This window comes from Candoia aspera, chromosome 1, assembly GCF_035149785.1.
Source record: "Candoia aspera isolate rCanAsp1 chromosome 1, rCanAsp1.hap2, whole genome shotgun sequence".
In the NCBI taxonomy this organism is placed as follows: Eukaryota; Metazoa; Chordata; class Lepidosauria; order Squamata; family Boidae; genus Candoia; species Candoia aspera.
The window spans coordinates 67,277,784-67,412,892 of NC_086153.1; the positions used below are offsets into that span (position 1 = coordinate 67,277,784).

Sequence of the window (135,109 nt, forward strand, 5' to 3'; positions counted from 1 at the left end):
GGGAGGGGCAGGAGGGTCTGCCCTGGGTACAGGCAATAAAGGGAGAGGTGGTGTTGCCAAAGATGAGGAGGAGGCCAACAGCAGGCATAGAGTCAGGTTGCTGCTGCCAGCACACCAATCAGCTGTTTGGCAGTTGATGGCCTGGCACAGAGGTGACAGCAAAAAAAATGTGTCCCTTCAAGTCATTTTTGACTCCTGACAACCATCTTCTGCAGTTTTCTTGGCAGCATTTCTCAGAAGTGGCTTGCCATTGGCTTCTTCCTAGGGCTGGCCCAAAGTCACCCAACTGGCTTTGTGCCTAAGGCAGGACTAAAGTTTTTGGCTATGAGTCTGACCACTACACTACAGTATACCAAACAGACTCTCAGCAATGGAGAAGGGAGGTGTTAAAAAAATGATCTACTCCAGGTGTCAAATATTCTAGGTATGCTATTGTCTGGCTGCCTGTGAGCTACCAGGAAGGATTTAAGCTATTGATATTAGTCTATCAGTATCAATATCCTGAGAGCCAGTTTGGTGTAGTGGTCAAGGCATCAGGCTAGAAACCGGGAGACCTTGAGTTCTAGTCCTGCCTTGGGCACAAAGCCGGCTGGGTGACCTTGGGCCAGTCACTCTCTTTCTCAGTCCTAGGAAGGAGGCATTGGCAAACCACTTCTGAAAAACCTGCCAAGAAAGCTGCAGGGACTTGTCCAGGCAGTCTCCAAGAATCAGATGTGACTGAACAGGGGGAAAAAAAATCAATATCCTAAACTGCTTATGACACAAATACTTAAATACTTAAAGGAGTGCCTCCTTCAGTAGCATCCAACTCAAGCTGTGCTTACGCTCCCACTAGTTCCCTTGGCTCATAGTGCTGAGACAGGAGAAAGGCCTTCTTAGTGGTGGCACCCCAGTTATGAATTTCTGTCCTTAGGTAAATAGACTATTCCCACGACACCCTGCCTTCTTTTACATGGTAATTGAAGAATACCTATTTAACCAGGTATTTGTAGGATAAGAATTGCTTCAGGACTTCTTGGAGTGCCTCTCAGATTTCTCTCTCTCTCTCTCTCTCTCTCTCTGTGTATGAACCTTGAATTGTTGGTTTAATTGTGGATTATTTTATTTAAGACTTGTCATTGTTCTTTGGGAAATTGGTCTAGGTTCAGGGATGTCTGAATGTGTGGTCAAAAAGTCAAGATGGTGACCACAATCCTGCAATCAAAGCTTAACCTTTTTTATGCATGTTAGGCAGAGCTTCAATCACACCATCGTGAGTGCCATCTTTTACGTGACTTTGAATGGAAAGAACAGTAGATGGAGGTTACAGAAGAATGGACTACCACAAGGGAGCGTACTGTCCCCGATATTATATAATATACAGTACATACAAATGATCGACCAGTTCCTGACAACACACAACTGTTTATCTACGCAGATGATACAGCAGTGGCTACACAAGGATCAAGTCTTGATGAGATAGCTGGAAGACCCACTGTAGCACTTGAAAAATTAGGACAATATTACACTACTAATCATTTGAGGCCTAATCCAAGTAAAACCCAAGTGTGCACTTTCCATCTTCAGAATCGAGACACCGGGGCTAAACTGAATGTTATATGGAAAGGGAACCAATTATAGAATTGTCCTACACTGAAGTAACTCGGTGTGACACTTGATCGAACGCTTTCCATTAAACAGCACTGCCTGAATATTAAGGCCAAGGTTAATGCAAGGAATAACATTATTAGGAAATTGACAAATTATACATGGGGAGCCTGGCCATCCACATTACGAACATCAGCTTTGGCCTTGAATGTTGCTGCAGCAGAGTATGCCACTCCAGTATGGAGTGCATCTACACACGCAAAATACATTGACATTGCTGTAAATGAAGCAGCACGAATAGTGACAGGATGTCTGAAACCTACACCAGTTGAGAAAATGTACCCCCTTGTTGGTCAGGAGAAAAGTAGCAGCAGATGTTGAGAGAACAAAACAAGAGAATGATCCCCGGCACCATCTGTATGAGTACGAGCCTCAAACCCATTGACTAAAATCTAGGAAGAGTTTCATGGCAAGAACAAACACTCTTGAGGGCACGCAAGAGCAAAACCGAGTTGGAAGGTGGAGGAGAGAAATCACCGACCAAGGAAGAGTCCCAGAGGAGAATATGGCTGAGGGATTTGACCTCATTTGGAGGACTCTGAATAGGTGGAGGGTTGGAGTGCCTAAGTGTTAGAGTAATATGCTCAAGTGGGGATTGCTGACGGACGGATAACAACACACTGTGTGGATGTGGAGAGATGCAGAATCCAGCCCACCTGCTGACCTGCCAATTATTACCGATCGTGTGCACTGAAAATGACTTGTTTTGGGCCAATGACAAAGCCAAGAAGATTGTGTCATATTGGCAGCTTAAGGTTTGATCTGGATACGAAAGAAGAAGAAGAAGGGTACCACCTTGGCTTTTTTGACCACATCCTGCATACACCCCTGTCTGAACCTCTGGGAGGAAGAATGATATAGCAGTGGAGCAAAATGTTAATAAATATATGACTGAACGTGTGTGTGCACACAATTTAGTATTGTTTCTCCTACTCACATCCCACCTCACCAACAGCTGCTCAGATTTCAAGCAGTCTCATTTTGTGTAGTAGGTGCAAACTTGTGATTAAGGCCCCGCCCCTTTTCTACAGATACAGGTAGAAAAGGGGTAGGGCTCCAGTCATGCTGCTGCACCCACCATTTGGGAGATTTTGATACATGCACCCTGAAAATGGTCCTGTTGCACTCTCATTCCTGAGGAGCATCCAGGCCCTCTTGAATGAAGGGTGCATCAGCCCCTTAAATACCTCTGTCCTCCAGGCTTGCATTTCCCCTTGGACTCTAAGAGCCCACCTCAAACAGGCAGTGTTGTAAGGACTTTGCTGCAGGACTGTAAAAGCCTCTTTAATAACCTTCTTAAATAGTCAGGCTTCAGCCAACCACGTACTTGTCAAGTAGGTTAATCAGGGAGAGAAACAGTGACTTGCTCAAGGCAATCCAAGATGCTTCCAGGCATTACCACTCAAAAACTATTCCATCTTCTATCGTTAATAGATGTGGGTGAGTGGGTGTGGAAGGAAGATAAAAGGAATAATGGAAAAACTCAACTTTTGCTAGGCTTCTGGTCATTACTGATTTCTAAAAAAACAGAGGAATATTCAGATTGTTCCATTAAAAGGCGGGTGGCTGGACAATAACTAAATTTACTGGTGACTGGAAACCCTTTATGGACTTTTTGCTGAAACAAGGAAAAAATGAACTTGTGATGTATGGATTTGATGATTAGAAAGGATAGACTATGGAAAGAAGGAAATTATGTCATAACCTTAGAGAGAGAGGGTAAAATATAAATGTACTGTACTCGAAACTGCTCTTAAGAAGATCAGAAGCCGCTTCTTTGAAACTTTTCCTCTCCTTTCCTTTCCTTTCTCCTCTCTATTTCTTTCTTTGCACTTTTGTTTCACTTACTTATTTGCTTTATTTTCCTTACTTTTTCTTTAAAATCTGTAGTCTTGTATTCTTTTAAATATTTCTTTAATTAAAAATTATACACACACACACACACACACACACAGTGTGTGTATATGTGAGTGTGTGTTTGTTTGTTTGTTTTTAAAGGCTGACAAAGAACCAGCTCCCCCAGCAGCCTGGATAGTATACTTAGAAAATAAGCAAAGCAACTGTTTCTTATGAAACTTGTCCAGATGTTCAGGAAAAATATAAATAATAAGCTAGGGTAGTAGGAAGTACCCTGGGAGGCTGGGGTGGTGGTGATAGTAAAGGGGAGTAACATGTAAAGTGGGGGGATGAGCAAAAAGATGTTTTGCCTGTGTTCTGTGCATTAATTATCTTCTTTGCTTGCTTTGAGTATGTGCATTATCTGGGGTTGAACACTTACAGTATTTGTCTGTCAGATGTATGTCCCACCTTTTCTCCAGGAGCTCAAGACCATCTACATAGCATTCTCTTCCAAGTTTCCCCACAGCAACAATCCTGTGAAGTAGTTTGGGTTGAGGGAGGATAAGTCACTCAGGAAGCATCCATGGCTCAGTATGGACTTGAACCTCGCTCTCCCTGGTTCTAGTCCACACCTCAATCACTATACCACATTGTCTGTCACATGTACATGTGGGGGATTGGTATTTCATTTCTGTGCCTTCAAAACACATTCAGCTATCTACCTTAATTAATGAACATAGTGCACTATTTTACACTCACTGGGTGTGACCTTTAGCTTTTAGGCTGTGTTGCTTGAAGTCAAAATGGCTTCCATCTTGTATTGATTTACCCTGGGTACTCTTTAAACCCATCCAAAACCTTGTAAACCTGAAAGTTGTTCAACAGTTATCAGTGTGCTTAGTGGCTCAGAACTACAACTGAGTAGGTCACACAGATACAGTTTATGTGTCTCCCTTGGCATTGCCAGTTGTCTTTCATAAAATGAGAACTTATTGCATTCTGTCTCCTGGCTTTAGTATTGCATCTCTGCTTTGCACTCTGTTTCTTTGCCAAGCTACCCAGAAGGATTTGTCTTCTATGAAATGGATGATGAAGCAGAAAAGTATAGATTCAAAAGGGCAATGTTCCATGTTGCTCTTAGGAAAACTAGTTTTCTTTTAGCCTCATCAATCAGTCTTCTAGGAGGCAGATATTTTTTGTCTGGCCCCAGCCTTCCTGACAACCGTTTTGTGAACGATCCCATGAAATATTAACAAAATTTCAAATGTGCTCAATGACCCACCCAAAATGTAGGTCTTTTGGTCCAGAGCAATTCTCTTCCTTGCAATTGCTGATCAGAGAACCAGTTTAATTTCAGTTACCTAAGCCAGCATTTTTCAAACTTGGGAACTTTTAAGATGTGTGCACTTCAACCCCCAGAATTCCCCAGCCAACATGCTGATTGCAGAATTCTGGGAGTTGAAGTCCACACATCTTAGAGTTGCCAAGTTTGAAAAACACTGATCTAAACAGATAAGGAACACCTATTTGCCCAAATTGAGTTGATCAAGGTCAGGCAGTTTTGTTACAAGTACTTTTTAATATATATACTGCTTTCCTGTTGCAATGATTAATGTCCAAAAATGCTCTGAGATTCTATACTTTCTTTTTTGGCCTGTACTTTACAGTATTTAAGAATGAATAACAGGGGCTTTCTGTTCTGTTACTTTAAGCTGCTTTTAACTCCAGCAAAAATGGAAACCATACTGTGTTACCATAGGGACAAACTGATTTATTGTGGTATGAGTTCTCCTAGAAACAACCCACTTTATCAGATGCATGACAGATTACTTTGTTATGCACCATATGACAACTTGGCATGTTGCCTATAAAGGCTTATACTGCAATAAACCATTTAGTCTCAAAGGGGTCACAAGCCTCCTTCTCATCCTCACTTCTGCAAATACCAGCTTCTCCACATGCTAACTATCTAGCAAAAGAAACGTGGGATCCAGCTGTCTTTTCCAAAGGAAAGGCCTTTGTGTGGAGGAGATGACTGCCTCAAGCAGCCACTAAGGAAAAGGTTTTTCACACCAGAGCTGGAACATCAGTTGTGACCATGAGTGGTGCATGGAGTGGGGCTGGGTGCCAAGGCCAGAGATGTAAATTGGATCATGCCTCTCCCTTCATTGATACCAGGCCCCTGAGTTCCCCCCACCCAACATGGCCATGCCATTTTGTGAACCTCTTTGTTTTGTAAAATGCTGCAGGAGATGAAAAACTATGTAAGCTTATTTACCTCTTTAAATCTGGATACCAGTGATTTTTAATAAGTAGCTAGTACAAGGGGGAAGCTGAAGGAACCATGGTGGAATAGGGGACTACCAGCCCAACACCAGCAAAATATTCTCACCTCTGCATTCCCCAGTGGCAGGACATTTCCCTTTAGGGCTGATGGAAGTCCACCTCCAGTGGAACAGCCAGGATTCCAGCTCAGCCTTGCAGGTCCATTATTTATTGTATTTAAAAGTATAACAGATTAGGATATAAATAACAACGCATTTTGCTTGGCCCAGAAATTCTCCAGCTTTATCCATTTAACAAGTAAACTAAAGAGGCAAACCAGCAGCTGTTCCCTGCTATATCCTGGGTATGAAAAATATGTCTCTCTCTCTCTCTCTCTCTCTCTCTCGCTCTCTCTCTCTGTGTGTACATAAAAATTCGCTTCTCACCCCTATGGGTGGTATGTGTCTTCCTCAACCTTGGGTCCTCTACCAGAGGCCTGGGAGTCTGAGGGTTCTGCGCAGTATCTTAGCTGTTCCTAGCACTGCCCTCTTCTGGACAGAGAGCTCTGATGTTGTTCCTGGGATCTGTTGGAGCCACTCTCCCAGCTTGGGGGTCACAGCCCCAAGTGCCCCTACCACCACTGGGACCACTTTGGCCTTCACTTTCCACATCCTCTCTAGTTCTTCCTTCAGGCCCTGGCACTTCTTCAGCTTCTCATACTCCTTCTTCCTGACGTTGCTGTCGCTTGGCACCACTACATCTATCACCACCAACGTCTTCTGGTCTTTGTCTATTACCACGATGTCCGGTTGATTGGCCAGTACCTGCCTGTCTGTCTGGATCTGGAAGTCCCACAGGATCTTAGCCCTGTCATTCTCCACAACCTTCTGTGGAATCTCCCATCTGGACTTGGGAGGGTCTAGCCCATACACTGTGCAGATGTTCCTGTACACAATGCCAGCTACTTGGTTGTGCTGTTCAGTGTATGCTGTCCCTGCCTGCATCTTACACCCTGCCACTGTGTGTGGCACTGCCTCTGAGGCCTCTCTGCACAGTCTGCACCTTGGGTCCTGTCTAGTGTGGTAGACCCCTGCATCTATGATTCGGGTGATTAATGCCTATACTGATCACATATGTATGTATGTTGTGTGTGTATACACACACACACATACACACTGTATGCATAGACACATCTTTCTCCTTACATGTATGTCTCCTTACATGTATCTACACATTCTCCAAAGTAAACCTTCCACCATCAGTACTGACTAGGTTCCCACTTCACAGTAAGCCTAATTTCTTCACCCTGATTTATTAAACAAATCACTATTGTCTGAATGTGCAAAACACGATTAGCAAAACCACTAGTTCGGGTTTCACCTTTTCCAGGAAATGTCAATCTTACCCAAATGAGTCTAAGATTGATAACCCATGATTTGCTGAATAGCAATTATAAATCCCCCCTTCACATCAGGAACAGTTTACCCTGTCCTGTATTTGAAAGGATCAGTAAATGAAAGAAAATGACAGAATAACTTATTCAGAATGTATTGTAGGGATATTAAAAAGTACATAAAAACCACATATGGATTGTGCACATATTAAAATGCATTAAAAGACCAGATATTTTTTCTCCTCCATTTTAAGGGGGTTTACCAGAGAGCTAATTTACTAACTGAGCATCAGCTTCCGCATCTTGAATTATTCACTGTTAAGTCAAGAAGTCATAGCGTACACAGAGAGTCCTTTTTGCTTGAACAAAGAAAAATTACAGCAATGCTGACCTTTTGCCCTTATATCTCAGTATAGTTCTACAGGCAAGAAAGAGGATGCTCTTAACTCTTAGAAACATTTCTTACAGATTTTTTGCCACTCGACTCAAAGATCAAGCTAGTTTTGCTTCCTTAACCTACAATGGTTAAATCCACCAAATGCAGACCTATTTGCAGCATTCTCATTATACCAGTTCAGAGACTGACAGCCAACACGTGTCTCTGGAATTGGGGATCTTTGAGGATTGGAAAGTCTTGCTTCTTCTTTATTTCCAATCACAGCACTTTACGGTTTGGTGCGACATATAAATTCTGTCATTGTGTTCGCCTCATTAAAATGAATTATCCCACGAAAAATAAAATGTGTTCAGGGAGAATTTTCGTTCAGTTTTCCAACTGCCTTTGACTTTCTCTCACATCATTCATATTAAGATCTAACCATAGTCCATGCAGAAGAGAAAGTGGAGAAGCTTTTGTAATCTGAATAGGTATCCTGACAAAATATGTTTTCCATTCCTGTTAAAGTTTGATAGAACCAAGCACTGCTTTGAACCTCCCATGTGAAAAAAAACCTAACACCATTACCCTTTCTGAATGTTAACATGGTAGTAACAATTTACTGTTTCATTCCAGAGATAGATGTATCATCAGAACCAGCTGAAAACATTACGATGCCTGAGGTGGAAAATCCAAATGTCACCCTCTGCATTCTTAGCTGTAAATTATTATTAACTAACTTACATCTGATGCCCCAAAACTGTCACTTGAGGTAGTCACCAGCTCATCTCATAGTAAGGCTGAATCTTTTTTCTTTCTTTTAAAACACAATGTATTCATAATTAAGAAGACAGGCCATGCTTCTCCAATCAAATGAAACCAAGTGCCATGACATTCAAAGTTTATGGAACATTGCCACCTAATGGAAATATGCATTTAATACATGTTCATCTTATCTATCCAATGCAAAATATTTGCAGTTAGTAGTCCTATGATCTCATTTTGTTTTTGTATTTTATAGTACTTTTCTTTTTCAAGAGACAACATACTGTATGTATAGAGGAAAAAAGTACAATTCTCCATAATAACCAAGACATCTTTATAAACAAAGCCAGCAGAATTCCCAGTTGTTTTTAGATGGAAACACAAAAGATCCATCTCATCCTATTTGAGCCCACTTGGCCTGTGAAGCATTACTCTGCCCATGCGATATTTGAATTAGATTTAAAAACTCATAACTAGCAACTGAGGTTTATTAGTAGAATCTCCTCCTTGAAGAGAAAAGACCTCTTTCTTATATGAATGATGTTGTTGTTTATTCGTTTAGTCGCTTCCGACTCTTCGTGACTTCATGGACCAGCCCACGCCAGAGCTTCCTGTCGGTCGTCAACACCCCCAGCTCCCCCAGGGATGAGTCCGTCACCTCTAGAATATCATCCATCCACCTTGCCCTTGGTCGGCCCCTCTTCTTTTTGCCTTCCACTCTCCCTAGCATCAGCATCTTCTCCAGGGTGTCCTGTCTTCTCATTAGGTGGCCAAAGTATTTCAGTTTAGCCTTGAATATCATTCCCTCAAGTGAGCAGTCTGGCTTTATTTCCTGGAGGATGGACTGGTTTGATCTTCTTGCAGTCCAAGGCACTCTCAGAATTTTCCTCCAACACCACAGTTCAAAAGCATGGATCTTCCTTCTCTCAGCCTTCCTTATGGTCCAGCTCTCGCAGCCATATGTTACTACAGGGAACACCATTGCTTTAACTATGCGGGCCTTTGTTGTCAGTGTGATGTCTCTGCTCTTAACTATTTTTTTGAGATTTGTCATTGCTCTTCTCCCAAGGATTAAGCATCTTCTGATTTCCTGACTGCAGTCAGCATCTGCAGTAATCTTTGCACCTAGAAATACAAAGTCTTTCACTGCTTCTACATTTTCTCCCTCTATTTGCCAGTTATCAATCAAGCTGGTTGCCATAATCTTGGTTTTTTTGAGGTTTAGCTGCAAACCAGCTTTTGCACTTTCTTCTTTCACCTTCATCATAAGGCTCCTCAGTTCCTTTTCACTTTCAGCCATCAAAGTGGTATCATCTGCATATCTGAGATTGTTAATGTTTCTTCCAGAGATTTTAACTCCAGCCTTGGATTCCTCAAGCCCAGCTTGTCGCATGATGTGTTCTGCATACAAGTTGAATAGGTAGGGTGAGAGGATACAGCCCTGCCGTACTCCTTTCCCAATCTTAAACCAGTCCGTTGTTCCATGGTCTGTTCTTACTGTTGCTACTTGGTCGTTATACAGATTCTTCAGGAGGCAGACAAGATGACTTGGTATCCCCATACCACTAAGAACTTGCCACAATTTGTTATGGTCCACACAGTCAAAGGCTTTATATGAATGATATTGGGGCATATTTCTTGCATTGGGCCTTTAAGCTAATTTGAAGAATTTTTATCGATTGTTAATTCTATCTGGTTATTATAACAATGAATATGGCAGCTTCATCAACCAGTGACATCCTACTGGTGGTTGGTCTTCCAAACAGAAATTCATGCACTGCTATGCATAAAAAGAGTTCTTCAGTACTTCCTGCTTAGTCTTCTCTTTGGAAGAGAAGAGTGGCTTATCTCTTCACCTGCCATTCCCATGACACACTAAATCCCATCAGGTATTAACCCAGTTAAATCTCCTTATTTGCTATTCCAGCAGCACACAATCAGATTACCCAGTTCAAAAATGGCTATTTGGGGAATACAGAATCCCTGCCCGCTTTCTTCAGGGAGTGGTGGGTGTCCTGTGAATCAGTGCATCAGGAGAAAACTGACAAGGCTTCCTTGCATCAAGAGTTCCTTCCCCATTGACCAGGAAGCCTGAAGTAGATATGAAAGGGAACAGGAGAGAGAGAAAAATACAACAAAACAACAGGAGGGATCCAAGAACCGATTCACACCAAAACATGCTTGTTGGTTTCCCATTCTTCTAATGGCCCTTTTCCCCCCAACTCCCACCACACAGAATCTGTTTTATGGAGTCTACTTAACATCACTCTCTTCCCCAATATAGCCACAAAGTGCAGAAGTCAACCTGTCATAGAAACACACAAAAGCTTCCATTCCTCCTCAACTTCCCCAACCATGAGATTTGCCCCCCACAATGGCCCATGAGAAATAAAACACTCCTTGCAAGGAAAACAAGGCTTTTAATGAGGGAGAAAGGTAACAACAAAAGAGACAGACATCTCCAACTATAACAATCCCCCTGGAAGTGGGCATAAAACAATCCATACAACCACATTACTGACTAAGCATGTTCATTGGCTGCCAGAATTTCAAAACGGTGACTGGAGTTTGTTCAGATCCTCCTTCTCTTCATCTCTTTGTCTTGGAAAACTAGATAAGCAAAATGCAGTAATTAATTCTGTTTTTTTGTGTGTACCTGAGCTTTGACTGACTGAAGTTGTTAACCCAATGCAAGACTGGCCCATATTGGGTTAACTCTAACCACTGGACTTAACCAGTCGGGTCAATGGAACCATTTTGGAATTTCCACCATCCACTAACTTCCTCTCATAGACCCAATTAAGGTTGCTGTGGTAACAGGGCCCATCTATATTTTTATAATGCTGAATAGTGCTATAATATGGGGGATAACTAACATCAGCGGAACATCTGCAGTAGTAATCCCAAGTGCTGTAGATAGGGGTCACTAGATCTTTGACTTTGACTAGGTCAGACAATCTATCTTGTGGCATGTAAAGTGTGTGTGTGTGTATAATTTAAACTTTTGTATACTGTACAGTACTTTAATCCACATTTAAACAAACAATTCTCAAATAAAGCAAGTATAAACAATTGACCGTTGTGTCCAATTAAAAGGGTTCTTTTTGGGTCCATGCTCCATGTTTCTATTATCTTGCAATTCCTTTTCTATTTTCTTTACGAAATTGTAACTGTTACAGATGACACTCCTTTCCTTGTTTCTTGATGATTTTCCAGTAACATTTTCTATAAGGCTTTAACTATGCTCCTTTTTACAGTTCTTCAAAAGAAGTCTTCCTCCTGCTAGACCTTCCACTTTTTCCCTCTGTTGTGGACAAGCCCAAATGTTTCTTATTTTCTAATGCTTCGAAGAGGGCATTGTATATGCTAGCCTGCATGTTATCTGTAATGTCAGTGGTGCTTTGATACAGAACCATAAGATCAATTTATACAGAATACAAAAACAAACAATACAGGGCTTGGGAGCCCAGAACTTTTTCTGAGGAGGAGAGAAAGGGGGGATTTCTGCTTTGCCATCTGCTGTGTCTTGAAAAGATTCTACTTACTGCCTGCCCCCAAGATCCATGCTGCCCAGAAAAGGCAATTATTCTAAAGATAGCACAATGGAGGATGCTGACATACCTCTTTTATGTTTTTAATGCAGTAGGTCTAATTAGATATTTGTAAAAAGCTTAACAAACCATAGGCTATCAGCTGGCAATCCACAAAGGGAGAGCTTCTTTTCCGTTTGACTCTCTTTCTGTAATTTTCCCTTCTGTTCCCCTTCCATGCTGCTTTATTGTAAATATTTTAAAAGCCCTTGATTCATAGTAGTGCTGCTGGCAAAGTCTGCTTATTTGGTATTGGATTTGGTGAGGGCTATTTGCCAAAATGCCTCTGAAAAACCACTGAAAGGAAGAGAAAGGTCTCCAGTTGGGAATAAACACAGGCCCATTCTCTTTGTTTTATTCTGCCCATTTCTGTGCTTCCTTACCTCCTTCTAGTGAAAATAACAGCAAAACTACATGAAATGTGATGGAAGGACCTGAAGATTATTGAATCCCAGCAAGTGGAGAAGAGCAGGTTAACTCTTACTTTCCCAGCACTGGTATTTATCAACATGCCCTTTTCTATGTAACTCGTAAAAATGCAGTAACTGACAATCCATGGTGAGTCAAATATAACCTATAATAAAAACTCCACAGAATTTCTACTTAGACAAGGGGACTTTCTCCAATTCTATTTCCCTTGCAGGTTTTCATGATCTTTCAACATCGATTCCAGAATGCCCTTAATTCAACAGAGCTGAGTTTTGAGCATGGGGGGTTGAAAGGCATTTTTTCCACTCCGTGTTAAGCAACGTTTAATCCACTTTCTCTTAAAAGTAATCCTTTCCACTCAGGCTGGTACAGCAGAAATTTCTGTGAATGGAAGAGAAGGCAGTAAATTTTTACTGATTCCTCTTTGTCTCCACAGCCTCCTCCACCTATCCAATGTGCTCCAAATTACAGAAGTGAGTGACCAGGTCATACAGAGAGAATGAATGAGGAGTGAATCACAAAACGAATATGTGAAGGAAGAATGAATGGGCGAAAGTACATGGAAGGCTGAGAAAGTTGTGGTTGGGTGGAGTTGAGGAGATCTTCCAGGAGAGGTGAGACGTTTATAGAGCAAAAGGCAATGCCTGAAATGGTGCACAGACATGAGAAAAGCAAGGGTGGTTTATCCCCTGCCTCCAGTTGCTTCTGCAATTTATCTTTTTCTGCACTTTGTATAAAATTCCTTAGCCTCCAAAGGAACAACCTGATGGGTGTGTGTATATGTGCAAACAAATGTCATGAAATCATTCCTTAAAACACACCCACCTTTCCCTATGATCACCATAGAGAGAGAAGAAGAAAAATGGGTATAGGCTAGAAATGGATTCCTGTGTTCCAGTTCAAGGTAAATCATGGCTGCTAGATCTGAACATGTTCCAGAAGAGAGACAGGCAACATGCCCCTCTCCATATGTTTGGGACGCCAATTCCCATTAGCTTCGTCCCTGATGGAAATTGCAACTAGAAGATGCCAGATTATCTAGCCCTGTTCTAGACTATCCTGGCAAATTTGGTAGCCCCGTGAGACAAGGTCCGTTTTTATCATGCCCCCTGTTATGAAATGGATACAGGAATGCTCAGTTTTATCCTATTCCTAATTTTAAATTTTTAAATTTTATTACTTTTTAATATTTATGTTTTATGCTTTATTTTTAAATTGTTTTGTTACTTCGAGGGAGGTCAATAATAGCAACGTTTCTCTTTCCCCTCCCTCCAAGAAAGCTGCATTTTCCCCATGAGGAAGATGTGCAATGATACTGAAGGGGTTTTTTTTAACAAATAATTTTCTCTACTGAAGAAAATTAAAGAAAGGAAAAAAGGATGCAATTTTTCTCTTTAATAGAACAAAGAATAAGTGGAAGATGGAAGTAGGTGAGACAAAAGTTTTGCACTGACTTAAAGTGCCTCCTAAAATATCAACGACTTGACAACTGGCCTCACCCTCTCTGGCTCAGTTTCTATGGCCTAAACATGCTGTCCAGAGGCAAGAAAAGAATCTGGACCAGTCCCAGTAATGATCCTGGGGACCATAAACCCAATGAAGCAGAGAAACAGATGAGGATCAATTTCCTTCTCCCCACTGCAGAGACAACATGAACCCTGAGTAATAGACCTATGGTTTCAGGGTCTCCTTCTCCTCCAAAGAATATCACAACACAGAAGCCAGTAACAGGACAGGCAGCTTCCCCAATCCTTAAAAGATTCAGCCTGAGCCAATCTCTGGAATAGGGCAATAAGGGAGATACTTCCCTGAAGCAGGACCCCGCATCCCCCACAACTACTGTACATCACTCAACCTATCCATGAGGTCTGCCTACCGTCAGCAGAAACTCATACTGCAATGGCTAAATGACATTGGCCTTTGACCTACACATCCTCCAGTGTGCTCAGAAGGTTAAATCTCCAGCAGAATCTGGCCACATTAACACTCTGGCAGCTTGCTTTATAATGTCAACAGGGCATCCTGAAGCAGTTGTTGCAGCCAACTACAGCTGTGTACTACAGAAAAAGGAACTCCTGCTAGAAACCTATCAGACTCTAGTAGCAAACCTATTGAACCGCAGGTAGGTGAGGGAAATGACATCACTAGCAGGCAGACGTATAAGAAACTGTTGGCAAAGGAATCTATAATAGAAGGAAGCCAGAACGGAGAAGGTAGCAAAGGTAAGCCAGCAACAGTGCTTGAGCACGACGATCATCACCGCTCTGTCTCAATTTCTAAATTGTCAGAGTACATCAATTGCTCTGAAAGATTTTCACCATTTACCCAATGCACAGATACATATGTTGCTCATTCATGTGATACACCTAGACACTGTACTGAGCAGGGAGGAAGCAGGTAGCATGGTGAACAATCTGCTGCAGGATGATAGAAGAGTAAGCTGGGTTTGCCTTGTGACTGCTCTGGAACCAAAAGTTAGCCTGCTACTCTAAGCAGGCCTGCAAATAGGGTCTCCTATGGGGCAAACATGGATTCCATGCCCATTTTGGCACCCCTGCCCAGCACTCATTTTGGCACCTCCCCAGCACTCATTTTGGCACCTCCCCAGCATGGCACCTGGGGCACATGCCCCACTTGCCCCCCCCTAGTTGCGGCCCTGACTCTTAGAGGCAATTGAGATTACTGTTACATCACCAGTATTAAGTAATACTGAGTTGTTACTCTGATAAACTTCTGTGTGGAATGGAATGGAAAGTACTACCTTGTCTATCACGTCAGGCAGTAAAATATCATCAACCAGCCCTGAATCAGCCTATTCACAAAAGAAAACTGGAAGGATACCCAATCAATGAGCCATTTTCTCTTGTGCTTTGTGAATCTCAATTGCTTCAGATTATTTCATGGTCATTTGCATCAGCTCCATGCTATCTATGTTTTCTTTTGGCCTGGTGTTTCACAGCCCCCATTGTCCCTAAAGATATAACAGGAACTAATTTAAATCTATGTACCATAGAAATTAAACCTCTAATTAGATCAGGCACATCTTTGCTTGAGTAGAAAAGCCAAATTATTCACCATTTTTTGGAATGAAACAAAACTAATGAGTAGCAGACATAGTAAATAAGTAAATAAGTACAAAGCAACATGAAGACTAAAAATGTTCTGCAGTTTTTGACAATTTACTTAATTATTTATTTACAAAATTTGTATGCTGCCAATTTCATTTCAACTCATGATGGCTTGCAACAGTCAAAACATCCACAGTACATGCAGCACTATAGAACAATGAAACAATAAACACCAAAATATCCCTGATATCCCTGATAATATAACAAATCCAATTAACACCCTACATTCATAATATACTAATATTCCCTGGTACAACAGTCCTATGACATTACACAGCATCCCACCATTAACAATTAATGAAAAAGCAGCAAGACAACATTCAGCTCTCAAAGACTCTCAGAATAGTTATTCTTTAGTACTTTCCAGAAAGCCATCACAGTGGGAGTTATAATGTCCAAAGGAGACTATTCCATAATGTTGGTCCTAAGACAGCACTCTTCTGACAAGCCCCTCCCCTGGCTTAATTCACAAAAACATGGGATCACCAGGAGCTTCTTCTGTGATACAAGGACAGGGGGGTTAGTTCTGGATGGAGAATGCAATCTTGAAAATACCTTGCTGCCAAGCAATATGGAATTTTATAGAGAACTCATCACTTCAAACTGAACACGGAACTTATCAGCAACCAGCGCAGGATCTTGAATACTGGTATAATATGCTCCTGGTAGTTGACAGCTGCGAGTAACCATACCACATTCTATATCAACTGAAGCTTCCAGATGGACTTCAAAGGCAATTTGAAGAATAAACATTTGTTTGATGTGCTACCAATAGCATTTCTTCATTAAAGGCTTAACCCATACTTGCAAAAATATCAAAGGATTTCAACAAGGTGTGGCTCCAGCTATGACTCTAGTCTCATAATCATAATCTATACTGTGAGCATCAATGATTCACTTGTTATGTCACATAAAATTCCCAAATCTTTATAATGCAGCACCTACAGTAGCTCTTTCAATATGGCATAGCAATATGAGAAGAGGGGAAGATGGAAGCTTGTCCATGGTTGCATGTGTGAAATGTTGGAGGGATGGCCAACTAACCAAGCAATTAAAAGCCTAACATACTTTGCAGATTTCAATGAAGAGGAGTTAGGGGAAATTAGTGGGGCTTTCGGACTTTTTTTGCCCACCCGAAAGTTTTGGCCTGCCAGTAAGTTTGTGTACCAACATCTACTTATTCCAGCTGACTGACACTTTTTTCCCTGGCAAATGAGTAAGGGTTATAGATTGATGGTTGATAGTAATATATGTCCCAACACCATAATCACAAGAGGGTAATTGATAATTCCACAACATTCTGTGTTCAAGTTCTAAAACTCAACTTTTTTCATGCGTGAGCTGTTGCTTGGCAGGTAAAAATATTATATCACTATATACATGCCTACTCCAGTATTACTTCCAATTTGCAGAGACACCCTGGATGGCTAAAAATTACCAGTTTTGCTGATGTAAGAAAACGGTTGCACTGCTTAACAGCACACTTACGTTTCTTCCTTGGAAAATTGCCCTCATAAGTTAAACATTTTGTGTAAGTGCTTGAATGATAGACTCAAATATTGAATACCTGCTATAATGTTCCACTTCTTAAGTGCAGTTATTCTCTACCTTTCTCAAATGCAGATCCTGAAACTATTAGCAGCTCTTAGGGTTACAAAGTAGTTTAATTTCTGAAGGGCAAAACCAACCACCATAGCTACGCTACAATTAAGGTGGGACTGAAATCACAGTCTTTTCCATCATAAATTCATTCCAAGTTGCTAGTGCTCTCAGCACAGCAGTATAATTAATGGGAATACAATTGCAGGTAATTGCCATTGTAATATAAGGGAACAGGATTTCAAGTCTACCACCTCCCTTCATTATAAATCCATTTGGCTCCTGATCTAATTTCCAGGCTCCCTTCAGAATTTATTTGATATCAACTATCTCGTACTTTAATAGTCCAGCTTTTGTAATCTAACATTAATTATATTTTCTGTTAAAATATTGGGAGAGACTTCTATTTGAACCATAGCTATTTTGTAGATGGGAAAATGGATCCTAGCCACCTTATCTGCTTTGATTCCATTTCTTTTCATTAGCTTCCTCATATTTTTTTTCTTGCTATGTATTAGACTATTGATGTGCTGAACTCATGGACATAACCATCTCTCTTTCAGGGAAGATATACAATTTGTCATTTGTGGGGAGAAGGGGGAAACAACAGCCTCTCTTTCACCATTCTATATACTATTTATAAATTTCTCTGATTCTTCATTACTGTCATAAATATTAAGACTGCAATCTCGTTCTTAAATAGAAATAAGCCCCACCGGACACAACAGGACTTGTGCCTGAGATTTATTCTACAATATCTACTCCTTTTCAGCATTTAGTGAGTTTGCTGCTTCTATAAGCAAGGATTCATCTACAGCCTGCAGAGGTAGAAAGTCTAGGGTTTAAAATACAGCTTATTTCCACTCCAAAAGAGAAAAGCACAACAGAAAAAAGAATATTTTCCCACATTAAAGACCTTGCCTGTTGATGGTGATTCCCATGTGCAGTTAGTTCAAACTAACCCATTTTTTTTAATACTCTGGGATATTTCTGGGGCTGCCCTTGAAGAGCATTCGGAAGCTTCAACTGGTACAGAATGTGGCTGCACAGGTAGTAAATGGTGTCGTATATTCAACACATGTAACACCACTACTATGTGAGCTGCATTGTTTGCCAGTGTGCTTCCGGGTGCAATTCAAGGTGCTGATTGTCACTTTTAAAGCCCTTCATGGCTTGGCACCAGGTTACCTGAAGGGCTGTCTTCTCCCAGTTGTTTCTACCCATCCAGTTTGGTTTGGTAGGTTGGGCATGCTATGGGTCCTGTCAGCCAAGGAATGTCGGCTGGCTGGGACTAGAAGGCGTGCCTTCTCTGCCATAGAGCTTGCCCTCTGGAACATTCTCCTTTCAGAGATCAGGATGTCCCCAACCCTGTTGGCCTTCCATAAGGCTGCGAAGACCTGGTGATGTGCCCAGGCCTGGGGCCCCGTGTGTGTTAAGGGCCCTGTTTCTTGGCTATATTAGCATCCATGCATTGTTTACTTGGAGACCATATATACTTATTTTGTACTTTTCATTGTTTTTAATTATTTTAATTGTTTTATGGTTTTTATGATTGTAAGCTGCTCAGAGTCACTTGTTGAGATGGGCAGCTATAGAAAATAAATATATATATATATATTCAGGAACCATCATCTAACAATCTCTTGTTAAGGTAGATAGAAAACCATCTTAGCAATTTGACAGTTCGTTCACCTCAACAAAATACTGGAAAATGCAAAAACAGCTCTAAAATATTACAGTCTGATGTTTTCAATAAAGTATCTGGTAACGCCCTAAACAGTAAAATAAGCAAATATGAGGCCATCTTCATACAAAAGTGTTTTCTCTACCTTGTTAATACAAATTGTCTTTTTTGCTGAACATTACAAAACGCCAGCCTTCCCCAATGTGGCACACTTCAGATGTATTTGGACTACAACTCCCAAAATGACCAGCTAGCATGCCAAATAGTCATATCCCTGACTTTCACTTTGGACTACTATACCTTTTCCTCTGTTCTTTTTTTTCTCTTTCATCCCTAGTAAACATCCTGACTCCATGATCCACTTCTGCTGCTTTCCTGGAATTAATTTAAGCTTTTCAGTTGTAAGTCATCACACAAACACATCATACACTGGTTTGTCAAACTAGGAGGATCTGCCTCCTGCCTGATGACTTAAAAGGACATATCCTTACATAGGAGAGGTCAGTCCTGTATATGGTAGGACAAGGGGAGGGAATATTTTGTTAAGCTGAACTGAGTGCTTTTGTAATGCTCTAACAATTGAACATAAATGTTTTCTGTACAAATTTACAGTAAAAATATTTATTATAATCAGTGTATGTGCTACAGTAACAATCATAGATTTTTTGAAAATGCTGAAAAAATCATCTTGAGGTAGTGAATACATTTCAGATTAATTCATCAGTTTGAGTAATTTCATGTTTATATTTCCAGCACATTCTATCAGATACGCTAATGCGAAACATGACTTTGCTGTAGGGAGAAATAGCTTACAAGCCATTATTGCATCCCCAACATGGTAACTGAATTGTCATTTTTATACATCAGAAGTATTTATCATATGAATCAAAGGTAACAGATTACTATTCCATAACATCAGAAAACATGAAAGATGAACCCCAACATTTGGTTGACTTAGATTTGTGTGTGGCTACACAATATGCTAAGATATAATACGGTTGGTTTGGTTTTGGCTTAATAGACTGTGTGATCCCAGTTACTGTAATTTATAAGTCATGGTTCATAGTGTAGCATGTATAAATCTAGACACATTAGTTTTCTATTTCCATCTTGATCATAATATGGAGTTCTTTTAATAAACAGAACTCAATATTAATTCAGTCGCCTAATTTTGTTTGAATTATTATATTACAAGGTAAATGAAGGGCTGTTAACATGACATGTTTTCCCCTCTTCTCTGTCTAAAACCTTACTTCTGAACTGCTCATCATTCCTAAAATTACAATGCTCCTTCCAGTGTCCCCTAAAAGTCAGCCATCCTAAATAAGTGGTACCTTGTGCTAAGAACCTTGTATTGAAGCTCCAAAAGAAAGTAAGAATTAACTTTCTCTAAAAGCTGCAACAATGAGACCCAGTTTGTTGTAGTGGTGAAGGCATCAGGCTAGAGACCAGGAGACCATGAGTTCCAGTCCTGCCTTAGCCCAAAAGCCAGCTGGGTGACCTTGGACAAGTCACTCTCTCTCAGCCCTAGGAAGAAAGCAATGGCAAGCCACTTCCAAAAATCTGGGATCTGGCTGGGATTAGCCCAGCCAGTCGCCAGAAGTCAGCAATCACTCAAAAGCCCACACCAAAATAACCAAAAAAAAAAAAAGCTGCAACAATGTCTTGGACCAAAATCAGTGATACCCTCAAACTTTGTAAAGGGAACAATGATGGAAAAGTATAGCTCTTCTTGGGGTGATTCAGACAGAACTGCTCTAGGTCAACATTGATAGCCTGTCTTTTTAAAAGTTCTAAAGCAGCAGTGAAATGATGCAACTACCCTCACCCTCTTGAAGTGGGTCCTCTCCCCATATTTGTCTTAAATTTTGTGGGAGCAAGTACTTCAGTTTTGCTCCAAAGCTGAGCCATAAAAAAACAGGAGAATGGAGCAACTGGAGTACAAAATACATCATCAGCTGCACTGTCTATTGCTGCTTCGAAGCCCTTCATCATAGAGGCACATTTTCCCAATAAGCCTGGGTTCATGCCATTGTCCTCTTGCCCTTAGAAATATTGTAATAGAGGTCTGCATATATCATCTGGGAAAAACTGATTGCCTCATTCTGTGAAATAGTCTGGCAATTTTCCAGCTTAATACAAATGTATCCTATATTAGAAATGTGACGCTAAAGAGTTCCACCGATTAGCTATAGTGAAATGTGTGTTCTGGGTTTCATCCTTTTTTTTATGCAAGCAAACCAACCTTCCACCAAAGCAATATTTTTTTCACAAGATACACATTCAGGGTTTGCAGTAAACGTCGTATTTCAGCCTTGCTCCCAGCTTAGTTCCAGCTAAACATTCCTTAAATTTAGCATCCATTTGCTCACTTTGAGCTTTGTCAAAAGTATTCTTCCAATCTCCTACAATGCCTGCAACACAAAGAAAATGGAGGCCAGAAGAAAGAAGTTAAAACAGGATCACTTCATAGCTCCAATAACAATTCAAAAGATTTGTAATTTGATAACTGGGCACAAAACGATACAATGGACTGAGGATTAGAGAAATATGAACACATCCACCAAATTCCCATGGTTTGGATTCTCAGCCAAATCTATTAAATCTATCAGTCTTGTCTTGCTTCCAGCATTTTCTAACCTGTACAGCACCAGGGCCAGTTGTGAAGGTGAAGGCAAAAATCTCTTTATATGCACATACCCTATTATGTAGTCTGTAGGCAGCAACAGCAAGTGAACTTGACTGAGTTCAAAACAAATTAAGCAGGGGCAGTAATCATTAGAACTTGGATACAAATATTATAGTAATGATTATAGTGTTATGTATATCTGAACCTCATATTCATACGTTTAAAAATACAGGACAACCAATGCACTTCCAATTCAGATGAAGGAGAAACCAACAAAAATATGTTCCCTCCCTCTGCTTTTTTTAAAATAGATTCTAAAACCACACACTTGATGAGGCACCAGAGCATACGGATAGGTCTGCATCAATCTTATACACACACTTATCACACTATTCCCGTACTCAGAGCACAGAAAAAAAAAGTAAGTAGGAAAGTCAATGCATAAAGAGGAAATAAATGGAAATATAGCTTAATGTAATTTATAATGAGACCATAGGCCTTTCTGACCTTTCTTCCGCCATATCTCTATACTAATTCATACCTTGCTTTTGTTCTAGAGACTTCCTTTTTTTTGAGGATCTTTTCAATTCCTTCCAACCATAAATTTTCAGGCTTTCTCTTTCTCTCAACCTATTCACTCTTCCTCACAAATTTTGGTAGTAGTAGAAAACCCTACAAAGTATGCTTGCTGCACACAATGATGGGGCACATTGATAAACTGAGACACCATGACTGCTCATCACTTACTAATGGGAACACGCTACAGGAGAATACTACAAAAACACTATTTCCCCATTTCTGTTTTGTTAAACCAACCTTTCCTGAAGAGCAGTGGACCAGCCACACCATGGGTTTCCTGTGACTTGTCCTGCACTGCTTGGAAGGCAGTTCTGTTTGCAATAGACTGAATTTGCTCAGTAGTTGCAGGGAAACCAAAAAATGCAGCTATTTGCTTTACTCCAGAAACCAGGTCCTGAAAGCAATATAGTGACATGATTACTATCCTACAGTATGTAAGTTGTATGGATTGTATGTTTAATAAGATTTATATTAATACGAAAAGCTGTATTTCTAAGGGTAAACTTGAGTAGCTTCAGATTCAAAACCCATTGCTAGATCAGTTAACTTCTGAGCATATAGTGAAGCCACAAAGGTTACACCTACTCTATACAGAACCATACAGACTATAACCCACAACTGCCATACCGCGGGAAAGGAAAAAGAGTAAAAATCAGCTCAGATGGTACCTCAATCTCTTCTCCCACAACCATGCAAACACTCAAGGCACTATTTATGCCATTCATACAAATTTTAGGGGAAACTCTCCTAAACAAGTGGCATTTTAAAAAAAATAGCCTTCTCCAACACAGCTTGTTCTTCCTGCTTTCCATAATAATTTTTCAATTTTATAATACAACTGCAGCAGAATTATCCAACCAGATCAAGCCAAAGAGGCCCAGAAAATGAGTTTAAATATACTTTTAATGCCATTAGAGCATTAAAGCTCTTCAGGTGCCAAATCAATAAAGAAGGCCAAGGTCCTATAACTTTTGCTATTCACTCTTTTCTTCCATTGCTTGCTCTTCAGATGTTCCAGGCTATCTCCTAACTTTCAGAACAGGATGAGGAGCTGAACCATGGAATATGCTAAGGCTCTGACTCCAGCCTCTTGATCAACATGTCTTATAAAACCAGTAAGAGTTTGGGATAACCTCTTTTCATCTGATGCACAAGGAGAAGCCTTGCTCATAGTTATGAATACACCCACCTCTTTTAGTTCTTCATATGTCAGAATCAGAACATTTTCGTCATCTATATGTTTGTTCCAAGTGACAGCCTGATCAAAGTAGGATCCCCAGGCAACTATGGTACAAAGGCAGTATGTTAAAATGACTTTATTTTTAAAAGAGTCTGCAGAAATCATAATAGCAAGTTATTTTACATATATTGCATTCATACACTATCTGGATAACATACAGTATCAAAACGAAAGTGTTTTTGATGTATTTCTTCTTCCTTTCCTTATTCTTTTACCCATCCATAAACCTCCATATCCTCTCCAAAAGATCTGCAATCCTCTGAAGACAATAGGAGTTGTATGGTAATAGTATCTGCTCTGCTGGCAAACAGAAATGGTGTGCTAATGGTGTTTGCTCTGCTGGAGAACACACATAGTTGGAAACAAGTCTCTGTTTATACTTACATAAACTCTCAAGATACAGAGAATACAAAAGTCTTGCTTTGATCCTCCAAAAAAAATAGAGCCAGCTCTTAAGGAAAGCATTTATGATAGTCCTCAGTTCAGCTTTGGCTAGAGACAAAAATTAGTTCTCAAAATCCTGACTGTGTTGTGTATCCCTATCCCAAAGTCATGTCCAGCAAGCGAACTTTGCAAGCTTTAATGCTACTTCAAAAACCTGTGGAGTCTTTTGTTTAGAGGCAACAATAAGACACAGAAATGTGTGCATGTGTATACCTCAGAGAATGAAGCACTGATCATACCATTTTCATTTCTCTTAAAACCAATCATTCAATGTTCAAGCCCAGAATCCCTCTTCCAGATACTGTCTTACTTCTTAGAAATGCAACCCTGACAGGACTCCTACTGCCACTACTCAGAAATCTGAGTAGTGGCAAATCTCAATTTTTTCTCTTCCAAGCTTGGTCATCAGATTGATCAGATCAGCCTAACATTCTGTTTCCAAAGCTATTACATTGGAGCCAATCTGAGAAATTAAAAATACCTCCTCCATTCATAAATTCCGGAAAAAATTCCTCCCAGGAGTTATAACTGGGAATGCTTGGTGCATTGTTATGAAAATGGAAAAATGATGCTGCTGTGTCTTTAGGATTTCGAAACAACACCAGTATCTGAGGTGAGAAAAGAGGACAGACAGTTTAAATTTCTGCTGACATGAATGAAAGTATTACTGGCAAAAGTCCCCATCATATTGCAAGTTGATGTTGGTCATTAGCACTACCTAAACTACACTTAAAAGGAAATCAGAGGTTGAAATCACACCCATAATTGTTTAATGGGATCCTTCAGAAAGTACAATCACCGATACTCCAAATCCCCTAGTTGTACCTTTAGAAAGGCTACCAGATCTAGGCTGCCAAAATCCAGCCAACCATCAAATGGCAGCAGAGAATTAGTTTTCAGTTATCTCTTTGCTGCCATTTTGTCATCCTGCAGATGTCAAAATGTCAGATCCTCCATCTGGATTTTATTATATTTAGTAGCTTTGCGAAATTGTTTTATAGTGTATTTTATTAGAATTTTTACTATATATTTATTGTTTTATATTGTAAACTGCCCAGAGTCCCTCCGGTCGGAGGAGATGGGCGGTGACAAATTTAATAAATAAATAAATGTCTGCAGCTCAAATCTGCTAGCTTTACTTTCTACTAGCAAGGGGATACAATGCCAGCTTCATACAGCCACCACTATCCACTGACCTCTTGCAATCAAGAGAACTTCTCTCCTATTTCATTTTCTTTGAATGTGGTTACTAGACACTTCATATCCTATGTTCCTAGTGTGTACCGTATCCTAGCAGCTAAATTATCACAATACCTGATGTTATAAAATATCTGCTAGGATACATTAGATGCCTTCCTTCCAAATGCTCTGGACTACAGCTCTCACAATCCTTTGCCATGCTAGCTGCTTGTGAGGAACCTGCAGGGCACATAGCTGCCTAATCTCATGCATTATATCATTCCCATAAATATTCCAGTAGGCCCCCAGCACTCCTGTGAATTGCTCCTATAAACGTCATCTAAGGAACTGCAGAAGTGAATGTTATCAGTGAAAGATGATGCTTACCTTGGCTTTATTTCTGAAAATAGATTTGGGAAGATAGTTGTAATGGAGATGCGTGGCCACAATCCTTGGAGAGGGAAATTGTTTCATCCTCTTTAAAAGCAAAAACAAGGAAAGAGAAAAAAACATATCAAATGGGTCACTCATGCATATACAGATTGGCTCTACTGACATATAGAGATGATATATCACCTATGTCAAAAAGCAGTTAGAATAACTCTGATTCTCCAAAATTTTATGACACCAGACTGAACAATACACCCACTACTGAGATATGCCAAATGTTTCATACTACTCTGCTTTCACATTCCAGACAAGCAACAAAATCACAACCCATTGCTAAGCATCTCATGACTAGAGGACATTGCTGGAAGACTAGAGGCACACACCAGACAAGAGAATATTTCATTTCAACAACTACCACATAGCTGTAGATAAAATATCCAATATTGGAAAGCCAAGTTTTGCCACTGACTAACCTGAAACTTTTCTGGATCTCCGCACTCAATAAAGGGTAATTCTGTATTTTCCTGTTTAATTTTCAAAGTTGTGGCAATCAGATCATTCACAATGAGAATGAGCCAATTTACTCCTGGGGGGGTAAAAACAGGACAAGTCATAATACAATCTAAAGAAGTCATTATTCTTGCTGAACACAGCAAAACTTCATTATCTCAACTTAATGCAAAATAATTTGCAACTAGATATGGTGAGGTGAAAACTATTCATAACATCAAAACTCTTTATTTAAATAGATTCAAAGTTGTTAGACTCAGATTAAGGCCAATTGATGCCCTAAGCACAGCCCAACAATGGTGTCCCTGAACACAAACAAAACTCTCACGCCATGAGATGGAAACAAATGTGCTACCTGACCATACCTTCAAACCAACTTTTATATTTTAGTCACTCGCCATACCAAAGAAAACATTTTTGTTTTGCTTTAAAATGAAGGTTAAAGTCAAACAAGACAGATAAGGACAATCACAAAAAAATCAACTAAAGTTGAGTGTGGCAGTAAAAGAGTGAAGGAGGAAAAACTCTGTGCCCCCCTTTCCCTTAGTGCTCTAAGCATGTGCTTATTTTGCTTAATGGTTAATCCAGGGCTGCATTGACTGAATGACAATCTAAGTACCAGGAAGTAAGGGTATTTTAATGATAATACAGCTATACTTTAAGGACACAGAATTCTGCTCCTCAAAGTTAAGAATACATAGTTCAAAAGAAATATTTCTAGAAATTCAAGCTCAGAATGCAGGTCAGGCAATGAAGCGAGTGAGAAAAACTTTAGCAAAACTTTTATAGAACTTCCATTCACATCTAGAAGTTCTGAAATGCATAAGCAATTGCTGGATCAAGTTATTTGTTGCTTAGCTTTATTTTATTCACATCAGTGGAGGTGGTCAAAAGAAATTTAGCTTCAGGATGCAATCATATACAACTGCATACCTCTTCAGGAGTAAGCCTCACTGAATGTATTAAGAATTCTTAATACTCTTTATTATATAATTTCCCGGATTTTTCTTCAAAGAAAATAGAAGGTGAGGGAGCAGAGGATCATGGTGAATGTATACTTTTTTTTTTCCCCGTTTAAACCCTTATATGATTTGTCCCAAACATACTCAAAGCATTCTCCTCTGTAGTTCTGGATCACTTTTAGTGCAGCTCTGGACTGAAAGTTTGCTTGTAATCTTTATAATGCAACCACCTCAAATGAGTTGTACTGTATCTTTAAGATGTATCTTTACCAGATATCTTTACCAGATCATTATTAATGTTTATATATCTGCTTCAGCTTGTGAAATCCTTGCTTCCCCTTCTTCCATTATGTATTTTGATTTATTGCCTCATATTAAAATCTAATTAAATAAATATCTTTATTTATGCCTCAAAAATCACAAAGGAATTTTTTCTTCAAGTTGTGATTTCCATTTTTGTTTTGGAGCCAAGTTGTGGTGTTGGGGTGTTTGTTAACCATCATAGACAGTATAGCAAATTACAAATCAGTTAACAGATGGAACTGGAGGACACAAGGGAAGGGGAAAAGGATGGATGCAACTAAGTGATAAGCCTAATTGTATAATCATGATTTAGCTGAAATTGTTGAATCAGGCACTATGTAGCTTTACATATTGTATTTAGCCATGGTTGTACCCATACTTTGTTGAATAAACTGCAATGGATGGATTCACACAATACACTAAGCCAAATTATTTTTTAAAAAATTACTTAGAGGACGATGCTTGAACCATAAAGAACTGTAGCATCTTAAAATAATATAAAGCATTTTAAAGAACTAAAGCAAACATTTGCACTGAAGTCATCAGGGCAAAAACTACCTATCAGTTACATGGGACATGGCAAATTCCTATTGTTATGAGACACTTTTAAGCTTAAATGTCTTAAAACAAGCTTCTGAAAATGGTTATTTAGGTACTTTAATCATCCACTTAACATTTTATTTATGATTCTATTCTTTCCTTTGTGTCATCTCTTTTCAGTAGTTTATATGATGTGGCATCTAATGTCAACTAATAGTTGTAAAAGCTAATTTGAGTACAGAAAGTTTCACTTAGAAAAACGAAGATCAGTGGCACTATTTCTGTGTAAACCATTTCAATGGTAACAATAAATACTATGTAACACATTCAGCTACACAATATTAAAAAGATATTTTTCCCCAGTTTGCTTGTGATCTCATATGGCAACAAAATAATGTAAGAGTTGTATTCACCACATTTGGGGTAGGACACCAAGACCGCATCATCTTTTCTGCTTTCAAAATTCTCCAGGGCGTGGAACGTTTCTGCACTGCATACCGTATTCGGGTAGAGAGTTCCCTGGTAGGAAAAGAGAAGTTCGTGGAGTTTAAGGCCTTTGGATTTTTCCAGAGCTTTCTCTATTTCTTCTACAAATCTTTTCTCTGTCATGGTTGCTTTCTCCGTTCTAAGCAAACTACCCTGTTAAGGAAGCAAAAGCTTTTTAAAAGGTATTTTGAGAGGGCGGGTAAGCAGCATTGTGCTTATCCTTTTGTTTTCTGACTTATGTAAGCTAGCCAGCTCAGATCACTTGTTCCTCTCCTCCCTTTCTATTCTCCAGGAGAGAAAAACTACCAACTCCTTCAGCCTTAAATATTGTTTACATTTTGCAGGTAATCCCCACTTAAACCAAGCAACCTTGGCTTGGCTGGGTCTACAAAGTAAAACAAGATTTAAAAAAACAAAAAAGCCAAATGGCTTGGTGAACATGGCCAAATGATCAACATTAAACTTACTTAATTCAATGTATAAGGCTACCCATTTGATTGTAGTGACTCTGGGCGGCTAACCAGTTACAAGCACAATATAGTAAGAAATAAATACATCCTTGGCAGCCAAGGATTTATTTGTTTTCTATCCCACCTTTATTATTTTTATAAATAACTCAGGGTGGTGAACATACCTAATACTCCTTCCTCCTCCTATTTTCCCTATAACAACAACCCTGTGAGGTGAGTTGGACTGAGAGAGCGACTGGCCCAAGGTCACCCAGCCAGCTTTCATGCCTAAGGCCGGACTAGAACTCTGTCTCCTGGTTTCTAGCCCGTTGCCTTAATCAGAGTTTAATTTCTTATATTATGATCAGGACCTTTGAAATGTAAGGTGGTAATTAGTCATACCAGATGCTCCCAATTGTAGGTACAAAGCACCTGTTTCTGTAACTATCCTTTACAATACCGTGCAGAATGCTGTAAGATTATCTTTGGTTTCCACCACATAACTCTGTATAGTAAGTCATTATTACGTTTTACAAGTGCTGGGCATGCAGAACTGCGTCTGCACAAGATAGTTCCAGCCCCAGAAGTGAGAAACGAAGTAGCACCAGCAAGCTCCCTGAGCGTCATTACTCAAGGCAGGGCAGGGTTTAGCGTCGCTCCGGCCCAACTAATTTTTCTTTGAACTGAGCATAACAGTAAATCATTACTGCGGGACTCATTCCGAAAAACGCCGACAGGGGGCGTACTTCGCCGTGCCGATTTTCCGCTTCAAAATAATCATCCGATCGCCGCCCGCAGGCGACGTAAAACGGCCACGGAACGCAAAAGAAGACGTTAGTTGCGGGACTAAAGTAAGTTCCGTAACCCCGAAGAGAACATACCATCTTTGCACATGCGCAAAATGGAAAGCTGTGGCTACGCTCCCCAGGCGCGAAAAGCACTTTACGCCTGCGCATACAGTCTGGGCTCCTCTCTCGGAAGTAAGAAGGAGAGAGCCAACAGAAGGAATGGAAGGGAGATTGGAAGCTTCTCTTACGTAGAGGACTTTTGGGTTGTGAGTGTCTAGGAACTGTCCGTGGTAATTGCTGCTTGCATGTTTCGACCCAGGGGAAAAATAGAGGTATGCCCGCAGCATAGGCATTGCGCAAAAGATTAGCACCCATAGAAAGTCCTAGTTTGGCTTGAAGATAGGAGGAGGGCTTTTTTGCCTCTGAGTCGGGAGGGAAGGGCTGATTTTGGGGAGCAGATGGCAGCTCTCCGTAGCACCGAATGTGTTTTGGATCAACTAACGCAGTGTTTTTCGAACTTGGCACCTTTAAGATGTGTGGATTTCAACTCCCAGAATTCCCCAGCCAGCATGCTGGCTAGGGAATTCTGGAAGTTGAAATCCATAATCTTAAAGGTGCCAAGTTCGAAAAAAACCACTGGGGTAGAAGAAGCAAAATGCACTGCTGGAGGGCAGCATGTGGCCAGTCTTGGAAAAGCTAAGCATAATCTCGTTGGGACTTGCATGGGAGGCACCAAGAGTCCCAGGACTGTAGAAGAGATTGGGAAGTCTGAAAAATGGAAGAAGGATATGGAAAACACCTTTCCATTGGAGTTGCTAAGACAAATTCAGGAGCTTGTCTCAAGGGGGTGCCTTGACATTTTGGGGAGAGTGAAGCAGGCTTAACCTTGAGAAGAGCTGGCTGCTACTAGAAAAATCTTACAAGACTTCAGTGAACAGCACTCCATCCCATAATTAACCGTGGGCTGTTCCTGATGCTGTCCTATGGGTGTGCAACTAAAGTATATGCCTGTTTGTGAGAATGCCTTCAGATTCTCTGAGTTTGCTTCATTTCCTTCCAGGGATGTATGAAGCCAGCCTGTATCTTTGTGCAGTTACAAAATCTGTTCCTCAGAAGTGTGAAGTCTGTTATTCGAAACCTTTTCATCTTATGCCTCTCAGGTGAACATGCTTTTCAGCAGAGGCAGTTCATCCTGCTTACAATTTGAGTTCCAGTGAAAGTTTCCACTGACCAGTTACAACTCAAAACCAATGTTATCATAGCAGTCGATACATGATTTCATCCTACTATCAGTATAATAAAATGGAAGAAATCATCAGCAAAGGCCTTGGCAAGTCTTTAGAGCAAATTTCAGTGAAGAATTTTAGTATTTATATTTGTATGTTCAATGCTGTTTCTTTTATTAGATTTGTATCCTGCCTTTCGTTCAGAAGCTCAAGGTAGTGTACACAGCACTCCCTCATCCCATTTTTCTCCACAACAGCATCTCTGAGGTAGGTTGGGTTGAGAAAGTCAGGCCCAAGTCATCCAAGCATGTGTGACTGAGCGTTGACTAGAACCTGGTCTCCCAGTGGCATTCAGTGCATTAACCACCGTATCACACTACTCTCAATATTCAAATAAGTTCAGATTCATTTCAGAACTTAACCCCAACAATGTATTTTGCAGACTGAGGGCTGCCTTAAAACCACAGAATTAATATTCCCTTAAAAACCATCTTTGCTTCCACCATCCATACATTGATTCATATATTGCCTTTTGTCCTTTAAACTACTCACCTTTCTCTCAGGAACTCCATCCAATCTTTTTCTCAGACCTCTTCTCAGCCCATTCACTCATCCTTTATACATGTTTTGTGATTTGATCATCAGTCAAGTATATCACCAAACCACTTCAACATATTAGTTTTGTACTGATCACTCACTTTTGTATTCAGTCCACATTCTTTAATCATCTATTATTTCTTATTTTACCACACTTAAGTACCCCATTTCCACTGCATCCAACTTTTTATTTTGCCTGACATACCCAACTCTCATTTCCATACAGTAATGAGGACAGAAGCATGCATTTATATGCATCAATTTTAGCTCCCTTCAACATATCTTGCAATAGACCACCTACTACCAACTACCTTTCTACCAGCATCTGCATGTCTTAAACCCCTCCATTTATTTTCTGATCTTTATTATACATTCTATCACAGTACAGACATTCATTTACTTGCTCTAATTTTTCACCATTTACATGTACCTTGAGGGACGCGGTGGCGCTGCGAGTTAAACCGCTGAGCTGCCGATCAGAAGGTCGGCGGTTGGAAACCGCGCGGCGGGGTGAGCTCCCATTGCTAGTCCCAGCTCCTGCTCACCTAGCAGTTCGAAAACATGCAAATATGAGTAGATCAATAGGTACCACTTCGGCGGGAAGGTAACGGCGTTCCGTGTCGTCATGCTGGCCACATGACCCGGAAGTGTCTACGGACAACGCCAGCTCTAAGGCTTAGAAACGGAGATGAGCACCGCCCCCTAGAGTCGGATACGACTGGACTTTACGTCAAGGGAAACCTTTACCTTTACCTACATGTACCTTGCAGTTGTTCACTCCATTTCTGCCAGCACCACCTTGTTTTTTGATACATTAATTTTTAGGGTCATACTCCTCATTGCATTATAAAGTAACATTTGCTGCAGATCGTTCAGATCCTCAGCCTACAATGGCATTGTGTGCATGAAAAACTACACATTCACATCATCATAGTGTATTAACAGCCAAGGAGATACCACACATTCGAACAATTTTCTGAGCATTCCATTGTTGTCATGAATGCTCGATGAACGTTGGAAGTAGACTCTATCTGGTTCAAAATGAGTATCGTTGGAACATCTAGTACCTCAGCAGTGATTTAACAAACTGAGATCCATGGAAAACATACATCATATACGTATACAGGCCGCACGAGCAATTTTGGGCACTCCAAGGATGGCACAAGTTACACCTTTGCTGCGGGAGCTGCATTGGGTGCCAGTTTGCTTCCAGGTCCAAGTCAAGGTATTGGTTATTACCTTTAAAGCCCTACATGGCATGGGTCCAGGTTACCTGAGGGACCGTCCCATCCCCATTACATTGACCCATCTACCCGGTCCGGCAGAGAAGGCATGTTATGGACCCCATTCATGAAAGAATGTCGTTTGGCGGAGCCCAGGAAGAGAGCCTTCTCTGCCATTGCCCCCGCCCTGTGGAACACTTCCCCCAGAGTTGCGGCGGGCCCCCACTCTCCCAACCTTCCAGAAAGGGTTGAAGACCTGGCTCTGCCAACTCATGTGGAGCATGAGGAGGGGTAACCAACCCTGGGGGTGGCTAGCACCCTAAAGATGCTCCCGTAGTTCAAAAGCTGCTTATTTACCATCTATGCCTTGGAATATATTATTTATTTAAGAACATTGTTTTATTGTATTTTAATTAGTATTTATTGTTTTATTGTAAACCGTTGAGTCACTCTTTGAGTGAGATGGGCGGTGACTAAATTTGAAATATAAATATTCATCTTTAGTTCTATTCCTTTCAGCTTCCTTGTGTAAAGTTATGTAATTTCTTGTTCTTTAAGGTCACCACTGAAATACTGTCATCACTGACCTGTATTCAGTTCTATCCCTAGGAGTTGGGATTGGCTGAGCAATGACTTCCCACACATCAGTCAAGCTCTTCAAAAAAATTTTAATTTTGGAAGTTATTGGAGTTCTGGGGGCATATTCTTTGTATTACAAAATGGACTCAAGTCAAGGTAATAAACTGATGCATCTTTATGTCAAGTAACTTGAGATGTGCAGCATTCAGAACTGAAATGGGAAAGGTGCTTTGGATCTGGTGTGCATACGCTCACTGTACCTGTCAGCCACACCTGGGCTCCCATGGTATTATTGTGCAAGACCAGGAAAAGGTGTAGCTTCTTTAAGGTTCTGGTGATAGGTACAGGAAGTATGCCCATGCTATATCTAAAGGGGGAAAGCACCTTTTCTGCACATCCTTGGATTGCTTATCAAATAAGAATCTGAGTAGTTCATAAATATTGTAATCCTTCCTCATAGGGGAGGAACTGGTCCACATTTTCTGTACCTTCACTATCACTTGATTTGCTTGATTATGTGCCATCAAGTTGTCTTCAGCTCTTAGTGACCACATAGATAGATCTTCTCCATGATGATCTATCCATAACCTGTTCTTTCAAGTCTCCCAATGGTGCACTCATTGTAACCGAGTCCATCAAACTTGCTGCTGCTTGTCCTCTTTTCTTCCATCCTTCCCAGCATGTTGTTATTTTTGAGGTGTGACGACCAGAGCTATATGCAATATTTCAGATATGATCAGACTACAGACTTGTATTAAGAGATTACTTATTTTTTATGTTAGTTTCCTCTTTTCCTAATGATTCCCAACATGGGATTTTACTTTAGTAGTTACTCATAAGGTGATGCTTTCATCAAGCTATTCATCACTATTGCAAAAATCCTCTAATGGATAGTCAGATTAGCTTAGATCCTTCCAGCGTATACGTATGTGATTAGAATTATTTTTTCCTAAATGTCCTAACTCTACACTTGCTTAGACTGAACTGTATTTTAATGCTCATTGTTCCAGTATGAAGAGATTTTAAAGCTCTTAATTATCCCTTTTGTTTTAACCAGATAAATTGGCATCAGTAAACTTCTTCATTGCTAGTTTATGAAGACATTAAAAATTACTAATGCAAATCTTTGGGAACCTCACTGTTTGTATCTGTCCGTTGAGACCTTTATTCTTACTTCTTCCATTTTTTAAATTAATGGAACATGAGCTTGTCTTATTTCATGATAGCTAACATTCCCAAGAAACCTTTGGAGATTAACTTTGTCAAAAGTCTTTTGAAAATATAAGAAGAAAGTTCTGCTCTGTCACTTTTACGAACTACAGTTTCATATTCAGTGAACTCCAAAAGATTAGGGGAATGTAAAAAAAAAGCATATGCTGTGCAACTACTGTGATTAAAGTCTGCTGTAGTACTTTGTAACTAACAAATTCTTTTTTCCCCAGATTTCAGGCATAAGATGAAACGAAGATGGCCATCTATTCTGGAAGGTATGTTTGGCTAATAATTACTGCTAGTGTAGTTCTTTCCATGAAGCAAGCAATTTTTTAAATAGAGTTGTTTGCCACAGATAACACTCTGGTAGGGCTTCCCTCTCAAAATTAGAGTAAAAATTTACTCAAAATCGTATCTTCAAAATTTCATCTTAATTCAACCAAGTTTAAGACATTTTCTTATTTTTACAGTTTATTACAAGAGTAATGAATGGGCTGGTATTTATGGGATCAGAGAGACAGATGAAGAGAACTGGCTAACAAAAAAACCCTAGAAGTAAGTAAAAATAAATTGGTAGTACAATAGTTAATATTTTAAAAAAACATTTATTTTTTGCTCTTGTGTTTTTGTTTGTTTTTCAGTGGTTTGTTCCTGAACTTCTTTTTATTCCTGATGATAGTTTTCACATCTCTATTGTGAATCCACTTGTCACGCTCTGCTTCCCACTTGAGCTGTTTGAAATCTAACAAAGGAAGACAGTGAACAAATTAGATAACTCAATGGAATAACTGCACTCTCTAAACTTGAATGTGGAGATTTCTATTTGGATGCAAAGAACTTCTGAGGCAAGAGCTTCAAAAGCTCAAATAAAGCAAATACTCTTGTTGCATATTTTTTCATTTTAAAAAAACACATGTAAAAGACACATAAAAAGGGTCCACTTTTTGTTTTGTTTGTTTTTCAGCAGGCAGTTCAATCCTATTACTGTACATTTCAGGTATACTGTATATTTTCACAAGCAATGTACAAAGCAAGCAGCTCAGTATATTAAAAACAGTAATACAGGTCTCACCAGTTACGCTTTGGGGCAACTGCTTTTTCATATATGAATAATTTTATGCAGAAAGATTTCTTACATTGCATCACTATATAGAAACACTGTAGACTGAACATAGATTTGACCTTCTTATTCTGGAAGCTGGAGACTAGCTAACTCCCAATAAGGAGCAGGCTGCCAATCCTTATCCATTTCTCGTGTATGTTTCCTCTAACCAGTGCTTCCAAAGAAGCATTTTATAAGTAAAATAAGCTAAGTAAAATATTAAGCACAAGAGAGAATCCAGGCATAAAAGGACTGGAAGTAGCAAGTTCATTAAAATTCCATTTAACGTGATTAATGGAAGCCTCTCAATGCTTAAAAGCCTTTTCACAAAGGTTACCTAGAAGAATATACTTGATAAGAGACACTGCCAAGCTGTTAACAACTATATTAAGTACTTCTGTCCACTTTCCCTAGTCCTAATAAACACTTCAGGGACCAGTCCAGGCAGTTGCTAGGAGTCAACAACTTGAAGCACACAATAAATACAGGCTTACTGGATTCCCAGAACTTATCTTCATTAATCAGGTTCAAAATGCTGGTTAACACAATTGTTGCCTACAGAAGAGGCCTACTGGTTGCTTAAGCAGCATCTAAGGATTCTCAGGGTAGCCCCTCAGCTCATCTTAGAAAAACTGCACAAGAAAGTATATAGTATAATGTATAATGGCAAAGGAGGTCCTTGATACCATGAGCACATGAGCAGACATCCTTGGGCACTAGGAACTATTTGTACAACCAATCACAAGTATTCCCATCCCTGGACAAGCCTGCAGCCTGTCAGCTGACAGGCCATGATTGCACTGGGGAATAGAACTTCCCCCCATATTATAGTGTTCTGTGGTTGCTGGATAATGCACTAGGAGAGGCTTCATATGAACAAGTGTGTGTGAGTGCACACACCTGCAGGCAATCATATATGCATGTGTGGCCCACATTTCACTAGGCAGTAAACCAATTAGCTCTTGGAACAAAAAAAATATCTTGTGATCTTCATATTAGAACGTATTCCATGAACAACACATTTGAAGAGTATAGTTTAAATGGCTAAAATATTCTGTGCAGATGTACATAGAATACCACATTAAAATAAAAGTTTTAAAATGTGTATAACAAACCTAAATCTATAACAATGAGCTTTCAGACATATTTCAAGGAGACTGATGTATAAATGAAATGATGGTTCTCATTTGACTCTAAACATCATACTTTGTTAATTGGTATAACTTACTTTGTTTAAAACAAATCATAATATCAAACCAGCCCAAACATAATGGCCCTCAGCAGTAAGAATATTTATATAAACCCTGTTGAGGTAGGATGTCAGATATATTTCCTGATCATATAGAAGATACTTACTTGCATTATCTTTGTTGGCCATTGCATTCATTCCAATATTGTCAAATTTGGATCCAATATTTTCATCCAATAAGTGACCAAACTTTAAAAGAAATGCAATACAATTAGACCTTTGAATGCCTTAAATCAAATACCTTTTAATAGATACTAAAATTAATGCACCTACTTCTTCTGCAGCAGCAGCATCTTTGAGTTTGCTGTTCCTTTTCTTTGACCCTTAAAAAAAAATTCAACTGTTTCTGCGTAGTTTGTACAAAGCAAGCATTAACTGTTGTTAGTATAACAAAGTAGTGGCCAAAGAATCAATTGAAACTTGAAGGAACTAGAGAATCCACAGATCTGGATAGAAATATTGTACAACAAGCAGTTTTTGTCTCTTAACTCTGCAACAACCTCATTTACAGATCCTACCACTTTCCACTGGTTTGGAAGGAATAAATTTAACAACATACTATAAATTTCCATATTTCTCCCTCACTGAATTATTTTTACTTTTTAGAAAGTTGATGTTATATCAGCCACTCCCTTTTCCTTTCATATGAAGACTGGATTGAGCAGTAAGCTGTTTAATATTGGAATCAAAAAAGTCTTAACAAATGAATGTGTGGTTCAGTGCAACTATACAGCAGTGTAAAATTGCTCTGGAGTCACTTTCATTTAAAGAGTTAATAAATAAAATTAAATCCCTTATTACCATCCAATGTCACTAATAAAAATCCCTGATGCTCTCTAAAACTGCTTGTGATTGTGCAATGGAAAGAAATTAAGTCTGGTAGCTTGTGCTAATCCCTTGGTATTTTGACAGAAACATGAATTTCTCATGCTTCTTATTTGTCAAGTCTTAAAAGTATTACCTTTACCTGTATTACCTTTAATTGATCCAGCAAAATCCATTTCTTTTTTTCTTTTGCCATTCTTACTGCCAGGTGTGACTGCAGCTTCTTTATTTTCATCTGTTACCAAAAAGGAGAGCCAGTAAAATTTGTATTACATAATAAAATTGAAGACTGCAGCATGAAATTTTTGCATCCTTCACTTGGAAACAACTGAGTACTACAAACATTTGAACAACTCAAGTCCTATCTACAGACTTCACAGATGTTCTGAGTAACGGCAGGCATTTAACTTTTAAAACTGGAACGACTTATCTGTATAGTTTAACTGTTTTAGCAAGAGTGAACAATTTTAATACTACATGAACTTTTTTTACCTGGAGTGTTATCATCATCTGACACATCCATGAAAGTCCCTCCCTCTTCATCTATATCTTCTCCAAAGTCTTCATCCATACTACCCAGAGACACTTCCTCATCATCAAGGTCATCAAAATTGTCTTCCTCAGAATCTTCTGATTCTGTTTCATCACTTGAGTTTGTCTTCTTTTTCCTTTTGACTTTTATATTACTAAAAATTTAGGAAAGAAACTTTAAATACAAGTCTGTCTATCTACGTTTTCTCACAATTCTTGTCATCCTTTTTAAATAGGCCTTTGTGGATTTTGATACTTAGTGGAGGAGAACATTTATCTTATTTATGATTGTGTTGTTTTATTTGTAGGTAGCTAATGTTCTCTGTAGATCTCCCAGTGTTTTTGACTAGAACAGTATATAAATGTTGTTAATAAATACATATGTAAATTTATGAATGCTAATCAAAATAGAATTTATACTTAAGTTGATGGCACATTTAAAGAGTTTACTGGTAGTGCTTCATTACACTGTAAGAAATTCTGAAGAACCTCAGCTATCAATGCTACACTATACTTTATATTAGACAAATTAGCCAATCTCTGTGCAAAAGGGTTAAGAGACAAAAATCTGCCATGAGAAACAGCAACATCTGAAACCAATAGAGTGACATTTTGACACCCCAGAATGCTAGAACTCTGATCCCAAGCTGGAGTACTTGATAAAAAGAACCATAAAAACTGAAATCCATCAGAAAATTCAGTATCATTTATCTTGGCCTGAACATGTACCAAATATTTTCAGTATATTACAATAGTTAGTCACCTAACTCTAAAATTTCCAATTCGTAAGTTGTTGATTATCAATTCCCAAAGTAGCCTGCATTATAGTCCCCCCCCCACCAATTTTTTCTCCCTCTAAACCAAAAAGTAAGACATCAATAACTGTCTATATAATCCTTCACAGGACTACAAATTTCATGTGAAAAGGAAGCTGTTAATTCTTGGTGGACACAAGGTCTTTGATTACTGTGCTACACATCAAAATGACATATACTACTACTTTAATTACAACAGTTATCTAAGATCCTTTGTTCTATGTCCTCAGATACCCAACATAATGTTGATTATACTCACTACACCCTTTTTTCTCCATCTTCTACAATTGTATGCATTTATAAAATATCTCACTGGAAATTTACTTGGTTAAGCTGAAATACAATTGACCCACAAATCCATACAAAAGAATTGGTTAAGTCTTTAAGATATGACAAATCCTCTGTTTTTTCCTTTTACTTGGAAGATTGTAACATACATTAAAAATGTATTTATGATTTTATTTGTAAGCAGGGACAAGAGTGAGAAGGCAAGTTACATCTTAGTCCAGCAGTATCACGGCAAAAGTTAGGAGCCCAGAAAAGTTTTCACTGGGAACTAGCTATAAATGTGCACAATTTTAGGCATACAGGATGCACCACAAATGTGCTTTGATTATGAATTTAGGTGCAGATATTTTCACAAAGCTGCATAACAGTTAAATTAGATCTTCTAAATCTCTTTATATAATCCAAGAATACTAATCAGCTTTCCATCCCAAATCCCTGTTCTCCTGTTACACTAACATTTCATAGCATATGAAATTTGAACCATTGGGAACAATAACACGCACTGAAGCATCAATGGCTCTCCCAGTTTCTGCCTTCTTGGCCAATAAGAAAGAAGTGGTATGCTGCCGAACTATTCAGTAAAGGAAGCGCTAAACTGGGAATATGTTGGGAGGGGGAGGGGGATGATACATATCAAAATGATCTGTTAAGTTTATTCTACTGTGTTTCTTTCCATTTATTTTTTTCTTCATCTAATTAGGCTTGAAATAAGGTAAAAAAGGTAAAGGTAAAGGTTTCCCTTGACATTAAGTCCAGTCGTGTCCAACTTTAGGGGGCGGTGCTCAGCTCCATTTCAAAGCCGAAGAGCCGGCGTTTGTCCGTAGTCACTTCCGTGGTCATGTGGCTGGCATGACTAAACGGAACGCTGTCACCTGCCCGCCGAAGCGGTACCTATTAATCTACTCACATTTGCATGTTTTCAAACTGCTAGGTTGGCAGGAGCTGGGACTAGCAATAGGAGCTCACCCCGTCATGCGGATTCGAACCGCCGACTTTCTGATCGGCAAGGTCAGCAGCTCAGCGGTTTAACCCGCAGGAGCGTATGCAAAAAACAGTTGACAAAGAGTGTTTACTTTGTAATGAATGTCTCATGAAGGTAAATGCTCTGTGTCAACTGTTTTTGCATATGCTCATTATTTCAAGCCTAATTAGATGAAAAAAAATTAAATGGAAAGAAACACTTTATATCATTCTCAGTATTTATAGATGAAAAAGGAATTCTAATCCAAATTAGATTATGGGAGAAAGAACTCCAACAAGGATTAGTTTGTTCCCATACACACAGTATCAAAATTATTCTTTCTCATATGGAACAGAAGTACACTTTAAAATGTAGATCTAGGAGATTTACACTGCAAGGTAGTACTTTTCTCCTCATCCTCAAGGACAAGCAGACTGAGGACATGAAAAGACACTGTATTACATCAGTAGATCACATGGGTAAGTTCAGATCTCTCTTAAAGATAATTCTCAGAGGTGTCTCATTTTTGCTAAAACCAAAACCCTAGAAAATGACTAAAAAGATAAAGCAAGCATGCTCTAGGGTTATGTTTTGCATAAAAATTGCATCAATGTCATAGTAATTTGGTTGATTGGTAATGATATATCAAGTGTGACAAGCTATTCTGAATCCTGCTTAGTGACATAACATTAAGTATTTTATTTGAGAAGAGCCCTGAGCCATCATGCACTATATACTGTGCAATCAGTTCATAGTGCTGGTTTAAACCAGTTATTTGTGTTACCTAGAATCTTTAGAATTCATATACAGAATTTTAAAAATCTTACCCAGCAAAATTAAGGTCACTCTCAATATTCTCAAAGTAACTGTCTTGCTCAAAGGAGTCTGAAAGAAAAAAAGAAACTGGGTGTAGAAATACGATACTGCAGTGTCAACGTTAAAATATTTAAAATTTCAATTTAAAGTACGGTTTATTCTAATTTATTGTAGAGAGCCACAGAATGAAAGTGGCAGCTAGAAAACCTTGAATTAAACCCCAAAGGGAAGACAATGTTAGCAAGTAATATAAAGTGACTCTGCTTAATTCTCTTTGGTATAAGAGGAAGGTGTCCTAACAACCAGGAACCACGCTGAGACAAGGAACTGGTCTCTAATGCTTTATTGCTAGTACATAACAGGAATCCTAACAAACTGAAGAAGCGTGGGAAAAACCCAGACATATAAAACCCAAAGGTTAAGGCGGTCCCGATCTGTGTCTCTTTGAATGGCTGCCCAATTCCTCAGTGCTACGCATGCGCTTAACAGTCTGGATGGGAGCCCCCTGCTCGCCATCCTTACTCATGACAGAAGGGAAGGGAAAGCATTGTCAGGCTTTCAAGATTGAACATGGCAGTTACTGTCTGGGTGACATCAAAGGAAATCAAATGCTCTATGTATCAATTATAAATCATTAGCTACCTGAGAGGAGGAACAGAACAGTGTGCATAGCCTTACCTAATGCTCTTTCAAATTCTTCATCATCCACATCTTCTATACTTTCATCATCTCCCACAGGTCTCCTTTTCTCCTTCTCCAAGTCTAACTTTTTATAAAACCTGAGAATCAAAAGAATATTGCCCATGTCCACATAAAACCAGTTTACTGAGTATGGCTAATCTGTTAAAGTAATACAAACATAGTTCAAGATTTTCCTTTTATAAACACTAAATGATATATTGCTTTAAGCTCATTACTGTAGTTTTTATTTGAAACACAACTGGTTGATAGCATTTGTAATATGAGAAAAGCAAATATATTTATCAAATTGTTGCATCATACATTTAATTAGACTCCATTATACTCCACTTATTAGCTTCACTGAGAAGGGCTTTAATATCCCTTTGCCTGCAGGCCATGCCCTCCGCGTATCTCAAAGGGAGATTTTGTAAGCTCCCTGTCAAACAACACCTCTGTCCTTGTGGTGTTGGTCAAGTGGAGGACGTTATCCATTATGTCCTCCACTGCCCCATTTACAATGAGTTCAGGGCCAAACTATTAATGGCAGATGAACTCAAGGGCTCTGACATTGAAGAACTGATTTATCTTCTTGGAGATGTGTTTCCAACCGTTAGCAATAAAGTTGCTGCTTTTTCTCTGCTCTCATTTGAACTCAGAAAGAAGTATTTAAGTTCTCAGTTGTAACTTTGGCTCTATTTTGTTGTAACCTTTTTATATTTAATGCTTCTTTTATTATGTTATTTTATAATTTCATTATTTTATTGTTTTACTGTTATATTCCATTGTATTTTATTGCATTCTCATGTTATGACGTGTGGTTACCACAATAAACTTTACTTACTTATACTCCACTTATTATTTGCTAATGTGAAAAGGCTTTTTAGGCCAACTATAAAGGCATTTCTTCCAATAATTAACAGATAGATACACCGTCATATGCTGCTTTGAGATAAAAAAAATCCTCTCAACATTCCATAGTAAATACCCTATGACAAACATGTAAAATTATTTTGACCTGTTACTGTTTCATTATGAATTGACTATGGATTATGTGCCATCAAGTCATGTTGACTCTTAGAGACCACTTAGATTTTCTCCATGACAATCTGTCCCTAATCTGGTCCATCAAGTCTTCCAACAGTGCACCCATTGCCACTGTAGCTGAGTCCATCCACCTTGCTGCTGGTCATCCTCTTTTCCTCTTTTCTTCCCACATTCCCAGCAACAGAGCTTTCTCTAGAGAGCTAAGTCTTTGCAAGATGTGTCCAAAATAAAATAATTTGAGCCTGGTCATTTCTGCCTCAAGTGAGAACTCTGGATTGATTTGTTAACTGATCCATTTCTTTCTTTTCTTGGTTCTCCGTGGTATTCTCAAGAGTCCTTTCCAACACCAGTGTCCCAAAGTGTCAATACTCTATCCTGCTTCTTCAAAGTCCAACTTTCATAGTGTCACAGAAACCACCACTGCTTGCACAATTCTGCAGTAGTAGGTATAGACTGCTCACGGCATTTGAGAATCTTTTCCAAGGCCTTCATGGCTGCTCTGTGAAGAGCTAGTTGGTGGCATATTTCACTTTTTTCCTTTACTGTTGATGGTTGATCCTAAAAGGCAGAATTTACTTCAATATCTTCAATGTCAATTCTAAGGTGGGTTGTTGTACTTTTTGTCATTAGTTTGGTCTTCTTTATATTTAATATTTAATTTTAATCCCATTTTTCACTGTGTTCCTCCACTTTTATTACTAGATTTCGCAGGTCCTTTGCATTTTCAGCTATCAGCGCAGTGTCATCAGCATAGCACAGGATCATCAATTACAAATTTCCAAATGGTCATTTCCCTTTATTTACTGTTCTGTTTACCTTTCCTATTCTCTTGTGTACTCTTAGTTCCTGAATATCCATTTTGACTGATGTAAGTGCTCCAACAGGTTTCATTTTGATAAAAGTCCCAGTGGAAGTCTATGGATGCAGATGCAAATAGCCAGAGATTTTCTATCCATATCTTGTTTGCAAGCAGAATATTAATCAGGGCTGAAAAATCAGAAGCATGATTTCCCACGACAATCTAAGCCAAGATGGCATCATTGAGCCTGACAAGTTCCATACTAGTTCTGTGTGGTGTACAGACCTTCCTTAGGACTACTGTCCACACAATTGCATTTTATCATGTAGCCTTTCTCCTTTATTGTTTTTTAAAACCCTTGATGTTAGTTACTTAATTTTTTTCTTGACAATCACCTCCCTATTCTATACAATCGTATTAATTATGAGTTTTGCATAAGCACTGCTATAATAAGAACTGTGAAGACAGTGTGCACCTGCAAGACAAAACTTCCCCCACACCCAATCAAGAGCAAAAGTAATAACTGGTACAACAAAGTATAATTTTTAAAAAGATGTAATTACCTGTGGAAAAATACTTCATCTACTGGGATTTTGCTTTCATCTTGTGAAAGGAATTCTTTACTATTCACTAAAAATAAAAATATCAAATATCCCTTATATCATATATCATATAGATTGCTCTTAACACTGATTAAAATTGGTAGCTCTATATAAAAATAGATGCATGTAATCAACAGAATTCTATGTGCAGGTTAAAATCCTTTATTAATGTGAGGATGACAAGAAGCAACAGCTCTGGTACTTGGGACACTTAAGCCCAGATGCTTAAGTATCCTCCCTGTATATGTTTCCTACTTCCTATCCTAGATTTGTTGAATAAGAGATGTAAATACAATTCTTTCTTTCTGTTTGGATCCCAAAGCAGAACACAATTTGCAATTACCAATATACTTTTAACATGTTTTAAATAATGATTAATTCAATTAGAAAGCTTTAACAAAAAGAAGTGCTACAACATGGAGAATTCAATTCATGAGACTCATTGGGGTTGCGTCCATCTAGTGTTTCTCTGCTGGAGGGATTCATTCTTCTTCCCAGAACAAAGAAAGTGATGCTTTATTGTAGTTTCTCTCCCCTCTTACAATCCTCCACAAATCTGTTGCAGAGGCTTGCAGAATCCTTGGCCAAGAGGGAAAGAGTGGGGAAGAGAGAAAAAGCTAAAATCTGCTTCTCTGTTATTCAGTTAGAAGCCTTCACTGAAAGAAAGAGCATTCACTCCATGAGGATTCCATGGGGGAGTCTGCAAGCTGGTTGTATGACATTAGGTAATTGCTAATTCTCCCATGATCTTGGCTTTTTCATGTTTTATTTTGATTTATGTTTAGTGTTTTAAGATTGGCTATGTTGTTTTAATTGTTGCTGTATTTATATGCCACCCAGAGTCACATTATGTGAGATGGGTGGCCATATAAATTTGCTAATTAAATAAATAAACAATGCATTGCTTCTGGTAGGGCAGGGAATGGTGGGGTGAGGGCTTATGGCAGGTGAGTTGCCCTAATGGACATGAGATGATGTATCAAAGTGAAAGGTGGGGTTTTTCTTCCTTGTGGGCCAAAACCAGGCTCAGCATCATGTAGATACTGAGAATCTTTGTGTCAGTGTATTAAAATACCTGGATGTAGGCACATCTACCTTGTAAGTAGAAATATATAAAAAGGCAGAAGTGTTAAGCAGTGGAGGGGAAGTTTTTGGACATTGCTGGAGTTGTATGCCATGGATTGGCGATACTGTATTGAAGAACAGATGGAGGAGGAATCTGCAGCTGTAGACATAGCAAAAACAGAGAGAGCGCTGCTGAATGGACTGGCTGTAGAAAAATCTGCTGCTTTTGAAAGACAGAATAGACATCAGTGAGGATGGTGCTGGTATGAAAGAAGCTTGGGAAGAAGTTATTTTTCCCTTTTTCCATTCACCACCCCAAATTAAAAGTGAGCCCAAAAGTGAAAGTAGTTAAAGGAGCTGCATGAATCAGAGAGGGCAGGAGGTTAATAGATAAGACATTATATGAAAAGGTCCATTTCGAATTGCCAGTTTAGAACTGTATATATGTAGTTTGTTAAACTAAGACCACTATCTCTGTTGGAAATACAGACCAATTATCTACCTAAAAGTACTGCAACAATAAACATGGCTGTAATTTAGAGAACTCTGTGTGTCTGAAAAGTTCCTGTTCCTTTTCCCACTCTCAGCAAGGCTTTTAACAAAACCTGCCTCCTCCTCAACCTGCTATTTGCCCAAAGGAGAAAACATACTAATCAGCAAATGTAATACATGAATGCTTTCTCAAATAAGGTAAATAGCAGCCAGAGAAGATATTGAGGAAAAAGAAAAAAGAAAGGTAAAACTCCATCCTAGTGTCATGCAATCTAACTTGCTTTCTTTCTCCTCAGCCCCCTGCCCAAGCCTTTTTTTTTTTTTTTGCTAAATTTTAAGAATATGTAAGCTCCACAATAAGCTTTTTCAAAATTAGCTCCTATCTGTGCTTGGTTCACCTCCATTCAACAATTGGAAGTACCCTAGAAAAATGACAGAAACATGCATGAATATTGAATCTGACAAAAAGAAAGCAAGGTTTTAAAAGGCCATTTAATTCAAAGCAAGCAGGAAAAAGTATCATTTCTGCATTCTTAGATCTTTTCTCCCATATTTAAAAAAAATCCAGTATCCCAACGCTACTGAAAATGTCATACTTATAGAGTCTCAAGGCAAGTAAAAAACTTCCTCTGAACCAAAATGATACAGGTATACCTTGTGAGTATATTGTACAGGGAAGGGGGGAAGACCAATCTTCCCTATTCCTCTTCTTGTCCCCAGTTCTAATCACTACTCTTAATGCATGGGAATGAAGTCAGACAAAACATATCAGTTCTTGGAATTAGTTCATATAATACCTCAACAATTATTCTAACCTAGACTAGCTGCCAGTTTGAAATTTTACCCAAAGCTAAACACCAATACATAGTAGAACAAATGCATTCATTATATAATGCATTCAAGGAAGTTTAAATAACTTTCCTTTTTTAAACCATTTAGGCAGAAAAAAATGTGACTATGTAGGATCTTAGGAGAAATGTCATAAAATCACTATTTTTAATTATATCAGGAAGCTGAGTATCTCACAGTCTAGTACTACACTTTCATTCATGAAAATCTCTTTGACCCAATGGAAGCCTCTAGGAATGGAAGAGCTAAATGTGACGAACACTAATTACCCCCTTTACCCCCAAGACCCTTGAATTCTACCTAGCCCAAATTTGCTCTAGATTGAGAAAAAGTTCAGATAAATGTGGCCAGTAGTTTGGGAGCTGCAGGAGAAATGGGAGAAAACTGCCCTTACATAATAGGCATTTCTATTCATAGGACCCTCTGTTGGATTCAGAAGACTCCAGTGAATGATATTTGATGGACACAACACATTTTATGGCTTCTACTGAAATTGATGGAAGTTACAAAGTGTTATAATGATGACAGGAAACTACTAGTGATAATCTTTAGAGTGCAAGTTATTTTACCTGCCAGGTTTCGCACATCATTCATGGACTGTTTCTTCTTTGGCTGCATTACCACACTACTGGTATTCTCTGTATAAATAAGTTAAGAGGTCAAACAAACTTGTAATAGTTGCTCATGTTAACCTTAATCTATGATGCTTTACTAAACTGAAGGCCTCGTACCTTTGCCTTTGTGAGCTTTGGGATTTCTATAAACAAAACGATCCAAAAATCTCATTAATGTGAAATCCTGTAGAGGGTCACCTGAATATTCAATGTAATTACCCTAAAACAGAGAGAAAAAAATCACATTTACAGCTAGCACCAAGAAATGTGCAAGTGTAAATAACAGAAGAGGGATATCTCTTTAAACTGAATTATTAACAGGAAGAATTGACAGGAGATGACATTGATTATCCAAATTGTGGGGGAAAAGTTGATATTCTGGGTAATCTGGATCAAAAACAGTACTTCCAGTCTCTTAAAGAACAACTAAGATTGTAGTGACTCTTCCTGTTCTACTCAGTAGACCTGCAAGTACCAAACAAATACAGTCATACCATTTATCTATCAAAAGATCAAATATCTGCATGTTGAAATATGCTGAAAAATCAAGAATTTCAGTGGGGCGTACTTACTTTTTCATGTGACTGTAGATGAGGAATGTACAGATAGTAGGACTAAAGAAGAAACAGGCAGAACTATATCTATTTTTTAATATGGTCAAGTGGCAAGATGACCACCTTAAGCTAGACTGGTAGGAGGGAAAACGCAATGGCAAATTATACCCCCATTCACTTTTTGCTTCCTTTCTATGTCTTGGGATGGGACAGCCTTCCTCTGCCATTCAAGGACAAACAGTAAAAGAAAAAAATAAAAGAATTTCAACTAACCTCTAGAATTCTTTTTGCAAAAAGGGCCACAGATGGATGGAAGTGTTCTGAAAGCTAGAAAGACCAAAGTTGTAAGTTCAGTATTTTAAGATGTTTAAATCTCTAAAATTGTTAAAAATACAAAGAGTTAGTTCAGTCAAGAGGGGAAAAGTAATTATACAGTACAAACATTCATTATCATAATTTCTTCTGTTTAATACATTTTTAATACAAAAGACCTACAGTTACTCAGAGCTGTTATATCTAAAGCCGAATGAAATACAGGAAAGACCAACCAACATATCCAGGAGCAAAGTACAAAGTCACACAGATCCTTGCTTTCAAAGCAAAAGAAGTTAAGCCATTGACACATAAGGCATCAAACAGAGAACATTCAAAATTTCAATGAAATCTCATGGCTGCAGTCGATCCTAAGAAAAGTTGCAAGCCAGCCTTTAAAGAGAGCTCACTTTCCCTTAAAAATTATATAATGGAATGACATCTCATCTCTGAGAATCTCTAAAACTCATTAACTATGAAAAATACGTTTCAGCAAGAGTTTCAGTTCCTTCTCTCTAATACCACACCTGAGTGATATTCAGTGGTATTCATCTTGTGCCCATAAAAATCTAAACAGTACCTTCCTGAGTTCCCAAAAAATTATATTCAGTTTGCTATGCAGAAATATCTAATGGGATAATTCTCCTCACTGCACCAAAGGTAGGAAATCATATTTTATTTACTGTATTATTTCATTTAATTTTACATTTCTACTTTGCTTTCCTCTGGGAGCTTAAGACAGAGCACTCCTCTGACCTGCAAGGAAGGTCAGGCTAAGAAACCATGACTTACCCAAAGACATCCATAGTAAAAAGGGATTTGATTCTGTGTACTGCATATCTGATGCTATAAAGACTGGGCAACCATTTTTGGCTCAGACCCTCACTTTTATTGTGCCCTGCCTGGGAGAGCAGCATGAGGTATGGCTGATGATGTCACATGGGGTGTACAGAGTGAAAAGTATGAAATGAAGCAGCATAAAAGAATTCATAATACCTAAATATAACTGTACAGTACCATGATCACATTAGTCAGATTTCTCCTCCAATTCTTCACTACTTGAAAATCTAAATAATTGTACCTTCTTCAGTTCCCAAAAGCTTGTTCTATCAGCTTCACAATATGAAGGGTTCCGAGATAATGGGTCATAGCTACCCGTGCTTTTGCCACCTTTAAAGAAGAGATATTTTATTATTTTCCTATGTAAATTAACAGAAACACCTAGTTAACAGGACAGAGCAGGAAACAGACTTCTTCGCAATAAACATCACCAAGTTACTACAACATCTTAGTTATTCTGCTTTAATTTTACAACCTGGACCTGAAATCTATGTAGTTTAGATGGCAAAAGACAGTGAAGAACAGCATGGCAAGCCAAATGGCTCCTACTACTCCAAGTACAGCTTCTGATGATATGATAGTAGAAAGAAAATGACGAGATATCTAAAATGAAGCAGGAACCCAAGTGATCAAGAAAATAAGAATTCTTAGGTTAGGCTTGGAAGAATTTGACTCATATGGCCCAACAAAACTCCTATTATTTCAGTTCCCATTCAGTAAAAATTAAAACAGTCATGTTAAAAAATTCTTGTGAAAAGGATTGCCTTTTCACAAGATGGATTGCATTTTCACAATGGATTGCATCCATTTTAGTATGCACATCCTTCTGCTGACTCTTCTAACCTCTTTCAGGTAGTAAAGCCAGCTCTGAGCAATGTCCCTCAAATTAAAATCTGCAAATTTTAAAGAACTCTGCTAAAATTTTAAACCCTATTTTATTAGTGATTGTTAGACAAACAGATTTTCAAAATAGTTTTACCTGCTAGATTCTGGTGATGTACCCATGATGCCCCTGAAGCCTGGTTATGGGATTTTGTAGACTGTCCTATGCTTTCATTTTTTATCTGTTTGTCTGCATCTACAAGGTTTTCTTCCTGTTCTTCAAGATCATGAAAATGTTCCTCATCATCTGATTCCTATGGAATGAATCAGTTTTAAGCAGAAGAGCCAGTATAGAAATCAAAATAGATCTTAAAAGATAAGCAAGCAGATACCATTTGAGATGGTAACCTCCAAAATCACAGAAATAGTTTGAGGACAGCTCATAAAAGTAGATAGAAAGTTGCTTCAAGACAGCAAATAATAGTTTGTCCAGGGTAAAGTGTGAAAGCAAAAGCAGAGAAGTCAGAAGGCTACACAATGCACATCAGTGAACAGAATTTGTATTTCATTACATTTTTATAGTCTTACAGTACCTCCAATCTTAAAACCAGTGGTCCTCACTATTAAACAGATATGTGTAAGATTACATAGTTAAATAGCTATAACTTCAGAGTTACAGCCTTGGCTTTGAAATTCCCAGAATTATTTTTGTTAGGTTATTTATTTTAAACCAGTGGCCCACAAAATTGCATACGAGGTTTTTTGGGCACTTAGCAACCACTTTTAGACTACTTGCATGTGATGGAAAAAAACAAAGCTTTAATTATGGGGTTTAGTGACTAAATGGTTTGCTTTGAAAGAAACAATATTAATATGGTTTAATTACAGGTAAGAGATTATATGTCAAATTGTATTTATAGCTGTACTGGAGAAATCAGATATCATCTTTCATTTCTTCACTTTTACAGTCTCTTCTTTGTTAGTTAGCTATCTTTTCTTGTTTCACTATATTTCTTATATTGTATTTCAACTATGTATATTGAAATTGAATGAAGTGCTTATTAAAAATAAAAAAAATTACCTACAAGGTTTTAAAAACAGTGCAATAGCATACTGTCCAACAAAACATAATGGAAGCCCAAGTATTAACAAGGAGAATGAAAATATCCTTTTTTTTCCTAAAATATAATTGTTTCTGCTGATTAAAATGTAAATATTCAATTTTTGTGACAATTTAATTGGCCCTAACATAATTATAGATTTTAAAACTGATTGTGTATAACATACCATTTCTTTGACATATCAACCTTTAAGTTATAACCTTTATTTGAAAGGGATATTTTTGGAGGACTGACTCAAGTCAGGCTTGTCTCCTAGAAAGAATATGGACAAGTCCATGCAGTTTTCTAGAGAGCATTTTGGAAGTGGTTTGCTGTGCTTTCTTTATAGGACTGAGAGAAAGTGAGTGGGCCAAGGCTACCCAACTGACTTTCATGCCTAAGGCAGGTCTCGCTGCTCCATATCACTAGATCAAACTGACTCTCAAAAGATAGTTCACAAATACTTAACGATTACTCTGCAATAATTTCATTCAGAAATTAAGTATGTGATATCCAGCACTAGGGGCCTGGCACTTACTTTGTTCTTGAAAATAAAACATAGATTGTCAATTACAGTGCCCATTATTTTTCAACTGTTACTACTCAGTGAGAAAGATATTATTCATCCTACCCACCTCTTTGAGTGAGATGGGCGGTGATGAAATTCGAAATATAAATAAATAAACTAGAGTGACTTTTTAATTATACACAATACAGCGCTGATATAAGCCATTTGTCTCAACTAAAGGATCATTTGTAAAACAAGCATGTTAAAAGCAATCTCAGTTTTTTAAAAAATGAAGTCAATAGATAAGGTAGGTTAAGAAAAATCATGTAACAGGAACATATCATACCACATGATCCTGCAGCTGTACCCATAAACCTGGTTTTATTTTCAGAAGTTCTGACACAAGATACAGGGCCCCACAGGCAAATGGTGGCATTTGTCCACAGGTGACTTGAAGTAATCGTTTCACAAAAGCTTTCACTCGTCGCAATATTGTATCAGCCTTCAAAGATTTGTAGACAAGGTTGAGAAACATGGATGGTTTGGCACATAACGCTACTCCAGGATCGAGCAACTTCCTGCAAAGAATATTCACATTAGATCATCTGCAGAAAGTTATCCTATTATGTAAGCAAACCATCCCCACTCCCTCTCCTTGCTTAAAAAGTGCACCTAAAGGGGGTTTTACAAATGCTTACTATATTACACAATATTTGTGTAAAGGGGACAATTGTTTTCAATGAATAACATTCCAAGATAGGGTTACCAGGTTTCTGAACAGGCAAAGGAGGACAGAGACAATTAGATAACTGGGGGGGGGGGGGACACAAACTGTTTAACTTGGCATTTGTGACAAAAATTACAGCAAAAAAATTGCAAAAAATAAATGTACTTAGGCCTACATGTATATGGAATTACTTTTCCCAGCATCAGAAAGACAGGTTTTTCAATCGCAATATTTTTCCAATAAATCTTTATTTTCAAGAACATATGTTAGTGATAATATAGAATTGACGATGACACGCTTTTCAAATTTCACCATAGAAACATATGTCAAATCATGTGATCTATGGACTACAGTGATCATAGATTTGAAGGGGCTGGATTGAAGCCAATTGCTGGACTCAAGAAATAAATAACGTAAATGTAGGCTGTTGAGTCTGTCAACAATGAGGGAAAGAAAGAAGCAGACAATTTACAAGATCACAATACAAAAAAGTTTCAATGACTACTGTTGTGAAAACAGTCCAAAAAAACAAAATCCAACACACTCAAAAAGCCAGACAATATTTGATTTTAAGGCTATGCCTGCTGGACAGAGGACATGAGGACCAAAAGGAGGACATGTCCTTTTGTTGGACATCTGGTAACCCTATTCCAGGATTACTTCCATTCAATTAAATTTAAGGATAAATGTGTTACAGCTAAGTCTGCTTAAATATGTGTTTACAAATTAAAAAATTGAATGAACAGTCCCAATACTTATGAAATGATTAAAAAAATCAACAAGCCTCAATGAACAATTCAATATTCATTGCAACTTCTGGTTTACATCATCACTAAATGGGTGAATCAAAAGTTAAAATGTTTTAAGTGGCAGGAGAAAGAAATTCTGGTTATAAGTAAGAGTTCTTGGTTCAACCACTGTGAGAATTTCAGAAGAAAGATGAAAAAAATATTAAAAGCATTAAAAACCCAGTAGTTTACATACTCATGAACTCTCCGAAAAGATAGGCTACCTATCCATTGTCATTAGTAGATATGAGTAGTTAATTGGTATGGAGAGGTGACTTAAGTGCAATGTGCCTAATATCACAATTTAAAGATACAAAATTTAAAATATGAAGCAACAATTATTTGAGAAAACAGTATCTGTTGGATAAATCAAAATATGTACAGCACTTACTTATATAAGGCTATGTAATATCGGTCAGAGACAGTCTGATTAGAATCCATCACCTGAAACAGCAACATCAAGGCCTGGATGCTAGTACTGAAGTTCACAATGTGCAAAACTTTAAACAGGGTATCCATCTGGTCTTTTATTTTTTCACTGCTAGTTTGAGCATAAGGATATGCTCGATTCACTCCAGTCAGTAGAGCACTAAGCATTTTGGACCCAACATCCTTTTTCTTGATGCAAGATTGGAAAAAACAAAAGTAGAGTGTTGTGAGTTTACTAGCCAGCTCACTTTCTCCATGGCTAAGAACTATCTGGTTCAAAAAGCAAACTGCATAGTATTGTGCTTTGGGGCTAATGTTTGATCTGTAGAGAAGCCTCTCCACTTCATTACACACTACTCCTTTCATATTGGGATGCTTATGAAGCAAAGTCTCAAGAAGATAAGATGCTTTAGTGGCTACTTTGTTCTGAGGATCTCCCAGTTTATTGACCAACAGAACAAGGAAAGCCTTTTCTTGCTCTGCCTTATTACAGAGCAGTTCATGGGCTGCAGATAGTGCACGGCCCTTTGTTGCTACCAAGGGATCATGAGTCAGTGATTCTAACACCTGCACAAACTCAGCTGTCCAGTGCTTCAGATGATGCTCAAAATACCACAATATTAGGCGCCTGTCTCTTGAATCCCTGTTGCCACTTGAAAGCTTCTCCAGATTATCAAAAGGATGCTGCGAGAAAGTATGCAGTTTTCGATTATCTGGTAAGAGATGAGTCATGAGAAGTTCTTTGAAAGTATCCAGAGCCATTAAGCTCTGCCTTCTGCTGCCTTTCTTTTTGATCAGGTTGACCAGGATCTCTATAAACTGAAGTGAATGAACAGGAGCATCTTGGACAAGAAGAGTCATGGCAGCCATTCTGTCAGCAAGTGTTCCTGATGACACCACTGTCTTCATCCATGCAGACGATGATCCTTTCTGGAAATTTTTGTTGTTTTTGTAGAGATCTGCCTCTTGTTCATAAAGTTTTTGGGCCAAGGCTTTATATCTGGATACAAGAGATTGATTTTGAGCTTCAGCAGAAAATTCATTAGTATACTCCAGGTCATACCATTTTCCCCCTGGTTTTATCAGCAACACCTGTCGTTCGTGAAACTGAAAAGCTTCTTCTTCCTTTGCTTTCTTTGTTTCCAGCAACAATGCACTGTTTTCATTGCTAATAGGGATTGGCTTTTTCATCTTATCTTTGGCAGTATTCAACTGTATGCTTCCTTTGTTTCCTTTCTTTTCCTTTTCTTTTTTTCCTACTGTAGTTATGTTTAATTTCTTTTGGTTGACATTTTCATTTGGGGGAGATATTCCCTCTGGTTCTATTGCTGTTTCCTTCTCTTTTTCTTCTTCTTCCAGGAACTTCTTTGAATATTTGCTCACACCTAGCGAATTTATAAATGCCTCCAATTCACCTTGGTTTAAATCATCAATTGCTCCTTTTTTGCCACCATCTACAAGCTCTTCCGACTCATTCAAAGCAGCGAGCATGATATAATCTTGCTGTACAAAATAAAATCAAAAGCTAGATTAGTGTCTTTAATTAACAGTTGATAGTCATGTGATAAGCAGTCAAATCACACAGGGAGATTACGAGATGTATTGCAAGTATCCCAAAACAAAAAACCTAGAAATTTGTTGAAGTCAGAACAGAGAAATAATAAACTTTTCTGTATCTAATAAACATTCAAAAGACTGACAGAAAGACAATGGTTTGCTTTTGTGTTACGTTAGGATTTTAATAAGAATAAACAGTCACAAGTATGCCAAGAGAAAAGAGTTATATCTTGCATTAAAAAAAAAAAAGCATTAACAGCTTAGCCAACAGTGCCCCGAGCCTTCTGCCACCAGAAGGGCCAGAAAGAACATAGGTAATCTGCACCCAAGTTGTTCACTCCAAAACCACTGTACCTATATTGCAAGATTTTGCAAACATCGTTATCTGCCATAGCTTAGCATTTAAATGCGCGTCGGTGCTAGAGATACCCTGTATTTAGCAAAATCCTACTTGCTATCTAGTTGAGCAGTGCATTTTCAGTGGCCAACCAGGTGCTGGTCAAAGATGCCACAACTAACTCGGAATTTAGGGAGTTGTTGTCTCAACACATCTAAAGGCCAGTAGTCTGAGAAATGTCCAGGAATAAAGGACTTCATCTTGATCAGGCATGTCACAGGGAGAAAATACAGTAGCTAACCAATCCTTAGGATAAATACGAAGAAACCCCACGACACTAATTACATGCTCTGCCAAGGATTTCAGCTCGACTCCCAAGACGTGCTCTCACAATACTCCGGTCCCTGTCGCCTCAATGACGGTCTCTTACTTTAGTCCCACCGAGACGCAGCACCTCCTCCAGCGTAAATTCACTTCCATCGTCAGCTGCATCTTCGCTATCTATCTCCTCACACTCGGTGGGCTCCGCCTCCGCCATTTTCCTGGCCAGACACGCATGCATTGCAGTCCCCCTCACTTCCGGGAAACAGTGAGGCTCAACCTCTCAAGGGAAAGGGCTTGGAAGATAAATAGTGAATTAATGACCGATAATTAAGCATTTCTGGCTTCGGAAACATATCGGGAGAAACAGTCTTGGTTGCCTAAGAATATGTGTAGAACAACTGTGACCTCGACTGTAGATCGACTTGGTTATTTAAGGGAGAGCCTTTTTATTGAGCTGCCAGGACTTGCGCGGGGACGAAAGGCTGACAAGGGTGAGAGGGTAGGCATGCGGCTCGTGCTTCCAGGGTATACTATTTTGCAAACCGCGCGCTTTGGCGCGCGGTGCAAACGCTCCGTCAGTTTCCCTAGGAGCAAGAGCAGCGCTAGGGGCTTGCCTGCTCACTTGACCCGCCAGACTGCGCAAATCTATATCCCTTTATCCCGAAGTAAGTCTTATGGAGCTCGATGCTGTATACTGTCAAATAAATGTGCCCATTTACAACTTTAAATTATAGTAGGCTGGAGTTTCCGTGAGCGCAAGCTGGGCTCGCTAGCTTGCTATGCACCGGTTCTCTTGCAAGGTGCTGTTCCTCAAACTAAAGGAGTGTGAAGTCTCCTTGAATCGGTGAAACTACCAGCCAAGTCCGATCCTGCTTGGTTTTTTGTAGTATCAGCAATAGCTGATTGTTGTGCATAACAATAGCTGGTGGGTGCTTCTATCTAGCCAGCTTCCCCAGCTGCTCCTTTTTAATGTGGTGGACGATATCTCTCTGCAGTCAGTATGATTAAGCCCGCCATTCTGTGAGGTGATGAGAATTATAGCTTAATGGGTTTGAAGAAACTGTAGTTTCATGATTATGTAATTGCTTTTTAATTTTACTGCGGGTGTAAATAAAGTACCGCCTGAGTAACATTAATGGCACCTTAGCCTGTCATATTTGGAATAGGCCTTTTCAAGGTTAGGCTAGTGCAGCTGTTCAGCGGAATTGGAACTTAGTTGGAGGCTGGGCTTTTCGCGATTCCGCGCTGAGAATTTGGATCCTGTACTGTACGGTAAAACAGAAATAAATGGAAATGGCCCGGAACATTAATTGTCACTGGGTGTTATGGATTGTGGCTACTGTGATGAAAGGTATTTTGTTGCTTTGCTAGAATGTAAGCTGAGAATTATCTGAGCAGTACCTTATAAGAAAGGCAGCTAGAAAGCTAAGAAAACTTGGAGAGAGAGAAAACAGAAAATAATAGAGATAGTGGACCAAGGAAAAGGAAAATAATCAGAGCACTGGGGGAAAAGAAAATTTTGTGAGGAGCTGAACAGTCTGTCTGTAATTAAGAGTAGAGTAGTTTCCTTTAAACAGTTTATATCTGTATTATCTGTTTATACTATGTTACTAGTAAATAAAGTTTTAATTGGTTATAATCAACTTGACTTTTGGGTAAACAAGACAGAATATAATGCTGTTCCTCCTACATTTAAGATGCAGTTCTACCAGAAAAGGACATGTAAGAGAGGCAGGCAACACCAACGTAGGTTTAAATTTCAATATACAAGCTGTAAACTTGTCATTTTAGATGATGGCAGCAAGATCTGAAAGGATCTGCATCTATCCCAAATTAAGCTCAGAATGAGTTATACCACACATCTGTCCAAAAAACTCACTGTTTTGTCACAGCTACAATGTAGACTTACACACAGACATTCCTGCTTTTTAGAATTCTGTGTAGACTGCCCATGTTCAGGTTGGACAGTCGTTGAGGCCTTTCTAAAAGCTATCCATTTTCCCTTGCCACTCATTACTGCATAGTGCTGGTCTTAACCTATAAAGACTCTATGGCTTGGCTCCCAGAAACAGCATCTGTAACAAACTGCTATGATACTATGCACAGAATGACACTGTAAGATAAATGCTGCAGTTATGTACAATACTTGCAAACCCCTGAAGATTCCCATGCTCCCAGATACCTCCAGGACCCTCTCCTCCATGTATAACTTACTGCTCTGCTACATGGGGAAAGGATACTTAGGATCTGCCTGTTTGGGATGTCCATGGTGGGAAGCCTAATTGTAATGATTGCCTAAACCCAAATACTCAGTCTCACAAGCTCGGGCTTAAAGATAACTGATTTATTAAAGGAATAGTATGCAAATACAGAGAAAGCTGAGAATGAGCAAAAGCGCGCCAAATACAAACTAAATACCCTTGCTTCAAACCCAATCCCGCCCCTCGCCCCACCATAGCAACCACCCCCTCCCAGGTGTTGGCAACCGTCACACATCGGCCTGGGAAAGTAACCTTGAAGACATGTCATAACCCAAACATACATTCCTGCAGAACAGCAAGGAGATTACAGCCTGGCACGCCTGAAATTCCCCTCCCCGCAAATGACAGACACGGAACAGGAGAGTGACATGTGAAACGTTACGATGTATTCAAACCATTGGAACGATGAACATGACATATCGCCCCCCTTAAAGAAACTAAACTAAGCAGCAAGTTCATGCGGCTAGGCAGAATAAAGACGGGCTAAGTGATTTTACAGTGTGGGACACGCATCAGCACCTATACATAGGAAGACACGCATCAAAGAATCCACATGTGAAACGCTCCCATTCATCTCTACACAAGATCTAAGCATTGGCATGAAAATTTTCACGATGCAGATATTAGCATTGAACATTGCGATCATGACAAAACGCAAGGAACAGGTTACAGTGGTTAAACAGCATATAAATGCAAAAGGCTAAACAGCATGAGAATGCTAAAGCAAACCACAGAGCCCCGCCCCTCCACTCAGTCCGGAGGGACATGCTTCCAGCAAACAAAGCCCTGAAACCCACCCCTATCTCGCCCGAAATCCAGGATTTCTCGCTGATCGCCAGCCTCGCTCGGTGGGTCCACCTCCTCCGCCCTCAGTGCGATGAATGCGTCGCCTTCTTCCTCAGGCCCCAAGGCGGGCTGTCTCACCTCGGCCTCTCCGCTGCATCCCGCCCGACCGCCGCCGCTCTCCACGCAGCCCAGGCCCCTCGAGGCCGCACCCTTCTTGGCGCTGACACAGGCAGGAACGATGGCTCTCTCCTGCCGCGCTTGCATCCCGTGGAGCAGCGCCATCTCCAGCCACAGGAAGTTCCTCATCCAGTCCCGCTGCGCCTCCGAGCGCTCGCACCGCAGCTCGGCTTCGGTCAGCAGGAACACCCACCACTCCAACGAAAATGCCGATGTGCCGCCCTCCTTCGCCGGAACCATGCAGCCACGCCGCGTCCCAGCCTGGGCCATCAAGGATGCCAGCCACTCCGGGGACCACACCGGGGCGCCGCTCTCCACCTCCAAACCCATCCCCGACTCCGGAACATCGCTACCGGCCACCGCGCTGAGGTCGCTCCCCCGCGACTCTGCCCGTTGCGGCCTGACCCGCCGATCAGCGAATTCCACCTCCGGAAACGTGGGGTATTGGGGTCTCCAGGTGGCATGAGCTAGCCCCGACCGAGCTTCCGCCACGCCGTCCCCGCTGGAGCGCTGTTGCGCCCCGATTCGTCCATCCATTGTTAAAGTCATCGCTAGCTCTCCCCTTCACCAAAGGCTTGGATGGGGGCTAGCGGAAAATTTCATTATGATTCTCAGCTTTATGTAATGATTGCCTAAACCCAAATACTCAGTCTCACAAGCTCGGGCTTAAAGATAACTGATTTATTAAAGGAATAGTATGCAAATACAGAGAAAGCTGAGAATGAGCAAAAGCGCGCCAAATACAAACTAAATACCCTTGCTTCAAACCCAATCCCGCCCCTCGCCCCACCATAGCAACCACCCCCTCCCAGGTGTTGGCAACCGTCACACATCGGCCTGGGAAAGTAACCTTGAAGACATGTCATAACCCAAACATACATTCCTGCAGAACAGCAAGGAGATTACAGCCTGGCACGCCTGAAATTCCCCTCCCCGCAAATGACAGACACGGAACAGGAGAGTGACATGTGAAACGTTACGATGTATTCAAACCATTGGAACGATGAACATGACACTAATGCAGTGCTTTTCAACTGTACTGTAACCCTTTTCCTTTGTAATAGTCTTTCCTTGAAATTCAGGAAGGTCTTGAAAACAACAGTGCTCCACAAACTTTTAGTACTTAATTGTATGTATCACCAGCATGTGATGGGGTACCTGTGGCTGGTTATTTAACTTTATTAAATAATTTTATTAGATGTATATCCTGACTTTCACCTGCAAGCTCAGTGATGTACAGTTGTATCTTCATAACAACTTTGAGGTAAACCAGCCTAAAGAGCTAGTAGCTAGCTTGGGGAATTTAGTCAGCCCTGTGATAGAGACTGTCTACAGAAAGCTCATTCAGATCATCCAAATCTGCAAGAGAATAAGGAGGATATGGACTTGTTTAGATTAGATGCCTTGGATGCCACCTTTTGGTACAGTGTTAGTTATTCTATCGTATTAAACAATAGCAGAAACAGCACATATTCATTAAAATAAGCCAGAAGCTAATAAAAAAGCACAATAAAAAAGAGGAAGGAACATTCTAAAAGGGCTGATCAATTGCCTGAATGTTGCACAAAATTAAATTAAGTAAATATTAGTTTAGTCCCTGTGAAGTTTCAAGTTCTTCAAATACCATTTGAATAACTTATAAAAATGAATAGCTTGAAAAAATGACTTAAGTATTTCACATATTTATTAAAATTGATTATTTGAGGATATGTCATGCTTCTTTTTATGCAGGTTGTTCCACTGTATTGAGATGCCAGCATTTTAGTTCAGAAAATAAAGTGATAGACAATAGCCCCATGACTCCAATGATGAAGCATCTCATAATGAAAATAAAATCAACTGGTCCTATTACAGTTGCTGAATATATGCGGGAAGTTTTGACAAATCCACTGAAGGTATGATCAGTGATACTATTAAATGTGTAGGAGTCAGCTTTTTGGAATTAAAACTCTAATTTTTTATATAAATCAAACCTTTTTAAAAATCTAGTACTTTTATTTAACCATTTCAAGCTCATAATTTAGTACATATTTTTATTTGTTCTGTAGATAAAGCAGGTTGTGGTTGGTAAGAAAGGCTGCCATTTTCAGCATAGGAGTGTTCAAGGAAGAGAGAAACACTCAAAATTTCTTCATGTTCCATTAATTGTTGCTTTTTTCAAAGTTGTCTTTCTGCTACAGAGAAAGATAATTTCTGTTCAGCTTGTACTGGGGCAGAAGTTGGAAGCAGAATTTCAGCCATAGGAAAAAAATGTTGCTTTCACTCCCAACTTTTTTGCTACACTAAAGTACAACTCTCCCTATGTGCATTTCGTTGTGTGTGTGTGCTGTTGCGACATCTCATCTGACTGTTTATTCTTGTTGATCAAGCTTATTTGAAAGATTAGGCTATTCTGCTTCCCCATCCTTAAGCATACCATGCTACAACAAATGCATTTATAGACACAAATATAATTTCCATTCCCAAAGTCTTACTGATGTTGTGGTAAGCAGAAATCCTCTAATTAGCAAATGTTGGATAATATTAGTTCCTACTAGTTCCTATGAGACAATGCTTGGTTTCCCTTAAAGTCAAGTTTAAAACTTGTTCCTTGCCATCTCCAGAGAGATACCCTAACCTTATGCAGTGAGCAACACATGACCAAGATTCAGCAACAATAACATTTTATTGATTTCAAAGTTTGTAATCTAAGCATATATTCACCCACTCATACCCACTTACATACCTCCTGCCTACGGTAGATTTGGCTGAGTTCAACCTGGTTCAGGAGGGAGAGCTACAGAGCACAGATGAGGGTCCAGATTATGGGATCTTCCAGCAGAAACTTGTACTGCTTCTTCTTTTTATCCTTTGCCAGCAGAGCTTTCCACATCATTGATCTCTTAGGTTGTTGAGTCAAATATGACTTACCACATGGCACTAACACTCTTACCTCTGGTTGGCGTCCTCCACTCCCCATCTGATCTGATCCTGATAAATTGCTTCTCAGTTCCATGCATCACTGCATGATCTTAACATGTACTCAGCTGCACACCCCATTCTTCCATTTCCAGGTAGTGATAAAGTTGTTTCCTTTTCACATTGCCCTTGCCTATTAGCTTAACTATTACTGATGCCAGGTTGCTTTCTCTCACCCTAAGTTCAAGAAAATGAGAAATGAAATTGCTTTGCCCAAACGTATAACTAATAAAATGGGATGGATGGTTTCTACCATGATGATGGTGAGAAAGAAAAAGCATATCCAATGTAATATATATATTAAACCAACAACAATGTAACTTAAGTCGCTTATATACAGTTACTGTAGTAGAAAAACCCTGCTGTCTTTTTGGATATCATGTCCACAATATCTCAAAGAATCCCTGCTTGTTTCTTCTCTTCTACCAAAATAAACAGCCCTTTCTCATTTTAAACTATGAATATTTTCCAGTTTTCTTTTCTCATCTCAGGCCTTATTTTTACATTGCAGCAAATCCGTATTGCATCATTTCATATTCCCATTTTTGTTTGATAAATTATATTGCAAAGAGAGGAACCCTTCATGTTTTCTTCATGTAACAACTTCTTAGAGAGTTGTTACAAAAATTCTGAATTAAAGTAGACTAGCAGAGGAATATAATCAAGGATTAAGAATTTGAGTGAGATGGAAAGAGTTGCAAATATTAAATAATATTTAATTTTTTCTTTTTTTCTTTTCCCACAGGGGTACTATATGCATCAAGATATGTTTGGAGAAAAGGGAGATTTTGTTACTTCACCTGAAATAAGTCAAATTTTTGGAGAGGTAGCTTTAAAAAGTACAGTTGTTTTTTCCATGTACATGCTTATGTAAGTTATAAGCATTTAAGATAAAGGGCAAAGCAATAAAGGAACAAAATCAATTTCGAAAGGCTTGCCAACTTAACAAAGAAAACTGCTTTTTCTTGGTCCTATATCTCTTAACGCTTATAACCTAGCGCTTCTTATCTTGTCATTTATAAGAACTCTGGCTAGTTCCTGCAGTTGGCACTTTGAAGAACTGGTTGCTGATTATAGATTATAAATTATATTTACTAAATGTCTGAATATACTAGAATTCTTTTATCTTATTTGATTCTGGGCCTAAGTAGTTTAACAGTTTTTGAGAACATTGTGTTTTGTAACTGCTATCTTCTAATTAATTTGGAATTTCTTATATTTTAATGTTATAATCTCCTGTTTGAATTTCTATTTAAATATTTTGGCATGAATTGGTAATGTAATTTTTTATATTCCTGTCATATTGCTGTTCTGTTGTGGACCACTCTGAGTACATCTAAACAAAAAAGCTCCATGCACTAATATAAAGTAACTACTTCATCTAATACTTTTGCTGAGATCTAAATTTCACTGGTGATAAAAATGTTCTGTTCAAGTTCTACTTAAGAAAGTTTAATATAATCGTTAGGATGTGTAAATTATAACCTGCAGTGCAAGTATATGCTTGTATTTCCAAGATACGTTCTCAGTGTCACTAAGTTCAGTGAAATTTCCTCTAAAGCAAAGTAAAGGCAAATGAGGTTTTAAGCTATGCTAATAGAAATAGTCACAAATAGTCACAAGAAGTGACAGTTCCACTATATGCTGTATATATTATACAAACATATATACATAGCCACATGCACCACTCAATTTATAAATAAGTTCAGTTTTAGTATTTAAAAAAACCCTCTTTTTTTTCTTTTCTTCAGTTAATGGGTATTTGGTTTGTTAGTGAATGGATGGCTACAGGAAAATCTCCAAAATTTCAGCTGGTGGAACTGGGCCCAGGTAGAGGTAGTCTTATAAGTGATATTTTAAGGGTAAGTAAAAGCAGCCTTTTTATGTACAGTACTGGGTAGTGATGAACAAGTCTGCTCATTATGACTTTTTATGATCCAATTTTTCAAACATAAGTTCATTCCTTCCAGTTCTACATCAGTTTGCAATTTTTTAAGCTGGCACAAAAATATAAACTTACTTTCATGCACCCACAAATTTCTATGCATTTATAAAGACTGTTTTCTTAATGTGCATGTTTTGTAAGCTCTTACCTTATTATATACCTTTTACACATCGTTTACCCCAACATACATATTTTGTCTCATTATTGGATCAGAAAACAGCATTTCAAAATTTAGAAAAGCAGAAGAAAAGTAAAAGCATCTTCCAATTTTGTGTATTTGTTCAACTGTTTAAGTGTCAGTCTTGTACTTAGCTATATGTTAATTACTTATTTTTTATTCATTTCTTTTTTAATGCAAAATAAGAATCAGATTGTAGAAATTCCACTGACTATTGTATGCTATCTAGGAGGTTTATCTCAATGGCATACAACTGGGGTGGAGTGGCGGGCACCGAGGCTAATGGGGTATTTAGCATGTTGTGCTACATTTCCAAGAATAGGCAAAGCTTGGAGAAAGAAATAAGTAGGAAAAGGGCAAAAAATTAAATTAATTCAAAGCCACGTAATGAGATTATTTATTCAATTTGGTGCCACCCAATTCCAAATTATTCCCCACTGATTTAAGCATTTTCCCCCTTTGCCATATTAAAAATTACAATTTGCTGGCAATTTTTGGCAGAGCTCTTAAGACCATATCCAAAGCTTTCAGATAATCTGTGTAGCTTTGGATGCTCAGACTATGCACCCTGATTTAACGTAAAGCAGTACAATTGTGTGTTTACACAATCTTGGACCTTTCACTCTGAAGTTCCATTTTTTGCTTCTTAGCTTGCAAAACAGTATATATTTCTCTCTGTTGTGGTTTACCTAGTGTGTCATTTTTCTTAAGCATTTGAAAGGGCAGCTAATGAATTTGAAAAGGAAGGGATTTATCCAACTAACTGATAAATACTGTTGGATTCTTTTTATTTCCAAATCCAATTTAGAGCGTGTGGGGAGAAGGAGAGGGAGAGAGAAGCTCTAACAGTATTCTCTATGCTCATAGGTTTTTACTCAGCTGAGCTCCTTACTTGCTAACTGTGAAATTTCTATTCATTTGGTGGAAGTCAGTCCGAAATTAAGTGAGATGCAGGCATCAGTACTGACAAAAGAAAAAGTCAAGTTGCCAGAGAGCTCCAGTGCATATATGCATGGAATTAGTAAGACTGGAATACCAATTTTCTGGTATAGAAATTTGAATGAAGTGCCAGAAGGTAAGAACTTGTTCATTTATTGCTTTTTTAAATATATTAATCAATAATTATTAGCTCTTTCATTAGAATTAAGATAAATTTTGCAATGAAGGGAGATAATCTAGAGTTAAGGTACATGTAGCTGTGGTTTGGCCTTAATGAGCAAAATGTTGCATTCAAAATATCCAGTTAAACCCTTGAAAGAGTCCATTGTTTATATCTGTAAACATAGTTTTATAGTAGATCTTCGTTTTGTATTTAAAAAGTATTTTGGGAAATGTTAAGCCTGTAGTAGCCCTTGCATTTGCATACATTTTCTATCAAGCCTGTTTTATTGTTGTATATAACCAAATTTACCCAGTAGCCTTGATCCATTAAGGTGTCAAGTTGGTATCAACACTTAATGACCACCAAGATAGAAAGATTCTCTCCAGAAATCAAGTCATTGTTTCTCATCTGTCCATGCAGTTTTCTTGGTAAGGTAAAATGACAAAAGCAGTTCCTCCTGCAACAGATAATGAAATATAATTGAGTACTACACTAAAATCATAATTTTTGACCCATGATCTAGCTCAAATGGACCATTCATTCAACAGTTCCTAAGAAATATTTTGGCTACTCATGCAGTTGTTACAAAAATGGAGACATTGTCATTTTGATTGATACTTTTTTTTTCTCCCCCAGGCAACAGTTTTTATTTAGCACATGAATTTCTTGATGCTCTGCCTATTCATAAATTTCAGGTACAATCACATATTACCATTAGATTTGCATTAAAAATTGTTCAGTTTTTTAATAGTATTTGCTGGGTTTTTTGGTAGTAATATTGACTGCATTAATATAGTTATGGGATAATTTTTACCTTAAGAAAGCCGTTACAATAAATTCCATGAGGAATGGATTAATGTAACACTATTTGCAAATAGGAAAAAAGTCACATGTTCATTGAGAACTTTTCTTTTCCATTATATAATTGCATATAAGAAATTGTATTCTGTAATATAATGTAAAATATATAAACTTACAAATATAGTATTGGCACATATTCCAAGTGACACTATAACCTTATAAATTTATTTATTACATAAGTTACAAAAGCGTAAAAGAGTAGTGGAATTATCACACTTTGTGAATTACACAGCAGATTCCACAGAACCACAGCAGATGAATTTGAGAAGCCCTATGCATAATCACAAATGCAGGAGAAGGAAAGACAAAATCAATTACATCATTTTCCCGTGGCAGCAGCAGATGTTTCCCTCTTTTCTTAGTATCAGTACTAGCTTATCTTATAAATTTTGAAGTATGTCACTTGACATTCAAAGCAAATTTGCTATGTTTCTGTACTCAATCCAGGATTTGATCAACTTCAGATATAGAAAGAGATGTCTTTTAGAATGATCCCTCATGAAGTTTCCGCTTTCAAACAGTGAAGACATTTAAGCAAGACCCAGCAATCCACAAGATAATGGTAGCTTGTTCCTATTTAGAGGCAGCTCTGATGTTAAGAGATTCCAAGTTACATAAAGACATGCAGTGACTGACTTTGTATAGAAACAATGGATACTACACCCTTATAGACTTTTTGTGTAAAACAGAAAAAAGCAATGAACTTATGATTTATGGTTTTGATGATTAGACAGGATAGATTACAGAAAGAAGAGAGTTATGTTGTAACATAGAGTAAGAGGTAAATTTATAATTGTACTTACAACTGCTGTCAAGAAGATCGGAAGCTGCTACTTTGTATCTTTTTTCTATTTTTCTTTTCCTTTCTTTTCCTTTCTTGCATGTTTAGCTTTCTCTTTGATTTTTCTTTTCTTTTCCTTTTCTTACTTTATATCAGTTTGTATTAGTTTTTATCTTCCTTTTTAATAAAAATTATATATATACTGTGTGTGTGTGTGTGTAAGTAATACAGTATATATAAAAACAAACAATGGATACTGCAGACCAATGTTTCTCAACCTTGGCAACTTTAAGATGTGTGGACTTCAACTCCCAGAATTCCTCCGCCACGTGCCAAGGTTGAGAAACACTGCTACAGACATTAAAGTTTAAATAGCAGCACACATCCAGAATAAAAAAGTAATCATACACAATATTTCTAACTAAACTTATCAATTCTTAAAGACAAACTGATCAGTATAGCAAACATTTCCTGTTTGTTTCCCTCCATATTCTAGATTCTTATAAATTACAACCTTATATCAGAGGCTTAGGAAAGCAATGTTATTTCTTTCTTTTACCTAACCTCAGTACATAATTCTGTCTTTCTTTTAAAAGGGCAAAACTTGGGTAATCTGACTTTGTAAGTGACCCAAGGCATGCCACTGCCCCTAGTGCAGATGAAAATTCCAGGCCAGTGATGAGTGAATGTGGACTTTGAGTTTATCTGGCAGGAAAGCTGGCAAGGAGGCTGCAGTCTTGTGAATGCAAGCTGAATCTTCACAACACCTGCTAAGTAACTGTAGTGTGTATTACTTCTAGCAGTTCACATACAGAATATTTTTTCATTACTCTGGTAGGGATAGGTGGGATTACCTAAAGCTGCAAAGAAAAACAGATTTTTTTACTTGATTTGAAAGGGGAAGGGAAACATTGCATGACCATTCACATATCCATATTTGGAGCATGGTGTTGCTGAAGACTACTATAAAACCTGTTTCCAGACAGCTAATAACAGTTTGATTAGTTGCCAGTTTCCTAATTCTGGAATTTCTGAGATCAACTGTTCTTTAATTGGGACTAGTTTTCAGACAAAAATTTGAGAATGAAGACTTGCCTAATAGAACCCCCTCAAAAAAATTGTACTATAAAAACCAAGATCTTTATTACATTTTATTATAGTTTAGGTTTTCATGATCTGCAGTACAACCCACTTCAGAGATGCTGCTTTTAGCTGTGCATATAGGTAAAGGTAAAGGTTTCCCTTGACATTAAGTCCAGTCGTGTCCAACTCTAGGGGGCGGTGCTCATCTCCATTTCAAAGCCGAAGAGCCGGCGTTTGTCCGTAGACACTTCCGTGGTCATGTGGCCGGCATGACTAAACGGAACGCCGTTACCTGCCCACTGAAGTGGTACCTATTAATCTACTCACATTTGCATGTTTTCGAACTGCTAGGTTGGCAGGAGCTGGGACTAGCAACGGGAGCTCACCCTGTCATGCGGATTTGAACCGCCGACCTTCTGATCGGCCAGCTCAGCGGTTTAACCTGCAGCGCCACCGCGTCCCTAGTAGCTGTGCATATAGGCACATTTTAAAAAAATACTTCTAATTATGCAATTAAACTTAACTTGGTGTATGAAGTTTTATTGTTAATCTAAATATGGAGCTGGAGATACGCTACATGATACAAGTTGGTGAAAATGAAAAACTTCCAATGTTAGTCCTTAAAAAGTTTCACTTAACGGCAAAATTAAAGATTATTAGATTTTTTAATCCAAGATTCATGTTTTAAACAAGCTTCATCAGACTGATAATAAGTATACTTATTCAATAAATCCATAGTAATCTATTTTTCCTTTTCAATTAACAGAAAACAGAAAATGGATGGCGTGAGTTGTTGGTTGATATTGATCCAGAAGCTTCTGATAAGCTGCGATTTGTCCTTGCACCATCTGCCACTCCTGCCTCAAAAGTCTTCATACATGTAAATTTCTGATTATTTTAATTGTATTTCTAAGCTACATAATCTGGTGGGTTTTTCTTTCAAAATCATACTGCAATTGTATGATAGTTCAAGACCATCCTTTAAAATGTATTTAATTGAAGTGGTCATAACTGTTGTAAATTCTTTTAAGCTTCTATTTTATGCATCTCTCTTGTCATAACATTGTATGGAAAAGCTACATCAGATAGAACTAGATGTTCAATATTCCTTTTTTGTTTGTTTTTAGAAAAGCAGTAATGGTCTATTTGCTTCAAGAGCAAAACGTTAAGCTTGTCACCTTGATTTAATCAAAATATTTAATACAATTAAATTAAAACTGATGTCATATATTTGTTCTAGTTTAGTCAACATATGCATAAGAGTTAACTTTTTAAGACTTCCAGGTATCTTATACTAAGACCGTGTTTATGTGATTTATTCATTGCTATAAGGTCTTCTAAAGCTTTCTAGAAATTGCAGTTCTGTTGAAACACTCATGTTCCCTTATAAACATGATGCTTTGCAGGGAGTAATAATTCAAAAATTCAAGTTTCCATTATAGACTGTCCTTTGTACAAGTTGTATATTGCAACATGATATCATGGTCGTTTCAACACCTATAGTTAAATTCTGTATTAGGACCAGGAATCCAGAGATCATGTGGAAGTATGTCCTGACGCTGGTGTCATCATCCAGAAGCTTGCTTCTAATGTTGAAAACAATGGGGGAGCAGCATTGATTGTAGATTATGGTCATGATGGAACCAAAACCGATACTTTCCGAGTAAGTTGATTCATGTAACTTCATTGTAGTTTGAATGTGTGGATTTCAGTTGGGTGGCAGAGGGAGGGAGAGGGACAAACTGGCAGAAGTTTCTTTTCCTACCTACAGTATTCAAATTTATTACACTCTGTTACAAGTCATTCATATTGAAAGAAAAGTTACATCCTTTTAAAATAAAAATCATAGAACTGGAAGGGGCCATTTAGGCCATCATCTGCAACTTTCTGCTCAGTACAAAACACTAGTGCCTCCACAACAGATGGCTGTCCAACTTCTGCTTAAATTAATCCAGTTAAAGGCAGTTGACCAATTCCCTCAGTAATTGGTTCCACTGTCAAACTGCTCTTATCATTAGTTTTTGCTAATATTCAACTAGAATGTGTAACTTAAGAACATGCCTTGTGCTCTGGGATGACAGAGACCGTGTGTTGACTTTTCTATGCAGTACCTCTTCTGGTGCTCGGAGAATGCTTTCTCATCACCCTGTTTTCTTTTCATGCAGTTAAACATACTGAGATCCTGCAACCTGTCCTTGTGAGATTCAGCTTCCATTCCCTACCTATTGTCATTGCCTTTTATTGTACCTGTTGCAATTTCTTTGAATATTTAATAAAGCAATGTGTGCAGAACTGAGACGGAGTCTGACCATTGCAAAATACAATGGAATTAATATCCCATAATTTAGAAACTATACTTCTATTTGCTTTTTTGGCAGCTATGGCACATTGCTGATTCTATTCAGCTTGTGATCAGTCGCAATTTTAAGATACTGTTTTACACACAGTGTTCCCAGTCCAGGGATTCCTTATTCTTATGCCTCTGCATTTTTTCCTGTTTCTTAAGTGCATACATTAGCATTTGTCTGTTAAGTTTCATTCTATTATTTTAGCCCATTTTGCTAACTTATCAAGATCTTTTTAAATGTTATTTCTGTCTTCTAGAGTACTAGCTGTCCAAGTCAGTACTGTGCCATCTGCAAATTTGATAAGCATTATTTCTCCTCTTCCTGTACAAGGAGAGTATGGGTTAAGGACTGAGCTTTGTGGCATCTAATTTCATACCTATGTCAGGGCTCTGACTGTGAAAGGTTTCCCAGCCCAGCCTGTGACAACTATCTAGGAGGAAAGGAGGGATGGAGAAAATGTAAACATTTAATTGTCTCCAATGGACAGGCCAGAGTGTGTGGAAAAAGCCAGTCTAAGACTTCATGCTCTATAAGAACATGCAGGATGTGAAGTATGATTGGGTATAAATTCTGTAGCTCTCTCCCCACATCTCAGGGACTGTCAGCTGTATTTTATGTCTGCTGTTCCAATACACCAATGAAATTTTAGTTTGTATCTGTATTCATCCAAGTCTTTGAAGAGCTACCTGCTAGTTTGGTCTGCCTGATACTTCACTCATTATGAAGAACCAGCAATTAATTTCTTGGAGTATGATTGTTGAGCGAGCTATAGATTCATTTTATAGACACGCCATCAAGAAAGACATATTAGGCTGCTATTAAATAATGTCAAGGCTAATTTGTCACATGCTTTGCTGAAATCAAGATATACTACATCCACAACAAGGATAAGGAGTTACTAGTAAGAAAATGAAATAAGATTAGTCTGCTAAGATTTGTTACTGCCAAATCCACAGTGACTTCTGAGCATTGTGTGTTTCCAAGCGCTTAACCAGCAATCACTTGCAATTTATTTTATATTTTCCCAGGTCGATACAGACTGACTGGTCTGTATTTCCATAGATACTGTTCTTCCCCGTTTTTGAAGAGGGACATTTACCTCTTCTGTTGTCTGCTACTTCATCATTCTCCAGGATTTCTCAAATATAATTAATAAAGATCTCATGAGACCACCAGCAAGTTTGTTTAATATCCTAGGATGCAATCCACCAGGCCCTAAATATTAGAAATAATTCACATCCCATAGTTACTCCCTTTGTTTCACTGGGCTCAAGCTAAATTCCAGATCTTCACAATTGCCCAGGGACCCGCTTCCTTTCTAGAGAAGACTGAACCAAAATAGGAGTTGGGTAATTTTGTCCTTTGTTATATGTCATCCTTTAACAAAGTCTGGAAAATAATTCATTCTTTTAAAAAGACATAATGCAAGAATTCTAATTCCCTGACAGATATAGGGTAGCAAATAATCAGGGCTCTCACTTTCAAGAACAATTACAATGGACCATCCTCAACCTAACAGGGTACATAGGTGAATTTGTCTGTTTTATGTTTTCTTTTCTATTACTTTCAGGGATTCCGTGGTCATAAGCTTCATGATGTGTTACTATCACCAGGAACAGCAGACCTCACTGCTGATGTGGATTTCAGTTACTTGCGAAGAATGGTACAGAAAAGAGTAGCCACTTTGGGACCTTTAAAGCAAAAGGAATTCTTGAAAAATATGGGAATTGATGTTAGATTGCAGGTAAGGGCTACTCTAATCTAGTAATTTTGTAAGTAATTTATTCATTAGATTTATATCCTGCTTTCCCCAAGAGCTCAAAGGAACTTACATAGGGATCCCCTTTCATTTTATCCCCACAACAGCAACCCTGTGAGGTAGGTTGGGCTGAGAGAGTGGCACCCAGTGGGTTTCTATGGCTGAAGGTGGACTGAAGCTGGGTTTCCGTGGTTCTAGTCCAGCACCTTAACCACCATATCTGCTCTCTTGTTTAGGAAGGCTTTTAAATCATTGCTTTTGACTCTTGCATCTTTACTCAACAGACAGAACTCATATCTAAAACTTCATAATATGCACAGATTGGGAAAGGAAAGGAATGAATTTTGGGATGGGAAAATAATCTCTTTTTTTTAATGTAGGTACTACTGCAGAATGCTGATGATGCAGTCACTCGAAATCATCTTGTTCAAGGTTATCAAATGCTCATGGATAAAATGGGAGAACACTTTTATTTTTTTGCCCTTTTACCTCACTACAGATTTAAGGCTTCACATCAGTTAATGAAGCCAGAGCACTCACTTTCATCACCTGTTGCTGGCTTTGGAGAACTTTTATGGAAATGAACCCCAAATCAGAGTATGTTCTATGGTAAAAATCTAGATTCTAATAGTCTATCAGGAAGACAGTTAAGTTACATTAACTGTGGAAGACTTTGATCGTTCCCCTGTAGCATGTAGCCAACATAGGAAATCATTGATCTGGTAAAATTAAAAACAAAACAGTGCTGCTGAAGTGGGGAGGGGGTTGAGTTTTAGATGGAAAAAAATGCAACTTGGCATAATGCTGTACTGTGAAAGTGTTTCATAATTAAAGTTTGCTCTTTTATCCCCCATTGAGAATTTCCAACTTTTTGTGGTACTTTCACTGCCAGTTCTTATGGTGATGCAAATAACAGTACAAGTAGTCCTCGACCTAAGACCATTCGTTCAGTGACGGTTTGAAGTTATGATGGCACTGAACGAATGGTGGTTACAACTGGTCCTTGGAGTTCTGGCCGTCCCAGCATCCCCGCAATCTGGGCACTTGGCAGTTAGTTCACACTTAAACCAATTGCAGCACCCTGCAATCACATAACCTTCTCTGCTGGCTTCCCCAGAAAGTCAATGGGGAAGCTGGCAGGGATGATCACAAGTCACTGGAGTAAGTCTCCCCAACCCACACACCTCCCCCAGCCCTTCTGCACTCATACTGCACCAGCCATTCACACACCCCTATGCATCCTCCATGACCTGCGTCTTATGCACAGCCTCACACCTGACCCACGCTGCACCTCTTGTGCACCCCCTTGCACACACTCCCCAACCCGCACCTCTCACACACACCCTTGCGCACCCTCCCCAACCCACACCTCTCATGCACCCCCCCTATATGGCACAGACACCTACAAGCAAGCAGGTTGTCTGCAGAAAAAAGTATTAGTACAAATTGAGGAACAGTACCAGCTCCTTTTCATCTGTAAATAGCAGCTCTGTGTTCTGGTTTGATGTAATAAACGCTTAATGTGCTTCTGGTGTGTAATTCATTTCAACAGGACAGAAAATAAGCAGTGGCTCCTTCTTGCTCTTTGAACATGAGCAGCCCGTCCTAATTTCTGAGGAATCCTTCCTAGATTCCACAACTATTATATCATGCTTATAATAATAAAACATTCAACATGACTTGGCTAAACAGAGGCTGTTCAAAAGGTTGCAGCTCAAGTTTGCTTCAAACTATTGCCAAGAATATCACAAAAATCACTGGCTATTGTCTTTTCTTTCACTACAATAATGCATCTTAGCAAGCTTAAGGAAAGATCTAGAACTTGGACCAAATTTCACATAACATAGATTTGAACTAGCTACACAATGGCTGTAATGCTAATCATTGTAATACAATATATTTCTATAGATCTCTTAGAGCAAGAGCCTTTTTTTAGATATGACAATGGAAAAAAAAACAGTAGGGAAATAAAATTTATTTTCAAGCTTAGAGGATATTTACAAATGGGATATATAAAAATATAAAAAGTACTTGACAGTGTCTTTTGAGGCTACAGGTTTTACTAAAGTATCTTCTAGAATCAGTACAGCACTATTTTTCAATGAATGCAACTTATCTCAAAAAGAAATATTAATGCTGATGCAATACTGGGTACAAATTCATTTGGAACAACAAATGCCAATTTTCAGTGATTTAAAGCTTTGATGTAGTATTTTAGGCATTCAAAGGAATGGTTTAAGAATCCTAGCTATACAATTTTATTATTGTAGAGTATGTGTAACAGCTATTATAGAGTAGAAACTTTCCAGTTATTTTTTTCTTTGGCCCCAATAACATTTGTATTCTTGTTCTACTGCTATATAACATTGTTATCCTGAAACAAAAGAATAACCTAAGAGGCCTAACATGAAGTACAATGCATTCTCTAGAAGTGGCTTACAGCTATTTAAATTATAGCTGCTGAGCTTTCTATACATACTCACTTGGAAGTAAGTCACACTGAACTCAGTGGGATATATTTCTAAGGAGACATATACAATAGCCCTGTTAATGAATACTGCAGGGAACATCTTTGATTCTGTTTTGGCATAAGTTTATAAAAAGTCAGGGAAAAATGGATCCTTTCAGTTCTAGTAGAGATTAAGCTATGATTTAGCTTGCTCAGACATATTCAGACTACAAGAGAATAGTTTCAATTATATATTCCAAATCAACTTCCAGCATGTCTAGGAGTACTTTTGAATATTTGCTTTCAATCACTGCACTCACCAAGACATATTTATCATCTCCATCTCTGCAGTGGATATTTTTTCCAGCACTGACTCTAACATCTAGTGTGGCAAAGGTAGCAGTTGGCAAATTATAATTAGTTCCATAGCTGGAAAAGAGAAATACATTTTTCTAGATTTAATTCTGAGTTAAGTGTGTTGATAACTTGATATTGCAACAGTAAGGACAATCCCAATTACCATTTTGGAACCAGCAGTAATTTTTTTCATCTAGACTTGGCTAGACAGACATACTATTTCTACGGGTGAAAGAAGTTCCTTTGCTAAATTTAATTCAGTGTAATAATGTTAAATTTTATAATCTTTAGTTTGAAATTATCAGCACTCATAAGGGATAAATGGCTACAAGCAGTAATCATTTTAATAGAATTCTTTAATCATTTTAATGTAATACTATAAATTATTAAGTTCAGTTTTCCTAGTATGTCTGTGATCAAGTTGCTGCCAAAATACTAGTTCCTTATGGTCAGTTCATGTCAACATAAAATATTAATCATATAGGTTAGCTTATTCAAATAAATGGTGTTTTTGACATATCATGCAATAAGGGTTTTCACTTGTGCATATATGGGGGGGTTCATGATAATGTGTTTAAGATTTCAAATTAAGAATCAAGTAGTACTGTATCAAACCAATACAATGAAGATGAAGAACTGCAGAGATGCAGTTCTCTCTCAAAATCTGTTAAACAGCCCCCCCCAAGCAGCAATGTGTCTGACCAATACTTCCTTAACAACACAGAACCATCTATATGCAAATCCTCGTATACCAGACCATAAAGTCCTAGCTTCCCTATCTGAAACATATTGTAGAGGGCCTCAGAGATGGTCTTGGAGAAACCATGCAGCAACAGCTAGAAAAACATGTTTTCAACCTGTGAAGTGAAGAAAATATTAGAAACAGGTTCCTCCTTACCTCCCTGGAATATAAGCTGAAGGGAAGGGAAAACATAGGCTCTCAAGATTCTGTCACTATAGCCTGTATCAATAAAACAGTTCCAGACATTCTTGAAGAGTCTGTTCCTTGATCTGGCTTCTCTCAAAGGACTGATATACAGGGCGTACACTACAGTTTTTTAAACCTGAAGAAGATATATCCACATATGCATAGTTCCCACTTTATGAATGCAAAACCTAGTAATTACCACACAAAACAGACTTAGTAGTTTAAAATGCCACAAATGCAGCAAGTGGCAGCATCTAGCTGACTTTAGCTCATCTCAGAAAAGCTAAAGATCGGACCTACTGGTACTTGGGAGATCACCAGGGAATCCAAGAGATGTAGACCAGACTAACAAGTCAAAGAACTATCTTGTTAGGATGCAGTGACAACCCACTTCCATATTGTTGCCCAAAGAAAATATGGATGTGTCCATGTAGTCCAGAGGAATCAAGTTCAACTCATGAAAACTTTACCTTGTGATTTCTTAACACCTCAATCTTTTTCAGTACAGCCCCTTGCATTTTCTATTGCTAATTATTAAGTGATAAAGAATAATCTATGAATAAAATGCTTTTTTCATTCTGTATGAAATCATTCTGGCTGTTACTACTGATGAGCATACAATAAATTGATGAGGATGCAATTTACTCAATTTTACTTTCCATCATCCTAAAAAAGGTTCATAAATTATAAACTATCAGAAATTGGGATATTAGAGAAACACTGCAACTGATACTAGGAGTGCTTGGCTGACAGATGAACCAATATAAAACAAAAGGAAACTATTCTTTTCAAATTAAATAACTGCATTATGTTCTGCTGAAGCTTTCTCATATTAGATGCATCTAATCTTTTAGAGAATTGCACTGAGAAAGTCTGCAAACCTGCTGAAAAGTTAAAAACTAGAAAGGTGGAAAAATAACAAAAGCATTTTTCTTTTTGAGTGCCTGGGTAATAAACTGCCCCATGAATCCCACAATTCAAAAAAGCTATATGCAGAGATGAGAACACATTGTCAGAACTTCAATTTAAGCTCCTGTTGTTGCACTTGCAGTACATGTACAGTGTGTGTTTTATTCAGGTACTTTTACTACTATGCATTTCCATAGCTTAATAGACTGTTTAACTAAATTATATGCCTCCACGGTTAAATCTTGGTCTCAAACAGCATTATTGGTTCCCATCATTTTTACAGCTTTTCTAAGTATATGCAGTTCACTTGCAAATAATCAGTTAAAAGGGCCTTTAAAATCAAGTGTTTTAGGAAGAGGCATGCAAAAGATTTTCTTTCAAACAGCGCAAAACTGCTCAAAACACTGCCAAAACACTCAAAACTACCTGTTTCCCATTCAAAACAGTAACTCTGCACTTGAAACAGGATGTTTGCAGAGTTTCATGAAATTTTGCACTCAAGACATTTCAAAATGAAAAATTTTGCACACTTCTAGTTTTTGGTCACGGCATATATGTTCATGGTTCTTTACAGTTTCCTAATAAAAGTTATCTAAATACCAGAAAATAGTATCTTTGCCTAAATAGATCATTAGAAAACCATTAAAAATTGTTACTGTGTAAATTACAAAAAAAAAAAAAAACCCTCAGAAAATTCATACATCATCTCTGTGCACATACGCTGTCAGTAACATCACTGTGATGTACCAATAAGGCAATATTACACAAATACTTCATGGCTTTTAACTCAGTGCTGGATCACACTCATAATAGAAACCAGAGTGATAAAGACGCTTTCCAGATGTCCATCCACAAAGCGATCCAGGATCTTGCCTTCATGGCTTTGGAGGCTGAATCATCTGAAGAGTAAAAGCATCAGTTGCTCCAAGTATCAGAACTTAGTTAAAATGCTTTTCCCAATGAATTACGGATCTTCCTCCATATCATCTGGATTGGGTGCCATAATGAAATGTTTGGGATATACAAGATGGTGCTCATATGCATGTTCTTCCCAGCGAGCATCATCACTCTCATGGGTAATGTAGCGCTCTCCAATGCGAGTTTCAAACTCCCGAAGGTCAAGCCAAGTTTGATAATCCTGAGAAGAGAGAAAAACTTAGAATGGAAAATTTAAGAATATTCAAAACACAAGTACAAGCTCAGTTCGCAACAACCACATTGACACATGTATTTGGGGCAACAACAATATGAAAGTAGCCATTTCTTTCTTTCAAAATTATTTTTTTTACTTTTCAGTCTAGTCTGCAGCTCTAGATTTTATCTCCCATCAAAGTACTAACCACATCCAATCCCACTTACTTTTCTGAGAACAGTTATGGTAGGTTAGACAATTCCACCTGCTTTGGCCTTTCAAAGCAGAAGAATATTCTTAATACAGAAACAATTCTCCTTAAAAAGAACAAGATGCATAACAGGTTTATTTTCTAAAGACTCTGCAGGTTTGTCACTCACCCTTGTCTTATCAACACCATAGCTTTTGCACAATCAGTATAATTACTCTCCTCGCAGCCTCTACCTTGGAACCTAAGCTGGCAAGTTAGCACAAGAGCAGAACTGAAAACAGAAATCTGAAATAATTTACTTCTGCAATAACTCAGTAGTAACTTGCATGCTTCAATAGCAAGTGAAAGTGTCTTTGGTTTTTTAGATGTAAGCTCTTACATATCTAAATAGGCAAAGATTGGAAAAGTAAGCCTCCACAATAGCTGTAGTAACCTAGCCATATCCACTGAAACATTTCATTAAGTTGAAGGTTAAAGAGAGATACCTACGCCCAACTACTTGTGATTAATCCAAAAGAGGGCAAAAATTATTTATTTAATTTTCAAGTCTGATGGAAACTGACCATTTTTTATATAAAAATAGTCCTGTACTCTTTCTGCTATTTGTGAAACTGACATTCTTCATTCTGATATATGTCATACCAGGAAGATGCAAAACTAAAATCTGTTTTCTCCTTGCAACTTTAATGAATGGGAAGACAACTAGCAAATGCAAATCAGTTAGTGAGAATTAGAAGAAATCACAGAATCCTCTGGTTCTCCCTTACAAGATCTTAACCCCCCTTCCCACTCAATAATTTAAATTGTTTTTTTTCAGTTTTTTCCTCCAGTTGGAAAACAAGAATCAGCAAAAAGGTATGTGAACCACCCAGAGTTTTGTGAACTGCCCAGAGTCCCTCCTTGCAGGGAAGATGGGAGGTGATAAATTTGATAAATAAATAAATTTATGGAGGAGCCTCATAAGAGGAATTCAACTTCTTCTCTTCTATATTCTTGTTCTGCCTTTTAAGTGCTACAATGTTCATCATGATTTCATTTCCTCAATCTCATCAAAAATAGAGCTAGAACATCAAGTTTCATTTTAAACCAGAAACAAGATTAGATGCATGGTAAAACAGCTGGCTAGAAAGTAAAGAGTGGGAGATACAAACTTCTAAAATACATGAGATAAGTTAGGCAATCCCACAAATTTAACAGAACAGATTGGAACAAGAGGTTTTTTAAAAATAATCTATAGCAACAAAGAAGTTGAGGATTAATTGGCATCGTTTTATATTTTAAACCAATTATATGCCCTAGACAACAAGAAACTGCCATCTTATTGCTGCTCATGCATCTAGCAACTGTCCTAGACCCCTATTCCTCCTCACAGAGGGCACCAACCGAAGTATTGGTGAGGACAAGTAACATGGGCACTGTGTGGGTGAGTTTGTCATCTGGGCCTTCCATCAGAGTTGACCCATTAAATATTGAGAAATGGTGCCTGAGTTATCTGGAGCTTTTTTCCCCCCCCTTTTGCAAGCCCAAGATTGGGACTATATTATCATATATCCTGCTCTGAGGTCTTTCACGGTGAGGAGGATGACATAAATGATACATATAAGAATCTAAGTGAGCAATAATACATATAATTACATGGGTATTATTTACTATTGAGCACAACCCATTAAAAGGCTTCATAATACATCCAAAAAACAAGAGAGAAGGGAGGTGATAGAAAGTTTGAATTGAACCAAAAATTAATACTCTGTTAAAAATTTCCAAGGCCTCACATTCATACCAGATTTCTCAGTCAAACATGATTCATATAATTGGACTGGATAACATTGGCACAATAAAACTGGTATGTAACTGTACCTGTAACCAAGGATGACTAAGTGATTTGTCAACACTGTAACGTTTTCTCATCTTCACTTGAAGCAAATTATTTATTAAATCAGTAGCTGGGGAAGGCAGCAAATGAAAAAGCAATCAGAGTAAATATTGCATTCCTTTCCATAATTCCCTCTCTCCATTCCCCACCCCTACCCCACCCACATACACATACACATACATTTTTTCTGGAGAAAGAGTTAAAGGTTTGGGAGAGTGATATGAGAAAAAACAAATACACACACACACACACAAAGCAGGTCATCTACCTCCAAGTAAACACTAAGATTCTTTAAACTGAAATCAAATTAGATCTTCAAAGTAGAAATCCTCTAATACTTATTTGATGCTTTGTCTATTTCCTAACTTTCAATGCAGGCATCAAGTACAAGCTTTAATATTTTTCAGCACTCCACTTAATCTCTCATTAAAGTTTTTGTAAAAGGTATGTAGTTGGCCTAAAAAGGAACCAAGAAGCTGATTTGTACGTAACATCAGAATTAAACGTTCCTAACAGCAGTATAGCATACCAAAAGAGACATATACCTTGTAAATGCACAACAAGAAAAGCTTTTGGGGAAATATACAGTATGTTCAAAATCAGTGTTTTAGGCTAATATACTATATCTACTTAAAGACACTAATTAAGAGGCATTCTTTCATAGGGAGCTAATTATGGAGCTTCATCAGTAATTAAGTCTCTTTCCCTTTCTATAGCTAGCAAAGAGGAAGCATGGAATATGCTGCCTCATATTCAAAGCAAAGCTTCAGGAGTTTTAGGAAGTTCAAGAATAATCCCCCTATCAACTACACACCAGGCTCTAACTCACTAAGTGGGTAGCTTACAATTTTAGAGTAAAAGCCTTTCTTCCATTCGCTCCGTCACAAGAAAATGATTCCCAATAGTTCCTGAAAAACAGTTACTGTCTCACCTAATGTACTGTCATGTCATTGCCACATTCCTATTAAATGCTATCGATTTCACTAATATACAGAGAATATGAAATATAAGTTTTCTAATGATATTTACCTTCACTAGATATTTCCTTCCAGGGATTTGGTGGATACATAAATGCTGCATTTTGGATCTGATCATTTATGTCTTCATCTTCATTAAATGGAAATGTGCCACTTAAGCTCACATAGATGATGACACCTACAGACCACATATCCAGCGATCTATTGTAGCCTTTACTCCTAAGTACTTCTGGGGCAAGGTAAGCTGGAGTTCCTACTACAGACCTCCTGAAAGACTTCTCCCCAATAATGCGTGCAAAACCAAAATCACACAGCTTTACCTGTAAAACAAATGCTCTTTACTTAAATTATTATGCACTTAGTAAGAAACAAACTGTCATGGCTGATTTAAAAAATTCAGATGGAATGTATGGAATTGTGTGTCAAAACAGTGTTCTCTTGGAAACATTTGCCCACCCCAAAATGGGACTATAAGATTCCCATTACTCATTACTTCCCAAATGGAGAGAATGGACTAGTTCTGGCATAACACTAAACTTTAAATTTAACATTAAGAATTTAATTCCATCCGCTCCCTCCCTGCCTCCCTAGCTCCTGCCTGAAGCTTATATCATCCAAACATAAAATATGGTCAATATAGCTAGCAGAAATAAGGCAACCTATACAGTTAGTTTGTTTTCATTAGTTATACTTGATTAAGGCTTCTAATTTCTTTGCAATTCTATTGGAGGACAAGCACATCAGCCCAGAATGGATATTCTATCAACACTATTATGTAATTTAACTTTTTTTCAAAATGCAAACAGGTAAATTATAGAAAAAATATTCTAGCTATAAAACTTAATAATAAATCTGTCAATTGCTAAAAATACTGGAAAGTTCAAAATGACAAAATCAAAAGTATAAGAAAAAAAAAGTTAAATCTTACTCTAGATTTCCTATTCTACAATATACAGCTATTACAAAGAGTACTTGCTTCCTTACCCACCTGAGGAAATGGTTCTGCTGATGCTAACAGAACATTTTCAGGCTTTAAATCACAGTGCACTATATTCTTGAAGTGTAAGTTCCTCAAAGCAACAAGTATCTTTAATAAAAAGAGGAAAAAAGTATTTTCAGAATCAGGTCTGTACCAAGAACCCAACAGACATTAAAAGTCCAGGAGATTATACTATAATCCAATATTTGTCTAAAAACAAATACACTCTTCTGTTGGAATGTTTCCAGAATTCCACCCTTCTTCAAGTTAAAAAACAAAATTGAGAATTGAGAGGATAGGCATTAGCCCAGCTTCCCAAAGAGACAACATCATTGTTCAGCTAGTTATATTTGGAAAGTATTTCTTCATAGTGGTACAAAATCTCAATCTCTTACCATTCCTATTAAGTATACAACAAATGTAATATTAGGCTATTTATCATCACATCCCCACTTATGGTTATCTCCTACACACTATCATTTTCCTTAGAAATAAAATCAACCTATTGTTTCACACATACCTGTCTGCAACAGCCTACGTACATTTAACGTTCAACAAATGCTGTATAAAATAATGACATGCTTTTTAAATCAGGAACAAAGTTTGCTAAGTATAAGATTGTCTCTTTACAATAATTTTTTCCTCATATACAGCAGAACTATTGTTACATTTACATACAGCCTCTTGAATAAAAGCTCCCTTGATGCAATTTAAAAGACAGACATTTTTAGCATAAAGTATATTAAGCCACTAAACAAGTAAACACAAAATGTTGAAAACAGCAGTGGTAAGATTGGAAACTAAAGCTTGGCATCATTTCTTAAAACCAGACTGGAATAATAATATCTTTGAGGCCACTCATACAGAGCGTATACCCCCCTATCATAGTTGGGCTTTCCTCAAAGACAGGCCACCACAAGGAAGGTTTTCTCACTTGGGAAGAAAATAAACAGTTGAAAACAAAAGATCCACCTGAGTGACCATGAACTTGGTGATCCTTTCCGGAAGCCGGCTTTTCTCACTGGAAAGAATCATTTCCAACATATCGCCATGAAGTTTTTCCATCACAACAAAAACCCTTTCAGGAGTTTCAAACATACATTCCAGGTTTACAATCCCAGGGTGGTGCAAATTCTAAGGAAATACACAGTTCTGACTCAGACAAAATATCAAAGGCATAAATACTCAGAAAACTTTCATTACTGATAGTATTCAGACAAAAGATGACCATTCTATGCTTTATTATTTTAAAAGCACTCGGGCAATCTTTTGCAATACTTAAGACAATGGTCTCTTTGTTTAGCAGGTCAAAAGGTAATCTAACAGGAATATCACATAAACAGATACACCCAAAAAGTACCACCAAGAAATTGCATCTCAACGGAAATGTGTTTGATTATACATTCACAATTTTTAATTTAAAAAAAAAACTGTTGTGATGCAGTTTTACATCTTTTTTGTACCTGCAAAATGGCCACTTCGTTGCGAAGCTGGCTTTCCTGTTTTGTAGGGAATCGCATTTTATCAATGACTTTAATTGCCACATCCCTTCCAGTCTTCCTATGTTTACCTGCACAAATACAAAGAGAAAAGAAAAAGGTTAAGTCTCTCAAGTAGCCTTGCACAAAGAGGCAGTATTGATAACATGTATTTAAAGTTTAACAAAAAATAATTAACCGTGTATAAGATACCTATACATATATTGAGATATATAGATATAGATATATCAGCATTAATAAGCTTCAGCTGCATATTCTGCATTTTGAGAGAGAGTATATCTACAGGATTTCTGCTGTGCATTATAATCTGTATCAAGGACAAGCTCCTATACCTGGATAATCCAACAGACTGATTACAATCCCAAATCAAGTCTACGTACTATATATACTTGCGGATAAACTGAGAATTGTATGTGCCAAAATGCAGCAAAAAAATTAAGTTTGGCTTTATCTGCAGATGGGCTTATCTGTGAGCATATACATCCCGTATATACTCATGGATAAGCCCATCTGCAGACAAAGCCAACCTTAATTAATATTATAATGCACATCCATGGATAAGCTGACCCTCTAGTTTTTAACCAAAATACCATGAAAAATGCACCACTTGCGGATAAGCCAATTGTAAAAATTAGAACATATAAAAATTTCAAGGATGGGCTTATTTATTTATTTATTTAATTTTTATCCTGCCTTTATTATTTTTATAAATAACTCAAGGCGGCAGACATACCTAATACTCCTTCCTCCTCCTATTTTCCCTACAACAGCAACCCTGTGAGGTGAGTTGGGCTGCGAGAGAGTGACTGGCCCAAGGTCACCCAGCTAGCTTTCATGCCTAAGGCAGGACTATAACTCTCAGTCTCCTGGTTTCTAGCCCAGCACCTTAACCACTAGACCAAACTGGCTCTATCCGCCAAACTGGCTTATCCACCAGTGACACATTTTTCATGGTACCTTGATTAAAAATTCAAGGGTCGGCTTATCCGAGAATATATAAGGTACTCATAAAGGACCATATAAAACTTTTATGTAGCTGAAGATTCAATTCTTGTTTTTTTAGAAAAAATTCAGCCTTTACAAACTAAAATAGATATGGCTGATGACAATGGAATATGATCAGAATAGATGAAACTGGCTTTTCCCTCCTAACCTTTAGGGGTCTGAAAATGGGTTTTCATTAAATAGAGTTGTTAAACCTCCAGAGGCTTAACACATCTCTTGTAAAATTGTACTGAAAAAGAGAAAAAGAAGTGGAAATCATGCAACCAAAAATCATCCTTTTGATTCCAAATTTCAATAGCACAATCCTAGGAATTCAGGGGCAGAGGTACAAAAATAGGGTTGGAGAGGCCACATGTGGTCTATGGACTGACCATGTATGTAAAAATTCTTCCTGAGCTTTTCTGCTTAAGGCAGTTATTTACATCACAAAGTCTTACATATTCAGGTTGAGAAGAAGATATTTAAAACCCTTTCTCTCAGTCCATCAGAAGCCAAAAGATACAGATTTTTAGAAGATATACTGGTACACTGCTTTATAAATATGGATATACAATATATCCCATTTAACACATGTATCTCAGTTGTTAAATGGAAAGGCATTTTATTCCTCTTCAAATGTACTTTTCACATTGGATCAATGCAATAGGAAGTAAGTTTTCAAGAATTGCTTCATGTAAGATTCTACAGCATATTGGGTTCTAAGAACAGAGAAACACCTGTTATAACAGCTGATGATTCTATTTGAGGAGAATACAAAATATTCACAATAGGCACAGAGAATGTCAAGCAAATGCTACCAAGTCACTTGTATTGCTACTATTTTAGAGGCTTAGACCTCATCTGGAGTTCCTTATTCAGTACTGCTGGATCTGAAACAAGCTAGGATACAGAAGCTCTGAAAGACAGTTGACAGCAGAAGCAGTAGCTGCCTTAAATATTTTAATGTAAGTGAGAGGTACAATTATCTTCACTCCAGTAAAAGGCAGCCAAACAAAACACTGCTAATTATACGAAAATAAAAATTGTTGTTACATGTAGATTGCTAAGAAGAAAAGTAGCACTTTAGGTGGTTAGCAGAGCTGCTGAAGAATCAGTTTACTAAAATTGTGAGAAAACTGTCTCATGGCAGCTGAAATGAGTTGTAATGTGGAACCTACTAAAAAGAAACCATGACAAGATATTGGATCAAGGAAACTATCTTATACCATGTCAGCCCACTATCCACGTAGTTTGTAACATATACAGCTGCCTTCCTCAACCTGTGGCCCTCAGATTGAGGCTGAGAAAGTGTTAAAACTACACTTCCCAATATTGGGAAGTATGGTCTTAATGGTTTTGGAAGACTCCAGATTGGAAAAAGTTAGCCTATAATCACTGGCAGCAGCTCTCCAGAGTTGCAGAGAGTCTTCCCATCATTTACTTAGATGGCTTGGAATTGAACTCTGATCTTTGCTATGTACCACACATAATTAATCTCACACCATTACTGTATTTTCCCTTAATAAGAAACAACAGGTTTGTTTTATATATCAGCTCTTCAGACAAATATATGTCACACTTGCTACAATGTTTATTCAAACTTACCTCCATACACAATTCCAAACTGACCAGAACCAAGTACTTCATCAGCAAAGATCTGATACACTGAACTTATATCCTGTGGTAAAAGGGTGTAGACAGGAGAAAACAAATATTAGGTTCAATCACTTGATAAAATGACACCACAGCAGAATGGGAATGTCAACTATACGTCATGGCTACAAGAGAAAAGAGCTGTGACGTAGGTTCTGAAGATGAATTATGTAAAAGATCTGTTTAGACATGCAAGAACAGATTGCTTTTGGTAGCTGAAGTTCATTGTGCACTCACACATCTGGGTATGTTACACTGCACAGTCTGTTTGAAATATTCTAGAGCCAAGCCGTTATTTTGGAAGCCCCGGCAAGAAACCTGTCCTCTACTGTGCATGCCAAGAGTGCTCCCAATACTTTAGTCAGTTCCTTGAAACTGCCACAGGACACCCTTGAAGTGGTGACTGCCTGCACAGGCTTAGAGGAGGGGACATGTGAATCCACAGCTGAACATTTAGAGAACCACTGTTAACAAGTAAACAGTATGTTCTTCTTCATTGTGGTCTCTGCATCACACCTCAGGATGACTAGCAAGCTATACCTCAGGCTAGCAAAGAACAGAAAATGGTATCTCCCAATACAACATCCAATCAAGCCCTTTCATCCAGTCTCTCAGATGAATTTAAATGAGTGCTTGAGACCAAGTAACAGCTTTATAGCCTATAGAATATTTTGCATCAGTTTCTGCATGCCCTTCAGAAGCTGATCCAGTTTGGTCTAGTGGTTAAGGTGCTCGGCTAGAAACCAGGAGACTGAGTTCTAGTCCCACTTTAGGCGTGAAAGCCGGCTGTGTGACCTTGGGCCAGTCACTCTCTCTCAGCCCAATTCACCTCACAGGGTTGTTGTTGTGGGGAAAATAGGAGGAGGAAGGAGTATTAGGTATGTCTGCCGCCTTGAGTTATTCATAAAAATAATAAAGGCAGGATTTAAAAAATCACAATGATCCAAGTAGAGCACATTGCAGTAATCTAAGTGGGTGACTATATTTCACATTTCTCATTGCCAATAGTCAAAAAGGAACAGAGATAAAAATAAAAGCAGCAATTTTGGCTTTTTTATAACATAAAACATTAGACTAATTAGGTTTTTGGTCTGATCAGGCAAGATACGTTTTTAAGAGAGAGAATGTTGAAAAATTTTTTTAAAACCTTCCTTGATCAGGCCAAAGGCCTACCTAATCCAACATTTTATGTCATATAGTAACCAATTAGATACATTTGAAAAGCTCAAAAGCAAGAGCTCCTCTGTTGTTGTTCCTTAGCAACTGTACTGTGTCAGTGACATTGGATAAAGCCCATTCAGCTGTTATCACACCTGGCTTGTATCTAAGGTAACTTCAGATGGCCTACTGGGATATGTCCCATTGCTCAAAGGAGGAAGGGGACTATTTTTGTAGCTTCTCTATTTTCCTTAACATCCAATTCCCTTACCATCACACTTAGCAGGCATACAACTTGTAAATCAAAATAAGACCACAGAAAAGAAACAGGAGTACAAAGAATCAGCAATTATGTAAGTAAGATATGTAGACGATTTTGTTTCCACGTTTTGGCTGTGGGACCATTTCAAAGAAACGGGATTGCAACATTACAGTTCCCCCGCCCCTCAAATAAAACTAGCTAGTGTTAGAAAAGCATTAGGGCAGGTTATAGTTTTAGATCAGTACACAGATGCATGTTTAATGTTTAAAGAACAAAGACATTCATTCACCAGTGAAATGGCCAGCAAAATATGCAGTATTAAAAACTGTATAAAAATGCCCAGCAAAAGATTTGATAAATCATTCAAATTACTAGCATAGGGTTCAACATTTGGCTAGTGAAAATTGTTATATTTAATCCAATTCATGCAAATTGCACTTGAGGAAATGTATCATTTACAAGATTTCTCATTAAGTGTTCTTCATTATTAAAAAAGCAAAATGGGGTTAATCTTTTTTTTAATAAACAGCATATTAAACAATTTGGTTATTTGAAAAAGAGAGAGCAAGCTGTTCTTTTGCATTTCCTATATCCTTTACACAAAGTATTTGGATATAAAATATCCATCAAGGGACAATTAATACTAAATGATTAGAAGAATATATTTTGTTTATAGTTTGTTGACTCACCACATTTTCTTGGATCTGGCAATTTGAAACAGAAATGCTGACACACAGTTCTTCTGCAATGAAAAAACATATAGTCCCTCCTTTAAGCAGGGCACATATTCACATGGGGTTCCATAAAGTTTCATGTTTGAATGATGACCCTAGCGATTACATGCAAAATTAGCAAGCCATTGCCAGGACACTATTGGTAGGACAATAATTAGGTCATCTAATGCCATGGGTAGTAATTGCCAATCTAATTTAAATATGAATCAAATACATGAAATATGGGCCTAAGCCTTTATAGCTCTTGGTGGGATAAACAGAGACTATTGAAGAAAGCAATGCCAAGCATGTGATTTTATTCTATGTATTTATCTGTAGCACCTTTACAGGACAAAGCTTATTTAACAGTGATGGTAAATTGTTCCATATTGTGCAACAGAGCCACTAAACACTACTTCTGGCATGGAAAACCTGAAGGTTTTTTAAAGAAAATGTAGCTTCTGATTGGATGTCTTAAGAACGTACTTAAATAAAAAGGGTAATAAATTGGTTGGCGCTTGTGAATACTGTAACTCAAACTGCTACACATAAAACGATACCACTCATTAAGTTTTGCATACTAGGAAAGAGAACCTTAATACTAAAGACAGCACTTTGCAGAATCAGGACTAGTGATTTAGCAGATCATCATGAAGAAGAAGCAAGCCTTTTTCAGTCCTTACTGTGATCTCTTCCTTGTCCTGTAGCAATGCAAGTGCTGGTCTGAGGTGTGACTGGCATTAAAGCCTGACGAATAGCTTTCTCCCAACTCTGGGCTACATCCAATCCAACTCCAGTCGCAGCCAAAACAGGGCTATGGTGATTGCTGCCATTGTTCTCCCCAACGAAGTACACCATTGTGTCAGTTATTATTTCAAAACAGTGAGGGTTGCTGCCTTGCACCACATTTGAGAAATCCCGTGGCTGAGTCACCTGAAGAATTTCAGAAAGTGGAATCTCCTGCAGGAAATACAGAATGTTAAAAATCTAACAGGGAGACCCCCATGTAAGAACATGCAACAGTCAAACTGACAGCACTGAAAAAATGTAAATATAAATGCACTCAACTAAGAACATTTTGGTAGGTACATTTATGCCAGTTCCTCATTCATACTTCTACGGAATCCACAAAAGTTTCAGGAAGGCAAATCAACGAAGTTGTGTCTTTATTCAAAATCTAAATGGTATTTTTCCCTCAGGTTAATGTACCCAGTGAATGGCTCTGGAATTCTCTTATGCAGCCTGGAAGACAGCCTAATTACCCTTGAAGCTCCCAGCATCAACTGTGCCAATTTGCTTAACACTGAGTTACATATTGGAATTACCTTTCACTTTTGAGGCTACACTACACTATAAGACCCACTTTTAATTCCTTAGCAAGTTATCTGGATCTATTATTGTAAAATCGTTATACTGAGAATGGGAGGAATCTCTCATCTCCTTTGTGAATATATGTCTATAGCATATCTGTGTGTATGTGTTTATGCATGAAGGTTTATAATACTGCTTTACAATTCTCCTTATTCACAGCTATTTCTATCATAGGCCAGAACCATCATTTCCCTTAACAGTCGTATCTTCTTTTCTCCCCTCAACTTAACTCCTGATGCAAATATTCCTTCTCTCCACAAAATAGTTCACATTTGTCATTTCTTTCCCTCAGATTATAATTTTATAAATTATAATTTTTAATGCACAAGCCAAACAGAAAGTAGCTTACTAGGGTTAAACTATAAAATTACATCTCATTATAAATACATCTATGGCATGTTAACAGTTTTAAACTGCACATCATCCAGCAGAAAGCAATTAAAAATGAAATAATAACAGGCAAATAGCATTTTAAATGAGATATGAGATTTGGATAATCTCTTACCTTGTAATATTTTGTCCCAGATTCATTTTGAAATAGCGTAAGACATTTACTGTCTAATCTCCAGTAATGTCTTTTTCTCTGCAACAGAGTACAGTTTCTGATTAAGATACAGCTATTTATTTATTTATTTATTTCCATTTATATAGCTCCCGCTCTTAAAACTAAATTCTGGGCAGCTAAATATACACTATATATACAGTTTACAGTATATAAGCTACTTAGACAGTAGCTACTGCCTATTAGGATTTTTAAAAACCTATCAACTGCATTACTAAACATTACATATTCCTGAACTGCTGCACAAAATAGTTATTAAGTGAACATAGAATCTGAACAGTTTCCTTGTATCGGCTGTGCCATTTTCTGGCACAAGGAGCTAAACCCAATTCTTAACCCGAGACAACAGCATTAGTATCTGCACCATGGTCACAATACTTTGCAAAACTCTTGTTATACAAGGCAACCTTTATATGCCTCAGGGGATGCGTTGATACAAAACTTTTACTGTGTTTTCACCCTGCCTTATTCACAAAATTTTGTGGGAAGGTCCAGATTGGTCTCCACTTGTAACTCTGTCTTCTTCCATCATGCCTTTCAGTTTTTGTGTTTCTGCAGAAAAGCTGCTAAGTAATTCCATCTGTTAAATGGAGTACAAAGTGCCATGCATCTGGAAATACAAAATTCTTCACTGAGTGGAGAGCTTAATTACTCACCAGGTTGTCTCTACTTGTGTAGTGAACCATCCATCCTTCCTTCACCATTGTACTGCTCTTCCTCTTTGTGTGTTTGACCGACTGTACAACTCTCATTAATGGAATATTATTGCTTGTTGATGGGCTGTTGAAGAAAAAAAATTGCGCAATAATTTATCACCTCACCAGTGCAGCAGGTACCACTGATGCCCACGTAATGATCTTCTATACTCTGCTACATAGCAAGGTGGGCTGGAAGCATATCTCTGATCATTCCCTGCATCTACTTCATCAGCCATTTGTGCGGGAATGGGAGTACTCCAAGCAATCTCTTTGGCTATTTTGTGCAATCTGGACAACCTTTTGTTCATGACCTAAAGAACTCTTCCTATTTTCAACATTAGGCATCTTCCTGTGGATTATATGATTAAACAGTTAAAATACCTTGCTAGGATAAGAACAGTTGTTAGGTGCCATTTTTGCTCCAAAAATGGCATACAAACCAGATTTCAAATATTTGTAAGTCCTAGTCACATACTAAATTAAGGGGTTTCTACTAAATCAGAAAATAAATAGTTAGAACGCAGAACTCCTATACAAATGAAAGTAATTCTCCTGCATTCAACTTTCCTTTGCATGGCAAAACAAGCACTATAAAGGTATATTCTACATGAGGCCCAGAGGTCATCTTCCATTTCTACCTTCACAGGAGGAGAGCGTTCTGTTCCATTTGTTCAAGCCAAAACCCACTTATACATGGAGAGGATTTAAAACACACAGCAGATAAAAGGAACTTTTATTTTAGATGAAGAGACAGTACTTTTACAGATGTCACAGTACAAACTTGCAAACTTCCTTTCTGTCTTTACAATTTCATTCTGAAAAATCAGTTTTTATTATTACTATTGTTTAATTTGGAATGGACTCCCAAATACTCCTTTCTTATGGTCATGTAATAAATTAAAAAATGAGCATTTTATCCAGGTGCAATCCTGTTCCATGAACTACACTTACACCTCTACCCTTTTAATAATAATTTTAGAGTTAAGTAGTTGCATTACAACTTGTACACACATACAAAAAGTACAGATAGCCCTTTTTTAATTTGCACCTATACTCCTTTAACCTGACTTAACAACACATGAATTAATAGTAAAAATTTATTCCTTCCATTTAAATTAATTTACTTGCATTAGGAATGAGTTCGAACTGGAATCAGGAGAATAAAATGGTCATATAAATCCAGACTAGCACGTTTTCCATAAATTACCCTGTATAACGAATCATTCTTCATGTTGCCTCTTATATTTCCATGTTGCCTCCCATAATGAACTATTTTTGAAAGCTTCTCTATTGGTCAAAAACCATCCAAGCAAAAATATAAATTGCATAATATATTGGGGACTGTACAGAAAGTTGCCTTCAGTATCAGACTTGGAAACTTGAAAGCAGTGGATGATGTGCAAGGGTGCATGGTATGTGTGTCCCAAGTGCAACACCTTGATTTCACCAACCTGATAGTTTTGACAGCCTCTTCATCTTTGTCTCCATCAAGATCTGCTGGATCCATAAAAAATATTTTGTCTTCTGGAGGAGACGGTTCTTCCACATCATCCAGTCCCCTCCCAACATCGCTATTCATTTCACTGCTGTCAACCTCCATTGGCATATCAGTATCTTGACCAGGGCTAGCTGGTTCTTATTCCAAAAATAACAAAAGATTATTAATTGCAGAATTTTACAATTCAGTGTGTGCCAAAATATCTTATCAAGAGAGATAACACGTTATTGCAACCTGAATTAAGTATCTGTTCATATGTACCAGGATTATGGAAAAATCCCAAAAACTCAGCCAAGAACGAGAACAAGCAGAAACTTTGGGGCCAAGCTTTGTTTTGCTACAACTACTTCATGCTATGTAGGTACTTCCGGAAACAGGGCAATTCTCCATTAGTGGAAAGTTGGCATAAGTATCGTTTCCATCACTTGTGCTAGGAGACACTCACCCCTCTGATGCAAGAACATCATGACCAGACTTTTCCAGGAAAGGGTGTGGACAGGATGACAATCTGAGAACAGAACTCCCTCTACACCTGGTTTATTGCCCATGCAAATTAAATCTAGTTTCCTGTAGCCTCAAACACAGCAGGTAGCCAAGGATAAGCAGCCCCCACTACCCACACTGTATGTATATGCACACAGGCATAAACAATTCTCTTTAGAGAGCCATAGAAATGAAGCTACATAAGAGGAATTGGATATCATTGCTTTAATCTGCTTCAGGAAAAAAGGTTTATTTATTTATTTATTTATTTATTATTCACATTTCTATCACCGCCTATCTCCCCCCAAAAGGGGGACTCTATAGGTTCCCTAATGCTCTCTACATGTAAACTATCATTTGGCTATTTCCTAAATGATACTAGCAATTCAAATAGAGGTTTCATAAAACAGCAATTTCATTGCATTCTATACAAATGTTTAAGTCAAAATTAAGTTTTGGAAGCCAATTCTGTAATCCTGCAAAGGGTAGTCATTGGTTAGTGAAACAGAAGAATTAATATGCTGCCAATCAGCATTTTATCATTTTTTTTCATGGAGGAATGCTTGCTCCTACAGCATATACGTACATATGTAAAATATGTTTTTCGTTTTATTTAAGATGTATCTTTGAATTTATTTATTTATTTTCTATCCCACCTTTCCTATTTTTATAAATAATATAAATATAAATATCAAGGCGGCAAACATATCAAATACTCCTTCCTCCTCCTATTTTCTCCACAAAAACAACAACCCTGTGAGGTGAGTTGGGCTGAGAGAGAGTGACTGGCCCAGAGTCACCCAGCCGGCTTTCATGCCTGAAGCGGGACTAGAACTCTCAGTCTCCTGGTTTCTAGCCCAGCACCTTAACCACTAGGCAAAACTGGCTCTTTTAACGTTATATAAGACAAAAAGTAAGTAGCAAGTATTCCTCTTCAGGGCAACTTAGAAAAATTAGACAAGTATTCATTCCAATAATTTTTGTTAAAACTTTAGGCATTGCTGAAACTAATGCTTTGCATCCAGTGGTGTTTTCCTGCTAGTAGTATGAATAAATTATTTCACCCTGCTATTCCAGAAAATCTAAGATCTTTTGTAGCAGTTTCAGTGTATACAGAGTACGGGGAAGTAGTGCAAAGGAAAGATATGCACATATACCCTAAGCTATGTTTCCAGCAATATCTTACAAAACATATCTTACCTCCATTGAAGACTACTTCTCCAAGACAATCTTTAGGTACTTTAGAGGCACAGCGTTTGTGACAATTAAATCTGCAATCTAAATTGAGGGGAAATTTTTATTTATTTATTATTTTCGTATAATCCCTTTGAAACCTCTTTTTGATGTCACTTTTATTTATTTTCAGGACATATTTTTAAAGTAATAAGGAAATGCATGTAATTATTTGGAATAATGCTGTATTTTGACATAATGCCATATGTTACAGTACCACCATTGCAAGGTTCTTCTCTTCAATTCAGTTATTCTAATTGAATGAGAACGATGAGAACTGGAGTACTCCCAAGAAGACACCTTAAAACTAAGGCCCAGCACAGAAGTAGTATCATCAGTATCGAAACTGCGGTTAAGAAAGTGGGTTGTGAATTCTCATCATCCACCTGTTTCCTTGCCAGCATTAGACAAGAATGTATTTTACAATGGCATTATGCATATTTAGGTTTTAACCAGGATTTGAAATCATAAGCTTTTTTCGTGCTTGTGGAAACATTATTATTTTATGATCGCAATGACTTTAAGCAAACAGGGCAGAAAAAAAAGACAATTTACAGGATAAACAAAACTATCTCTACTGGATTAATCTTGAATCCAGTAAGTTTAAAACATAATTTTGCCCACCCTAAACCTTCATCAGGTAGTCCTAAGTGATAAGGAACTTCTTGCAGGTAAATGATTAGGCTCAGAAGAGGTGAACTGAAGTATTCTGTTCCTCAGCTATATCCAGTATATTCAAACAGCAAGTTGTTAGAAGGACGAACAGAACTCTCCATATAATTTCTGTCATCTTATTTATATAGCTTATTGGTCACCATACCATTCTTACCTGTTTGTTCAGCTTTAATTTTATAGTTAAAGAGACTTGAAAGCCTTGATAGTTGACATTAACTTGCTGCTACAGAAAAGAAAACACTTGCCTTTACATTGCATTCCTTGGCGAAAAAGGCCTTTGAGCAATCGTTTGCAGTACTGACATATGGTGGGTCGAGTGTAAGAATGAACAGCAAAGGTATGTGGGACTTTCACCCGACAGAGCACCATTTTTTCCATCCATATTGGACGCCCGCTCCATGAAGGAATCCTTTTACTGGGCTCTGGATGGCAACGCTGGAAAAAAAAAAAGCAGATATTTCAACTCAAGAATAAAGAAAAATAATTCAGTAATACAATGCATACTTTTCGCCCTAGCTTCCAACCATTCCTAACTCCAAAATCCTGTCCAAGCCTCCTCCAACAGCAACAGACCTTAGATCAAGATCTAATCTAATAGGACACTGTTTCTACTTATGGCTGGAAACAGTATCTCTTTGTGGAAATCTTAGTATGGGCTGAATAAAGGAACTTTCAGCATTTGTCAGAGCACTTGTCAAGCAGCCAATTCTGCCTCTTTTAAAAGCTTCCATCATTACTTTGGCTGAGCTTATGCCCAAATTCAAGTTGTACCAACAGGTATTAGCTAATGTCCATGCCATTGCTTTCAGGTAATTCTTAATTCCTTAAATGAAAGATCAGAATTACCCAACTTAAAAGAAGTCACATCATTTAATCTACAAGTTTTCAAACTGTCTACCACAGAAACCTAGGGCTCCACAAGAATTTGATGGAGTTCCATGAGAGACTAAGAGCAAAAAACAAAAAAACTTCACTTGAACATACCCAGGGGCATTCATAGCCATTTTTCTAAGGAAAAACAGTCATATCCCAGTCACTGAACACTGATTTGTTTGATGAAAACATTAGCCTTCCAAGTAATTATGAAATTCAAGCTTTACACTGAAAATGTTAATTTTGCATTTACAATAATGCTTTGCCTCTACAGCTGGAAAAACTTTGAAAACCCCTGATTCAGAAGTTCTTAATGCAGTTTTGGAAATACTTAAGTGGTTTAAGTATATTTTTAACACCTGTATAAACATTTAATACCTGCATTTCTGGCAAGAAGAAATTACTTCAAAAATGTAATTAACATATGTTTATTGTTTTTATATATCAGTTTTGATAGGCTCTAAAAAGTTAACTAAATGTCTAATAAACCAAGATGTGCACATGTACATACACAAAGATTCACTTAAAGGCAAAATTCTGGGTTTTAAGATGAGCTAGAAGATTATTTGAAGTGGCCATTCTCAGCTAAGATTAAGTCTGCATAATACATCATTCTTAAAGTTCCGTATGATTAGGGAGTGCAGGAATTAGGATTATGCGCTTTGAGTCATAGCAGTATTTTATCCAAATTTACTTTAATTCTTCTTTGAAGAGAAAAAAAAATCTAAATACCTCTTCTGTGGATGTAGATTCAGTTTGTACAGATCTTGGGACAGAAAGTGCAGCTCCTGGTAAAGACACATTAGATAACCGCCTCTTTCTTACCCCACTGCAATTATTTGGAATCTTAAAAGCACATCGCTTGTGATAGTTTAATCCACACCCTAATGAAATTAATATGGGGCGGGGGAATAAAGAAAGAAGATAAAGAGATTTTTACTGATGATGCTACACATTTCAGTAATATTAGGGTTCTATTTCATAAAAGACAGGTTAAGCGAAATATATGGCAAAGATAACGTGGATAGTTTAACAACTGAATCAACACCTATAACATTGCCATGGTCATGTAATTAACAGCAGATCTCTGCAATTCATGGAATGTTTTTGGCCTCAATATTTGCTTTTCTGACCCCACTTCACCCTGGCTAAAGCTGGAAAACAGCGCCTGTTATGCAATTCATGCTGCTGATGATTTTCCTCAGCTTTTTCCCTGATAGATTATCTAAACACTGAGTCTATTAGAACCACCAGATGAGGGTAGAAACCAATGGATAGGGCTTGGGGTATTAATGTGCCTGTGCAAATACTGCAAAAGAGGTGCTTCAGAATAAACAGGAGTGCATACTCTGTATGCACATACTCTGTATGCACAGTGTAGAGTCTTTGGAGGTGCATACAAAGCTCCTCTTTTCAAATGATTAAAGCAGCTGAACTTTTTTCAGACTTCAAAAAATGCTTCAAAAACTGTCCCCAACTGTCCCCACTAGTTATTAATAGTTGGATAATGACTAGGAAAGATGCCACAGTCAACTGGATAAAGGTCACATGGAAAGGGTTTCTCTTCCTTCATAACCCATAAAAAGCGTTGAGGTACAGAAAGAAAACATTTGCACTGACGTATCTTCCCACACTGCATCATCTCATTATTTCTCATATTGCACCTGCATGGCCTTTTACATGCACTAGGCCTTCTACAAGGACCTCAAAAGCTTAGACCATGCCATTTGTTCCCAGAAACCAAACATAATTATTCTGACTAGTTAAGAAATCCATCCTGTGGGGAAAGAACTATTAACTTATAAGTTCTTACAAAATCTTTGTAAAATGCTATGGAAATGAAGAACTTCTGAAAAATCTCTGTAACTATACACTGCATCTGGGGATTTAGGACAGAAACATAGTTCATAAGGCTCACTGTTACTAATTGCCTTACCTTCACATTTCAGTCCTTGCCGTACCAAGCCCCAAAGCATCTCTCCACAATAGTCACAAAAGGTGGGGGCCTTGTAAGAATGAACGTAAAGCATGTGAGGTCGAATCTGGAAATCCTCAACTGTAGCTAATGCTTTAAAAAATACACATACAAAAAAGAGAAAGTCTTAATGCCTTCCTGCATATTTAAGTACTAAAAACAGTTTTTCAAAGATAGGAAATGTGATAATTTCAGCAGACTATCCAGTGTAAAAACCCTAATTGCTTAAACATTATGAGACTATAGAACAAATATCTTTACATAAAGATATGTAAAATACATATTTTAAATTTTAAAATACCATTTCTGAGCATGGATCCCATAAAGTTTTACACTATTTAAAATATAATCACCTACAGACCTCAGAAGTAAAAACCTACTGATTCCATGACATTAGGTCATTAGATAATTAGGATGAAACAATTTGCTATTTTAAAAAATGAGTTTTCATGCTTTCATCTTTAGAAGATGATTCAGTAAAATATTTCATCAACTCTGTACTAAGTATACATTTTAATAAATAATTGTATTACAATTTATTCATTACAACTATTGCACAGCAATGGCAATATTATGGTGTAATCAGTATGAGAACTGCACTGAAAATATATATCCTTACCAGACAGAACAACCTCAACAAGATCACCTTCCCGTATCTCTTCTGCTGATGTAATTCGCTGTAAAATGTTTTCTGAGTTCAGATCATGGCGGAACAGAAGAATTTTATCATACATGCCAAAAAAACCACACTCTGGGAACTGCAACAACAAAAAATCAAAAGTCTGTATTGGATTATGCCATAATTTACTAATCTCATAGAACTGTTAAAGGTGTAATCTAAAATAATCACAGAAAACAAGACTGTAAGCATTTGTTTCTGAAAAACAGGTCATATTGAAGGCATATTATAAACTTCAGCAGAAAGTGCCTCCTAATGTTATAACAGTTTCTAACTGTACCATTGTGGCACTACAAAATCTCATTTACTTTACAATATGCATATCTGTTGATAAAAAAAGTATCCATTTAAAAATAAGGGACTTTTCTATTTGAGAGATTTGAAGTAAACAAGTTGAGATTTTCTCATTACAAACTACACTGACACAAATGCGTGTGACGTTGTATGCAGTAAAGCTACTGAATATATACCTTCATTTCTCTTCAATAAGACAAATTAATCTTGACACATGCATACAGGACTTACTGTTAAACAAAAGAAATAAAGAACAAAACAAAAATACTGTATTGATATTACCACAACTAAATCTAATTAATGTATACATACCCAATTAAACAAAGCTCAAGTACAATTTTAATTGCATGTGAAATAGCTAACATTTTATTTATATTGTACTGTATTTATTTTGAAAATCAGACAGAAACTAGTTAAAGATGTATGAATATATGTTGAAAATGACTAAGTGATACACCAACTCAAGAAGGGCTAATCCTTCCTGCATTATAGAAGAAACACATTCTTGAAAGTTTTCTGGCCTTTCTTGTAAATGAGATTTGCTAAACTATAAGATACTTTTGCTTCATTTCTTCCAATCTTCAAGTGGGTCTAATGAATGTTTTACACTATACCATAGTTAAGAGAAACTACAGATGGAAAAATGAATGTGCAAATGCTGGAAGAAAGGTAGTGGATAGTGTATGATCTGTTGTGATGAATGAATATTGAGAGAAATGAAAATGGCTATGCATGCTTCTACCTGTTATATGGAATTTAGAGGTATGTCAAAAAGAAAAGTTTAATGCAATAGGAATGAGATAATTAAGAAATGTGTGTGATAAAACAAAATGGAATAGAGTTAAGAATGAATCGGTGCTGAATAAATGTGGACTGAATATAATAGTAAATGATCAGTACAAAACAAGAACATTGAGCTGGTTTTGTCATATAGAGAGAATCAATGAAGACTGAATCACAAAATAAGCATATGAGGGAACAGAGAATAATTTAATTTGAGAAGAAGAATAAGACCAACAAAGTTGTGGTTGGACAGCGATAATGAGAACTTCAAAAGGAAAGAAGCAAGAAGTTTAAAGAACAAAAGGCAAAAAAAGGATGTGGTAGAAGAAATGTGATTTGGATTGCCCTTTCTTTTCTTATCTCTTGCCTTTAGTTTCTCTGACTTGCTATTTCTTACTCCACATTGCTCTGTACAATGTCCTCACCCCAAAGGAAATGGCTAGGTAGGTAGGTATGCTTATACTTCACAGTCAAGATCCCTTTCTGTTCACCATTCATAGCAAAATATTCCTGAAATTTTATTATTTTTCTGATCTTGGTTTTTAATGTCTTAATTGCTGTACATTTCAGTATTTGACTGGGTTCTTTTATTTATTTAGGTAAAGATAATTTCTCAGAGCTGACCTCATCTGCACTCTTTGTCCTTAGCAAAGATGCATATTTTGGCACTGAAAATGTTTTGCTTTTGCACCAGCTCATCACAATGTGCAGTATTACCAGATTTAGGAAATAACACACAGTAAAAGGACGTTAAGTACAGTATCAATTGATTAAGCCTACTACCAACTCCAGCATGACTTAGGACAAGCTGAATTCCTATCTATACATGAAAAGTGCTTACCAAACATTAAAAAATAGTTATAGTATCCTGCCACTTCTCCCGCTTGAAGGCCACCACTGCCAATTTTTAAAGATCTGTTTGCTTTAAGGCTTACTATTAAAATGCTTCACTTTTTGCAACACTGGGCAATTTAGATAAACACAAATGTCCATAATCAATATGGAAACTCTGTCAACACTAATCAGATCCCAGAGTTATCATCAACTGGTAGCCATGTTGCATTTATATCTGGATTTCAAACTTCCTGAAACTGTTTGTTTCTAGGTTGCAAATGAAATTCTGTTTGAAGCAGTGCACCATGTTTATCCATGGACCTGTTACACTTTAGAGAATGGCTTAGCATATACAACCCTCCTTCCCTGTATCTAAGCATATCTTAGACATTATCAGGAATATTTTTCAAAATAAAATTATTACCATGAGGAGGGTGCAGCATGGAATTACAAAAATTCAGCAGAGAAAGGAAGCAAAACAGTTAATAGAAATTACTTGGTCCACACTACTAGCTATGCTTTCCTGAGGATATCTTTATATACACTCAAAATGAAATAATGGCAAAGAATCACTTATTTTTCTTTCTCTGCCATGATCACGTAGCTAAGCCAACCATATCTGTTCTTACATTATTTATTTATTATTAAACTTGTATGCCACCTGACTTTTGACGACTCTGGACAGAACAAGCTGATATGAGACCCCAAATTGCCATGCCAACAACAACTTAAATGGCTTTAAAGCTATAAGCAATCAGATAGAAGGACAGAAGTAAAAGGGCACTACTGTTCTGATCCAAGAGGGCTCTTAGATTCTTATTTGGTCTGCGTCTTCTTGGCTTGCATTATATTAATTCAGAGATTTATCATTTGGCTAATGAAATTTAAAAAACGTGTGTTTTCCCAGTTGCTGAGCTGAAGAACTATTCATCAATCCTTGAGTCGTCAGCAAACTGGCATGACATTTCCTGTTGCCATTGCTAATCCCTATTTTACCTCTACTGTCTCTATTTCAAGTTACTGCAGCCGTCTGACTTCTCTCCAAGCAATAGGTGACAAATATATACTTTTGAAGTAACCTTTGATAGTGTCAAAATAAGGGAGAAAGCACTTCTTTAACACCAGTTAAAGCCTGCCTCACTCACAGGCACCGGATGAGCAGAAAACATCATAGCAGAGAATAGGGGAAAAAGTATAGCCAGGGCAAATTTCTGCCATGGTTAGGGGCAAGTATGCATGCCTATCTAGCTCAACAAATGTGTCTTTAATAGTTCTTTAGGGTATGAGCTAGACAGCAAGATTTTTTCTCTTGCTTATAGTCTTTTGAAGACTTTGCCCCTGGAGACAGGTTTGGCCCCTTCCCTTCTAGCTCCCAAGAAGCTTCTGAAAGCCTTCCTTTTTAAGCAGGTTTTACAGCTTATGTGGGGAGGAATACAGCCATATTTTTATTATTGGTTTTTACTAAGTATTGTGTACATTTTAGATTGATTTTTTTAAAATTCTTGTAAACCACCCAGAGTAGTAACAGTGGAGCAGCATAGAAATCATGTTAATTAGTAAATTAATACTTATTTTTTGAAGGTCTAAATCTTATATATATTTGAAAACTTACACAGCAGTGTTTCTGAAAAGATCTTGTACTTTATTATTTGCCAACTCTTTACAAGTTTTAGGCACTTGGGTGTGGTATATCTATGTACCAGCAGCTAATCATGAGACTGATTATAATCATAATGCTGTATGGCCCTTCCCACCTACTAGACCATTCCCCTGAATAAAGGACATGTCTAGGCTTGCCTAGATCAAAACCTACATGAACATGAAACCATATCCCAGGCTGACTTTCCCATTATTTAACCTTATATTAAATAGCTATTGTAGAATCACTTGGACAACTAATGCAGTCATCCAAAACACTGATTACTCAGCTGAAATTTCCCTCAATGAAAGCTACTCTCTCTCCATTTGAAAATTCCATTAGGTCAACCTGCTTTGTACTGAAGGCTAGTGAAGAGGAAGTGCCAGAAATGATTCTCAGAGAATTATCTTGTAACTATCCTCAAATTCCTAGTACATTTATTAATTTACACTGATACAAATTAAGAAAGTAAGTAACTATTAATTGAGCAGAATTATATTTCTCTTTCCTTTTACTAATTGTCAAGCCGATATAACTGTCATCCAAACATAAAATACATGTTTACTGGGTAATAGACTGGGTCTAGTAACATGGAACCAGAACGCTATTTGTGGAACAGGGTTTTCCTGTCTCTCCTAACTAAAAAACACCTGCACATCCTCAGAGAACTTTGTACAATAGTATAGGGTACAGCATGAGAAGTCGCACCATGGGGTGGGGGTGCTAATTAAAACCAAGGTATGGCTTCTAATATGTTGTAAATCTTGTTACTGCACATAGCAAATATTTTAGCTGTCTGTGAGAAACAGCTTTCCACAAGAAGCATGTACAATGCTATTCAACAGTAAAGGCAGACACAGCACTCATTGTTTATAAGATTCATAAGTTTAGAATCTTCTCACTAAACTGCCCCCCACCTTTCTCCCATGCCCTATATAAATTCATTAGAAATATTCAGATTAATCAAGGGATAAATCCACACAGTATTCTCAAGAAGCTGTATTGTTTCTTACTCCAGTCTGATGAGGAGCTATTAATGAATACTCTTTCAATATAATTTTGAAGCCAGCTGTATATCCATTTAATTATCATGCCACCCAGCCCATGTTTAACTTGCTAACCAGAATGTCATATACTTTGGTTAAATCAAGATATATTATTACTATATTATTCCCACAATATACTATAGAATCTAGTCAATTAAAAACAAAATTAGATTAGTCTGCCAAGACACATTCTTGACAAATTCATGAGGAGTCCAGGCATTTAGCACATTACAGATCAATGTTCTTAATATCTGCTCTAGAATATCCCCAAGTATTAATATCAAACCGATTTACCCATAATTCCCTTAATATTCCTTTTCCCCCCCCTTTTTGAAGATAGAGACAACATTTAGTATCCTCCAGTTGTCTGACACTTCATTAAATGATATGTGTTTTTCTTGTGAGGACATTAAGAGCTCAGTAAAGATAATTTGATATAAATCAAGAAAAAGTGAAAGGATTTTAGCTAGAGTTCCTTATACATCTTTGGGGATGTAGAGGGTAAGGCTGACAGGGGATATATAATAACCATTTAAGTTTTTGTCACTAATAATTATCAGAGTCACACATGTGAGATGGGCAGCTATGTAAATTGAAAAAATTAACTTTTTAGCCTAAATGAAATTATATCAAGGTAAGAACGCTTAAAGTAAATCATCTTTTTTCGAAAGCTAAAGTATATTATGAAAAGCTAAAACAAAATAAAACAAAGCTTGGAATAGCAGGGCAACAGAACAATACTACTTTACAGGTCCGGATAGTCACTGAAGAAAAGTATGATCTAATTATACAGTACTAGATTAAAAAAAAAACTTGTAACTGATTACCAACTACCATAATCCCATAAATAATTAATCCCATAAATAATGAATTTCAAAATGCAACTTCCTGATTTGCAATATTGTAGAAGCAATGCTTAATGTACTGCTCAAGTAACTATTAAAATCAAAATCAATCATTACAACTTGCACTCATACTTGCTCTGTCTTTTGTTTTTATTAATAAAGTTACTCCTATGTCACAGTAAGAATATATGACTATTGAAGAGACTATGGGAAACTGTTCTTTTTAAACATACACAATTTGAGCATTCAAGCTAGTAGAGAATCATACTTATGCCACAGTTTGTTCAAAGGCAGAGAGGGCATATTACGGACCCTGTCCATGAAAGATTGCCAACTGGCAGGGTCCAGGAGGACGGTCTTCTCTGCCGTGGCCCCCACCCTTTGGAATAACTTACCCCCAGTGGTTAGGCTGGCCCCCACTCTCCTGGCCTTTAGAAAGGGAGTTAAAACCTGGCTTGGGGCAAGAGGGAGGACAGTAGATCGTGGAGGTGGCTGATGCCGTGATGTAGCCCCCATAAATTCCATCATGACCATCTTAGATTTTAGATTTTAGATTTTATATGCTATATTTGTCATGAGCACTGATGGTGAGGAGGGCGCCCCTATCCAGGGGGGAAAACGCATGCGTAGTAGCAAGGAATTGAGCAGTCATTCAAAGAGACACAGAACAGACCCGCCTTGACTTTTGGGGTTTATCTATATGGGTTTTCTCATGCTTCTTCAGTTTGTTAGGATTTTCTATCTAAAGTAGCAGTAATAAAACACTGGAGACTTATTCCTCGTCTCAGCGTGGTTCCTGCCCGTTCAGACAATATTTTACATTTTACATTTTCTATTTATTATATTGTATAATGAATTTTGATTCTTTTATTTATTGTAAGCCGCCCAGAGTCGTCCTCGAACGAGACTAGGCGGTGGATAAATTTAATAAATAAATAAATAAATGTGTAATTTTTTGGAGGGGTGGCTCTGTTAACCATTTTGCTTGATCACAAAAAGAAAAACAATATCTGGTACTTCCTTTCTTGCATGTAAATTTCTTATAGAAAACATATTTTAAATGTTTTGTCAATTCATTGCTGCTTATGAAGGTAAGTATTAAAAAGTTATAGCTAGTTCAGCTTTTGAAAGAAAATTATTTTTGCTAAAATACAAGATTCAAAATAAGCATAACACTTCTAAATAATCTAATATTTTAAAAAAATTACTTTATATTCTCATTTTCCACCTTGTAAAATAAATTCTGATTCCTAGGAGTCTTAACATTTCATTTTAACTCTAGTTATCAAATAATATACATGTAAAGAAAACCACAAATACTGAGTGATTGTTTTAGAAACGTAAGGCTTAGCATTTACGAGAAAAGATGAAAATAAGATAGGTCAAGTCTGAAATCTATTCCTTGCAGATGGTATAGAATACATTACAATCAAATAGACAACAATGGAAAACAGCTTCAAAGAAACAGTTAAAAGGATAAGGAAGTTCTCAGTCCAACATAAGCAGAAACAGCTCATAGAAGTAAGTCTGATGCAGTGAGATAGAGCAGAAAGAGTGATTTCTCATAAGGGGGAAAAAGACTTCTTTTTTAAAAAGATAATTGAAAGACATTGTTTTTAATGGAAACCTGAGAAGATGAGGAAATCACAAGCTGTTGTCCTCTTAATCCTAGAAAAATTAGAGATTTAAAAAAGAGGGTTGTTTTAGCATCTGCTCATTTAGAACTTTTATCTGAATTATATAGAGTTATGCAGTCCGCACAGCCATTTTGCTTTTTACAATAACAGAATGTATAATAAACACCACCCAGTTAAGTACAGTATAATAAGCCATACATTAAACATCTTCATGAAAAATTAGTCAGCTGGAAGGTGCAGACAGTATTCTGGTAGAGGAGCAAAGCAGATTTCAGGTAGGAAGATCAATGTTCAAAAAAATATTGTCTTGCATTATTTTTTTAAATGTATCGCCTGCCCTCAGGATATTCTTTACATTGCCCTTATTAATTTAAAGGGAGCAATTTTACTTCAACTCCAAGAGATAGACTTTAGGCAAGACTGGCTACTCCTTTACAAATCAATACCTTCTTTGCTTGATTATATGTTTACATGAAATATTATAATGCATATCGGTTATAGTATTTCAGGTTTTCTGTCTTCCCTAATTCCTATCCAAAAAGGGGTGGAAATGAGGATGTATCCCGACGCCCCATTTTTTAAATTAATTATTCAGTTCAAGGTTTGACAAAATCTGAGTTTCATCCCTCAAAGCTGGCCAATAAAACTGTTTTGGTTCTTCTATATGCTGATGATGCAGCTATCCTCTCTATAGTTCAAATGGGCTTTAGACAGGACCTCTAAGCCCTTGTCTCTTATTGTAGACATAAAAGACTGATAATAAATTACAATAAATCAGTGGTAGTCTTTTTCCCCTTCAGCAAAGGATCGTTACCTTGTCGTGGTGCTGGAGCTTGAGCACCTCAATGATGCCATGAGCTAAACCGTGAAGGGCCACCCAAGACGGGAAGGTCATGACAGAGAGGTCAGACTAAATGCGATCCCTGGGGAAGGTAATGGCAACCCACCTCAGTATTCTTGCCGTGAAAACTAAATGGATCAGTACAACCAGAGATATGTCGGTATACCATCGGAAGATGAGACCCCCAGGTCGGAAGATGGTCAAAATGCTACTGGGGAGGAACAGAGGATGAGCTCAACTAGCCCCAGACGTGATGACGCAGCTAGCTCAAAGCCGGAAGGACGGCTAGCGGCCGACGGTGCTGGTGGTGAACGGCGAATCCGATGTTCTAAGGATCAACACACCATTGGAACCTGGAATGTAAGATCTATGAGCCAGGGCAAATTGGATGTGGTTATTGGTGAGATGTCAAGATTAAAGATAGACATTCTGGGCATCAGTGAACTAAAATGGACTGGAATGGGCCACTTCACATCAAATGACCACCATATCTACTACTGCGGACAAGAGGACCACAGAAGAAATGGAGTAGCCTTCATAATTAATAGTAAAGTGGCTAAAGCAGTGCTTGGATACAATCCAAAAAACGACAGAATGATCTCAATTCGAATTCAGGGCAAGCCATCTAACATCACAGTGATCCAAATATACGCCCCAACCACAAATGCTGAAGAAGCTGAAGTAGAGCAGTTCTATGAGGATCTGCAGCACCTACTGGACAACACGCCTAAAAGAGATGTTATTTTCATCACAGGAGACTGGAATGCTAAGGTGGGCAGTCAAATGACACCTCGAATTACAGGTAAGTATGGCCTGGGAGAACAAAACGAAGCAGGACACAGGCTGATAGAATTTTGCCAAGACAATTCACTCTGCATAACAAACACTCTCTTCCAACAACCTAAGAGACGGCTTTATACATGGACTTCACCAGATGGACAACACCGAAATCAGATTGATTACATCCTTTGCAGCCAAAGGTGGCGGACATCTGTACAGTCGGTAAAAACAAGGCCTGGAGCTGACTGTAGTTCAGATCACGAACTTCTTCTTGCACAATTTAGGATCAGACTAAAGAGATTACGGAAGACCCACAGATCAGCTAGATATCAGCTCACTAATATTCCTAAGGAATATGCAGTGGAGGTGAAGAATAGATTTAAGGGACTGGACTTAGTAGATAGGGTCCCGGAAGAACTCTGGACAGAAGTTGGCAGCATTGTTCAGGAGGCAGCAACAAAATACATCCCAAAGAAAGAGAAAACCAAGAAGGCAAAATGGCTGTCTGCTGAGACACTAGAAGTAGCCCAAGAAAGAAGGAAAGCAAAAGGCAACAGTGATAGGGGGAGATATGCCCAATTAAATGCAAAATTCCAGAGGTTAGCCAGAAGAGATAAGGAATTATTTTTAAACAAGCAATGTGCGGAAGTGGAAGAAGACAATAGAATAGGAAGGACAAGAGACCTCTTCCAGAAAATTAGAAACATCGGAGGTAAATTCCAGGCAAAAATGGGTATGATCAAAAACAAAGATGGCAAGGACCTAACAGAAGAAGAAGAGATCAAGAAAAGGTGGCAAGAATATACAGAAAACCTGTATAGGAAGGATAACAATATCGGGGATAGCTTTGACGGTGTGGTCGGTGAGCTAGAGCCAGACATCCTGAAGAGTGAGGTTGAGTGGGCCTTTAGAAGCATTGCTAATAACAAGGCAACAGGAGACGACGGCATCCCAGCTGAACTGTTCAAAATCTTGCAAGATGATGCTGTCAAGGTAATGCATGCTATATGCCAGCAAATTTGGAAAACACAAGAATGGCCATCAGACTGGAAAAAATCAACTTATATCCCCATACCAAAAAAGGGAAACACTAAAGAATGTTCAAACTATCGAACAGTGGCACTCATTTCACATGCCAGTAAGGTAATGCTCAAGATCCTGCAAGGTAGACTTCAGCAGTTCATGGAGCGAGAATTGCCAGATGTACAAGCTGGCTTTAGAAAAGGCAGAGGAACTAGAGACCAAATTGCCAATATCCGCTGGATAATGGAAAAAGCCAGGGAGTTTCAGAAAAACATCTATTTCTGTTTTATTGACTATTCTAAAGCCTTTGACTGTGTGGACCATAACAAATTGTGGCAAGTTCTTAGTGGTATGGGGATACCAAGTCATCTTGTATGCCTCCTGAAGAATCTGTATAACGACCAAGTAGCAACAGTAAGAACAGACCACGGAACAACAGACTGGTTTAAGATTGGGAAAGGAGTACGGCAGGGCTGTATACTCTCACCCTACCTATTCAACTTGTATGCAGAACACATCATGCGACAAGCTGGCCTTGAGGAATCCAAGGCTGGAGTTAAAATCTCTGGAAGAAACATTAACAATCTCAGATATGCAGATGATACCACTTTGATGGCTGAAAGTGAAGAGGAACTGAGGAGCCTTATGACGAAGGTGAAAGAAGAAAGTGCAAAAGCTGGTTTGCAGCTAAACCTCAAAAAAACCAAGATTATGGCAACCAGCTTGATTGATAACTGGCAAATAGAGGGAGAAAATGTAGAAGCAGTGAAAGACTTTGTATTCCTAGGTGCAAAGATTACTGCAGATGCTGACTGCAGTCAGGAAATCAGAAGACGCTTAATCCTTGGAAGAAGAGCAATGACAAATCTCGATAAAATAGTTAAGAGCAGAGACATCACACTGACAACAAAGGCCCGCATAGTTAAAGCAATGGTGTTCCCTGTAGTAACATATGGCTGCGAGAGCTGGACCATAAGGAAGGCTGAGCGAAGGAAGATCGATGCTTTTGAACTGTGGTGTTGGAGGAAAATTCTGAGAGTGCCTTGGACTGCAAGAAGATCCAACCAGTCCATCCTCCAGGAAATAAAGCCAGACTGTTCACTTGAGGGAATGATATTAAAGGCAAAACTGAAATACTTTGGCCACATAATGAGAAGACAGGACACCCTGGAGAAGATGCTGATGGTAGGGAGAGTGGAAGGCAAAAGGAAGAGGGGCCGACCAAGGGCAAGATGGATGGATGATATTCTAGAGGTGACGGACTCATCCCTGGGGGAGCTGGGGGTGTTGACGACCGACAGGAAGCTCTGGCGTGGGCTGGTCCATGAAGTCACGAAGAGTCGGAAGCGACTAAACGAATAACAACAACAAACAGTCTTTTTCCCAAAAAGCTGACCATTCACGATCAACCACAGAAAATAAATTATTTCTATATTGATCAATTTAAGGTATTTAAATATCTCCTTCAGCAACAATTATGCACCCCAATGATAAATACCTTCAAAGTCATCAGTCATCTTCTGTGCAGCACACAGATCTGCAATTACCAAGACTCAAGCCCTTCAGCCCAAATTTTAAGAGCCTTTGTACAAACTCCAAAGTGTCTCCCTAACTCTCTGCTAGAACTAAAAGCTGAGCTAATTTTTACTGAGGCTCATATGTGGCTCTGTCACCTCAATTTCCAGCTCAAATTACTGCCTGAGCTCTGCCTTCAGTCAGAGAAAGCAAGCCCATTGGCTGCTATCTCCAAACGGCGCAAAGAAAAAAGAATAAAAGGTCGGGAAAAAGAGGAAGTGCTTGAATCATCTCAAAACCACCACCACCCTGGTCCATGGAAAAATTGTATTCCACAAAACCAGTCCCTGGTGCCAAAAAGGTTGGGAACCACTGCTACAAGGTAACTTTGTAAGGGAAAAAAAGATACTGAATCAGTCTTAAAATTTTGCAGGTTACCTTATCAATGTTTGAGTTTGCTTAGCCTCAACAGACCTTGTTGGAGCTAACAAAACTTGTCCTCAACAATGATCTCCAGGGGGATCTGAGTTCAACTCATCTTGTATGGAGTGGGCTTGCTTGGAAGACCCTTTTTCAATGCTAATTATTTAGCCAACATTTTACATCCTGTGAGCTTTTACACTTGCCTGATTTCTGCCTTTCACATTACTGCACATTTCAGAAATATTCTTGTCCAAAAGCAGAGGAATAAGATCATTTCACCTACAGTATCTTTTTCCATTGACTTTTTATATGGCCAGCATGCTGATCTAATAGCTCATCCTAACTAATAGTTATGGTAATTCAGAAGAGGAAGCTATTCTCATCCATTTAGCCAACAAGTGTTCTGCAATCTCTAGACAAGTCACTAAATTTTGGTCAGTTGCCACTGAAATTAGTATTTAATATTATAGTTATACTATTGATGTATTAGAGATATATATTCTGCTTAAATTCATTCTGTTGTTTCTGCATGATTTTAAATATTTGTTTTTGACTGTAAATAAATAACCAAAGCAAACCCCCTAATATAAATGATATTTTATATACATAGATACCCATAATACTATTCCTTTTTGAGGTAAGCAAAATTACCCAAGCAAAAAGAAATAATAAGAAACAGTAAACATTGCCACATCTTTGCAATCTAGTCATATGTGAGTGAATGTTTTGAGATACAACACTGTACATTACATTTCCTGGTGCCTTACAAATATTTCCTGACCTTTACACCATTTTAGGCTCTGATGACATTGCCAAATATGAGCAGAAAGGCTTATAACAGAATGGCATTTTTGTTTTATTCTTCAAAACAGCATATATCTGCCTACCAATATTAGCATATATATGTATGATTTTAATGAAACACACACACAGGCTTTTTTTAAAGTCTTGTCAGTTTTGCTAGAAATTAAACAAGGATTATAATAGCACAACTAATGTTGTGCATGAGATGAAAGCAGTATAAAACCCATAACTGAATCATGACATGTCTGTTAATGACCAAACAGACACTTTCTCTAGGGAAAAGATTAAAGCATAAAAAAACTGTTCAGTTTTCATCTACCACTGAAGACTGGTAGGAGGCATCTTGTCAAATGAAAAAAAAAACATTCTCAAAGGCTAAAATCATACCTTTCTGTTGTGTCTTTAATTGAAAAACTTGACACAAGTAAATCCAGAACACCATTGCTAGCTTTCACACATGCAGAGCAATAGCAAGATAGTGCTAAGTGCTTAAAGCAAAATAGAAAAAAAATCAAACAACTCAGCAGTATATCTTAAGGAAAATGGTATTTTGAAGATACCATTTTTATGATGAGAATGAGAAATCTTTAACAGAAACATGAATTAGAAGCCACTTAGCTTTTTGAAGAATCAATTAAAGACAACGGTAGAAGTCAGAACTCTCTGGAATAACACAAAGGATGAAGCTGAATCATGTGGGAAAAGGGGTCTATAAAACAGAAAAATGCAGAATCAGATGAATTCTGGCAGTTCAAAGGATTAGAGTGTATAAGACCAGATAAAAGAGAAGATAACAGAGAACACCACTTTAAGGGATGTCAGGAGAGAGAAGAGGAAACATTAAAGAAAGCAGATAACAGAAAAAAGGATTGCAATGAAAAATGAAAAGCAAGAAAAGTAACTATAACATCAGAGAAAGCCCTTCTCTCAAATCCCTTACCAGAACCTCAACGTACAGGAATGAAGCAGAGTTCTGGGGTAGAACTACGTCTCTAGAATTACCTCCTGTCAAGGGATACTGAAATTGCTCTTATTTTGTCAGCAAATTAATACTTTATTGTATTCAGGTAGGCTTTAGGATTCTGATATACTGCCCCATACTCTAGGAAAGCCTCCCTCCGATACCCTGGTCCACCTCCCATCATCCTCTTCAGCCAGCAGAACAAGGGATGTTGGTAATTGCACCTCACAGGGTTGTAAGGCACTAGGTTGGGAATGAAAAATAGGTTAAATCAAAATACTTTAAATAAATTAAGTTTAGGGAAAACAAATAAAACATTTGATCTAATTTAACTATGATTACTAGTTCAGGATCTGAAGTTAGAAATGGCCAGATAAACTATTTTCATATATACTTCTTTTTCTCCCATCATAAAATAGTCGATTGCTGTTGAGAAAAAGGACAGAAGTGGTGAATTATTTCCTATGCAGATGATTTTTTTTTTTTTGGTCAATTTTCATTTTGTCAAATGAAGTTGACAAAAGAGTTGATTGCTGGGACCATGACCTGGGTTATCTAAATGATGGACAATGGAAAACAAATGGCCCACCAAAGGACTAATGAAATGTGTTTGGTCAACGCAAGGCAAGGTGATCAGAAGGTCTTTAAATCTGAATCTTGAAGATGAGGAGGGGAAATACCTTTAGATCAGTCACTCTGACAGCAATAACTGGGAAGATTCTAGAGCAGACCCTAAAGAGATCAATCTAAATGCACTCTGAAAATAATGTGAGAAATACTAGCATGTATTTGTCAGTAATAAACCTTGGTAGACTAACCGTAACTCATTTTTATTTTATTTTATTATTTATTTATTTTCTATCCTGCCTTTATTATTTTTATAAATAACTCAAGGCAACGAACATACCAAATACTCCTTCCTCCTCCTATTTTCTGCACAACAACCCTGTGAGGTGAGATGGTCTGAGAGAGAGTGACTGGCCCAAGGTCACCCACCCGGCTTTCATGCCTAAAGCAGGACTAGAACTCTCAGTCTCCTGGTTTCTAGCCCGTTGCCTTAACAGGAATTATATAGGTGTATTTTGATTTCAGCAAAGCATTTGAGAAAGTATGCCACAACTGGACAGAGTTATCAAATAGGTGCTACAAAGTTCAGTCTTGGGTTCTGCATACTTTAACATTTGAATAGTTTTAATAGTTTGGTTTAGGTATCCTTATAAAATTTGCAAACAGCACAAAATCAGATAGGATAACTAATATTCTAGAAGAGAAAAATAAAATTCGAAACCATTCCAATAGGTTTGAAATATGGGCTAAAAAAATCAGAATGAATTCAGCAGAGAAATGTAAAGTTCTTCACTTAGGGCTATGTGTAAGATGGAAGATAATTGGCTTGGTAATTGTATTTGTGAAAAAGGTCTTGGAATAATAGCTGGTAACTGGAAAAATCCACAGTGTGATATGACTGCAAAAAAGCCCAAATGAACTTAAGGCCACATCAATAGGAATACAGTTTCAAATCATATGAATTATGGTTTAATTTTATTCTGCATTAGTCAAACTTCAATTTGAGTATTGTAACCAATTTTAAAAACCACTCTTGGAGAAGAAATCAGCCAAATTAGAGAAGGTTAAGAGAAGAGCAATGATGACCAGAGAAGTATCAGAGAACTAGAAATTAAATCCCATGAAGACCACCCTATCTTAAGTCTACAGTTTTTCTTACCTACTATATAGTACAAGTACTGTTAGAGAAATATTAATTGTGCATGGAGAAAATCCCAGATGTCATATCTGGTATTTCTAAGAAAAGTTTGAAACACTGTTGCTACTTAATAATTGTATAGGTAGTGATCAAATGAAATTAATTAAATGAAAAAATAAAATATTACTCAAAAATTGATGTTCCCAAATGAACAGCTACAGTTTAATATTTGCAATTTAACATTTTTATGTCCAACAAATCTTTTCAAGTGTGAATTTATAAACAAGAAAACTGAAAATGCAAAGAGAAACTAGAATCAATAATCTACTTCATATTATTATCCGTGTGGTGGTCTTCTATATAAAGGAGCAGGAGCTTGGCTGCATTGCTGAACTTGCATCCAATATCTGAACAATAATCCCAACATGCAAATAACTTCTTACACTTCTGAGTTTCTCCAGCCATTTAACCTGGCCATGTGATGTTAAAAATAAAGGACCAATTGGATAACTTTGGTTCTATATAAGAATCTCATGAGCAGGATAGCACAAAGTAGTAATTAAGTTCCATTTGGATCAGAGACACCTAGGCTTAATCTAGATATGAAACACTGAATGGCCTTGGACTCCTTTCTCACCTTAATTTATTAAAGAGATCTGGAGGAAAAATAGGATACAAATATTAGAAATAAAATTTTATCAGAGTGTATTTTTAAAGTATAAGTATGAAAATATTACTACTGGTGGCACTAAGATGCTACAAAAACGACCAAGCAACACTTTCCAAGCGGAAGTCTACCAACTGAGAGCCATTTGGTCTAGTGGTTAAGGTGCTGGCCTAGAAACCAGGAGACTCCCACCTTAGGCATGAAAGCTAGCTGGGTGACTTTGGGCCAGTCACTCTGTCTCAGCCCAACCCACCTCACAGGTTGTTGTTATGGGGAAAAAATAGGAGGCAGGAGTATTAGGTATGTCTGCCACCTTGAGTTGACCAAAATAAGTATTTTTTTTTAAAGGTGGTATAAAAATTGAGTAAGTAGGACATACTTCAATATTTTAAATTCTACAAGTGATAACAGCACCTGGTTTCTGGATTTTTTCTTTCATAATCAACCTTACATAACTTAGAAAATTTAATCAATTCAGAGTAATTTTAAACTGCTTATCTGGGACTATATTTTCTAAGAATACATATTTCTCTTTACATGAGTTGGTTTCTATTAATCATTTTTACCAGGTAAAATAGTTTCAATTATTTCTACCTTTGTTAATGTAACAGCTCAGTTGGTAGGCTTCTGCTTGGAAAGCATTGGTTTCTTTTCTGTTCTCCATTTATATCTCAAATGATGGAAATAGATGATATTAATAGCTTGGATTTAATATTGCCACATGTTAGTGACCAAAAATTATTTGATTGCTTTTTCCCATGAAGCTTTGTGTGAATCCTGAACAGAACTTAATATATTTTCTATGTATCAGAGGACCCATCTAAATGTGTGCCAATTCCCTCAGAAATCCAAGACAGTAACCCTGTAAGCATATTGCTTTAACATCTGTCCCGTTTTTCCTTCATTCCTTCCTCGTTGTGAACTCTCCTACCTGATTAAGAGTTTTTAGAAGGTTAAATGTTTATAATATTTTGCACACTTTCTATAGACCTCAGAATATTATCTCAATGTGACTTTTTTCTCATATCAGTATAGCTTCTTTTGAAATATTTTCATAACACACATACATGTCTAAAATATTATTTTAAATCTGTGTTACACATCTCAAAGATTTGCAAGGATCCAATCTACTTACGAGATCTACTTGTGCAACTGGAGTTATACTGCCACCTGTGCACCAGCTGTAAAAATCCTTATGAAAAAGAAATCCACCACATATAAGCACCCCTCCTCCCTATTTCCTGATCAGAAGTGTGTTGTCTATATAGAACATATGCTCACTCTGCAGCTGCTGTGGGCATAATAAGAGCTTTCGTTCACATACAGCCATTGTAAAGCCAACTGCAAAGGATAAAATCAGAATCCGAAGTTCTACTCATTTCATAGTACAATTGGCTTCCTATAACATGCTTCTGAACTTTAGCCAAGTGCTTGTACAAGTGGAAGTTGCCAGGAACCAACAGGAAGACATTAACTTAAAAGCCTGAACAAAATAAAAAATATAACAAGTATCTACACAGAAAGACTAGTAGTAGCCAATAATATTAGAATTAATAACTAAAGCACGCATATTATCTGAGAAATGAGTTTGAAAGAATGAATGCTTACTGTAAAATGTAAATGCGAGATTTCTCCTAAAACAATGAAGTATGTTGTCCAAGTGTCGAAGTGAACTACACAAATGGTAATATAAACTGCCAAGTGACAAAAGAGAAACTATTTTTGTTAGTTGCAAATATTTAAAATGTTCAATGAAGCAGAAGCAATTGAAGTCGTCTAAATACAAAGGAAACAATTCAAAAATGTATAGAATAAGAAAATTTAATAATCTTATTGTTGCATTATTTTTTATAGTACCTCATTACACTGTAAAAGCTGAGACTGATACTGAAATAAAGTATTCAGTTTATTTATCTGTAATAATTTCTTGGGAATTGAACTAAAATTTTACTTGCAAATACTGTAATCCAATGTTGAAATCGTAACTTGGTAAACATATGTATTATACTTTTTAACATAGGACATGTTGGATTTTTGATCCATTGCATACTCTGAAAAAGCAAGGCAATTTCACAATGAATAGAAAGGAAGTTAGGCTTCCTGATTCTAGTATTTTCATTTTCTAGTACCAGGACATGCAAATGTAGGATAAACTAGAATTCTTGAGCTCTTATCTAAAAAGATTATTGTAATATAGATGCCCAGATGCTGAGTTCAGTTGTAAAAAGTTCACATTCAAATACTCATTCGGTTAAGAAATTTCCTGTCTGGCTTTTGGCAAATCACCAAAGCACCCCTGGGTTGATGTTTTCCCTTTAAGATTTTTCCCAGGGACAAATTGGGAGTGAATCCCAGACTCTCACTCTTTTCCTGCTCACCTCATTAATACACATATCTCAAAATATTTCTTTTCTTAGCAGTGAGAAGTGTAATACTAAATTTAAAGTCTACTCCTAAACTTTCAGTGGGGAAAATAGTATCAGAAATATAACATACACCTTCAGTCTCATCTAGCCCTCTTTCTGATGCTGCTTTGATGCTAACAAAACCATCTGCCAACCTTTGAAGGACATGCTACAAATACAACTAAAGTTTATCAACTCAAGTCATATCACACAAATACTCACTAGGATAAAAACTTGCTAGTCACATTCAAACTACAAACCAGAATTTTCCATTATGCTAATTTTTTATTATAACCTCCCTATAAGCAACAATACCATAAATAATCAAGCAATATGTTCAAGATTCGTATTTCCACTAAAGATTGCAAGCCTATTATTGTGTAACACGTGAATAAAATCTATTTAACCCAATGAAACTATTTACTAAGCAGGCATCCAAAGGACTGCACTGTCAACCCATCTACTTTTCTTTTGTTCTTTTCTTTTTTGGTACCTTCGAGTCAGTGTTGACTCCTGGCAACTGCCTGGACAAGTCCCTGCAGTTATCTTGGCAAGATTTTGGAAGTGGTTTGCCATTGCCTGCTTCCCAGGGCTGTGAGTGACTGACTGGCCCAAAGTCACTTCATGCCTAAAGTTCTAAACTAGAACTCACAGTCTCCTGGTTTCTAGCCTGATGCCTTAACCATTACACCAAACTGGCTCTCAAACCCACCTCTAATCCATCCATATATTTTATTCACAGAAAGCTTATTCAGTTGTTTGAGGCTTTAACAAACGAGAGAAGGATTGAACAAAAGTAGGCAAGCAGATTCTGTTCCTACATTCCCATCCCATTCATTCTTCATACTGCATATTGAGGATAAGCTCCTAGAGAAGGCTGCCCTCTATATTCAGGCAATCTCTTCACACAATTTGGAATCCTGAAAGACAATTATTCTGAATCTCCAGTGGAGTATTCATGGGTAGAAAAAGCTTCATGCTACCAAATCCTCAAAATATGAAAGACAACAGAGGCAACAATGTAGGGAAGCATAATTTGTAATTTAATCTTAGCTCTTCTTGTATGTTCATTAAAACCTGAAGCAAATGCCTAGCCAGAGATATAAATAATAGCAACAGGATTATTAAAATCAGTAAAACTTTGTGTTCTACTGTACCTTTTGATAAACTACAGAGCACACTAGGTCTTTAACAACAGATAGGGAGAGATCTTGAGCCTCAATTGTAACTGTTTCTCGAGTGAGACCAATCTGCAGCAAAAAGGAGATTCCATGTACAGATCCTCTGGAGTTAGTGAGGCTTTGTGTGCTGAAGCTGCCATTGGAAAGTCGGCCTGAGAGTCCAGATTGTGGACTTGAGGATAAAGATGGGGTAGGTGGAGCAGCAGCATGGGACATAGATGAGGAAAACTTCTGTAAGGATGGAGGAGAAGATTCGTTTGATGACATCTGACTTGATTTAAATCCACAAAGACCTGTCCAATATACACACAAAAAAAAATGTCTTTCCCTGCAATGTTGCAAGTACAATCTCACATTTTCCTTTTGTGGTTCAAGGAAACAACCTCTTGTCTAAGTCATCTTCACTCTTCTTTTCATTCTGTGCATGCTGATGATTACAAATTTGGCTAGAAGTTATTTTAAGGAAAGGCCCTCTTTGCACAGCTGATGTCAAAAATGCTTTGTCTTTAGCACCACATCCAGATGTTGGGAGAGGCTTACATCATTATGGAATTGTTCGCTTCAGAAACAGAAAGAGACAATGTTTTTTCACAGAGGTTCTTCATTTCTATGCTTTTGAGACAACTGTAGAGTTGGTTTTCTGTTTGGAGAGCAATATCAAATTGCCCCACTTAGAAACAATGTGCTTCACAGTTCAACATATGAACAGTTATAATTAATGTTAATATGTGGTCAGTTTTTTAAAGATATGATTAGTGTCTCAGGTCATAAGTACTGTCCTGAATAAAGCTATTCTGTTGTCAGAAATTCTTTTATCATTTAACAATGAAGAGAAAAAAAGAGAACAATAATTATCTCCAAGTTTTCATATTCTGGAAAATGTTCATCTTTAAAAAAAAAACAAAATTTGCACTAAAATATGTATACCAAACAGAAGTGTTGGGTTCACAGTGATGGTCTGCACCATTCTCAACTGCTATGAACTGCCTAGAGAAAGAAAAGATAACATGTTATATTACATATATTAGGAATGTTACACAATCCTCACTCCAGTTAAAACCAGAAATGATACTACATTCACTAGTGTTCTTGTCACAATTTCTGGTTTCATTTTATTGGAAAAAAATTTACCTTTAACCTTATATCCTTTATGGAAGGACCAAAGTGTGGTACCACTTATGCAAGCTCTTCAATACTTGACATCTTCATTTAAAGGGATCATTTGTCAAGGGATCTGAATGAGCTCTGCCTGCAAGGTTGCTGGTAGTTACCCTGAACTAGATGGGTAAACAATGTGACATAGGTCAATTTTATCTATATATTAAAGCAATAAAGTGAACTTTTAAGTCTCCCTGATTCACTGATCATAGAAAGTTATAGAAAAAGTAACTTAGGAGAATTTTAAAATAACCCTATTCCCAAAACAAGAGCAGGAATAAATATCTAGAACACAAAGTAGGTATGTTCTCTGCAGTAAAGATACACTTTCCTGCAACCACATGAAACACAAGCAGAATATACTTAAAGTGCAATGTGTTGGCATTTTTGATCTTATGTAGCTATCAATCCTCAACAGTTCTCAAACTGGAAAACAAGTTATGTCAGCTTTTCATTTAAATGGATGCTCTCATGAAATGTTATACATAGAAAGAGCTATTTACAAAAGGAAATAAAATGATCATATGATAGCTTGTGGGGGGGAGTTGGCAGGAAACTTTACTTGCTTCCTTGTGCTGTATATGTTTTGTGCATGGTTTGTTCAACAAGACAACCATTTGATGGGAGTGCCCAAATTCTCAAAATTCCAAATGTGCCATTGACCCAAAAAGGCTGGGAATCTCTGCACTAACCATTATCTTCTACTGCAATTTAATTACTAGTGCCCATAATGAGTACTGTGGATGGGATCGAAACAAAGTGAGGCATGATTTAAATCAAATCAATTTAAATCATGATTTAAATCATTAGGAAAACTTAATTATTTAAATTACAATTTAGTCACTAGCCAAAAAATATATTTTAATTAAATGTAATTATATTTTATTTGTAATAATATTGTTGAATATAATTAGAATACAAACACTTTAGTTCTAAAGAAGGGAGATTTCATTTTTAGAAGAAACATACCATATAAAGTAATTTTTTTCAGATTTTCATCAAATAATGGGTGGGCTTGCCATCAAACAAATGTATATATACATGTGAAAATATTAGAACTGAATCCACTCCAGTTCAATTTACTGTTATGAACAACTCCAGTTCAATTTATTGTTACGAACATCTGCACAAAATTTGTTATAAAATGCTAGGAGAACAAGCATCACCAGTTTTTAAATTGTGCTAATATGACTGCTGATTCTGGCTATTTTCTTTAATTAAAAACAAACCACTGTTCAAATAAAAACGTGTATCTGTATTTTTGAATTAACTATTTTATTTTATTTTATAAATTATCTATGTTGATCTTTGTATTTATACTTTAGAAAGAGGACAGTTATTAAATCTGTTAACTTATCTTCTTAGGAACAAATAAAATATAATCATAAAGAAGTTCTGATCATACGTTAAACCTATATTCATTTTATGGAGCATTTTACATTGATTTTGATTGCAGAAGTCCAATTTAAATCTTCAAGAGCTTAAAAGCTTTAGGTTGTAAAAGAGGTACATAACAGAGGAATGTTTATATAATGTATTGTACAAAAAAGATGGAAGAGCATCTCCCCAGAGATGTGTATAGCCCCCACCTTGATGGTGTTTAAATAAAAACTGTCTCCCGTGGCCTTAGGTTAGGGTAGGAAGCAAGTCCTTATAGGATATTATGTGTTAGTTTCAATATTTCTCAATTTGATAATAATTTTGGTTCTGATTTGGAAAAGGGTTAGAGTTACAGTATTTAACAAAATGTTGAAACTGCAGGTATAAATGGAATGAAACACCATTTGCACATTCAGAACATACATCTCTTGGACATAATGAAGCAGCAAAACATTATTCTAACAGAACCCACTCATGACTTATAGAATGTTGCTTTCCAACCTTGAGAAAATGCTTGAAACAAAGCCCATATGTGAATAAAACTCACACTGATTCCTCAGCATAACTTGCCATTCTACTTTTGATTCAACACTAAAGCTGCAATTCTAAACAAGATTTGAGAGTAAGTTGCATTGTGTAAATGCATGGAAATGTAATCTATTTTTTATTTATTTACACTATTGTATACATCTTCTCAGTCATCTAAAATATATTTCTCCTGACACTAGGTAACAGAAATAGCTGCCCTTTTCAGATAAAAGAGTTCATTCATTCAAGGGAAACCAAGTACATATTGCTTTATAAGATAAAAATTTTGCATGATAGTATTTTCTCAGAAATATTCTTTTGAGAGGTAAAGAAATATAGAAGAGATATATTAAACTCAGACCATTTATCCAATTATTTTTATTTACTTGCAGTGGATTTCACCCAGATGTAATCATACTTTGTCCTATTGTTTTAATGAGTCTACTCTAAGCATGACTAAATCTGGATCCAGTTCAATGTTAGGACAAGACTCTCCTTAGTAGATTAAGTAACAACGTTACATAACTTTAACACAAACAGAACCAAAGACAAGATAGCAAATTTAGACTTTCTTAAAGTGTTCATAAACTGATATAAATTATTAACTTTTCAAGGTCTCTGCAATATGTCACATTCTCCATAAAATACAATCACAGAAAGTGGTTCCTAGAAAAGCATTTATTTGAGTGCCAGTGAGAGTTTCAACAAATCCAGAGACTGGCCAACATTACAAATTTCAGTAAGGTTTATCTTTCTGTAATAATTACTGCATACTGTTTACACAGCTCTGAACAACCTAGAATAAATATATCCTGACCAATTAAGATCATCATGAAAAAATGCTACTTGACCAAAACAGAGATAAATTTTAGCAGAAGCATTCTGAATTGAAGAAAGAGCCAGCTAAGTAAAGGAGGCTGCAATAATCTACATGAGAGGTCCAAGTCATAGGTGATGTTTTAGTAATTCATATAAAAATTGTAACAACGTATTATTCCTGTCAGTGCTAGTTCTGTATACTGTAAAATGAACAACATAATGAAGAAAAAATGGATTCATTTAAATTACCTAGCGTACAATGACATTTTAAAAAACTATTTCAGGTTATATAATTAAATGGTATTTGCCTCAGTAAGTTTTGGGAAAGAAATTCTCAAGTTCTAGGGTAAAAAAAATGCATTAAGCTAACAAAGAAAAAAACTAAATGTTTGGTCAAGAAAAATTGCTATCATTTTTATTGTATTTATATCCTGCTTTCTTCTCTGGCAAGCCCAAAGGCTGCCGAACATCAAGAATCCACACTGCAGAACTTTACCTTCCAGATATGAAAAGTTTATTGCTAATCGTTATACATGTTGATGGAATGTGAAAGGAACAGCCACTCTAGTCAGATTACATCTTCAATTTAAAAATGTCTCTTCCACATGCAAAATTGCAGTAGCACCAAAATTAAATTCAGAAAAAGTATTTTGTACATTCTTTTTAATAGCCGTTTCTACTGACATGTCTTCAAAAATAGATCACTGGTAGTTAAATAGATAAATTCCAAATGATCAGTTTCATATTGGAACTGTAAGACCTAACCCTTTCACTGCCAACTATTTAAATATTCTCTTTTTGCCTCTTCTGGGTCCAAGAATCTGAAGCAGACTTCGATCTGGTGGAGACAACAAGCCCCAGCCTTTATCTTAATCCTACAGCATAAAGAGCAGTGTGAACTATAACCACACTGTAGTTACACTGTGATTTCCTCGGCACTCCAAAGTTGGAAGGAAGGCTGACATTGTCTGGTTGCTGAAGTATCTCAATTGCACAAACCGGCAAGCTCCTTGGTAGCCACACTGCAGAGAAGAAAGGTACAGAACTACAACTAAAAAGTTGCCAAACCAGCAATAGGTGAAAATAGCCACGATGCTTTCAAAGTTTGTATGCTTTTTAAGTTCTCCCTAATTTTCAAGATCAAATTATATCCTTCTCAAACACCTAATGTACGCTGTGGTCTCTTATCAGCTGTAAGAAGAGAGATTCTTTGGCAAAATGATGCAGATAACAAGGGAGTTTGTGCAACCCACAGTGTGTATGTTTATTTGGAGGGAAGTTTGAATTCTGGTGAGCTGATTTTTGTTCTGGTTAAAAAGCAGTAACCTTATCCATGTGAAGCTATCTGTAACACAGAGCGATATAACTGAGATGACTAGCATACTTCCTAACATAATCAACTGAGGTGCAGACCCTGAAATGTGAACTCACTTGTTAATACAATCTGTATATGTTGAACTTCAAAGATCAGAAATGACTGAAAAATAAAGCAAGTGGCAAGTAGCTTGCAAGTCACTATTTCTCTCTTCACTATTCAATCTGCATCATTGCCCTAATCCTGTTAGCCTCTGATAAAGCCAGGCTATCAGCAGTCACCAAGGGAAACAGCATTATCCCAACATAGTTTGTAGGTGTCAAGTATAAAGAAAAATCTCCCATTTGAACTGACTCATTCCATTTTCTATTGACACCTCCGTTACTTCTCCATCAAACATTAGCCACAGCTTTGTGGCTAACAATCACTACCCCATTATTATGAGATTACCATCATATTGCAAACATCCTTAATAAAAAGACTCTTAATTGCACTCCCCCTTCAAAAATTAAGCTAGAAGTTCATACACCACTTCCCCAAAACTTAGAAGCATTGGTGTGATTATTTCCATCTAAATCAGCTAAGCTATCATTTAAGGTTCCACGACTCGCACTTCAAAAGACATTTATGAAGCACCAAGGCCTGAGCTACAAACCTGCCAACTGCTAAACTGAAAACTGGTGGGGGCGTGGGGGAGGGAAAAAGAGAGAGAGAATCGTTCCAGAGCAATAACTTTACGAGTGCGTGTGAAAACACCGTACAAATCTTCGGACAAAGGCTAGTGGAGAGATCAGGTTCAGGCTCGGGATGTCCTTTTTCTTCTATGGATGTCTGTGCGCTGCGAAAAGATCATGCTTCCCTAATCGCTTCTAAGGTCTCGATCCCGGCTACCCTAAACTAGAAGAAACTTCCGTCAGAAAGGGAGTTGGTTTTCTTAATTTATTTTATATTATATTTATTTTATAAATTTATTCACCGCCCATCTCTCCCCAACTTAAGACGAAGCAGCCAACTCTTCTTGGAAGCATCCTCACAGTTGGGGGGGGAGGGGGCAAAGATGATGTGGCCTCAGACTCACCCGCTCCGCCACACCTGGACGCACCCGGGTCGGCCTGCTCCCCCCACGGTCACATTTGTCTTGAAGCGGCAGCCGCCGTTCTGGCTCAAAAGGTGAAGCACCTCCGAGTCCGGGCTCATCTCGAGATCGCGCCTCACTCCGCTTCGGCTTCCCCCTCCCCTTCCCTCCCTCGGTACCACGGGAAGGGCGGTACTACCGCCTCCTGCGGGAGTCAAAGAACTTTCCATGTTATCCCCTCTGCTAGGTTTCCTCACCTCCACCACCCCTAACTCCTGAGCACTCACTTGTGGCTTCGAGAAACTCCGTCTCCGCCTGGGACGGAGTGGCTTCACACGCACCTTATTACCGCCGCTCCCACTTTCGAGCACATAGACACTCACTCGCTCGCGCGCGCACACACAAACACACACATACACAAGTCTCAGCCGCCCCAGAAGAAACACGGGAGGGGGGCGAGAAGCATGCTGGGAAGTGAAGTTTTCCCTCCCCCTGTTTCCATCCGAAATGAAAGATAACAAGAACTACAACGACCGCCAGGCCGTCGCGGCGGTGGGTTAGCAAGGTTGCGATGGCGCAGGCGCCAAGGCTGCGCACCGAGTTTCCGTTACTTCTAATGCCTGTGGCGGTTGATCTTGTGAACCGCGGGCGGGGGAACGCGGAGCCCTGAAACGGGGGGACCGGAGAAAAGTCTTAGAGGGGGATTGAGGTGATAAATGAACAGGAGGCGCAGGCGCCAAAGGAAAAAGTGGGGTTTCCTCCAGTTTGTTTTTGGTTTTTTTTAAGCGGGAGGGGTGATAAATTTTGAACTGACCATCCGAGGGACGTCGCGAAGTTTTAATCTTTGGGTTCTCCTCTTTTAGTCGACCGTCCCATCTCTCGTTGGGCAGCCAGTCTCCGTGCCGCAGCCCAGTTATTGGACAAGCCCCCTTGCTGCTCGGGAGCTCTTGGTGAAGGAAGCCAGAACGTGGAGCTTCGCTTGTTCGTGTCCCAAATTCCAAGCGCATTTGATCATCACCTTCTCGCGACCGTACAGCAGATGCCTTTGCCCTCAGTGTCTTCATTTCTGAGGAGGAGAATCCACTTCATTTATCACTTCGTAGGCCTCCAAAGCCTGCTCCCGTGGCGAGGTTTTTGCCTCCACAGATCGCCTCGTTGTTTCTTTTCCTGTTACAAGCGGATGGCTATGCTTACACGACTTTATGGTCGCTGGAGTTGCATTACACATCGAAACATAAAAACCAACTGCTTGGGTTGGGTCCATCTGCCATGCAAGGATGAGAGGTAGCTGATTAACTTGTGGGTCAGCGTGGCAGGGTTGCTCAGCCTAATGGAAAGGCTTTCAAAGTACTCTACTTACAATCTAGCTTGGTGAGCTGTGTACTCCAAAGCCCAGACTGGACCTCTACATGGACTGGATAAAAGGTGTGGAAGGATAAAGCAGTCTCTGACCTGTATCTGCTTACCTGCTGCCCCCAGATATGGCAGCAAATGTCCAATGGCAGTGTTAAGATTGAGACTGGTCTGCCACTATATAAGAAGCTGTGATGTGGGAGAGCTGACTGCTTGGTATTCTATGCACACAACAATATATTTTGGGCTGGCCTGATCTCTGTCCGAAGTAATGATTAGAGAGAAGTGGGTTCAAGCACTGGTGAGCTTTCGGGCTGAATGACCGTAGTCTAGTTTTTTGTTGTCCTAACATTTTGCTAGCAGAAGTGGGGATATTGCTAACATTTCTAAGCTTTGTTAATACCCCAGATCAGCAACTGGGTTCACACAGTGCACTAAACCACACTATGTTTTGTCAGGTTCTGGCTTAGTGGGTGGTCTTACCCATTGTGGTTTTTGTATAGTTCACTCCTCAACATGATGTTTGAATCCAGCCACCATTGCTTTTGCCAACCAAGATATAGTTTGGGGATAATTCATTTGTAGTGGCTGCTGGAGGTGGTTTGGTAAATGAAAGTTGCCACTAAATAAAGGTGCCTGATCTCCATGCTTCCTGGAGGCATGGTATATAAAGAAATTTAGCAAACTGTTCATTACTTAAAAGTGCTTTTCTGTTCACATTACCAGTCTAACAGTGCTATTCTTTAGTGCAAAAAGAATCTAGAAGAGGCAACTTATTCTACCATGTAGAATACTCCATAGCAATTTCACAGGCTATCTAAAAGCAGTTACCTTTTTTCTATCTGTTTTTACATACCATTTTCCGCATTACCCAAACTGAATTTATGCATCTTGGGCTTTATTCTGGAACATGATCTCTAAATCTCTGTTATACCAATTAGTTTTTGTAAATCATTAAAAAAATTGTAATTGAGAAACTTTTTTTTATGTGTATGAATATCTAACAGCAGAACAAAGTTTTCAGGAACTAAATACAAAGCACATTAACCTATCATATTAGGCAAACAGAGTGCAAATAATAATTTGCTCTGATTTAATAATCTCTCAGTTTATTAAAGTATTAAAAAAGCTGTTTACCTATTTATGTAATCTGGATGCTGCCTGTTCCTTCTTACTATATAACAATAAGGTAGAAAATCTTCAGATGATTGTAACTTCCCACTTCATCCAATCCAGAAAACTGCTTGTAAGGTTTTATCTATACTAAGATCTTAAATCAACTGTTAGGTGTAATTTAAAATTCTGGTTTATCTGAACCTGGTAACCATAGTTTCTGATTCAAATGGAACAGGAAGCTTTATTAATTGGAAGTCCTCTGGGTTTAATTACAGCATTCCTAGAAGGGAGAAAGGAAGATTCCACTTCCGTGGGCATAACGCTAATTTATTTTCCAATTTATTATGCCGGGTTATGGCCAGTATGAAATATTTTGTGCATGCTGAAGGAAAGAGTTGTTTGATGATGAAAAGAGCCAATGGGATTGGCCATTATGTTTTATTTTTTCCACAAGTTGTATTCATGTTTGATACTGTCTTTTGATTTTTTTTACGATAGTGAGGAAAATAATTTGTAGGTTATCTAACCTAGAATTTGAACAGAATCCAAATATCTATTTAAAGTTATGCTAGCAATTTGTATTAACCCATTTATATGATTTCAAACAGATTTTGAAACTATATTCAGCTTCAGAACTCTTGGGGACAGAACAATTGTTTAAGAAAGATGAGTCTGAAACACCTTTGATTTATGGCTTGATGTTATTTTCAGTTTTTGGCCATGGTTTGGCCATATTTAATTTGATCCAGCATGGATGCAAGTTATGGATATGTACTTATTTCCTGAAGTTATTTTGGTACTCCAAACTTAATTATAATTGGAAATGAATATTAAGAAGGTATTGTTTCTTATTAAATATAAAGCTTTTTTGTTAATTTGAAAAGTATCAACTCTTCCTTGTAGTATCCCCAAATAGTTAATATACAGATTTTGAAAACATGTGTATTTGTATTAAATACTTAAAAGACAAGTAACAAACCATCTAAAATTATGAATTGTTTCAGAGCCCTTGTAGAAAGTAACATATCTATGTCATATCAGACAGCATAAAATTGTTGAATAACTTAAATGTTATGTCTTATTAACCATTCCAAAATGGCAAAATTGTACATTATTATTTTGTATTACATAATATTGTCAATATTATAGTTACATTACAATTTTGGCAGGTAAGTAGGAAACAGTTCTTTAAAAATATTCCTTTCTTTTCAGTACAGACTACAAAGGCTATGTTACATATGTAATGCCAGATTATTTGCTTAGGCTTTATCGCCAAGCTGCCTGTAGAGCTGTGTTCGTTTGTACATTTCAAAAGTTAATGCCTTTTAATGTTGTTTAGTGATGGATTCAATGAATGATGTCACTGTTATTGTAAAGTGCAATGCTAAATAATTCTGATAAATCACTGAGGTTTTTTAACCTAGACCAATATTCCCCCCACAAGCACTCTGAATCGTATTGAGGTTGATTTGTTGTTGTTTAGTTAGATAAACATTTTTAAAGCCAAAGCAGTATTCAGTATTGTAAGTGAAATAAACTTTCCTGTATATATATATTTTCCAGTCCCTCCCAAACATATACCAGTTTGTGAATAATAACATATGGATGCTGAGTATTACCAGAACCATTTCTGAGCTGCAAGTAAGCACCTTTGTAAAGCTTAGTTACATGGCATCCAGTAGATTAAATCGTTCTTTCATTTGCTGCCCTTTAGCTTCTTTTACATGGATCAGAACTGAGAGCTGATTAGATAAAATTATTCAAAGCCTGTAAAATAACACATCCATTTGCAAAGCTTATGTTAGACCTTTTTCTGTTTCTGTGTTTCTAAGGCAAGGAGTCATTTTGGTTTTGCTATTAAAACCCAGTGCAGCTTTTGATTCAACCATTCGTAGGTAGTTATAAATATAATCATGTAAATACAAGGTTCATGTACGTAATTATACTGCACAGTGTTATAAATGGTTTAAGATGGGCAGTCTAACCTATTGATGTAAGCAAGTGAATTTCTTTTCGATCATTCAAAAACTGTATTGTAGCCAAAGGTCCTAGCAATCAGAAAAAAAATAAGTAAGATGGTGGGGTAGAAATTAAAATGGATTGAGATATTAGCAGTCATTTCAGTCTTCATCATCAAGATTAGACTTAATATATTTAATAAATTGTTAACATTTGAACTGTGAATACAAAAAATGTAAATTTGTTGTTTCTTTTTTACAAAAAAGAACAAGGACACTTCTATTCATTCATCACCCTAAAACAATCTATGACAACAAGATATTTTTCCAAGGCAGAGAAACTTCCAAAAAGTTACAGGTTCAATCTCCAATTATAAGGTCTGCAGAAGCTCAAAAAATAGACCAATTATGACAAATACGTTCACTTCCAGTTGTTTTATGAATATTATCCCTTCTGCAGTGCTTGTCACACAACAGAATTGTGAAGTGTCATGGGACTTGATGCTCTCCAGGGTTTTGGATGGATGGATGGAATCAAACCACTAGGAAAAGTCTTGTGTTGCTGCAACCACCACTATCAAGCCAGAGAGCACTTGTGCCAGGAGATGTCTCACAGTTGAACACATTGTCATTGCCAGTAGGCCCAGAATGTTGTCAGCTTTTCTCCTGCCACTGTGCTGTTGACTTTCATAGCTTAAACACCTCCACTACCACCAAACATGATCATCAGCTCTGTGATCACCATAGATCTGCTGCCAATTCTCTGGCTCCTAGTCAGCTGCTACACCTCCAGCTCCCAGCTAAGTCTTGGCCACCTTCTTCCCAGGCCACTCTGGAAGCTCAGAAAATAATCATCTCCAGTAAGATCTGCAACACCAACCTACTGTTTAAATAACAACTGCTGACCCTCCAGGCTTTCCTCCAGGCTTTCCTCAACTCACCATGGCATCCACAGGCCATCTTCAACTTACTTAACAAACTGTCTCCAGAGGCCCATCAGCAATCCTCATTTTGTCCTGGTATCACTACAAAGAAAATATCATTTTAAATCATCTCATTCATCCCTCAATTTCCTTCAGAAACTTTTAGATAATCTCATGTTTATTCTATAGCTGCAATCCTATACAGATTTATTTACCTGAAAATAAATTCTGTTTAACTCATGCAGCTTACTTCTGAACCAACTTGTATAAGACTGCAATGAAAGCAATATTCAGAATTTTCCTCAAAAGTTAAGTATTTGATTATTATGCATTTGAAATATTTTATATAGTTTGACAAACATTTGTCAGAATACTTTATAATAAAATATAACATACAAACATGTTCCAATTGCAGCTTGGATAGGCTTTTACACATAAATTTAGACCACCTGCCAACAACTACTATAGCCAAATCAGATTTCTTGACTTGGTGTCCTCCATGCTGGCTACAGATGATGGAAGTTGTAGTCCAGCAATATGGAGCAAGTCTTTAAAGTAGCTGTGCCCAACCCAATGTCCCCCATCCCAAAACCAAATTTAGAAATGGAAGAAATTCCTTGACTTCGTAATGTTTGATGCAGGCCTGGCCTCATATTTAATTAACCATCAAGCATGATCACAGCTACAGACAAAGACTATATCAAATTCAACAGTAACTTCACAGAACTGAAAGTCATTCAATGATAGAATCCACTTAATTACAGTACCTACTGTATATAATCACTGGTCAAAACAGTTTGTTCAGTAAACCATTAGATGGCACTGTAATATGCTCAACAATTGTGCAAGCCATCTTTAGTATCTTAAATATGAACCTATGCTAGATCAAAATTCTAATCAACTTTTTAAAGAAATAAATCCCCTGCAGATGCCCCTGTTAAATACCGGGCTATTTATACTATCATCTTACCTCCTCCCTGCCCTAAAGAGTTCATTAATCAAGTTCAGAGGGTTATTTGTGGCTATATGCCTAGGTTGCCTATTATTGTCACTTTGGAGACACCAGAATTTGAAAGCAAGACTAGTTGAATGGAGCTGGGTTGGGATGGTGGTAGCATAAACTTTAATTATTAGATAGAGAGAATGTGTAATTGCTGACATGGTTGCATGACACACTGAACCACAAACTAGCCAACCAGCTCTTAGCCTAAGATGCTGTTGTATGTGGTCCTAGTCCATGTGCTCATTTATGACTTGCTGTAGTCTGCAAACTCAGAAAATTGGATTGATTCAGACCATTGTAGCTCAGCATGTTGTGTGAACACCATCATGGAGTTAGATGGGTATTGATAACATTGTTCTTTGACTACATCTCTGCAAGGGAATAATCCCATCCAACAAGTGTCCACAAGCCACCAGAAACACTGATGTTCTTTTGTCAGGATCCTGGCACTCCTTCAATGTCATTAAGGCAGCCAGATTCATAACAGGATATGAATCAGAATTACTGAACTCACTGAAGTCAGCTCAGCTGCAGCTTAGATAAAGGCCCTCCCTTTGTTGTGATTGCTCTAATTTTCTCACAAAAAGGAAGATTATCTGCCTAGGAGAGAAATATCCAGCTCCCAGTGGCTAGATTTGATTACTGAATGTGATAGGATAATTTGAAGCTTGCTTACAGGAGTGTTAATATGCATCAATTAAAATCCCTTTGGATGGCCATTTTAGAAACATTTAATCCAAATATATTTTTGCAGCATGACAATATATATACAGTAGTCTGTCTATATAGTTTACATATGCCAAACTATCTCCCAGAGAATGAGGAAGGCAATTGATAAGGATGTTTACACCAAATGCTCAGGCACATCTGGTGTGAATCTTGGGGAGGTTATTTACCCAGCTATGCTCACACAATACCCTAAACTACTGTTCAATAAACCATGATTTTTTACTAACTGACTGCATTCATACAATATGCTAAACCATAATTTGTGGTTTACAAACTATGGTTGGGTTTATACAGCATGCTAAGTTACAAAGAAGCAAACCATATTTTGGATTAAACAAATTGTTGGGTTATCTGGCATCATAACTAATTGTCAAACAACTCAGCAATCAGAGAGCAGTCCTAGTTTTCTGAAGAATAGCTATCTTAGTTTCAGTGCCATTCTTTATTGACATTTTTAAAAACTCCAGTGATCCCTTTAAATTGGAGCCACTGACAGAGATAGAAAAACGCTGTCTGCCTTGGCTCTGTTTGTATCTCCCTTTCACACATACAAATAAGCACTTGCAGAGCTGGTATGTGAAAATAATAGAGAAGAAGAGATGGTGTAACTACAGCAGTCCTATTTTGCAGCTTCTTAACTTGTGTCCAAAAGCTGGAAGGAAATTTATTTAGATCAGTTAATTTATAATTTGGCAAAAGTGGCTCAGACATTAAAAGTATTATTCAAGATTGAGGTTCCACTTGTTCCTAGCTTAGCATGTGGGAACTCAGATTAATTATTTGAGGAACTTTCCAACTTGTCCAGTAGATCTGTGGCATATCAGATAAGTACCTCCTTTTATTCATTGATCAGGTTCATCCAGCCCACTAAGCCATAATGTTTGCTTGGTGTTGGCTTAGTCTGTTCTGTGTTAGCCAGTTATGATATATTCAATTAAAAAAGTGTTAAACAGCCATGACTTAGCATGTTGAATAATCCACCCAATGAGTGTTTTCACACAATACACTAAGATAAGTTTGGCTAGCTGACACTATTGTTCCTTTTTGTTTCCTTTTTTTGTAAAAATTAAAGTATGGTAGCCAAGTGAGGTCAGAGCAATTATGTATGGAGTGGGAAAAAGCTGAGTTTCCCTTCATCTCATTAAAACCCACACTTTATAATCATATGCTTAGTAGACTTTTTTTTTTAATTGTATGGCATAGCAGTTTGGTGTTCATGCTGCTTTTTCTTGCTGGGAAATCCTTGTGAGGTCCAGCAGCCAGATATGTAGACTATTTAGCCTATATTTAGACTATTTACACCACTTATGCCTATAGACAGGAGTTACTAGCTCTGGACAGCAAAAATGTTGATGACTTTAGGTAGCAGCAAAGATATACAGAAAACCTTAACATTTTGCTACCATCTAGCCATCATCAGGATTTTTGCAATCCAGATTTGGTAACAGCTATACTGTGCTGGCTTCAGCAAAGGACTGTCACCTTGTCGTGGTGCTGGAGCTTGAGCACCTCAATGATGGCATGAGCTAAACCATGAAGGGCCACCCAAGACGGGAAGGTCATGACAGAGAGGTCAGACTAAATGCGATCCCTGGGGAAGGTAATGGCAACCCACCCCAGTATTCTTGCCATGAAAACTAAATGGATCAGTACAACCAGAAATATGTCGGTATACCATCAGAAGATGAGACTCCCAGGTCGGAAGATGGTCAAAATGCTACTGGGGAGGAACAGAGGATGAGTTCAACTAGCCCCAGACGTGATGACGCAGCTAGCTCAAAGCCGAAAGGACGGCTAGCGGCCGACGGTGCTGATGGTGAATGGCGAATCTGATGTTCTAAGGATCAACACACCATTGGAACCTGGAATGTAAGTTCTATGGGCCAGGGCAAATTGGATGTGGTTATTGGTGAGATGTCAAGACTAAAGATCTTTGGGCGTCAGTGGACTGAAATGGACTGGAATGGGCCACTTCACATCAGATGACTACCAGATCTACTACTGTGGACAAGAGGACCACAGAAGAAATGGAGTAGCCTTCATAATTAATAGTAAAGTGGCTAAAGCAGTGCTTGGATACAATCCAAAAAACGATAGAATGATCTCAATTCGAATTCAGGGCAAGCCATCTAACATCACAGTGATCCAAATATACGCCCCAACCACAGATGCTGAAGAAGCTGAAGTAGATCAGTTCTATGAGGATCTGCAGCACCTACTGGACAACACGCCTAAAAGAGATGTTATTTTCATCACGGGAGACTGGAATGCTAAGGTGGGCAGTCATCTGACACCTGGAATTACAGGTAAGCATGGCCTGGGAGAACAAAATGAAGCAGGACATAGGCTGATAGAATTTTGCCAAGACAATTCACTCTGCATAACAAACACTCTCTTCCAACAACCTAAGAGACGGCTTTATACATGGACTTCACCAGATGGACAACACCAAAATCAGATTGATTACATCCTTTGCAGCCAAAGGTGGCGGACATCTGTACAGTCGGTAAAAACAAGGCCTGGAGCTGACTGTAGTTCAGATCACGAACTTCTTCTTGCACAATTTAGGATCAGACTCAAGAGATTAGGGAAGACCCACAGATCAGCTAGATATGAGCTCACTAATATTCCTAAGGAATATGCAGTGGAGGTGAAGAATCGATTTAAGGGACTGAGTAGATAGGGTCCCAGAAGAACTCTGGACAGAAGTTCGCAACATTGTTCAGGAGGCGGCAACAAAATACATCCCAAAGAAAGAGAAAACCAAGAAGGCAAAATGGCTGTCTGCTGAGACACGAGAAGTAGCCCAAGAAAGAAGGAAAGCAAAAGGCAACAGCGATAGGGGGAGATATGCCCAATTAAATGCAAAATTCCAGAGGTTAGCCAGAAGAGATTAGGAATTGTTTTTAAACAAGCAATGTGCGGAAGTGGAAGAAGACAATAGAATAGGAAGGACAAGAGACCTCTTCCAGAAAATTAGAAACATTGGAGGTAAATTCCAGGGAAAAATGGGTATGATCAAAAACAAAGATGGCAAGGACCTAACAGAAGAAGAAGAGATGAAGAAAAGGTGGCAAGAATATACAGAAGACTTGTATAGGAAGGATAACAATATCGGGGATAGCTTTGACGGTGTGGTCGGTGAGCTAGAGCCAGACATCCTGAAGAGTGAGGTTGAATGGGCCTTAAGAAGCATTGCTAATAACAAGGCAGCAGGAGACAACAGCATCCCAGCTGAACTGTTCAAAATCTTGCAAGATGATGCTGTCAAGGTAATGCATGCTATATGCCAGCAAATTTGGAAAACACAAGAATGGCCATCAGACTGGAAAAAATCGACTTATATCCCCATACCAAAAAAGGGAAACACTAAAGAATGTTCAAACTATCGAACAGTGGCACTCATTTCACATGCCAGTAAGGTAATGCTCAAGATCCTGCAAGGTAGACTTCAGCAATTCATGGAGCGAGAATTGCCAGGTGTACAAGCTGGGTTTAGAAAAGGCAGAGGAACTAGGGACCAAATTGCCAATATCCGCTGGATAATGGAAAAAGCCAGGGAGTTTCAGAAAAACATCTATTTCTGTTTTATTGACTATTCTAAAGCCTTTGACTGTGTGGACCATAACAAATTGTGGCAAGTTCTTAGTGGTATGGGGATACCAAGTCATCTTGTCTGCCTCCTGAAGAATCTGTATAATGACCAAGTAGCAACAGTAAGAACAGACCACGGAACAACGGACTGGTTTAAGATTGGGAAAGGAGTACGGCAGGGCTGTATACTCTCACCCTACCTATTCAACTTGTACGCAGAACACATCATGCGACAAGCTGGGCTTGAGGAATCCAAGGCTGGAGTTAAAATTGCTGGAAGAAGCATTAACAATCTCAGATATGCAGATGATACCACTTTGATGGCTGAAAGTGAAGAGGAACTGAGGAGCCTTATGATGAAGGTGAAAGAAGAAAGTGCAAAAGCTGGCTTGCAGCTAAACCTCAAAAGAACCAAGATTATGGCAACCAGCTTGATTGATAACTGGCAAATAGAGGGAGGAAATGTAGAAGCAGTGAAAGACTTTGCATTTCTAGGTGCGAAGATTACTGCAGATGCTGACTGCAGTCAGGAAATCAGAAGACGTTTAATCCTTGGGAGAAGAGCAATGACAAATCTCGATAAAATAGTTAAGAGCAGGGACATCACACTGACAACAAAGGTCCGCATAGTTAAAGCAATGGTGTTCCCCGTAGTAACATATGGCTGTGAGAGCTGGACCATAAGGAAGGCTGAGAGAAGGAAGATCGATGCTTTTGAACTGTGGTGTTGGAGGAAAATTCTGAGGGTGCCGTGGACTGCAAGAAGATCAAACCAGTCCATCCTCCAGGAAATAAAGCCAGACTGCTCACTTGAGGGAATGATATTCAAGGCTAAACTGAAATACTTTGGCCACATAATGAGAAGACAGGACACCCTGGAGAAGATGCTGATGCTAGGGAGAGTGGAAGGTAAAAGAAGGAGGGGCCGACCAAGGGCAAGGTGGATAGATGATATTCTAGAGGTGATGGATTCGTCCCTGTGGAAGCTGGGGGTGTTGACGACTGACAGGAAGCTCTGGCATGGGCTGGTCCATGAAGTCATGAAGAGTCGGAAGCGACTAAATGAATAAACAACAAACATACTGTGCTAGGGAAAGAAGGGAATTCAATGTGCAATCCATTGAACCGATGATGTATTTTGTAAAGATAAACATTTTGCAGGAACTTATAATGGAATCCAATTTATGTTTAGATAGGATGGAGAAGTTTCCCATAACCAGCCAAACGAGTTGAACTGTACTTCCCAGCATGTTGACTGGGAATTCTGGAAGTTGTTCTCCGACACATCAGAAGGGCACCAGCTTCCGGGAGGATGAGTTCAGT

General features: G+C 37.8%; 5 protein-coding genes across 9 annotated transcripts; 2 read left to right on the forward strand and 3 right to left on the reverse strand.

Annotated features, from left to right (window-relative positions):
* Window positions 1–20,998: 20,998 nt before the first annotated feature.
* Window positions 20,999–28,100, reverse strand: SULT6B1 (sulfotransferase family 6B member 1). Its single transcript, XM_063291202.1, has 7 exons — window positions 27,905–28,100; window positions 25,650–25,762; window positions 25,174–25,263; window positions 24,089–24,215; window positions 23,113–23,207; window positions 22,161–22,317; window positions 20,999–21,129 (listed from the first exon to the last, which is right to left on the reverse strand). Exons 1-7 carry the CDS (start codon window positions 28,098–28,100, stop codon window positions 20,999–21,001), a joined length of 909 nt encoding a protein of 302 aa, XP_063147272.1.
* Window positions 28,101–29,383: 1,283 nt separating this feature from the next.
* CEBPZOS (CEBPZ opposite strand) lies at window positions 29,384–34,934 on the forward strand. Of its 3 annotated transcripts, none has more exons than XM_063305991.1 (5): window positions 29,384–29,480; window positions 32,870–32,995; window positions 34,282–34,326; window positions 34,522–34,606; window positions 34,693–34,934. In XM_063305991.1, exons 2-4 carry the CDS (start codon window positions 32,890–32,892, stop codon window positions 34,602–34,604), a joined length of 234 nt encoding a protein of 77 aa, XP_063162061.1. In that variant the 5' UTR covers window positions 29,384–29,480; window positions 32,870–32,889; the 3' UTR covers window positions 34,605–34,606; window positions 34,693–34,934. The 3 variants fall into 3 exon arrangements, with proteins under 3 accessions (XP_063162061.1, XP_063162053.1, XP_063162069.1); XM_063305983.1 differs by having other exon boundaries at window positions 29,410–29,546; XM_063305999.1 differs by lacking the exon at window positions 29,384–29,480 and adding an exon at window positions 30,687–30,707.
* On the reverse strand, window positions 34,432–55,327 carry CEBPZ (CCAAT enhancer binding protein zeta). 2 transcript variants are annotated; one of them, XM_063305941.1, is made up of 16 exons: window positions 55,189–55,327; window positions 52,827–54,367; window positions 51,267–51,498; window positions 49,470–49,626; window positions 48,732–48,820; window positions 47,612–47,665; window positions 46,902–47,004; window positions 46,740–46,808; window positions 43,726–43,792; window positions 41,317–41,417; window positions 40,650–40,707; window positions 37,720–37,913; window positions 37,370–37,462; window positions 36,676–36,725; window positions 36,510–36,591; window positions 34,432–34,793 (listed from the first exon to the last, which is right to left on the reverse strand). In XM_063305941.1, the coding sequence occupies exons 1-16, from the start codon at window positions 55,318–55,320 to the stop codon at window positions 34,657–34,659; spliced, it is 3,159 nt and encodes a 1,052-aa protein (XP_063162011.1). In that variant the 5' UTR covers window positions 55,321–55,327; the 3' UTR covers window positions 34,432–34,656. The 2 variants fall into 2 exon arrangements, with proteins under 2 accessions (XP_063162011.1, XP_063162020.1); XM_063305950.1 differs by having other exon boundaries at window positions 37,379–37,462; window positions 55,189–55,326.
* A 55-nt stretch (window positions 55,328–55,382) lies between these two features.
* On the forward strand, window positions 55,383–72,174 carry NDUFAF7 (NADH:ubiquinone oxidoreductase complex assembly factor 7). Of its 2 annotated transcripts, none has more exons than XM_063305962.1 (10): window positions 55,383–55,747; window positions 60,038–60,201; window positions 62,010–62,090; window positions 63,016–63,126; window positions 64,255–64,462; window positions 65,126–65,184; window positions 67,981–68,094; window positions 68,734–68,877; window positions 71,133–71,306; window positions 71,702–72,174. In XM_063305962.1, the coding sequence occupies exons 1-10, from the start codon at window positions 55,468–55,470 to the stop codon at window positions 71,903–71,905; spliced, it is 1,539 nt and encodes a 512-aa protein (XP_063162032.1). In that variant the 5' UTR covers window positions 55,383–55,467; the 3' UTR covers window positions 71,906–72,174. The 2 variants fall into 2 exon arrangements, with proteins under 2 accessions (XP_063162032.1, XP_063162042.1); XM_063305972.1 differs by having other exon boundaries at window positions 55,385–55,573.
* A 1,106-nt stretch (window positions 72,175–73,280) lies between these two features.
* Window positions 73,281–117,714, reverse strand: PRKD3 (protein kinase D3). Its single transcript, XM_063305867.1, has 18 exons — window positions 116,812–117,714; window positions 97,393–97,531; window positions 96,735–96,866; window positions 95,531–95,682; window positions 94,171–94,360; window positions 93,218–93,295; window positions 91,488–91,671; window positions 89,995–90,118; window positions 89,282–89,359; window positions 88,089–88,365; window positions 87,382–87,434; window positions 85,225–85,297; window positions 82,600–82,706; window positions 82,109–82,270; window positions 81,146–81,244; window positions 80,210–80,477; window positions 79,165–79,250; window positions 73,281–77,102 (listed from the first exon to the last, which is right to left on the reverse strand). The coding sequence occupies exons 1-18, from the start codon at window positions 117,100–117,102 to the stop codon at window positions 76,929–76,931; spliced, it is 2,667 nt and encodes an 888-aa protein (XP_063161937.1). The 5' UTR covers window positions 117,103–117,714; the 3' UTR covers window positions 73,281–76,928.
* Between the last annotated feature and the right edge of the window lie 17,395 nt (window positions 117,715–135,109).

Bases quoted from the DNA above. Each gene is read 5' to 3' on its own strand.
- SULT6B1 (XM_063291202.1), bottom strand. From the start codon at position 28,100: ATGACAGAGAAAAGATTTGTAGAAGAAATAGAGAAAGCTCTGGAAAAA. The intron at 25,264-25,649 runs GTTAGTCAGTGG...TTGCTTTTAAAG, and splicing joins GAGATCCAGAAAAGTTTCAG to AGGATGAAACAATTTCCCTC. The intron at 21,130-22,160 runs GTTGGTTTAACA...TTTGTGTTGCAG, and splicing joins TCCACTGCTCTTCAGGAAAG to GCATTGTAGGAGATTGGAAG.
- CEBPZOS (XM_063305991.1), top strand. From the start codon at position 32,890: ATGACTTCCCACACATCAGTCAAGCTCTTCAAAAAAATTTTAATTTTG. The intron at 32,996-34,281 runs GTAATAAACTGA...TTTTTTCCCCAG, and splicing joins CAAAATGGACTCAAGTCAAG to ATTTCAGGCATAAGATGAAA. The intron at 34,327-34,521 runs GTATGTTTGGCT...TTATTTTTACAG, and splicing joins ATGGCCATCTATTCTGGAAG to TTTATTACAAGAGTAATGAA.
- CEBPZ (XM_063305941.1), bottom strand. From the start codon at position 55,320: ATGCATGCGTGTCTGGCCAGGAAAATGGCGGAGGCGGAGCCCACCGAG. The intron at 36,726-37,369 runs GTAAAGGTAATA...TTTTTTTTTAAG, and splicing joins ATCAATTAAAGGTAATACAG to GGTCAAAGAAAAGGAACAGC. The intron at 36,592-36,675 runs GTAGGTGCATTA...TTTCTTTTAAAG, and splicing joins ATGCTGCTGCTGCAGAAGAA to TTTGGTCACTTATTGGATGA.
- NDUFAF7 (XM_063305962.1), top strand. From the start codon at position 55,468: ATGTGTAGAACAACTGTGACCTCGACTGTAGATCGACTTGGTTATTTA. The intron at 62,091-63,015 runs GTAGCTTTAAAA...TCTTTTCTTCAG, and splicing joins TAAGTCAAATTTTTGGAGAG to TTAATGGGTATTTGGTTTGT. The intron at 63,127-64,254 runs GTAAGTAAAAGC...CTATGCTCATAG, and splicing joins TTATAAGTGATATTTTAAGG to GTTTTTACTCAGCTGAGCTC.
- PRKD3 (XM_063305867.1), bottom strand. From the start codon at position 117,102: ATGTCATCAAACGAATCTTCTCCTCCATCCTTACAGAAGTTTTCCTCA. The intron at 93,296-94,170 runs GCAAGTGTTTTC...CCCTCAATTTAG, and splicing joins CCAAGGAATGCAATGTAAAG to ATTGCAGATTTAATTGTCAC. The intron at 91,672-93,217 runs GTAAGATATGTT...TTTTGGAATAAG, and splicing joins AGAAGTAGTCTTCAATGGAG to AACCAGCTAGCCCTGGTCAA.